The sequence below is a fragment of the Salvelinus alpinus genome, chromosome 5, assembly GCF_045679555.1.
Source record: "Salvelinus alpinus chromosome 5, SLU_Salpinus.1, whole genome shotgun sequence".
NCBI classification, from domain to species: domain Eukaryota; kingdom Metazoa; phylum Chordata; class Actinopteri; order Salmoniformes; family Salmonidae; genus Salvelinus; species Salvelinus alpinus.
In genome coordinates, this window is record NC_092090.1 from 62,906,065 (window position 1) to 63,028,911 (window position 122,847).

General features: G+C 42.8%; 6 protein-coding genes across 14 annotated transcripts; 2 read left to right on the forward strand and 4 right to left on the reverse strand.

Annotated features, from left to right (window-relative positions):
• Positions 1 to 5,170: 5,170 nt before the first annotated feature.
• Positions 5,171 to 7,689, reverse strand: LOC139576494 (large ribosomal subunit protein eL37). Its single transcript, XM_071402657.1, has 4 exons — positions 7,417 to 7,689; positions 6,824 to 6,959; positions 6,450 to 6,534; positions 5,171 to 5,272 (listed from the first exon to the last, which is right to left on the reverse strand). Exons 1-4 carry the CDS (start codon positions 7,417 to 7,419, stop codon positions 5,203 to 5,205), a joined length of 294 nt encoding a protein of 97 aa, XP_071258758.1. The 5' UTR covers positions 7,420 to 7,689; the 3' UTR covers positions 5,171 to 5,202.
• LOC139576495 (lipoxygenase homology domain-containing protein 1-like) lies at positions 7,662 to 55,068 on the forward strand. Its single transcript, XM_071402659.1, has 43 exons — positions 7,662 to 9,265; positions 10,036 to 10,150; positions 13,166 to 13,246; positions 14,059 to 14,243; positions 14,396 to 14,494; positions 14,652 to 14,800; positions 17,215 to 17,338; positions 17,787 to 17,896; positions 18,060 to 18,200; positions 18,334 to 18,469; positions 18,827 to 18,987; positions 19,405 to 19,491; positions 19,654 to 19,789; positions 19,878 to 20,032; positions 20,216 to 20,376; positions 20,586 to 20,662; positions 20,963 to 21,159; positions 21,763 to 21,955; positions 23,790 to 23,950; positions 29,228 to 29,395; positions 29,472 to 29,610; positions 29,753 to 29,904; positions 31,394 to 31,527; positions 38,945 to 39,093; positions 39,266 to 39,370; positions 39,590 to 39,718; positions 39,837 to 40,001; positions 40,291 to 40,472; positions 42,163 to 42,279; positions 42,524 to 42,686; positions 42,787 to 42,941; positions 44,428 to 44,640; positions 44,803 to 44,920; positions 45,013 to 45,221; positions 45,430 to 45,615; positions 45,809 to 45,936; positions 47,120 to 47,237; positions 50,114 to 50,291; positions 50,409 to 50,594; positions 50,843 to 51,013; positions 51,333 to 51,471; positions 51,694 to 51,849; positions 51,941 to 55,068. The coding sequence occupies exons 1-43, from the start codon at positions 8,980 to 8,982 to the stop codon at positions 52,419 to 52,421; spliced, it is 6,795 nt and encodes a 2,264-aa protein (XP_071258760.1). The 5' UTR covers positions 7,662 to 8,979; the 3' UTR covers positions 52,422 to 55,068.
• LOC139576491 (E3 ubiquitin-protein ligase ARK2C-like) lies at positions 54,464 to 65,137 on the reverse strand. Of its 2 annotated transcripts, none has more exons than XM_071402655.1 (8): positions 64,879 to 65,137; positions 60,397 to 60,712; positions 59,967 to 60,095; positions 59,609 to 59,738; positions 59,225 to 59,329; positions 58,859 to 58,954; positions 58,187 to 58,290; positions 54,464 to 58,051 (listed from the first exon to the last, which is right to left on the reverse strand). In XM_071402655.1, exons 1-8 carry the CDS (start codon positions 64,937 to 64,939, stop codon positions 57,934 to 57,936), a joined length of 1,059 nt encoding a protein of 352 aa, XP_071258756.1. In that variant the 5' UTR covers positions 64,940 to 65,137; the 3' UTR covers positions 54,464 to 57,933. The 2 variants fall into 2 exon arrangements, with proteins under 2 accessions (XP_071258756.1, XP_071258755.1); XM_071402654.1 differs by having other exon boundaries at positions 59,967 to 60,098.
• A 112-nt stretch (positions 65,138 to 65,249) lies between these two features.
• On the forward strand, positions 65,250 to 76,589 carry LOC139576490 (ATP synthase subunit alpha, mitochondrial-like). The gene is made up of 11 exons (XM_071402653.1): positions 65,250 to 65,412; positions 66,114 to 66,192; positions 67,709 to 67,878; positions 68,009 to 68,182; positions 74,119 to 74,285; positions 74,559 to 74,859; positions 74,996 to 75,220; positions 75,337 to 75,444; positions 75,619 to 75,763; positions 75,884 to 76,034; positions 76,139 to 76,589. Exons 1-11 carry the CDS (start codon positions 65,353 to 65,355, stop codon positions 76,215 to 76,217), a joined length of 1,659 nt encoding a protein of 552 aa, XP_071258754.1. The 5' UTR covers positions 65,250 to 65,352; the 3' UTR covers positions 76,218 to 76,589.
• A 3,850-nt stretch (positions 76,590 to 80,439) lies between these two features.
• Positions 80,440 to 87,417, reverse strand: LOC139576493 (phospholipid phosphatase 1-like). Its single transcript, XM_071402656.1, has 6 exons — positions 86,944 to 87,417; positions 83,644 to 83,795; positions 83,195 to 83,478; positions 82,976 to 83,033; positions 82,665 to 82,841; positions 80,440 to 81,720 (listed from the first exon to the last, which is right to left on the reverse strand). Exons 1-6 carry the CDS (start codon positions 86,999 to 87,001, stop codon positions 81,598 to 81,600), a joined length of 852 nt encoding a protein of 283 aa, XP_071258757.1. The 5' UTR covers positions 87,002 to 87,417; the 3' UTR covers positions 80,440 to 81,597.
• A 6,725-nt stretch (positions 87,418 to 94,142) lies between these two features.
• On the reverse strand, positions 94,143 to 117,714 carry LOC139576460 (RING finger protein 122). Of its 8 annotated transcripts, XM_071402609.1 has the most exons (9): positions 117,402 to 117,714; positions 113,665 to 113,803; positions 112,187 to 113,283; positions 109,495 to 112,018; positions 101,040 to 101,135; positions 100,738 to 100,894; positions 98,922 to 99,009; positions 98,545 to 98,627; positions 94,143 to 96,974 (listed from the first exon to the last, which is right to left on the reverse strand). In XM_071402609.1, exons 5-9 carry the CDS (start codon positions 101,065 to 101,067, stop codon positions 96,860 to 96,862), a joined length of 471 nt encoding a protein of 156 aa, XP_071258710.1. In that variant the 5' UTR covers positions 101,068 to 101,135; positions 109,495 to 112,018; positions 112,187 to 113,283; positions 113,665 to 113,803; positions 117,402 to 117,714; the 3' UTR covers positions 94,143 to 96,859. The 8 variants fall into 8 exon arrangements, with proteins under 8 accessions (XP_071258710.1, XP_071258712.1, XP_071258711.1 ...); XM_071402611.1 differs by lacking the exon at positions 101,040 to 101,135 and having other exon boundaries at positions 117,402 to 117,713; XM_071402610.1 differs by lacking the exons at positions 109,495 to 112,018; positions 112,187 to 113,283.
• Between the last annotated feature and the right edge of the window lie 5,133 nt (positions 117,715 to 122,847).

Sequence of the window (122,847 nt, forward strand, 5' to 3'; positions counted from 1 at the left end):
CATAAAGACAAAGCGAAATAAAAACAGAAATACCTTATTCACATACAGTGGCAAGAAAAAGTATGTGAACCCTTTGGAATTCCCTGGATTTCTGCATAAATTGGTCATAAAATCAGATCAGATGTTCATGTAAGTCACAACAATAGACAAACACAGTCTGCTTAAACTAATAACACACAAACAATTATACATTTTCATGTCTTTGTTGAACACACTGTGTAAACATTCACAGTGTAGGGTGGGAAAAGTATGTGAACCCTTGGATTGAATAACTGGTTGACCTCCCTTTGGCAGCAATAAACTCAACCAAACATTTTCTGTAGTTACGGATCAGACCTGCACAACGGTCAGGAGGAATTTTGGACCATTCATCTTTACAAAACTGTTTCAGTTCAGCAATATTCTTGGGATGTCTGGTGTGAACTGCTCTCTTGATGTCATGCCACATCATCTCAATCGGGTTGAGGTCAGGACTCTGACTGGGCCACTCCAGAAGGCGTATTTTCTTCTGTTGAAGCCATTCTGTTGTTGATTTACTTCTGTGTCTTGGGTCGTTGTCCTGTTGCATCACTCAACTTCTGTTGAGCTTCAATTGGCAGACAGAGAGCCTTACATTCCCCTGCAAAATGTCTTGATAAAAATGCCTTTTCCCATTGATGATAGCAAGCTGTCCAGGCCCTGAGGCAGCCCCAAACCATGATGCTCCCTCCACCATACTTTACAGTTGGGATGAGGTTTTGATGTTGGTGTGCTGTGCCTTTTTTTTCTCTCCACACATAGTGTTGTGTGTTTCTTACAAACAACTCAACTTTAGTTTAATCTGTCCACAGAATATTTTGCCAGAAGCGCTGTGGAAAATCCAGGTGCTCTTTTGCAAACTTCAGACGTGCAGCAATGTTTTTTTTGGACAGCAGTGGCTTCTTCCGTGGTGTCCTCCCATGAACATCATTCTTGTTTAGTGTTTTACATATCGTAGAATCGTCAACAGAGGTGTTAGCATGTTCCAGAGATTTCTGTAATTCTTTAGCTGACACTCTAGGATTCTTCTTAACCTCAATGAGCATTCTGAATTGCGCTCTTGCAGTCATCTTTGCAGGACGGCCACTCTTAGGGAGAGTAGCAACAGTGCTGAACTTTCTCCATTTACAGACAATTTGTTTTACCCTGGACTGATGAACATCAAGGCTTTTAGAAATACTTTTGTAACCCTTTCCAGCTTTATGCAAGTCAACAATTCTTAATCTTAGGTCTTCTGGGATCTCTTTTGTTCGAGGCATGGTTCACATCAGGCAATGCTTCTTGTGAATAGCAAACTCACATTTTGTGAGTGTTTTTTATAGGGCAGGGCAGCTCTAATCAACATCTCCAATCTTGTCACTTTGATTGGGCTCCAGGTCAGCTGACGCCTGACCCCAATTAGCTTTTGGAGTCATTAACTTAGGGGTTCACATACTTTTTTCAACCTACACTGAATGTTTAAATGAGGTATTCAATATAGACAAGAAAAATACAATAATTTGTGTGTTATTAGTTTAAGCACACTGTGTGTCTATTGTTGTGACAAAGATGAAGCTCAGATCAAATGTTATGATTAATTCATGAAGAAACTCAGGTAATTCCAAAGGGTTCACATACTTTTTCTTGCCACTGTAAGTATTCAGACCCTTTGCTATGAGACTCGAAAATAGAGTTCAGGTGCATCCTGTTTCCATTGATCATCCTTGAGATGTTTCTTCAACTTGATTGAGTCTACCTGTGGTAGACTCAAATGGAAGAAGTTTGGAACCACCAAGACTCTTCCTATAGCTAGCCATCGGGGAGAAAGGCCTTGGTCAGGGAGGTGACCAAGAACCCATTGGTCACTCTGACAGAGCTCCAGAGTTCCTCTGTGGAGATGGGATAACCTTCCAGAAGGACAACAATCTCAGGAGCACTGCGCCAATCAGGCCTTTACGGAGGTGGCCAGACGGAAGCCACTCTTCAGTAAAAGGCACATGACAGCCCGCTTGCAGTTTGCCAAAAGGCACCTAAAGACTCTCAGACCATGAGAAACAAGATTCTCTGGTCTGATGAAACCAAGATTGAACTTTTTGGCCTGAATGCCAAGCGTCACGTCTGGAGGAAACCTGGCACCATCCCTACGGTGAAGCATGGTAGTGGCACCATCATGCTGTGCGGATGTTTTTCAGCGAAAGGGACTGGGAGACTAGTCAGGATCAAGGCAAAGATGAACGGAGCAAAGTACACAGAGATTCTTGATAAAAACCTGCTCCAGAGTGCTCAGGACCTCAGACTGGGGCGAAGGTTCACCTTCTAACAGGACGACGACACTCAGCACACAGCCAAGACAACGCAGGAGTGGCTTTGGGACAAGTCTCAATGTCCTTGAGTGGTCCAGCCAGGGCCCAGTTTTTAACCCGATCGAACATCTCTGAAGAGACCTGAAAATAGTTGTGCAGCAACGCTCCCCATCCAACCTGACAGAGCTTGAAAGGATCTGCAGAGAAGAATGGGCAAACTCCCCAAATACAGGTGTGACAAGCTTGTAGCGTCATACCCAAGAAGACTCTAGGCTGTAATCGCTGCCAAAGGTGCTTCAACAAAGTACTGAGTAAAAGGCCTGAATACTTATGTAAAGGTCATATTTCAGATTTTTTTCAATAAATTACCAACATTTTCTAAAACCCTGTTTTTGCTTCGTCATTATGGATTACTACTGTGTGTAGATTGAGGATTTTTATTTTGGAATAAGGCTGTAACATAACAAAATGTGGAAAAAGTCAAGGGTTCTGAATACTTTCCAAATGCACTGTATATTTCCTTTCAGAACAATTCCTTTTCCAATTTGCAACGAACCTGTCCCAAAATAACAGTCTGGCTGTTAGGCATCCAAGTGGTTGGCTCATCATCTCCCTTTTCTTTTACACACACACACAAGCCATCTTCTGAAGATTTCAAATATAACTCATTGCACCGCGAGAGGAGTTTCTACTGGAATTGTGCTGGGGTATAACACTTGGGTTTAATCCATTAGGTTCTATGAACACTCAAAACACTTGACTCAGAGTTGACCAAAATGATATCTTCCATGATATAGTACATATACAGTATCTGGATGTTAAACTAAAGGAGTAGTCTAAATAAAGGAACAGCAGTTGGTTCTCAGTTTGGACACATCTGGCTGTTTGAAATGGATCCATTGGTAGGCTATATAACCCTGCTACAAAGGTACTTCAAAAGTCCAGTACCTTTTGTACCTTATTGATGCTGACAAGCCAACTCTGACTATATTTGAGTAAAATTCCTCACATTTGTGCACTTAGTATCAAGTTTTTCAAAGAGCTTTGTCCTCTTGCAACATTTTCAGTAAGGAAAACAAACACAGGTAAAGTTCAGCCTGAGTTTTGACACACCATCTGTAGATAGGTTATTCTCCTTTCCTGCTGTGACAAAATATCTCCTCTTAATTCCCGCCACTTCATCCTGTATGGACTGTGGGAGTTGCCATGGTGTTTATTATTTTTGTCTTTTTAGCGACTAGCGGCTTTGTTATGATAAAGCTCCTTCTGGATTCTGATAGAAAATAAGCATATACAGCCATGGGAATCCAATTAAGTTGGGAGACTATTGACTAATGGAAAACTGGAGAAGACAGAACTTTCTCTGCAATGCAAAACACCACTCCCACCCTTCTATGGTGTGCCAGCTACTTATATTCCAATTCTACATGTTATGTCAAACATCTCCAAAACGGTGTCGTGCACATGTATCAACTCTACCACATACCTTTACACTAAAACACTGTTGACATGTAGATATGAGAAGAGCCACTGAGTTTGGCTTCATCTATTATAAACAAAAGCTAGTATAAACAAAAGCTAGATACATTTCCTATTACATGGACTTCTAAACGTTATGTTCAGTGAATGGAAGAGGCCATACACATTGTGGCTTTGAGATGCTCTCCAAGTGGCCGTGCAGGAAAACCTCATGGACATCTGATCTGGCAAACTGACAGTGTCACCTGGCAGCTATAGAGGATCTGTGGGATTGGGCTCTTTGAAAGTAAGCAGTGTAATGATGTTTGGTTAACCACAAGTATCACTGTCTGTATACCAGCCCTAGGGAAACCATTTGAATGTATATTCAAACACATCAGTGATTTGCAGTTACTGTATTGAAACCAATTACTATAACAGTTAGTCCCATGTCATTTTCACATTTTATCCAGTAGTTTGAGTTATGGGAAATATATTTATTTTTAGAACTGCTAAATATCTATTCAAACATGCTTTTCCCCCCTCCCTCATGCCTCTTTTGTCAAAATCACAATACTGTGACTAAAGAATCCTAAACCTTTTCTGCCTGATGCACTTTGAAGAATAAACAAGTGAATTATTCAGGGCTCTATGCTGAGCTCTTTCTACAAGGTGCACCTTAATTGGAAAATGTAGGCGCACATTAAGAAATCTACGAGTATAATGAAGAACATTTTAGATATTAAAGCTAGAATTGTACATTTTTCTAGGCGCACTGGTGCTCCTGAATTAATATTCCTAGGGCACAGCAAAATAGAGCCCTATTATTTCAGATTATTTGAATTGTAAACTACATTTATATCAGTAGGTCTCAAATGCTTTACATTGTGAGGAACGTAACCCCATCCATCCCCCAACATGTACCACCCGCTTGGAAGATGGCATGGCAGAAGGGTATTTTCCTTTCTTTTCAATTGATATAAACCTACTCTCTATTATTTCAGATTATTTTTCAGATCCTCAAGAAACAAACATGAAGAAATGTGTCCCTCTACTGGTTGCAGGAAAAACCTTCCTTCAAACAAGTTTCAGTGATAAAACTGAAACTAAAAATCCCAACCACAGCAGGTTGGTGGCACGTTTATTGGGGAGAACGGACTCGTGGTAATGGCTGGAGCAGAATCAGTGGAACGCTTTCAAAATACATCAAACACGTGGTTTCCAGGTGTTTTGATGCCATTCCATTTGCTTGATCCGGCCATTATTATGAGCCGTTCTCCCCTCAGCAGCTTCCATTGATCCCAACACTTAATGGTTGCTGCTAGGGTTCTTGTCAGAGTTAACGGTTCAACATTTTGATCTTCATTGTATAACCTAAAACTGACCAAAGAAGAGGATGAGAGGCCATCAAGTTGTTTTATGATGAATTTATTTCAAACTCAGCCTAGGAAGAGCTAGAGGCAGCCACTGCTGCCCTCTTAGGCTTAGGGACAGTTCCCTCACGGAATCCATTCCTGGAAAAGACAAGAGAAAACACATTTAATTAACAAGGAAGGAGGACAATGAATTGTAAATTACATTTATATCAGTAGGTCTCAAATGCTTTACATTGTGAGGAACGTAACCCCATCCATCCCCCAACATGTACCACCCGCTTGGAAGATGGCATGGCAGAAGGGTATTTGGGTATTTTCCTTTCTTTTCAATTGATATAAGCCTACTCTGCATCTTAAAAATCTTTTGGATGTGTTATAAAGCGGTGTCCAACTTCAGTGTCATCCGGATCAAAATAACTTCTGTATGGGTTAACACTATGACCAATGTGATGTGTGGTATGACGTCCCTCCATTGTTACATGGCCTCCCACTTGTCTTTATCTTTCTTGTTTCTGTTAGCTTTAATGCCCTTAATTGGGTATATATTGCCCGTTTCAGTGTTGTCTATAAGTCTACTAGAAATGAATCTAACATCACGCCTTAGAGCTGAGTATGTGATACGAGACGGGTCTTTCGCGAGCAACTTACGTAGCAACAATATCTGTTCGTGCCAGGTAACATTCAAGAAAGAACAGTGAAATAAGCCTTCCAACTTTGCAATATCAAAAGTCTCCAGTGATCATGTGATGTCAACAAGCATTCAAGTCTCTCACTAGCATGGCCTTGTCAAATCATGCCAGCCTAGTCACAATTTTATTGCAGAAAAACACATTTGACAAGTAGTTTACCTAACAGTCATTAACTAAACAAACAAATAAAACTAACACCACCTACCTCATGGTATATCAAATAAACCCTAATACTATCTCAACATCAACAAAACTGAGGGTTCAACCCGGCACTGAAATGTATCTGTGTAGACCACAACCAAATCCATCAAGGCAAACCTAGCTAGTGAAATCACACCTGTTACATTACATAGGGCCTACTGTAAGGACATACACAGTCTCAAGTGACTCGGCAGGTCAGAAAAGGGGGGCAAATCAGGTGCTTCTCTGTACAGCCAAAACGTTTAATCCAGTCTCACATTCAACAGACAAAAATGCAAGCAAACAATGGAGAAATTGAGGTACATAATCATGCCTAAAGAACAGCTCGTCTTTGAATTCCGTGGGAAACATTGCCGTCTGTCTGCATCTGATGTACATATGCAAACCACCCTTGAAATTCATTGCAAGAAGGATGTTGGACTCACCGGAATCTGCGGTAGACGACCCTCAGGTGTCTGATACGGCCAGTTCCGGTAGTGTTGCGTCGCTTGGCCTTGGCACTCCAGTTATCTGCACGGGTAAAATGATGAGCGTGTTAGAATCAATGAAGAGCAAAACTGCAGCTTGTCTAAACCCCGCGTGTGCGGACATCTTTAATTGTCAGCTATCTTTTCTTTTTGACATAACGTTATGCATCACCGAAAACACCTGACATGACCTGCGGCATACATCCATCCATCTAGCCTCACTGATGAGTCCCCATTGGTCACACCGATGGATGCGCTGATTGATAATAACAATAACAATAACAACTAGCTAACCAGCTGCCAGACATTCAAGAACAGCATGAGCCACTCACACTTTCTCTTGCGCTTTTCGGGGTAGCCACACTTTCCGCAGGAGGACTTCTGGAGGTGGTATGCCTTGGAGCCGCACCGACGACACAGGGCGTGCGTCTTGTTGCGACGTTTACCAAATGACGACGTTCCCTTCGTCTGGGAAACATAAAATATGTATGATAAGTAATAACAATTGGACAGTATAGTTCATTCCAAACACAGCATGACATACAACTGCATGTCACATAGCTATGTCAGTTGGCTGGCTAACATGATGCTAGTGAAAACCAGTGAAACCTAGGTACGGCTTTTGCTTTTTTTTTACATGATGAAAAAAAGGACATACTAATGAATGCCGTCTTTAAAATTGTTTATTTTACGGGGGCCAAAAATAATGTTTTGCTTTCATTTTGCGAATGATTTGGAAACTAGTTAACGTTACAGTTCATTCATCGGGTTGATAACTACTGATTATGAAACTGAACCCGTGAAATGCTGGGGTCTGTGACACTTCATTGCTTTCATCTTCACAGCAATAATGCAGATGAGAAGGGAGAAAATGCATTAAAGCAGATGATTTGAGATTTTCAGTGTAATCTTGGTCCACTCTTACCATCTTCTTGTCGAAGTTCACACGATAGAGACCGGAACAAGGTTTTGTGTTGCACTAAATTCAGTCCGTACCGGTATGCTGTAGCAATACAAGAGCTGCCAATAATGTGTTCCTTTCACTAGCACGGAACGTAACTAATTGATGTTGGTCGTTGAAATTTAAATACAAAATACTGTAATACAACATGTATTGTATATTATAATTTTTATTTTCAGATAATGTTATCCCATCATGCCAGATGCTAATTTTGCCTCGAGAGACAGGAACAACAGCGAATACTAGCGGTCTGTTGAGGCTACTGCCAACTTTGAGTCCAGAAAATCTGAAATAATTTTCATCTCCCTTGTTCACGTGCTTACTACTTGTTTCTCTTTATGGATATTTCTCTGGACTTTCATCATGACTACGTGAAGTTGATGGAGCGATTTAGGAGGTACTTAAAAAAAAATGTTATCCTATATAGTCACCAGGGAGTCATCATAAATTATATCCATTGACTGAAAGAATATAACGTAAATGCCTTTAGTTCTGCTGTCGTATCCCATCACAGCACAAAATATAAACATGTTTAATTCCATTGTTTGTAAACAAAGTAATTGTAAATACTGTATTGCCTCAAAACATTTAAACTACAATTTGTATATGATGTATGTAAAGAACTTGCATGCATAGCTCTGTCAATGAATTTGAGTGGTTACATTTCTCCAGCTCCATCTCTCAGCGGTTTTTCAAAATAGTGGCAGGTTGTCTGATTTGTTAATGTTTGAACCACACATCTCCTCTTTGAGTTGTAGAACCCTCATCAGCTTCTAATGTAGGTTAGAACGGTCGTGTTCTCGATTTTCACAGGGGCTTTCTCAACTGATCAGGTGACAACCCAGCTGTGGTAGTAATTTTTTATGAGCTCAGTGGCTGTTGCTGTTTCAGATGGGGAACTACAGCAGGAGAGGGCTGCCCGAACCACCTCAAGCCACCCTGCAGTCTGCTCTACCCAGGAGTCTGTACGGCTCTGGCCCCATCCTGCTGTCACCGGCTGGTCACTACGGTGGCACTACAGGTCAGTTTAATCGTGTTTCACCGGTACACACTGGAATCAGTTACAGTTACAAGGTAGTAAATAAATTAAAGATGTCCCCGAAAAAGAAAAAAAAAACAATGCCAAGGGCAGTGGTGGAACCGAAGAGGTGGATGACGAGAGCTCAGAGGATCAGGAGCCAGAGCCCAAGACGAAGCGTAAGAGGGTCACTGGCACAGAGGATGCTGGAGCTGGCAGGGGGAAGAGGAAGAAATCAAAAGCTCCAGAAGAAGGGTACCACTCTGACACCTCTGAGCCTGATGTAAAAAGCAGCAAGAAAAAGGGGGAGAACAAAGAAAAATAAGAAGAAAGCTAAGAAGGACAGCGAGGAGGAGTATGAGGTGAGAAGCAGTGAGTCTAAGAGTACAGATGATGAAGATCATAGTGATACCATCAATAACAAGAAAAAGAGAGCAGAGAGGCTCCCTGGTGTGATTGAGGCCACCAGTAAGGGAACCAAGAAGAATAAAGACCACCAGGAGAAAGACATGGGGTCAAAGGACAAAAAATCTAAAGACGACGACAAAAAATCAAAAAAAGACAAGAAAGAGGGCGAACAACCTCGCGAACAGGGGGATGAAGAAGGGGATGGCAAAAAGAAGAAGAAAAAGGCCAAGAAAGGCTCAGGGGGGGACAGTGATGAGGACACCAAAAAGGTGAAAGGCAAAAAAAAGAAGCTGGTTGAGAACTACGTGGAGATCTATGAGAATGAACTACGAAACTATGAGCCAGATTCCATGGAGAACTATGAGGATGAGTACCACAAGAAGAAAGGTATGACACATTATATTGTACATTGTACTGTGTAACTAGAATGTGACACACAGATCAGGAACAGAAGCAGGTCACAGCATCAAACATAACGGTAATAAATGGGCACAAACAATAAATGGAAGAACATACAAAATACAGACCTCATAGTATTATTGGCTGGCTAGCTTCAAGCATGATTGCCAGAAATATAATAGGTCTACTACACAGAAAATATTTGCGTCCTTAACTATTTCTCAATGCTTGAGCTCCCCCCTTTATAGGTTGACTGCATTTGATTAATACAATGGCTGTATCGTTGCTGGTTCCTGGTGTAATAGCTTCATTGTTGACCTTAATTTTCTGGGTAATACAACACTTAAAGTATTCACAGGTATGAGGTAGGCCTATGTCTGCATCTCAAATGTAACATGACACCTATCAATAACAATGGCTTGTTTAACTTAATGAAAAGGACCCGACAATGTTATTACATTTTTTGGGTGTCTACCTAGAATTCTTACAACTAGTTGTAGACTTTCTTTATTTTTCATTCTACAGTACTGTTTTAGTCACTCACTCACACACACACACACACACACACACACACACACACACACACACACACACACACACACACACACACACACACACACACACACACACACACACACACACACACACACACACACACACACACACACACACACACACACTATATCTCATTCTCGGTCTGTCTGTGTTTTGTCTGTCTGTCTGTGCCTCTAACTTTGCCATATCATACACCCCTGCAGTGTATGAGGTGGTGACCATCACTGGAGATGAGAGGGGGGCGGGCACCGATGCCAACGTGTTTATCACTCTCTTCGGGGAATATGGCATCACTCCGAAGGTGCACCTGGCTAGCAAGTGAGTCCCCTTTGTGGACTGTCTTAGATATTATATAAAATTAAATTTTTGAATAAATAAAAGTAGTCAATTATCAGTTTGTATTTTAATCTAATTAACATTGATGTTGTTAGCTTAACTGAGACAACATGAAAAGCTCTACAGAAATCTGAACTGTAATCTAATTAGAGCCAATCCTCTCATTACACTGACATACATTAAATTGCAAAACAAATATTGATTGTTTCTGTTGGTTTGAGGTTTAACACTTGTTCTTTATCCTTTTATATCCAATTTCACAGCACGGAAAAGAGGTATTTCAGGGGTAATCTTTTACTATTGGGTCACATTTTATCCTGTATTTTTGTTTGTTGAAAATACATAATTAGTATTTTGAGCAGAACTGTCATCTGGGGTACATAAGAGAAAAAAAATGTATCTCTCTCGGACAAGGTGACTTTTATCAATATATTCGGCTCCATTTATTCTCATATTTGAAAATGCTAATTAGCATCAAAGTAGACATCATGAAAGACTACAAATCCCTGCACGTCATCTCTAGTTGAAACCCTTGCTAAACAGGTATTGTGTCAATTTAAAACTTGAATAAGTCAGTTCACAGAATTGTCAATTTAAAGAAATGCAGCCAATTTATTCACTACTAAATTTAGCTAACATTAGATAGTTAATCCAGAGATTCTTACTTTTGCCTCAATTCGGCGGTCTCGTCTAGATCACCATGGTATTTGTAGTTCTTAATGATAGCCACATTAGCAGCTAATTCACATTTCATTTTTGGGGGGTAAATACACTACCGGTCAAAAGTTTTAGAACACTTACTCATTCAAGGGATTTTCTTTATTTTATACATTTTATACATTGTAGAATAATAGTGAAGACATAAAAACTATGAAATAACACATATAGAATCATGTAGTAACAAAAAAAGTGTTTAACAAATCAAAATGTATTTTACATTTGAGATTCTTCAAATAGTCACCCTTTGCCTTGATGACAGCTTTGCACACTCTTGGCAGTCTCTCAACCAGCTTCACCTAGAATGCTTTTCTAACAGTCCTGATGGAGTTCCCACATATGCTGAGCACTTGTTGGTTGCTTTTCCTTCACTCTGCGGTTAGACTCATCAAAAAAACATCTCAATTTGGTTGAGGTCAGGGGTTTGTGGAGGTCATCTGATGCAGCACACCATTTCTCTCCTTCTTGGTCAAATAGCCCTTATACAGCCTGGAGGTGTGTTGGGTCATTGTCCTGTTGAAAAACAAATGATAGTCCCACTAAGCCCAAACCAGATGGGATGGCGTATCGCTGCAGAATGCTGTGGTAGCCATGCTTGTTAAGTGTGCCCTGAATTCTAAATAAATCACAGACAGTGTCACCAGAAAAGCACGATCACACCATAATACCTCCTCCATGCTTCACGGTAGGAACTACACATGCAGAGATCATCCGTTCACCCATACTGCGTCTCACAAAGACACTACGGTTGGAACCAAAAATCTCCAATTTGGACTCCAGACCAAATGACAGATTTCCACCGGTCTAATGTTCATTGCTTGTGTTTCTTGTTTCTTGTTTCTTGGCTCTCTTTTTCTTATTGGTGTCCTTTAGTAGTGGTTTCTTTTCAGCAATTCGACCACACAGTATCCTCTGAACAGTTGATGTTGAGATGTGTCTGTTACTTGAACTCTGTGAAGAATTTATTTGGGCTGCAATTTCTGAGGCTGGTAATTCTAATGAACGTATCCTCTGCAGCAGAGGTAACTCTGGGTCTTCTATTCCTGTGGCGGTCCTCGTGAGAGCCAGTTTCCTCATGGTTTTTGCGACTGCACTTGTAGAAACGGTCAAAGTTCTTGACATTTTCCGTATTGACTTCATGTCTTAAAGTAATGATGGACTGTCATTTCTCTTTGCTTATTTGAGCTGTTCTTGTCATAATATGGACTTGGTCTTTTACCAAATAGGGCTATCTTCTGTATACCCCCTACCTTGTCACAACACAACTGATTGGTTCAAACACATTAAGAACGAAAGAAATTCCACAAATTAACTTTTAAGAAGGCACACCTGTTAATTGAAATGCATTCTAGATGACTACCTCATGAATCTGGTTGAGATAATTCCAAGAGTGTACAATGTTGTCATCAAGGCAAAGGGTGGCTATTTAAAGAATCTCAAATCTCAAATATATTTTGATTTGTTTAACACTTTTTTGATTACCACATGATTCCATATGTGTCATTTCATAGTTTGGATGTCTTCACTATTATTCTCTAATGTAGAAAATAGTCCAAATAAAGGAAAACCCTTGAATGAGTAGGTGTTCTTAAACTTTTGACCAGTAGTGTATATTGATAAAGGTCACCTCGTCCTAGAGAGATTTACACGGTTTTCAAAATGCCACACCAGGGTAAGCCTACATGAAACACAGGCCTTATTTTAAATGTTTAAGAGTTTATAAAATAAAATAATTGTATTATTAATAAAAATAATACAATTATGTTAAGTGTTTATAAAATTAATGGTGGAAAAACTATTGGAACCCTTTCCTTATTTGACTGCTAGGTTTTATGGGTATTATGAATCATACTGTGGTATTCTATGGCTCATACTTATTGAAGAGATTTGGTTTGAACGGCAAATCATTTCTATAAGGTAAATGCAATGAAAACATAGTAAGACAAGTGTGTTTGGTAATATGATTAGTGTTTCTCCTGCTTATGTTGCAGTAGTGTTTTTAGTGTTTAGTGTTTTTGTTGGGTGTGAAAATTCAATATTTTGGAATATAAATAGAATTTCACCCGATTGTGTGTCTAAATTGCATTATTCTCAAAGTTTGCTTCAAAGGATGCTTTCTTGATGACATGCCTGTTTTTGTTCAAGAATAATTCTCTACTACCTTAATTGCAGTTGAAGCATTATGCATAAGACCTTAAAATACAGCGAGGAGTTGGGAAGTTCTTTATGAATTTTCTGTGTAGTCTCATACCTTTTATCCTACTTGTCTTCCCATTTCAGGAGTAGAACAGCCTTTGAGAAGAACAAAACAGACGTCTTTAGGATCAAAACTCATAACGTTGGGCCTTTGAAGAAGATACGGTATGACAGCTCCTCTGCCTTTACAGAAGACTGGATATGTGTGTAGATGTACATTTTCCACACTATTGTAGAGCAGTGGTTCGAAATGTTACATTTTATGTGACCCACCAAGTTGGCAAAGACAATATTTCTAGCCAAAACCCTGACTTAGGTTGCAACTTAATAGAGACTTGCTATCACCCACCATTTGGGAAACTGCACTAGAGACCTGTAGTACTTTTACCTTTCCTTCAGGATTTAGTATGATTTGGTACAGTATATATAGTGTACAAAACATTAGGAACACTTTCCAAATATTGACTTGCACCCCCTTTTGCACTCAGAACAGCCTCAGTTCGTCGGGGCATGGACTTTACAAGGTGTTGAAAGCGTTCCACATGTTGGGTCAAGTTGGCTGGATGTCCTTTGGGTGGTGGACCATTCATGATACACACGAGAAACTGTTGAGCGTGAAAAACCCAGCAGCGTTGCAATTCTTGACACACTCAAACCGGTGCACTTGGCACCTAATGCCATACCCCATTCAAAGGCACTTCAATCTTTTGTCCTGGCCATTTTCCCTCTGAATGGCACACATACACAATCCATGTCTCAATTGTCTCAAGGCTCTCTTTAACCTGTCTCCTCCCCTTCATCTACATGGATTGAAGTGGATTTAACAAGTGACATCAATAAGGGATCAAAGCTTTCACCTGGATTCACCTGGTCAGTCTATGTCATGGAAAGAGCAGGTGTTCTTAATGTATTGTACACTCAGTGTATATGTTTCATTGATTCATTGATTGACTGATTGATTGATATGTCTCCTGTAGGATAGAGCATGATAACACAGGTTTGAATGCCAGCTGGTTCTTGGACAGAGTGGTGGTGACAGATATTACCAGACCTCACATGAGGTTCTACTTCACCTGTAATAACTGGCTCAGTAAGGTGGAGGGGGACAACCTGTTTGTCAGGGACCTGCTGGGCAGTCTCGACCCCATGGACTTGCCCAAATGTAGGTATCATGTCCGCCATCTTGGATTTGATTGTGTTGGATGCAACCTGTGGAAGGTCCTTGGCTGAGATTTTGGCATAATACATGTAAAACCAGTTACAATCTGATTTAGTTGTATTATGGTTCATCAAAAGTGTGTTTTTCTCTGGTAGATAATAAGTATGTAGTGAGCGTGTTCACAGCAGATGTAAAAGGCAGTGGAACAGACGCTGATGTCTTCATTAACATCTTTGGAGAGTTTGGTGACACCGGTGAGTTTCATTCCAGACAATAGGTCATTTTAATGGTTAGTTATGAGTGATTGAGAAACTAAAATGTGATATCTTGTAGGTTACTGATTTACAGTTTAGGATTCGGGCCCATAGTACTCAAACATGCTCTGTGTGTTACGTCTGACCCTTTTCAAAGGTGAGAGGCGGTTGGACAATAAGAAGGATAACTTTGAGAAAGGCACGGAGGACAAGTTCACTTTAGAAGCTCCCCACCTCGGCAGAATTAGGAAGATTACCCTGGGTCACAACAACAAAGGCTCTTCCGCTGGATGGTTTGTGGACAAGGTACAGTACAGTTAAAGCAAGACTATGCTATGGCTATATTAACAGTTTTAATCTGGAGGCTCATTAGGATATAAACTCATAAAATGAAGGAACCAATGTTGCCAGCAGACCTGGGTTCAAATACTATTTCAGGTATTTTAACAACTTTTCAATACATTGCAAAACAAGTATTCAGATAACCTTTATTTGAAGAAAAAAAACAAGTAGTTGAATATTGGAATGTATTTGGAAATACACATGGGAAAAATACACTAACTCAAATACACTCCCATGCATTTAACCCGGGTAGTTTTTAATACAATTTGGTCAACTATTTGGTTTTTAAAAATAACCATTCAAATACTCAACTAAAATACTTGTTTTGGGTTGTGTATTTAAAAATACTCAAATACCAGTATCACTGGGGAAGCCAAGCCAGGGGAAAAAAGCCATATTGCAACCTATGTGTTGTGATAATTGCGTTGTTTGCTCTATAAACTATTAGTTGATATGCCTTGCGACCATGATATATGCCTAAGGCCAAGACAATAAGACACAGTGGCAGGATAAATTCAACCACACCTTTGTTTTATCACAAAGCCGGAGAGCAACCACTGTCCGGTGAAGTCCACAAAGCATATTGCACGTAACAAACAGTCACATGACCTACAGCATGGTCAAGAAAGTTAATGTTTCCGACATTTTCAGACTACTAAGCAACTATTGATTTAGAACCAAGGAGAGTTATTGTAAGTCGCAAAGTTAAACAGGAGCTGCCTCCACTATTCCAGCACCATTTCAACTTCAACATTTCAACATCATCAAATCACCTATTCTTAGTCTAACAGTGACAACTAAAAGATACCAAAAAACTATTTAGTCCAATCAACGTAAGCTAAATATGATTTGGCTGTCCATGGTTCTGATTTGTGTATGTGTGTGTGTGTGTGTGTGTGTGTGTGTTCCTGCAAGTAGAAAAATCATGTTGACTCACCCTGCTTGTAGAGAAACGCCAATGCCATCCTCCTCTCTTTCATGTTGAAGAAACAGTCTATGACTGTCATATAGTACATGCTTTTATTTACTACCTGGCTAAAATGCTTGCTCGCTAGCCTAACTTCCTTCCATGGGCAACGTTAGCTAGTTAACATTAACCTTCTACATCTAGCTACATAGTGAACTTCCATCCTCTCAGTTCAGGGGCACAATTCATTTTATGGTTGAATCAGAATCACCATTATAATCATTCACAAGTATGGAGAATTAATTAAAACCACAAGTTCAAATCCCTATCTCCATCCATGGCTAATTTAGGAAAGGGGCAATTTTAGCTAGCTAGCTGGCTAGCCACCGAAGAACAACAACACAACGAGATGCAACAATTCAAATTGATTCTAGGAGTGAAGCCAAATCCAAACTGGCTACCCATGACACTTTCTTTTGGTGCGCTGGGACCATACACAGTTGAGCTCACTCAGTTTAGCTCAACGCTAATTGGCTATTATATTATATTTGTTTTTATTAAGGGAGACCAAATGCTCAATGGCTTCCTTGCATTCAATGCTTATTTTATGAATACATCCCACTGTAAAAATACACTGAATAATTATTTTAAATAACAAATAATCAAATACATATGTATTTGAACCCATATCTGGTTGCCTGAACTGTTAAGACAATGTTTGTTTTAGACGGAGGCTGCTGAAATGCAAGATGAAGGAACAATCCATCCATATCATTCCATATCCTGCCCTATTCTATGTTTTACTGTATGTGAGCCCCTGTTGTCTCTGGAGAGGTATTTAAGACATGTGATCCTCATCTCCTCCTCTCCTCCCCTCCCTGTCATCTCATCTGAGACTGGTGTCCCATCACCTCCAACACATTCCAGTTACAGTGTGGAACCATGAGATGAGTTCACACACACACAAACACACACACACAGGCACGCCAGAGGGACATCCTACCCAACCTGTAGTAAAGGGACACCAGGCCTCATTAAGGGATTATATTTCCAGTAGAGGGACAGTCTGTAGATGTGATGGTGATTGCCACACACACTGACACCAAAGATCACCAAGATAGACATGATTTTATTCAGGGCTAATTCAAGAAACCATAACGTGCACCTTGAAAATGTGTTATTTTAATGTATGGTCCTGTTTATATCCTGTACTCAGACCCATGAATGTGTCACCCTGTTGACTCCTGAAATGGAGGGTTGATGTAGGTGCTTGTTTGTCCTCCTCCTTCCCAGAAGGACATTTGTCAAGTGTAAAGGTTTTGACCAGGGGTAACCAGGATGGGCTTTGAACCAGGAATCATGCAGTTACAGACACTGTGCCAATAGGGTTAGACCCCTTGGCAGACGGGAGGGAGGCCAGGAAAGGGGCTTGAACACAAACTGTATATTGCCCCTGGTCCTGTCCCTGCAGGTGCTTCTGGATGACATGGGAAACAAGTCTCTGTATGAGTTCCCCATCAACCGCTGGTTCGCCATCGATGAGGATGATGGGAAGATTCAGAGGGACATCCTAGTTGGAGGCAGTGAGCCCACAGGTGGGGAAAGACCAGACGACACTGTATATGACCCCCGAAACAGCAAAAAGACACATTACACTTACATTACAGTATATTCAGTATTCGGTTCATTAAGCAGATATTCTTATATATAGATTTACTTTAAGTAACAAGTAAAAGGGGGCTGAGCAGCAACAACATAAAATAAGTATCATATGCAAATTCCTCTGGCTATAGGAGGTGCGTGTAGACATTCACATTGCAGTTGTCTCCACATTCAGTGTAATGACACCTGCTATGATTCATTATTTCAAAAAGGAAACAAACAGTAAATGGACAATATCTCAGACCCTCCTGACATTCATTCTAGTTTCCACACTATCAATGTTTTGATTTGGTTCATTTTCCTGTTCACTCCTCTCTGAGTGGGTGTTCTGAAGCGGAGACGTGAGTGTCTGATTAGCTGACACGTAACTGTACCCGCCAGGTATTGTGTACCACGTCCAGGTGGTGACAGGGAAGATCCGAGGAGCTGGCACCAACTCCAACATCCACATGCTGATGCACGGCACCAAGGGCCTGAAGAACAGCGGCAAGGTATAGTCATACATCAAGTAGCATGTCATTTTATAACGAATTGCATTTCCCTAGTTCAACGTGGCTACTTCCCTCCTTTTCGTCATTCATATTCATTAGAAGTCATAGGTGAAAGCAACGTGGTGTTTGTCTGTATAGTGATTGTACACGGTCTCTTCCACAGATCTTCCTGCAGGGGGGTAAGTTTGAGCGTGGTCTGACGGACATCTTTAACGTGGAGATATCGGCCCTCCTCAGCCCTCTCAGCCGAGTCACCATCGGACACGACAATGGAGGAGTCAACGCTGGCTGGTACTGCGAGAAGGTGCGAGTACACACATACACACACACACACACACACACTAATAGAAATAAATGACTTCCTTACATGTTTAACATCCCAATCTATTTCCAGTAAACATATGACAGGGAGTCTCTTGTGTGTGTTTATGTTCCAGATAGTGGTGTTCTGCCCGTTCACAGGGATCGAGCAGACCTTCCCTTGCAGTAAATGGCTGGATGAGGGTGAAGGTGATGGACTGATCGAGAGAGAGCTCTATGAGATGGTCTCACTAAGGCAGAGGAAACAGAAGAGTAAGCAACATTACTTGAATTCTCATTACATCTTGGATGTGATATCTTTAATACTCTCGCCTAGCTATTCTTAAACATTTTACCCCATTCCATGTGTAATAGATAGAAAAAAGCTGCTTATAATCTGAGTAGGGTGCCCCAGGGCTGCAAACATACAGAGTTCCAATTTCCATTCTCATATCAGTGGAATGTAAACATCTTATAACTTTTGTTTCTAACATGGAAACCGTTAAAATACTGACTCTCAAACTGAGTTTTCAAAACAAATTCTATATAATCTGTATTCTATATAATCTCTATCTGTGGTTTGTCTGTTGAGTTTGGAGAATACTTCTCAGTTTGTCTGGTTCCCTTCAGAGCACCCCTGGTCTCTGTGGATCTGGACGTCAGACCTGCCTGGCGCAGGAACAGACGCATCCGTTTACTTCCAGATCTATGGGGAGAAGGGCAAGTCAGACGAGATGAGACTGGACAACAAAGCAGACAACTTTGAACAGGGCCAGCTGGATAAGTTCATGGTGTGTATGATGTGTTTAGGATAGATGGATGGACTGACAGATGGGTGGACTAAAAAGACAGACAGACAGACCGACAGAATGGCAGGCAGGCAGAAGGACAGACCGACAGAATGGCAGAAAGACAGACAGACAGACAGACAGACAGACAGACAGACAGACAGACAGACAGACAGACAGAATGGCAGGCAGGCAGAAAGACAGACCGACCGACAGAATGACAGGCAGGCAGAAGGACAGACCGACAGAATGGCAGAAAGACAGACAGACAGACAGACAGACAGACAGACAGACAGACAGACAGACAGACAGACAGACAGACAGACAGACAGACAGACAGACAGACAGACAGACAGACAGACAGACAGATGAATTACTGAGTAACGATGGATGTGTACTGTTCTTGTTTTCAACACACAGGTTGAGCTACCTGACTTGGGGAAGCTTACAAAATGTCGCATCTGGCATGAAAAGAGAAGCCCTTTTGCAGGGTGGCATTTGAGCAAGGTGAGCAAATGAAAACATTAAGAAGAAAAAATCCACAATAAAGCTTGAGGTTCAGATTCTCTCTATCTGTGCCACACCCTATTCCCTATATAATGCACTGCATTTGACAAGAGCACATGTGATAAGAGATTTGCCCTCTTGACTGTCTTGGTGTTTCCGCAGGCATCTCTGATGAAAACTTTGACGAAGGAGAAGTTTAAGTTCCCCTGTGAGCGCTGGCTGGATACTAACGAGGATGACAACGAGTTAGTTAGAGAGATGCCTGCCACTGGAAACCTGATTGCTGAACCCCTGCCCTGTAAGTTCACAAAGGATCATCTACTGCATTGTTTCACCCTATACAAACATACTAGCGTTGTTAAGTGAATGCTGTTGTGTTGTTGTAGTGATAAAGTACCGTGTGACCGTGTGCACGGGGAAGTTTGGCGGCAGCGGGACGGACGCCACTGTCTTCCTCAATCTGATTGGTGACCTGGGGGACACAGGCGAACGTACGCTGGTCAACTGCAAAAACAACGTCAACAAGTTTGAGAAAGGCAACGTGAGTCCAGGAGACCCACGCTAGGCCTCTTGGAACATATCTAAGGACTGCACTATAGGCTGTTTACTCAAATGATAAATTAACAGGATTTCCCACATACCTTAGCTGTAATCGATTCACCAAGACAGTTTACATAAATGTCTTCCTCATATATCTCTCTATCTCTCTCACTCTCTGATTCAGATGGATGAGTTCATTATTGAGGCGGTGTCAATCGTGCAGGTGCGGCGAGTGCGTATCGGGCACAACGGGCGGGGCGGAGGTTGTGGCTGGTACTTGGAGAAAGTGATGGTCAGGGAAGAGGGACAGGCTGAGTCTCAGGTTGTAGAGTTCCCCTGCGGCAGGTGAGACATGGGACAGGAAGTTTGTGGAACAGATGACTTAGGGACAGCCAGGTATCTCCTAGGACAGGTATGGAATGTATGTAACATCTATGACCTTGGGGAAGATGATTGAATAGGTGCCAGGTGATCAGAGAATAGGGTCAGGTTGAGATAACAGCAGGTCATTTGGGTAAGAGTTGAGACGGCCATGTTTTCCCTGACAATCTCAGGTGGCTAGATCGGAATGAGGATGATGGACAGATTGTTCGGGAGTTGGTGCCATTTTCAGACGGACAGCGTCTTTACAGTAAGTGTTTGTGGGAAAATCTATTCAGATTTTTGTCATTTAGCAGGCACTTTTATCCAGAGCGACTTACAATGGTGAGTGCAAACACTTGTATTTTTTCCCCTGTGGGAATTGAACCCAGAACCCTGTTTTTACAAGTGCCATGCTCTACCAGCTGAGCCACACGAGAGCTGTCAACTCACTGAGAAGTTTGTTGAAGTTGTTGTACGGAGACCACACTACTGTATTTACTATATTTTTTCCACTGCCACGTGAGTGAATAAACACACCTGAACTACAACTTGTAGTTCTGCATTTCAGATGTTAGCTATCATGTGTCGGTGAAGACAGGCAGCGTCAGTGGAGGCAGCTCGAACTCCACAGTTTTTGTGAAGCTGTATGGGGAGAAGGAAGACACCAGTAAGATGATGCTGGTGGTCTCTGACAACAACCTGCGCAACTACTTTGAGGTGGGCCGGGTGGATGTGTTCACTGTGGAGACATTTGACATTGGACAGGTACAGTAACAGTAGAATTCATGGTTTTAGTGTTTGGGTTAGAGGCTACTAGAGTTGGACGGTATCCAGAGATACTGTTTCTGTACCATACCGGGGTATACGGTATTAACGAATGTGCACACAAGGGGCGCAACCCACCCACCCCTCCCAAAAACAAACATTTAAGGAAACAGGGATCTTGATCCAGGAGGGGATTGAATATCTCTGCTGTAACCAAGAAGCTTGATCTTGACATCTAGCCACTTAGCTAGCAAGTTAGCAAACCAAATGCATAGCTGGAGCCCTGAGAAGGATATCATTTATTTAGATTTTTTTTTTTTAAGGTATTGAAAATCATACCCTCGGTATACGGTATAAACGGTATGTCGCCCAAGCCTAGAGGCGATGCCTTTATTTCTGCCAAAGTGTAATCTCTCAAAAATGAAAGATGTATATACACAAGCATTGTATACCTTATTCATACAAGGCTGAATCCTTAAGATACATGCACATAAGTCAGACTTTCATTAAAATGATGTATTGATGTTAACCCGAGATACATACAAAATTGAATATTTGGTGAATATGAGTAGAAAAATAAATGTAGTTTTTTTTGTACACCAGATCAACCGTCTGATGATTGGCCACAACAATGAGGGGATGAATGCTGGTTGGTTCCTGGACAGTGTCCAGATCATGGTGCCGGCCAGTGGGAGTCAGTACATGTTCCCCAGCCACCGCTGGCTCTGTACGGACGAGGCAGACGGCAAGACCGAGGTGGTGATCTACCCTAGCGAGATCCTGGACATTAAACAATGTAAACACACCTATTACAATACACCCTTACACACAGCCATTTAATTATAAACAGACACGCACCTATAGATGTTTCCTGCTTTATTTTTTAATATACTGTACAGGGAATCCAATCAATCTCTCAGGCTATCCACACAGATATGGAAAATCTAACTAACTTGAATCCAAAGATTTTGATTGGGGCGCATAGAGGCTATATACACTGCTCAAAAAAATAAAGGGAACACTTAAACAACACAATGTAACTCCAAGTCAATCACACTTCTGTGAAATCAAACTGTCCACTTAGGAAGCAACACTGATTGACAATAAATTTCACATGCTGTTGTGCAAATGGAATAGACAACAGGTGGAAATTATAGGCAATTAGCAAGACACCCCCAATAAAGGAGTGGTTCTGCAGGTGGTGACCACAGACCACTTCTCAGTTCCTATGCTTCCTGGCTGATGTTTTGGTCACTTTTGAATGCTGGCGGTGCTTTCACTCTAGTGGTAGCATGAGACAGAGTCTACAACCCACACAAGTGGCTCAGGTAGTGCAGCTCATCCAGGATGGCACATCAATGCGAGCTGTGGCAAGAAGGTTTGCTGTGTCTGTCAGCGTAGTGTCCAGAGCATGGAGGCGCTACCAGGAGACAGGCCAGTACATCAGGAGACGTGGAGGAGGCCGTAGGAGGGCAACAACCCAGCAGCAGGACCGCTACCTCCGCCTTTGTGCAAGGAGGAGCACTGCCAGAGCCCTGCAAAATGACCTCCAGCAGGCCACAAATGTGCATGTGTCTGCTCAAACGGTCAGAAACAGACTCCATGAGGGTGGTATGAGGGCCCGACGTCCACAGGTGGGGGTTGTGCTTACAGCCCAACACCGTGCAGGTCGTTTGGCATTTGCCAGAGAACACCAAGATTGGCAAATTCGCCACTGGCGCCCTGTGCTCTTCACAGATGAAAGCAGGTTCACACTGAGCACATGTGACAGACGTGACAGAGTCTGGAGACGCCGTGGAGAACGTTCTGCTGCCTGCAACATCCTCCAGCATGACCGGTTTGGCGGTGGGTCAGTCATGGTGTGGGGTGGCATTTCTTTGGGGGGCCGCACAGCCCTCCATGTGCTCGCCAGAGGTAGCCTGACTGCCATTAGGTACCGAGATGAGATCCTCAGACCCCTTGTGAGACCATATGCTGGTGCGGTTGGCCCTGGGTTCCTCCTAATGCAAGACAATGCTAGACCTCATGTGGCTGGAGTGTGTCAGCAGTTCCTGCAAGAGGAAGGCATTGATGCTATGGACTGGCCCGCCCGTTCCCCAGACCTGAATCCAATTGAGCACATCTGGGACATCATGTCTCGCTCCATCCACCAATGCCACGTTGCACCACAGACTGTCCAGGAGTTGGCGGATGCTTTAGTCCAGGTCTGGGAGGAGATCCCTCAGGAGACCATCCGCCACCTCATCAGGAGCATGCCCAGGCGTTGTAGGGAGGTCATACAGGCACGTGGAGGCCACACACACTACTGAGCCTCATTTCGACTTGTTTTAAGGACATTACATCAAAGTTGGATCAGCCTCTAGTGTGGTTTTCCACTTTAATTTTGAGTGTGACTCCAAATCCAGACCTCCATGGGTTGATAAATTTGATTTCCATTGATAATTTTTGTGTGATTTTGTTGTCAGCACATTCAACTATGTAAAGAAAAAAGTATTTAATAAGAATATTTCATTCATTCAGATCTAGGATGTGTTATTTTAGTGTTCCCTTTATTTTTTTGAGCAGTGTATATATATATTAGTTGTGTTCTTCTGTAATATAATTATTTTTTGTTTAATCTTGTTTTGCAGTGATGAACTATGAGATAACAGTGGTGACAGGTGATGTGAGCTTTGCTGGAACCAACGCTAACGTTTTCATCCAGATCTACGGCGGTAAGGGCAAGACAGAGGTCGTCAATCTGGCCAGCAGGTCCAACAACTATGAGAGAGCAACTACTGAGATATTCAAGGTCATTATTGTCATATTTCATGTCAAGCCTTTATTTCTGAGAATCTATGTGAATCTATTTGAGACATACTGACATTATTATAGCATACAATATCGTTATAGACACAGTAATATTAGAAACGGGTAAGTAAATGGTTTGAAAATATGAAAAGATAACACCTATGAAGTGTGTGTCTTCACCGGGAATAGTATTAAATATTATAGTCTGATAGGGATCAGGGTACACTCTTAGAAATAAGGGTACGGTATTGTTCCCTGGGATACAAAAGGTAAAAATACACACATTGTACCTTCAGAGGTACACATATGATCTAGGGCTGGGAATTGCCAGGGACCTCACGATACAATATTATCACGATACGATATGTATTGCGATTCAATACTGTGATTTTTATTGCGATTCCATGGTCCAAACATATTGCTCACCATGTCTGCTGCAGAGGGATAAGAGAAAGCCATGAGAAAACTAGTTTTGATCAGTCATGGAAATAAAAGCGCTGAAAACAAATTGGTTCTCTATTTAAAAAGACGATGGAGAACAAGCTATGTATGAAAAATCTTGGAGTTTTGGTGCAGGTACAGCCAACTAGCGCAAAAATTATATTGTGATATTGTCAAAACGATCTGTATAAAAAATAGTATAATGGTACATTTGTGTATCCAATCATTTGAATATAAAAGCTACAATCATCACTCTCCCAACGCACTGTGAAGGTACATTTCTGTTTCCCAGGGTACAAACTTATTTTGTGTACCTTCACCTCTTGATGGTATTGATCTGTACCTTTGCTTAGCAGAAAAGCAATGTATTGAAGAAAGGTACATATTTGTACCCACCATAAGTTACAATGATGCCACCTAAGAGGAACTAATGGTTTTGTCACTGGGGTGGTATCCTAAAAAGGCAAATTTGTACCATAATCATTATCATATTTCCCAGCATGCTCTACTGCAGAAAAAAGAAGGAAGGGAAGCGCTGCTAGGGTACATGATAGAAGGTGCTCTTTGGTAAAATGGGTAAATAGGTCATCAAAAAGAAAGGAGACCAAGGCACTCTTCATATAATTAATTAAAATGCCTTTATTTGTAAGTCATGTTCAATGGAACAAATATTTAATTACTCTGACACGTTTCGGCTGCATGGCCTTTGGATTCGTGGAAACGGGAGGGAATAAGCAGGAAATCCAGGATCCTTGAACCAGAATCTCTGGAAAATCTGCCAATTTTGGGAAAGTTACCGGAATTTTGCAACCCTACTTGTAGGCCTGATGTGGCATGTTATCCATGACGTTTGGCCACTGTATTAAGGTAAAATTACGCCTCAAAATAAGGCCTTACGAGATATGTAGTGTATTGTCATAAAGAGTTTAATTGTAATGATAACATTCGCCGAGGAACTCACGTGGTGAAGGTCACAGGACAGAAAATGAAAGAATTTAACAACCATGTATCTGTCAGTTACAAATACAGTCATAGGTGGTAACTTTAGAATTGACTCAAAGGCAAGGCACACTGGGAAATAATATTTGCGTGGCTTAGTGGGGACGTAGTTTTCAGTTAGTTATTTTTGGCCACCCGTGAGTGGAAGTGTTGTACCAGTTTAAGTGGTCTATAGTAGAGGTACATTTTTGCTATTTTCAAGGAAGAAATGGCTCCCCTTTAAATGAACCTTTTATTAAAGCACCCTTTTGTATCTGTGGACTATATGTAAGAAAGGTACTGTAAGGTATCTGAGGTATGAACTGGGGTACAATTATGTACCTAAACTCAGCAAAAAAGAAACTTCCCTTTTTCAGGACCCTGTCTTTCAAAGATAATTAATAAAAATCCAAATAACTTCACAGATCTTCATTGTAAAGGGTTTAAACACTGGAATTGTTCAATGAACCATAAACAATTAATGAACATGCACCTGTAGAATGGTCGTTAACTTTTACTTGGTACTCATCCCGGATCCGGGAGCACCCTCATCAGTAAAAAAGCTGACTAGCATAGCCTAGCATAGCGCCACAAGTAAATACTAGCATCTAAATATCATGAAATCACAAGTCCAAGACACCAGATGAAAGATACACATCTTGTGAATCCAGCCATCATTTCTGATTTTTAAAATGTTTTACAGGGAAGACACAATATGTATTTCTATTAGCTAACCACGATAGCAAAAGACCCAACTTTCTTTTCTCTACCATTTTTTTACTGCATAGGTAGCTATCACAAATTCGACCAAATAAAGATATAAATAGTCACTAACCAAGAAACAACTTCATCAGATGACAGTCTGATAACATATTTATTGTATAGCATATGTTTTGTTCGAAAGATTTGCATATTTCAGGTATAAATCATAGTTTTACATTGCAGCCACCATCACAACTCTCACCAAAGCAACTAGAATAACTACAGAGAGCAACGTGAATTACCTAAATACTCATCATAAAACATTTATGAAAAATACACAGTGTACAGCAAATGAAAGACAAAGATCTTGTGAATCCAGCCAATATTTCAGATTTTTTAAGTGTTTTACAGCGAAAACACAATATAGCATTATATTAGCTTACTACAATAGCCAACCACACAGCAGCATTGATTCATGCACGTTAGCGATAGCGAATAAACCAGCAAAAGATATACAATTTTTCACTAACCTTCTCAAAACTTCATCAGATGACAGTCCTATAACATCATATTACACAATACATATATGGTTTGTTCGAAAATGTGCATATTTAGCGGCACAAATCGTGGTTATACAATGAGAATAGTAGCCAAGCTGCAAACAAAATGTCGGGAGAAATCTTGGGAGAGGCACCTAATCTAATCAATAACTAATCATAAACTTGACAAAAAAATACAGGTTGGACAGCAAATGAAAGATACATTAGTTCTTAATGCAACCGCTGTGTTAGATTTTTTAAATTAACGTTACTACGACATACAGCGTGCGTTAAAGCGAGACCGCACCGAAATTAATGGCGGAATAATAGTTTAACATTTTTCAACAGAACAACGAATTAACATCATAAATAGTTCTTACTATTTGATGAGCTTCCATCAGAATCTTGTGCAAGTTGTCCTTTGTCCAGAAGAATCGTTGCTCGGTTGTAGATTGTCGTCTTCAACTTTGGAATTAGCAGCAAACATTAGCCATGTGGCGAAGACGTGTCCAACTCACTATAACGCAGCACAAATGAAATACCGAAAATCGCAATATACTGATATAAACTGATATAACTCGGTTTAAAATAACTACATTATGATGTTTTTAACACCTATATCGAATAAAATCAGAGCCGGATATATCTAACGCCTATAACGAGAGCTTTTCAGAATGCAATCCTGAGGTCTGTCTTGCGTCATGACGAACGTTGAAAAGACTGCACACCCGGTTCCAAGAGCTTTTATACGGCCTCAGATCTACCTAGACACACCATTCCAATTCTCACTGCTTACTGACATCTAGGGGAAGGAGTATGCAGTGCATGTAGACCCATAGATTACATGCAAATTAATAAACTGACCCTGGAACAGAGTGCCCGATTTCAGATTTCTCACTTCCTGACAGGAAGTTTGCTGCAAAATGAGTTCTGTTTTACTCACAGATATAATTCAAACGGTTTTAGAAACTAGAGAGTGTTTTCTATCCAATAGTAATAATAATATGCATATTGTACGAGCAAGAATTGAGTACGAGGCAGTTTAATTTGGGAACGAATTTTTACAAAGTGAAAACAGCGCCCCCCGACACTAACAGCTTACAGACGGTAGGCAATTAAGGTCACAGTTTTGAAAACTTAGGACACTAAAGAGGCCTTTCTACTGACTCTGAAAAACACCAAAAGAAAGATGCCCAGGTTCCCTGCTCATCTGCCTTAGGCATGCTGCAAGGAGGCATGAGGACTGCAGATGTGGCCAGGGCAATAAATTGCCATGTCCGTACTGTGAGACGCCTAAGACAGCGCTACAGGGAGACAGGACGGACAGCTGATCATCCTCGCAGTGGCAGACCACGTGTAACAACACCTTCACAGGATGGGTACATCCAAACATCACACCTACAGGACAGGTACAGGATGGCAACAACAACTGCCCGAGTTACACCAGGAACGTATAATCCCTCCATCAGTGCTCAGACTGTCCGCAATAGGCTGAGAGAGGCTGGACTGAGGGCTTGTAGGCCTGTTGTAAGGCAGGTCCTCACCAGACATCACCGGCAACAACGTCGCCTATGGGCACAAACCCACCGTCGCTGGACCAGACAGGACTGGCAAAAAGTGCTCTTCACTGACGAGTCGCGGTTTTGTCTCACCAAGGGTGATGGTCAGATTCGCGTTTATTGTCAAAGGAATGAGCGTTACACCGAGGCCTGTTCTCTGAAGTGGGATCAATTTGGAGGTGGAGGGTCCGTCATGGTCTGGGGCATCATCGGACTGAGCTTGTTGTAATTGCAGGCAATCTCAACGCTGTGCGTTACAAGGAAAACATCCTCCTCCCTCATGTGTTACTCTTCCTGCAGGCTCATCCTGACATGACCCTCCAGCATGACAATGCCACCAGCCATACTGCTCGTTCTGTGCGTGATTTCCAGCAAGACAAGGAATGTCAGTGTTCTGCCATGGCCGGAGCCCGGATCTCAATCCCATTGAGCACGTCTGGGACCTGTTGGATCAGAGGGTGAGGGTTAGGGCCATTCCCTCCAGAAATGTCTGGGAACTTGCAGGTGCTTTGGTGGAAGAGTGGGGTAACATCTCACAGCAAGAACTGGCAAATCTGGTGCAGTCCATGAGGAGGAGATACACTGCAGTACTTAATGCAGCTGGTGGCCACACCAGATACTGACTGTTACTTTTGATTTGGACCCCCCCCCCCCCCCCCCCCCTTTGTTCAGGGACACATTATTCCATTTCTGTTAGTCACATGTCTGTGGAACTTGTTCAGTTTATGTCTCAGTTGTTGAATCTTGTTATGTTCATACAAATATTTACACATGTTAAGTTTGCTGAAAATAAATGCAGTTGACAGTGAGAGGACGTTTCTTTTTTTGCTGAGTTTATAACTATAGGTACAAAGGAAGTAACTTACAGGGTACCACCTCAGTGACAAGAGTTTGTACCCCTTTAAGAACAAATCTTAACCTTTTTTTCTGAGAGTGTGCGGGATAAGCAACCCTGCAGTTACATGGCAAGTTTTTTTGTTGCTATAAAGGTCTATAAAGGCATTCTGAGAGGCCACAGTGTAACGAAGTCTGGCTTCTGTCCTGACAACTGTACTGTAGATAGAAGCCAGCGATGTAGGAAAGATCTTCAAGGTGCGTATCGGCCATGACGAGGCGGGGATCGGCTCCGGCTGGTTCCTAGAGAAGGTATTCGTCAAACACCTAGTCATGGGCATGGTGACCAAGGTGAAGAAAAAGGATGACAAGAAGAAGAAGAAGAAAAAGAAGGTCAATCAAATCTTTTTTCAGTTTCCTGTACTTTGTAATATCAGACTTTCTCAATAACGCTCTATTCTATTCTCAGGAGGAGGAGGAGACAGAGGAGGTGATGCAGGAGATAGTGCAGACGTATGTGTTCCCCTGCTCCCGCTGGCTGAGCCGGGGGGAGGAGGATGGGGAGCTGGTGGTGGAACTGCTTCCTGAGGATACAGATGAGCTGGAAGGTACTGGGCCGGGGAGAGGAGAGAAGAGGATGTATTTTTTGTTGTTTTGCAGCAAGTAGACAAATAATAGAGTCACAAACAAACACATTAACTTATGGATCAAACTAAGTCTGACTTACCAATCCTTTGTATTGTCTGACAGAGAACACCTATGAAGTGTGCGTCTTCACCGGGGACATGCTGGGGGCTGGGACTGACGCCAATGTCTACATCAATATTTATGGGGAGAACGGGGACACAGGGGAGCGGCTCCTCCGGAAGTCAGGCAACCTCAACAAATTTGAGGCAGGGCAGGTGAGTGAGGAGTCACACTACATGGGGAGAAAATAAACACTTACAGGAAACCAATTGGTCTTACAGGAAAACAATGTGTCCATTGAAGTTAAGCGGTGCTTTACTTAGCAAACACTGGTCTACAAAGTATACAGAGTTTTCAACTCTTAATGGACCTGAGCCCTAGGACCATACGTCAGGACTACCGGGCATGATGACTCCTTGCTGTCCCCAGTCCACCTGGCCTTGCTGCTATTCCAGTTTCAACTGTTCTGCCTGCGGTTATGGAACCGCCACCTGTCCCAGACCTGCTATTTTCAACTCTTAATGATCGGCTATGAAAAGCCAACTGAAAATTATTCATGATTATTATTTGACCATGCTTGTCACTTATGAACATTTTGAACATCTTGGCATAGTTCTGTTATAATCTCCACCCGGCACAGCCAGAAGAGGACTGGCCACCCCTCATAGCCTGGTTCCTCTCTAGGTTTCTTCCTAGGTTTTGGCCTTTCTAGGGAGTTCCTAGCCACCGTGCTTCTACACCTGCATTGCTTGCTGTTTGGGGTTTTAGGGTGGGTTTCTGTACAGCACTTCGAGATATTAGCTGATGTACGAAGGGCTATATAAAATAAACTTGATTTGATTTTGATTTGATATATACTGTAGTTGGTATGGGGAGACCGGACTTTGGCCTACTTCTGCATGATTCCAGGTATTCTTGTAGCTTGGGTACCTGACTTTGTGTGCGTTCTGCAATGCTACAATGTTGCTTTAATAAACTGTCACCCAGGCAAGTGCTCTTGTACGTGGAATACCAACAATGCCCTCATTAGCTTTACATATCCCTTGGGAAATCAATAATCAGACCCTCACTAGACACAAAACACATATTCAGCAATATGAGCTTCCATGCAGACTGTTGCTCTGAGTGTTTCTCTAGGATTACATTAGGTCCATTAGGCCATCTGTGACTAAGAGGAGCTGGAAGCAGTCGCCAAAGTCACTGAACCTGTCACCCTGTCTGTCGCTACATTGACAAACCTGATAGCGTGCATCCTCTTATTCAAAGTAGCGTAGGTATATGTTTACTAATCACTAAATGTGAACCAGTGAATTATTGAGCTTAAGTTTTGGCTCTTTGGAGCAAGGAGAAGTACACATCCACAAACAATGAGTTTTATTTACTGCATCAGCCTAGAGAGGGACCTCTTGTCATGAATCAGTGACACACTTTTATAAGACCTTATTTACCGAATGAGTAGATAGTGTGCTATGCGTGAAATATGAGACGGTATTGAGACTCTTTCTATGGAAGATGACAGACTTTTATTCAAGCTGTTTTGGCACCTCTAATCATCTGGTGAATACATGTTACAAACCCCTTCTTACTAAAACAGTACAAGGACAGCTGGAGAACCCTTTATGGTTCTAGGTAGCAAAACAAAATCTGTTGTAAGAGTAAAGTATCCCCAAAAGTCTCTCTGTCAATGTTGCTGTTGTCATACAGGAGGATGTGTTCACCATAACAGCCATTGAGCTGGGCCCCCTGAGGAAGCTACGCATTCGTCAGGACAACGCAGCGTCTTACTCCTCTTGGTACCTGGATCGCGTGGAGATAGTGGACACCAAGGATGACACCACGTAAGTCACTTTCGGGTGCATCCTAACAGTCTGAGGAGAGGAGGCTACTTTAAACTATTGAGATTTACCCAGACAGGAGTCACTTCCTCTCGTTCATTCCATATTGTAGCTACACTCACAAATTATCTTATCACTATCCTAGATATGATAGAATACTCACTCTCATGGTTGAACATAAAGTGTATCTGTGTGCAACAACAAAGGGTGTGACTGAATATGGTTCTCTTTCAAATAATAGTTTGGCGTCTCACTATGGGAATTTGCTCGATAGCTAATTCAATACAGAAGAATCCAATCACACAACGTCTGTCGGAGACAGACAGGTCGAGTGGACAATGAGGGGAGCCCTTCCCTCATAAGTGGCCACGCGCCTGCCCTCTGGTCATTCTCACTCTCTCTTACTTGCAAAGATCACTACGCTCTCTATGCTCTCCTGAGCGCCACTTGATCCCTGTCTTCCTGCTTAATGTTCTCAGGTGAGCCGCAAAGGTAAACGCTACCGAACGTAGGACGTCAGCTCTAGTCTTTGTGTTGAGTAATGACCGGAAGGAAAGTTTTTGCTTCGAGTAGAATTAGTGTCTGGTTGTAGCTAGTGTCACACGGCTAGCTACTGAAGCTAGCTCACGCCGCAAGGCAAGCTAACCACCATTAGCTCTTCCTACCTGCCCAGACGGTAGAATTGCTTGTTCTCCTCTCTGCTTTAGTTCAACCTACGTTTACTCGTTTTGTGTTGACTAGACTGACCGACCCAGCTTAACAGCTCGACGATCAAGAGAGGCTCTTTGTTTGCAGAAGGACTAAACTGCACACGCTTTTCTTTGGCTAGCTTTGCGCTATTAGCCATTCTGCTATTAGCCCACGAGGCGAACACTAACTAGCTTACACTCTGCCCGAGTACACAATCTTTGTGTTCTTTTTCTCGTAGCCATAGAACCTGCTACTCCTTCACAGGGAGGACTGAGCAAGGCTCCTGCACCGGCACACCCGTGTCCATGTGGGGCCATGATAGCAGGCAAGGATACACACTCCTTGTGTATCGCCTGCTTTGGGGTGAAACATGCTCAGGCAGCGCTCATTGACCCTGAGTCCTTCGTGCATTGTAGCGAGTTGCCAAGGACCTGCCTCAACAGAGACGGGGAGGCGACCCCACAACCCCAATCCCGGACGGGGAGTGGCCTAGCTCAATATCGAGTGGCATGCGCCTGTGGGGGTGACAATGCCAAACGGGACTGGTTTGATGGGAAGAGATTCCCCTTTCGCAACGTCCCAGGGAAGCAGCTCCTCCCGGCGGTCCAAGCTTGTTTGGGAGGAAGCCAAACACAACTGGGCCAAGCCCATGTCCAGCAAGGTCCTGACTAGGGACTTCGCTACTATGGAGATGCAGAGCATAGAGGAGCTGGGTGTCAGCAAGCCTCCGGAGGTTGAGTGATGATTCAGTGATGTGCTGTGTTGGATTTGCCCCAAACATAAGGCTTTGCATTTAAGCAAAAAATATTATTCCTTTGCTGTGTCTTGTTGCGTACAGGATGCATGTTTTGGAATATTTTTATTCTGTATATTTTTCTTTTCATTTCACACATTTAGTTCATTATTGTGGAGTCACTACAATGTTGTTGATCCAACCTCACTTTTCTCCCATCATAGCCATTGAACTCCGTAGCTGTTTTAAAATCACCAATGGCCTCATGGTGACATCCCTGAGCGGTTACATTCCTGTCCTGCAGCTCAGTACAGAAGGACGACTGTATCTTTGATGTGTCTGGGTGGTTTAATACATCATCAACAGCATAATTATTAACTTGACCATGCTTAAAGATATATTCAATGTCTGATTTGTTATTGTTACCATCTACCAATCACTGCCCTTCTTTATGAAGCTTTCGAAAATCTCTCTGGTCTTTGTAGTTGGATCTGTGCTTGAGTACTTGACTGAGGGACCTTACAGATGTTATATATACTGTACGGGGGACAGAGGAAGGGATTGTCATTTTAAAATCATGTCAATCACTATTATTTCACAGAGTGATTCCATGTAACTTATTATGTGATTTGTTAAGCCAAATTTGACTCCTGACCTAATTTAGGCTTGCCTAAACAAAGGGGGTGAATACTTTCTTTTCACAAAAAATCACAATTTAATCTATTTCAATCCCACTTTGTAATGCAGCAAAATGTGAATAAATCCAAGGAGGGTGAATACTTATGATACCCACTGTACGGCCCTCAGTGTCGGGGCCTCTGGTGGGTGATACTGTCGGAACTGTCCAGTGCCACTGGACATTAAACTGGTGGACAGTGATGACTCTCCATCTGTCCCCATCTCTGCCGAGTTCCCCGAGAGCTTGCAGGAGAGCTGGGCCTCTACCAGGGGGTCTCCTGGCACCATCTCTGGATGGCCCAGTCTCGTCTGCCAGCTGCTATCCAGAGCACATTTGCCACTCACCAGAGCACATTTGCCACTCTCCCCATCACCCTAGGGCTGACGTTTGGCCCAGGGGTTGATGACATTCTGGAGCAGACCGATAAGGTTCGTAGGGACCGGGAGACCCTGAGACGGTTCATGCCGCCTCCTCAGGCCCCAGGTTCAAGGCAGACGGACCGTCGCCACACACCTGCACCCGAACAACGGTGGGGTCCTTCTCCTGCCCCATCGCCTCGCGCTGAGGGACAACAGCGGGGAGGTGCACAGCGTGCGGTGGAGCAACAACCTGTCAACCGTCACCACCATAGGGACCCAGGCGCTCGGGGCGCCAGAGAAGAGGCGGTCCCCAGCAGGACCCCTGACACACCTCTCCCCGGCCTTGGCTGCTTCGCCCGGCTTCAAAGGGCAAAGTGGGAGGAGGGTGTGGAGTCCCCTTGGGTGTTGTCCACAATGCCCGAGGGGTACCGACTCCAATTCCGGTGCTGGCTCCCGTCCTTCAGGGGCCTTCGTGTCACCACGGTGGCCTACCCCCTGAAGAAGAAAACCCTGCGGCTGGAGATCTCCTCACTCCTGGACAAGGGTGTCATCCACATGATCGAGACATCAGAACGGCTAGGTGGGTTCTACTCCACTTATTTTGCGGTCCCAGAAAGAGACGGAGGGTTGCGAGCGATTCTGGACATCCGCAACCTCGATGGGTACTTGAAGAAGGTACTGAGGTTCTATGTGCTGTCCCCAGCCCGCGTGTTGCAGGCCGTCCAGGGACCGGTGGTTTGTGATGCTGCACCTGAGGGTTGCGTAATTCCATGTTCCTGTTCACCCAGCTCATTGGCAGTACCTCCGATTCGCTTTCGAAGGGACGGCTTACGTATTCATGGTTCTTCCCTTCGGCCTCTCCTTGGCACCCCGCACTTTCACAAAGTGCATGGACACTGTCCTGGCACCTCTCACGTCCTGAGGATTTGATGATCCTAAATTACCTGGACGATTGGCTGATTTGTGCTCCGACCAGGACCCAGGTCCTGTCAGACAGAGACATGCTCCTGACCCACATCGGTCGGGCTAGGCATTACTGTAAACGACATGAGTCGTCTGATGCCCACCCAGAATGTAGCCTTCATTGGCATGGAACTGGACTCAGTCCTCATGAGAGCGCGCCTGCCCAACAGAAGGATTCAGGCTATCTTATCTTAGCTCAACCACTTTCGGCAGGGGTGGGTGTTATCCGCCCTGACCTGACAACGCCTGTTGGGCTTGCTCCATCTCCGGCCTCTTCAACGGTGGTTCAACTCCCACCGGCTGCACCCGAAGCGCCACCGTCACCGCCAGCTGTGGGTGACCGCACAGTGCCTCAGGACATTGTTGAGGTGGCTCTGTCGCTCCTTTCTCTCAGGTGGGGTGGAGATGCTGAGGATGTGCAGCCGGGAGCTGGTCAGCACACACGTCTCCCAGATTGGCTGGGGGGGTGTGACCAAGGGCAGGTCGGCCAGCGGCTGTTGGCTACCCCCTTGGAGCGGCAGGCACATCAATACACTAGAGCTCCGAGCTGTACTGCCGGCCTTGCCATCTTTCCTTCCTCATCTGAAGGAAAGACATGTCCTGGTGAGATCGGAAAACACCACAGTGGTGGCTTACATCAACCATCAGGGTGGACTGAGGTCCCACTACCTCCATCTTATGGCACTGGAGCTTCTTCTCTGGGCTCAGGGACATCTAGTGTCTCGCACGTACCTGGCATCCTGAATGTGTCAGCAGATATGCTCTTGAGGGAGGGCCCGCCACCTTGGGGCTGGAGCCTACATCCCCAGGTGGTGCAGCATCTGTGGGACAAGTTCGGGAGGGCGCAGGTGGACCTGTTTGGACATGTTGGAGCCACCAGGGCCTCTGGGCTTGGATGTTCTGGCTCACGATTGGCCAGGGCTGGAGCTTTAGGCATTCTCCCTTTTCCCCTGATCCAGGCTGTGCTGGACAGGACCAGGATGGCGGAGCATCGTCTGCTGCTGGTGGCCCCATACTTGCCCAGACAATCCTGGTTTAGCCTTCTGTCCCTGTTGTCTTTGACACCTTGGCAACTGCCCCTGAGACCCGACCTGCTGTTTCAGTCCGGGGGAACTCTGTGGCATCCGAGACCGCACCGCCTCAGTCTGTGTGCTTGGCCGCTGAACGGCACCAATGGTCAATGTTAGGACTACAGGAAGGCGTAATGAACACCGTGCAGCGAGCAAGGGTACAGGCTACAACTGCGGCATACCAGTTGCGCTGGCGGTTGTTCTGCTATTGGTGCACTGGTATTGAGGTTGTGCTTTCTTGGTAGCGATTACTTCCATGAAGAGGGTGGGAGGAGTATATCTCTCCACCCAACCCTTCATTCTTCCCGAAGGTTCTGTCAGACATGCATGTGAACATCCCTTTTATCCTGTCTGGTTGCGACCCCTCGGCAGTGGCGGGAGAGTCTGGGCCTTCCTCCGGCATGCTGTGCCCTGTGCGGGCACTGGCTGCCTATGCGGAGCGGACACAGTCAGTGAGAACAACATACCAGCTCTTTGTCTACTATGGTGAGAGAGCCCTGTGGGCTGGGCTATCAAAGAAGAGGCTCTCTCACTGGATCGTGGACACAATTACGACAGCATACTGCTTGGCTGGCAGGCCAGTGCTGGGATCTGTGGTGGCACATTCAACACGAGGTGTGGCTGCGTCCTGGGCTCTACTGAGAGGAGTGCCCCTCGCTGATTTCTGTGCTGCGGCCAGCTGGGCTTCCTCTTGCACCTTTGCTAGGTACTTTCAGGTAAATATGTTACCTCCCTCGGCGGTTGGTTCAGCAGTCCGGGGCGTCGCCTCCCCTTCTGGGGACTGTGCTGGGATCCCCTTTCCACATTGACGGCCCCTGCGTCTCGGTCCCGCGCTGGGTGGCCAGGTCCCTCTACCACCAGCTAAGTCTGGTACAGATATAACAATATATCGGAGTCATCCAATATGGTTAACACCATATTGTAACACCATGTTAAAACAGGCGTATCGATGTCTACAGGCGGGAAGTGGCAAAGCTCAATATTGTAGTGCCTGTGCCTATGGGGGCAGCGACGCTAAAAGGGACTGTTTTGATGGGGAGAGACGAAGGTTACGTATGTAACCACGGTTATGTGAGCTATATGAATCACTCAAATCCTCTACGGTGCTAGAGGCGCCTCAAAAATTATGTAGAGAACGTGTGTCGCGGCCATGGGGTCTATATATAGGGGCGGACCCCAGCCGTGACACAGGTCTTCACGGGAGTAAATCTGTAAATCCTCACCTTGGATGTATCCCTCCGCTGCAGAATGATACCAATATATTGGAGTGATCCATATAGCTCACATAACCGTGGTTACATACGTCACCTTCGTCTCTCCCCATCAAAACAGTCCCTTTTAGCGTCACTGCCCCCATAGGCACAGGCACTACAATATTGAGCTTGGCCACTTCCTGTCTGTAGACATCGATACGCCTGTTTTTCTGATCTGGCGAAGATGCTCTGCTCAGGGCGTTGGAGAGCCTTGAACCTAGGGATTGGGCTTCCTCGTCCCCTTCTTCCTTGTCGGGGAAGAGACAGCTAATGTTGTAGCCATCTTTCTCATCGAAAACGAGCTGCTAGGTCGTCAAACAGCAGCTGAAGGTCTGCGGGGAATCCATCCATTACCTTGGCCCAGAAGTGATGGAATTGGGGTTGTGGGGCCGCCTCCTCGCTGTGAGGGGTATTGTGGAGGGCCTGCTCTGTGCAGTCTCCGTTTTGAGGCCGGTTCTCGGCAACTCCCTACAATGCACGCAGGACTCAGGTTCACCCCCAAGCAGGCGATACGTGAGGAGTGTGTATCCTTGCCTATTATCATGGCCCCACATGGACACAGGTGTGCGGGTGCTGGGGCAGGAGCCCTGCTCGGTTCACCCTGTGAAGGGGTTGCGGGTTCCTTGCCACGAGAAAGAACACAAAGGTTGTGTACTCGGGCAAAGCATAAGCTAGCTAGCGTACGCCTCTTGGTTAATAGCCTTGCTAGTTAACACAATGTTAGCCAAAGAAAAGTATTGTGCAGCATAGTCCTTTGGCGAACAAAGAGCCTGTCTTGACCGTCCAGCTGTGAAGCTGGGTCGGTCGGTCTAGTCAAGGCTAAGAGTAAACGTACGTTGATGTAACGGCAGCCTTCCTCCTCTTTGTCTGAAGAGGAGGTATAGCAGGGATCGGACCAAGACGCAGCGTAGTTGGTGCTCAACATATTTAATAATGATAAACAGTGAACACTTAACAATTACAAAATAACAAAAATGTGGCAAACCAATACAGTCCTAGCTGGTGCAGAGAAAACACAGAGACAGGAAACAACCACCCACAAAATCCCAACACAAAACAAGCCACCTATATATGATTCCCAATCAGAGACAACACAAAACATCTGCCTTTGATTGAGAACCATATTAGGCCAAACATAGAAACAGACAAACTAGACACACAACATAGAATGCCCACCCAGCTCACGTCCTGACCAACACTAAAACAAGCAAAACACACAAGAACTATGGTCAGAACGTGACAGTTGAACTAAACCAGAGAGAAAAGCTAACAATTATACTGTCTGAGCAGATAGGAAGAGTTAGTGGTGGTTAGCTAGCCGGGTTAGCGAAGCCTTGCGGCGTGCTCTAAACAAGTCTCAGTAGCTAGCCATGTGACGCTAGCTACAACCGAGCAGATTCAAACAGATTCAGTCGTGCTGAGGAGAGCTTAGAGAGTGTAGTGATCTTTGCAAGGAAGAGAGTGAGAATGACAAGAGGGCGGGCGCGTGGCCACTTATAATCAGAGAGGGGCTCCCCTCATTGGCCATTCGACCTCTGTCTGTGAGAGACGTTGTCTGATTGGATTCTTCCGTAGTGAATTAGCTATCAAGCAAATTCCCACAAGAGATACCTCACTCTATTATCATAGAACTGGAGTTACGCAAGTAATGTTAAGTATCTGTCTTGACACAGGTACTACTTCCCATGTAACCGTTGGCTGGCGGTGGATGAGGATGATGGACAGATCGCCAGGGAGCTGGTGCCCGTGGATGAGGCCTTCATGAAGAGGGACGATGATGAGGAGGGGACAGGTGCAGCCACCCTGGGGCTTGAGCAGAAAGGTAAGAGCCTCGACCAGTGTGGGTGTTTTTGCTTTTGACAACTTCTCATTGGTTAACATGAAAGTTGTTTTGATGATTCATATTTATTAGTGTCTATAATAACTTTAATAACAGTATTATGAACAGTCAATAACATATCGCTCTCTTGTTATGTTTGCTTGTTTTCTTACAGCTATGTCCACAACTCTAACCCTGAAAATAAAGACAGGAGAGAAGAAACATGCTGGAACGGATGCCAATGTTTTTGCTATCCTTTATGGAGAAAAAGATGATACAGGTGCTATGAAATACAGTACAAGTTTCATTATAGTGGCATTATAATGTGGGCCAGTGTTATTATTATTATTTTTTATCTTTGTTTTTTTGGGGGGCGGGGCGGGTGGTTATAGCTAATTTAAATGCATATTTCAAAAAGGCATTACATGGGTCAAAATGTAAACATGTTTGTGAACTACTAATATTCCTATCCCTAAACTCATGACTGTGTCTATTCCAGGGATAATCAACCTGAAGGCGTGTAAGACCCATAAGAACAAGTTTGAGCAGGGCATGGTGGATGAATTCACTGTGGAGGCTGTGGACCTGGGAGAGCTGGAAAAGCTACGCATCGGCCATGACAACTCAGGTGAGACCACGGGTTCATCCTTCCACTCATATCCACCAATTAACAAAGTTGAAAAGAATACAAACATCCCTATGAAACCCCTGACCTCATGACCACTGTGTTTGTGTCTGGTGCCAAGGTGGCTCTCCTGGTTGGTTTCTGGACTGGGTGGAGATCGACGCCCCCTCTCAGGGCCAGAGACTCCGTTTCCCATGTGGCCGTTGGCTAGATAACGGAGAGGATGATGGTGCCATAGTGAGAGACCTGTACCCCAACGAGCTCCAGACTGAACTCTACGTGCCATGTAAGTCATGCTCTTTAACATTTAAACAGGTATGGAGTATGATACTATGTTTTTACAACACTTTCCAGGGATCCTTACAATGTGCTTTGCTGTCAAGAATTGTTTGCTTGGGTGTGCAGCCTGTTGTTCCAGTGCCAAGCACTAAATAACCTACAGTATTCAACTAATCCACTGTTCACCAGGAGGAGATGAATAAGCCCTATGCTCTGTAGCTGTGACACTTTAGGACTGGGGTCGGTGACTACTGATCTGTCATAGTGACATCAAACCATCTCATTTCGCTTTTCAGTTGTCCCCTATGAGATCAAGATGTACACAAGTGATGTGTTTGGTGCTGGGACAGATGCAGATGTGTTTATAGTTCTCTACGGCTGGAAGGGCCTCTGCACCCAGCAGAAACACCTGTGTGTCAACAAGAGAGAGAGAAGGCTGTTCTTCGAGAGAGGAGCTGAGGATATGTTTATCGTGGAGGTGTGTGTGCGAGCGTATATGACTGTTCCTGTCTTAAACCTTACAAATTATATACATTTGAGAAAATAAGTGTTTACATACAGTATATGCCAAGGAAATGTAAATGTGGATGGCATTTAATCTAATGTGCTATCTGATATACAGTACCAGTCAAAAGTTTGGACATACCTACTCATTCACGGGTTTTTCTTTATTTTTACTATTTTCTACATTGTAGAATAACAGTGAAGACATCAGAACTATGAAATAACACATGGAATCATGTAGTAACAAAAAAAAGTGTTAAACAAATCAAAATATATTTTAGATTTTAGATTCTTGAAAGTAGCCACCCTTTGCCTTGATGGCAGCTAAGCGCGCGCTTGGCATTCTCTCAACCAGCTTCACCTGGAATGCTTTTTCAACAGTCTTGAAGGAGTTCCCACATATGCTGAGCTGAGCTGAGTTGGCTGCTTTTCCTTCACTCTGCAGTCCAACTCATTCCAAACCATCTCAATTGGGTTGAGGTCGGGTGATTGTGGAGGCCAGGTCATCTGATGCAGCGCTCCATCACTCTCCTTCTTCGTCAAATAGCCCTTACACAGCCTGGAGGTGTATTGGGTCATTGTCCTGTTGAAAAACAAATGATAGTCCCATTGAGCGCAAACCAGATGTGATGGCGTATTGCTGCAGAATGCTGTGGTAGCCATGCTGGTTAAGTGTGCCTTGAATTTAAAATAATTCACAGACAGTGTCACTAGCAAAGCACCCCTACATCATCACACATCCTCCTCCATGCTTCACGGTTCGGAACAACACATGCGGAGATCATCCGTTCACCTTCTCTGCCTCTCACAAAGACACGGCGGTTGGAACCAAAAATCTCACATTTGGACTCATCAGACCAAAGGACAGACATGTCTCATGTTTCTTGGCCCAAGAAAGTCTCTTATTAATATTGGTGTCCTTTAGTAGTGGTTTCTTTACAGCAGTTCAACTATGAAGGCCAGATTCACTCAGTTTTCTCTGAACAGTTGATGTTGAGATGTCTTTTACTTGAACTCTGTGAATTATTTATTTGGGATGCAATTTCTGAGGCTGGTAACTCTAATGAACTTATCCTCTGCAGCAGAGGTAACTCTGGGTCTTCCTGTGGCGGTCCTCATGAGAGCCAGTTAGCGCTTGATGTTTTTTGCGGCTGGACTTGAAGAAACTTTCAAAGTTCTTGAAATTTTCCACATTGACTGGCCTTAAAGTTTTAAAGTAATGATGGACTGTCATTTCTCTTTGCTTATTTGAGCTGTTCTTGCCATAATATGGACTTGGTCTTTTACCAAATAGGGCTATCTTCTGCATACCCCCCTACCTTGTCACAACAACACTGATTGGCTCAAATGCATTAAGAAGGAAAGAAATTCCACTAATTAACTTTTAATAAGGCACACCTGTTAATTGAAATGCATTCCAGGCGACTGCCTCTTGTAGGGGGTTGAGAGAATGCCAAGAGTGTGCAAAGGGTGGCTACTTTGATATTAAATATCTTTTGATTTGTTTAACACTATTTTGGTTACTACATGATTCAAGATGTGTTATTTCATAGTTTTGATGTCTTCACTATTATTCTACAATGTAGAAAATAGTGAAAATAAAGAAAAATCCTGGAATGAGTAGGTGTGTCCAAACTTTTGACTGGTACTGTATGTGCCTGTAGTTGGAGGATGTGGGTGATGTCATTGAGAAGATCCGTATTGGCCACGACAACAGGGGCACCAACCCCGGCTGGCACCTTGACAGAGTGGAGATCAGACGCCTACTCAGGAAGGGAAAGGTACTGAAGAACCGTGTCTCATTCCCTCTCCCCTGTCCTCGTTCACTCATGAATGGGCTGTGTCTTATTTTGTCCCATTCACTCTCTCTGCTTCTCATCTCTGAGATGACAGGAGAGTGAGGTTTGGCAATAGCGTCACCTACAGTAATCTTCACCCCATTGTGTTCATCTATTCCGTCCAATCAGATAATGAAAGTATAATCCTTTAAACTAATCAAAACCCTTCCAACATGGCTGCCCTCAGGGTTCGGAGACGACCATCTTACCGTGTGAGCGCTGGTTGGCCAAGTCAGATGACGATGGGGAGACGGTGAGAGAGCTCGTTCCCTCTGATATTATCACAGAGAAACTGCTGAAGGAAGGGAAACTGAAACACACAGAGATGGAGGTGGAGGATGCCCTTGAAAGTAGGTCCCTAGCTGCCTATACATGGTCATATGAGAGATATCCTCCCTCCTGTTCTGTTACATTGAATTTACATTAATGACTGCCTTTAATGTTCTCCAGCTCACACCTATAAGGTGTCTGTGAGAACGGGTGACATGTACAGAGGAGGGACCGACGCCAAGGTGTTTCTCACCATCTACGGAGACCTGGGAGACACGGGGGAACGCAAACTCAGCAAGTCTGAGAGCAACAGCAACAAGTTTGAAAGAGGGGCAGTATGTGTGTTATTATTTGGTAACACTTTAGATTAAGTTGCAAAGATACCATATATACTGAACAAAAATATAAACGCAACATGTAAAGTGTTGGTCCCATGTTTCATGAGAAATAAAAGATCCCAGAGTTTTCCAAATGCACAAAAAGCTTATTTATCTCAAATGTTGTGCACAAATTTGATTACATCCCTGTTAGTGAGCATTTCTCCTTGGCCAAGATAATCCATCCACCTGACAGGTGTGGCATATCAAGGAGCTGATTAAACAGTATGATCATTACACAGGTGCACCTTGTGCTGGGGACAATAAAAGGCCACTCAGAAATGTGTAGTTTTGTCACACAACACAATGCAACAGATGTGTCAAGTTTTGGGGGAGTGTGCAATTGGCATGCTGACTGCAGGAACGTCCACCAGAGCTGTTGCCAGATCATTTAATGTTCATTTCTCTACCATAAGCCTCCTCCAATGTCGTTTTAGAGAATTTGGCAGTACGTCCAACTGGCCTCACAACCGCAGACCACGTGTAACCACGTCAGCCCAGGACCTCCACATCCGGCTTCTTCACCTGCATGATCGTCTGAGACCAGTCACCCGGACAGCTGATGAAACTGGGGGTTTGCACAAGCAAAGAATTTCTACACAAACTGTCAGAAACCGTCTCAGGGAAGCTCCTCTGTGTGCTTGTTGTCCTCACCAGAGGCTTGACCTGACTGCAGTTCAGCATCATAACCGATGTCAGTGGGCAAATGGTCACCTTTGATGGCCGCTGGCACGCTGGAGAAGTATGCTCTTCACGGATGAATCCTGGTTTCAACTGTACCAGGTAGATGGCAAACATCATGTACACAATTCCTGGAAGCTGAAAATGTCCCAGTTCTTCCATGGCCTGCATACTCACCAGACATTTCACCCATTGAGCATGTTTGGGATGCTCTGGATCGACGTGTACGACAGTGTGTTCCAGTTCCCACCAATATCCAGCAACTTCGCACAGCCATTCAAGAGGAGGGGGACAACATTCCGAAGCCCACTATCAACAGCCTGATCAACTTTATGCGAAAGAGATGTGTCTCGCTGCATAAAGCAAATGGTGGTCACACCAGATACTGACTGGTTTTCTGATCCACGCCCCTACTTTTTTTTGAAGATATCTGTAACCAACAAATGCATATCTTTATTCCCAGTCATGTGAAATCCATAGATTAGGGCTTAATTCATGTATTTAAATCAATTGATTTCATTATGTGAACTGTAACTCAGTAAAATCTTAGAAATTGTTGCATGTTCCGTTTATATTTTTGTTCAGTGTAGTTTACCATGTAGTTCCATGGGATACTAACACTGTGTATTAATGGTAACTAATTAATGTAATGGAGGACTGGTCCCTAATTCCCTCAAGCCTCTCTCAGTCCATCGTAGTCACTAAGAGCAGACCGGTTAATTTGACTTCACTACATGGGGTCCTTTCTTCTTCTCTCTCCCAGGTGGATAAGTTCTCCATCGAGGCGGTGGATCTTGGCCAGGTGTTTAAGATCCATATCCGCCACGACAACTCCGAATTTATGGGGGCGGACTGGTACCTGGACCAGGTAGAGGTGTTGGACATGGAAACAGAGGAGGTATATATGTTCCTGTGTGAGCGTTGGCTTTCCAAGAAGAAGGAGGACAAACGCATCGAGAGAACCTTCTACATCAAGGTACAGTAGCAGGGATTATATTAGACTTTTTCACAGGCGGAATGTAAAGCCCCCCCCCCCCCCCCCAAAGCAATATCCAGAGCTTCTGGCACTATTCTAGTCTCATCATAACTGTTGGCATCATTGTGATGTTCTTTAGTGGATTGTTTTGGCACTTCCCAGGATTATGAGGGTGAGAGGAACGTTGATCCAAACAAGAAGAGCACCCAGGCCAAGATAGGGCTGGACAGAAATGCAAACAAGAAGAAGAAGAAGAAGGTGGTCGTAGAGGAGGGTCCAGGTAAGCGAGCACATTGTTTGCAACGTTGCTTCATTAAACTCTGGGAGCATGTAAACACTGTGTGGGTGTTCTCTTTCCTTCCTGCTGGCCAGTCATCCCCTACCACTTCACCGTGTCTACTGCTATGGACCCTGACGCCAGCACCACAGCCAGGGTTTATGTCATCGTCATGGGACCCAATGACATTGAGACGGAGCGTCTGTGGCTGGACCTGCCTGAGGGGAAGAAGAGCTTCGCTGCTGGGACCATGGAGAACTTCCAGTGTTACGGAACTGACGTGGGAGAGATCAAGAGGGTGGAGGTAAGGATGAGGACGCTACTCACTAGGCTTGTCAAGCTAGAATGGAAGCTGTTCATTACCCATGTAGGGTTAGGATTAAGCTAAGAATAAGGTTGATATTTGATTTTAATAGGGTACCAGCTTTTGTGGTTGCCTCTACCTCTCTCTCTTCCTCGCTTCCTATATTTATCTCTTTCTCTCCCTCTTGCTCTTTCTCGCCCCCCTCCAGCTGGGTCATAATGGGGCAACCCCAGAGAGCTGCTGGTTGGTGGACGAGCTGTCGGTTGCTGTGCCAACCAAAGGCATCAAGTACATCTTCCAGTGTAAGTGCTGGTTGGCCAAGGACAGAGGCGACGGTCTCACCGGCAGACTGTTCAACGTACTAGATGCCAACAGTATCAATATCGTCCGGAAGGTAAGTTTGTTGGGACAATAACACACTGAATACCACTATGTGACAGAGAGGTATTTTCAATGTGAATGGATGTTTATATGCATATATACATACCTGTGCTTGGGATGCTCCTTCGTGGTGAGGGCTTCCTTGAAAGAGATTCTGCTACCTCAATGGGGCTTAAATACAGGACACATGTTTGTTTCCCCTCCAGATCATCTATGTGGCCACGGTCATCACAGGCGACACCCAGGATGCAGGGACGGACACCAACATCTTCCTGTCTGTGTTTGGAGCCAATGGGAGCACAGAGGAGATGCTGCTGCCCAAGAATGAGGACAGGTGACATCACACTGTCATTCAATAGAATGACTCTGGTGTTGACTGGGTTGACTTGTATTGGGCTGTACCAACATTAGGGGGCCAACATCGGGGGATGTCCATGTGATGATATTATGGGGTACCCTACCCTAGCCTGTTAAACAGTTGTTTTGGGCCATGGACTTGGCCGGCAAGTTTTTTCACCGGCTCACATAAAGGCCATAAATAATACGCTATGGTCATATTCATGGAGTATGCAATGTAGGTCAAGTCACCAAAAGTACAAACATTTAGTATGCATGGAAAGGGTACACCCTGGTAGTCATTGTAAAGCAACGCATTTCCTTCTCCATCCACATTTCCTTGTATGCATCCTCCACATGCGCTGTTGATCTAGCTCATCGTTTACAATAGGAAACGTGAATGGGAAAATACGTTTTAAGGTTCCTCACATGTCTGTGTCTTACTTCAACAACACAAACTTGAAAGCCTTGATTGCCAAGGTCATTTTAAGATGTCAGGCTTGAAATTCCGTTCAGCCATTTTAGCACAGTGACTCACTACCCAAACTAGACGCAACTGGTTTCAAGTGGCCAAGAGATGTCATGTGATCTCCTACTGCGATCTAGTGGACGAACTGGGAATCAGACAGGGGATGTATTTATAGCAATGAATGGATAGAGACTTCAGCTCTCTCCTCATATGTATATCATTCCTATAAGACGATAAATGAAGGCATGGCACGTTGCACAAGCCCTGCACTTTTAAAATGGCTGTGTTCCTATGGGAATTTGCGCATGTTTCGAGGCCAAAAGAACTGACAAATGTATTTTCTTTATATAAAAAAAAATACTTCTGGAACAGTAATTGATGACATGATTTATTTCAAACCTAGACTTTCAAATCTCTTATTCTCCAACATGGGGACAATTGGGGGGCACTGTACAAAAAAAATCTTATTTTGTCACATTGTTTCTGACACTTTTATCAGAATCCCACAGTCCTTACCTTTCTAACAGTATGTGTTCGTAGGACTTACAGTTTTGAAACTGAAATGTACTTTGTGAGGGTAGTATACAGTATTATGCATCGTTTAGAAAATGCCACCAGAGGGGGTCAGAGTTTAAGAGGCTAGTTTTTCTTGGACACGATTATTCGAACCATTGGAGCCCTTGTCCTTATCTAGCCATGTCTTCCTCCACAGGTTTGAGAGAGGTCAAGAGGACACGTTTAACCTGGAGATAGATGACATCGCTCCTCTGAAGAAGATCAGGGTTCGCATCGACGGCTCTGGGAGTCGCCCTGACTGGTTCCTCGACAAGGTTGGCACTGAAACTTACCGTGCTCATAGGGGCCGATTTAGACTTAGGAAATGTACGTCTTTCCTATACGTGCCTTTCATACGCACTTCTCAGTATTTCGTATTAACACTTACCTTATTCAGTCGTGTATCGCACTCCGCAGCTGTGGCTACCTTGCGCGCTCTGAATAAATTACATTCAACTGCCGAAAACCCTCCCACTTGCTGGTCAACAGATTTTCTCGTGGAGTTTTCATCTAATAGGGTTTTCAGTACATTTATCGTAAGCCATCCCTTTAAATACGGTGTACCTTTTTAGTTTGAATTTTGTCAACAGACTCACTAGAATATAGCGAGAGAACGGGTTCAGAATATTAGGGATCAATGAAAGAAAGCCATCTAAATATATGCCTATTCGTCTCTGTTTCAGCACCAATTGGTAGATTAAAAAATACCCTGATCTTGTAGATCATTTAGGTTTAGGAAAGTATTTATGAATCATAAAAAAAACTGGTTTGTAGAGCCTCAAAGCACGAAATAAAGAAAACGGTGGTTTGCCACATTCAGCTCATCAACCCATGGTAATGTTGGAAGTTTAGTGTACATCGAATTATAATAGGGGAAATAGTGTAAAATAGTAGGCTATACCATCATCTATTGCCTGCACTAACCATTATTGCGCCAATGGGTCGGGTTCAGACTGTTACGGCTTGGTCTGCGCTCCACTCCATAACGATTTAATTAGCCTACATGTGATCCTCAGCAAATGAAGGTAAACAAAACAATGTAATTAAATGGAATGATAATGTAGGCTAAAGCCTACCAACTGAAGGGAACCAACAGTAAATTGGCTGTTGAATATGTGTGGTTATTAGGCCTAGTGACTGTCGATACTGATAGTGGATCATATTTAACATGATAGAAATAGGAAACAGATCGATACTGATAGTGGGTCATATTTAACATGATAGAAATAGGAAACAGATCAATACTGATAGTGGGTCATATTTATCATGATAGAAATAGGAAACAGAGAAAGTCGGGGTAGCCTATAATTAAGACATTTGAGAGTGCCCATCCCTGCAAGTTAAAAGGCTGTACAATTTAAATTCTGCATAATGACACAACATTTCATCAACTTTACTGTGGGAAAGTTGATATGTTGCAATGCTTCAGTTTGCTGCCATATGACTGGTTTCACATTTGTCTCCTCCAGCGATTATACGGTAAAATCAATCAATTGAATATATTTATAAAGCCCTTTTTACATCAGCAGATGTCACAAAGTGATTATACAGACACCCAGCCTAAAACCCCAAACAGAAAGCAATGCAGATGTAGAAGCACGGTGGCTAGGAAGAACTCCCTAGAAAGGCTGGAATCTAGGAAGAAACCTAGAGAGGAACCATGCTCTGAGGGGTGGCCAGTCCTCTTCTGGCTGTGCCGGGTAGAGATTATACGAGTACATGGCCATTAAGGCCAAATCGTTCTTCAAGATGGTCAAATAATAATCACAGTGGTTGTAGAGGGTGCAACAAATAGATGTAAAACAAGTGTCATTTATATTTACAATTCCCTTATCCAAACAGATTACTCATTTACCTAGCTCTTATTAAGTTGTAATGCAGAATGGTTTTGATTTATTTTTTTATTAACCCCTTTTTCTCCACAATTTCGTGGTATCGCTGCAACTCCTGTACAGACTCGGGAGAGGTGACGGTCGAGAGCCGTGCATCCTCCGAAACACGACCCAGCCAAGCCGCACTGCTTCTTGACACAATGCCCGCTTAACCCGGAAGCCAGCCGCACCAATATGTCAGAGGAAACACCGCACACCTGGCAACCGTGTCAGCGTACATGTGCCCGCCACAGGAGTCCCGGTCAGCCAAGCCCTCCCCTAACCCGGACGATGCTGGGCCAATTGTATGCCGCCCAACGGGTCTCCCGTCGAGGCCAGCTGGACTCAAACCAGGATCTCTAGTGGCACAGCTAGCACTGTGATGCAGTGCCTTAGACCACTGCGCCACTCGGGAGGCCCTCTGAATGGTTGGATTTCTATTTGGAAAAATAAAGTAGAACGCTTTTTCCACTTGGAATAGGCAAGTTCGCTAGACCTTGTTCAAGGTTTCCTCACTCGTAAAGGTGGTGGAATTATTAGGGAATTAAGTCAAGGTCAGAAGGCATATCCGTAGACCAGCGTTTCCCAAACTCGGTCCTGGGAACCCCAAGGTGTGCACGTGTAACAGTATAACTTTAGTCCGTCCCCTCGCCCCGACCCGGGCGCGAACCAGGGACCCTCTGCACATATCAACAACTGACACCCACGAAGCATCGTTACCCATCGCTCCACAAAGGCCGTGGCCCTTGCAGAGCAAGGGGAACCACTACTTCAAGGTCTCAAAGCAAGTGACTTCACCGATTGAAAGGCTATTAGCGCGCACCACCGCTAACTAGCTAGCCATTTCACATCCGTTACACTCGTTTTGTTTTTTGCAACCAAAGCTTGATGATTAGTTTATTATTTGAATCAGCTGTGTAGTGCTAGGGCAAAAACTTAAACTTGTACCCCTTGGAATCCCGAGGACCGAGTTTGGGAAACGCTGCCGTAGACACACTTCCGCCACACCTTCATTTATTTGATCTCCACCCCAAATGAATAGCGGGTGAATAGCATCCTATTCTCATGCTTAAGTTCAAGGTCAGAATATGCTTAGAGAGAAAAGAATTACGCTCCATTTACACGCGCTTAACTCAGGTCGGAGTTCCCCCCATCCTGTATTGTGTTTATTTCAGCCTTATCTCAAAACAGTTTCTATAAATTGCCCTGAGAGACTGCTAATAGATTAGCATGTTAATATAAATGTCTGGTATGTATGGCATACTGTACGTGTCCTCTAGATCGTGATGCATAACCTGACTACAGAGGAGGTGTCTGTGTTTACCAATGAGAACTGGCTGTCGAAGACCAAAGGGCCCAAAAGGACTAAGATCTGTGAGCTGGCAGCGGTGGTGGATGAGGAGGAGATGGTGGAGAGGACCACCTACATCATCCAGGTCCAGACCAGCGACATCGGAGGTGGGTCACAACAGCTCCACATGAGGACAAAAATCCACATGGGAAAAACTCCTGCACCCCCTAGTTCTACCTTTTTTCTCCACCATCTTTAATATCCCTTTTCCTCCTCTCTTCCAGGCGCGGGCACTGATGCCAACGTGTTCCTGATAGTGTTTGGGGAGAACGGAGACACTGGTACGCTGGCACTAAAGGAGGGCGGTAGCAGAAACAAGTTTGAGCGGAAGTCAAAAGACGTGTTCCGCTTCCCAGACATCCTCAGCCTGGGAGAGCTTTCCAAGATCCGCGTATGGCACGACAACAAGGGTGAGGAACAGGTCTTCATGTGCCATGCCACATAGTTTTATCACAAACGGTAATGACGGTGATGGCGGTGGCCAAACAGACTGAAACAGGACACAGGAGAGCTTTCTTTCTCACTTTTGATTGATAGATTTCTTGGCAACTGCAGTTCTGTACACAGGATTTACAGCACGGGAAAACTAAACTAAGTCTTTTAGTGGCTGATTGGAGTAGAGGCAAGAATATAAGCCATAAACCTGTGTTTCTCTCAGGTCCTGCTCCGGGTTGGCACCTGGAGTACATTGATGTGAAAGATGAGACCATGGACCAGAATTTCCGTTTCCCATGTGGCCGCTGGCTGGCCAAGAATGTGGACGACGGGCAGATCATGACAGAGCTGGCCTGTGCCAACAACGACATCCTAGACTTCAGTGACAAGACCAGTGAGTTCACCTCTGACCCTGATGTAGACTAGTGAGCCAAGAAAACTCCAGAGAAATAGATTGTTCCATGATAAGTGGATGACCGCTATATTAGATTTACCATTTGGAATGTTCGGTTAATTGATACTCCATATAAATGAATATCACCATATAAATGAATGTAGTCTACCAGAGCAGTTTACATTTCCTTTCAATCCCTACACCTAACATCTAGGCTAGGGATTGTAGATCTATTATTATATTTTACACGGCAGGCACTTATGTTATGAATAAATTAAGTTAGAATTTAAGATGTTGCATTTTTTTATTCTTTCTCCAGAATATGAAATTGCCACTACAACAGCTAACACTGATGGCGCAGACACCAAGGAGAATGTGTGGATCGTGCTGGAAGGAAAGAGGGGACGTTCAAAGGAGTTTGTGCTGGAGAATAGTTCAAAGAAAAAGAGGTTCCTTTGGTAGGTTCTCAAAGAAACACTTCAAGCCATTCTCTTGTTATTGGTTCCCCTAAAGAATCTTCTCTTCTCTTTCAAGTGCTCTGGTGTTCTCTTCTCTTGATCTTACTGTTTTCAGCAGGCCATTAATTTCAGGACAGTGAAGTTCATACTGTGCTTAGAAGAATCCTTATTTTACAGATATCAAAGAAGGGAGAGTAAAATCCTGTGGATGTCTCTTTTCAGTGGAGCCACAGACACATTTGAGTTTTCCTCCAAGCATGTGGGTGACATAGCTGGCATCTGTGTGGGGCACACGACTAAAGACAGCAAGAAGGTGAAGGGTGAGGCCTTCTGGCACGTCCTGGAAGTTGTGGTGACAGAGAAGGGACTTGGAAACAAGTGAGTGAAAACTTCTGGGGAACAAAGACAGGTATTTTTCTCATCATGTCTAAACTCATGTCATTATGCTTCTCTTTCTGTTCCTGTCCAGGTATTTATTCCACTGTGATGCCCAGATCCCTCTAGCAGCCAAACGGGACAAGTTTCTGACCTTCGAATGCTTTAAGACCATTGAGAGCTTTGCCAGCAAGGTCCGCAGCCTCGTGCCCGTCAAATACGAGATAATCGTCATCACCGGCGACGTCAAAAGGGCCGGAACTGACTCTAACGTTTACATCACCATATATGGCTCCAATGGGGATTCTGGAAAGCGTGCCTTAAAGCAGAAGTTCCGAAACCTTTTTGAGCGAGGACAAACAGATCGTTTCATTCTGGAGATGTTGGATTTAGGGGAGCTGCTGAGGGTCAAAGTGGAGCATGATGGCTCAAGCCACAACTCTGGTTGGTACCTGGAGTGTGTAGAGGTTACCAACACAGCCAACTCGGTGACCACTATCTTCCTGTGTGGGAAGTGGTTGGACCCTCAGAAGGCAGATGGGCAGATACAAAGAGTGCTCTACCCCAAATACTGACAAGTATCCATGTTAACCCTTCTAAGCCGGGGAGGGGGGGCCTTACTGCTATTAGCCCATAGAAACGCATTGAATAAGAGATTCATACATGGGGAAAAAATACATCAAAAGGAAGTTTGTTTTAAAGTGGCTGTCCTATATCCGAGAGATATAACAAAGATCAGGATTTCTTTTTTATTTCTTTTTAAATGTACCCATATTTAACTCCCTTTTTTTTATACACTTAAAACTACTTCCAAATATACTGTTCCATTAATTGTTTTAACTGGTACTGGGCTACCTTCAGACAAGTCTTGTGATGCTTGTGGGCGTCCTAGCCAAACTGTTCAGACGATACAGACAGAAGTTGGCAGATCGGTGGTACCGACTTCAGATGAGTCACGTGACCGTTGTGTTCGTGAGAGTCATCTTTCCATAGAGTGGTCATATTAGTTTGGATGCCAAACCGTTCGGACGCTACAAAGGTTTTCGTGAGAAGACCGATTTTCGAGATGTCTCATGGTCTGACAAACACAGCTGTAGCTCGGCCACCCCGCAGATGCGGAAGGTCACCATTGTAGGAGGCGGTAGATTATCAGCCCATGCAATAACCATATCTCTAGTTTAAACAGACAGATTTTTATTGGGATTTGTTTATTATGCTAATTAGATTTCCCAAGGAGGTGTGGACATCAACTCTAGGGTTTAAAACCTCTATGGGATCGTTGTCCCTCCACCGGGACGGTTGAGTTAACGTGCACTAATGTGATTAGTATGACTTTGTAAGTAACAAGAAAATGTCCCAGGACATAGACATGTCTTATATGGGCAGAAAGCTTAAATTCTTGTTAATCTAACTGCACTGTCCAATTTACAGTAGCTATTACAGTGAAAAAATACCATGCTATTGTTTGAGGAGTGCACAACAACAAAACTTTTATCACGGAGACTGGTTTGATACATTCACCTCTAAAGGTAAATAATGTACTTACATTCAGTAATCTTGCTCTGATTTGTCATCCTGGGGGTCCCAGAGATAAAATGTAGCATGGATTGTAGATTCCCTACAAATGTCCCTACATTTATATTCAAATGTAGGGACTTCAAGTTTGAACCCCTTCTGTTTCTGTTTTATTATGGCCTTTCTATTGCATTTCAAAGATAATGGAGAAAAGAAAACGTGTTTTTTTGTTTGTATTATCTTTTACCAGATCTAATGTGTTATATTATCCTACATTAATTTCACATTTCCATAAACTTCAAAGTGTTTTCTTTCAAATGGTATCAAGAATGTGCATATCCTTGCTTTAGGTCCTGAGCTACATGCAGTTAGATTTAAAACTGTTCGCTGCTCTGGCACCCCAATGGTGGAACAAACTCCCTCACGACGCCAGGTCAGCGGAGTCAATCACCACCTTCCGGAGACACCTGAAACCCCACCTCTTTAAGGAATACCTAGGATAGGATAAAGTAATCCTTCTGACCGCCCCCCCCCTCTTAAAAGAGTTAGATGCACTATTGTAAAGTGGTTGTTCCACTGGATATCATAAGGTGAATGCACCAATTTGTAAGTCGCTCTGGATAAGAGCGTCTGCTAAATGACTTAAATGTAATGTAAATGTATTTAGTATGTCATTTTAGGCAAAAATTGGAAAAAAGGGTCCGATCCTTAAGAGGTTTTAAGGGACTTGGGACCGGCTATTTATGTATTGGTGGTGGTGGGGGGGGGGGGTTCTGGAGTACTTTTCAATCAGAATTTTTTTTGTATTACTTAATATTTTACTTTATGAAACATAAACAGAGAACATAGGTGATAACTATATAGAAACAAATGATAAGCATATTCATAACATGTGATTGTATTCACTCATGCTGGACTAGATACACCACTGTTGACATGTATTTCATGCACAGGCTCTGTGTGTCCATTTAGCCTAATTGTCAGGGATTATTGCTGATATTTAGATTTTATACTTGCTTTGTGTTTATAAACGTTTGTACCGATTCTTGTGTCATGAAGTTAAGTATTTAAAAGAAGAATTTAATAATCCTTAACCAGGTACTTTCAGCATTTTGGGCAGTTTATTTGAAAAACACATACAAAAAGATCATATACAAGACAATAAATAAAAAAAGGAGACAGAACAGTTTGGGTTAAGCTATGCAACTTTTTGCATCATCATTAGTAATAAATACAGTACAAAATCCACCAAAAGTAAATCTAAAGATTTTCCACAATATTCACTGATCCATGTTATTCTTCATTATCATTTAGCTATTGCTTTTCATATTATTGATACATACTTTGTCTATAAAATACTCCAGCTCATAAAACATTGCGCGTTTACAGCAAAACAGCAGTGTGTTGTACAAAGATGACCACTTCCCTTTAATCACTGGCAGGTTAGTTTAAACAACAGTTTGTCAGCAGCAAAGAAACATCTGTCATATTCAAGAAGGTACAGCCTTATATTAAACACGTCTACAGCTACGCCCATGTACACATATGAAAACCTGAGAAGGACATGCATTAGAAAGCTTGTGCTTTAGGATTCTACTGTTCATTCCCCTTCACCAGCTTGAGTTCAAATACTATGGCTACTGTCCAGTAACGCAGTATACCGTCTGTGGAGGACAGAGGGCAAGTCAGGAGTTTTTCCTGACCAGGTGACCTGACCAGGAAAAACTCTTGGCCCTAGACATGGGGTAAGGTCAGTGACAGCAGGAAAAATTAAAATAAGACCAGTCAGCTTCATTCCAATCGGATATATGTAGGATTAATAAATTGTTATTATTAAGAAAATGCACACAGAAAACAGGTGGTTAGCTTATTATACCCAGGTGTAAAACCACACTAGAGTATTACACCAGAAATAAATAAGATGCAATAGCACAAGTTTATCATGTTCGCCACCTCTCGAACCTAACTACACAAACACAGCATTTGCCAGCAATACAAAGTACCTAATAATGGAGTTATTCATTCATATGGGAGGAGTTAATATAGCTGGGCCAGAGAAATGTATGGTCTGAATGGAGACACCCAACATTCAGATATGGTGAAATATACAAACGAGGTAAATCAAAACGAATGATAACAAACTGAGAAACTGGTAATGATCAGGGATAAATATGAAGAAAAAAAACAGTATCATATTTCCTCTATGCCAGGAAGGGGTATAGCCATGCTAGGAGGTTTACATGCGAAAACATTTGCACCTAGTCACAGTCTGTCCACTCGATCAAAGCAGGGGGGGGGGGGATCTTCGATATGACATTGAATGGAATGTAAATCAAGATCAACAGCACCACGTTGGCTAGAGACAGCTCACATTACACCCTTCCAAATTACATGTTCTCCTTATGAAAAACACAACTTGCATGCAAAGCATCCCCACCAACCAATGCATAATGAGGTATTATTATTTATTTTTTTACATTGTGTTATTTCTAAATAAATTGATTGATTCAATTGCAAAATCGAGAGAGAAAATACATGAAATATGCCACCACAATAGCTACGGTTAGTAATAAATTATGATTGTTAAATACTTAAGGCATTTCAACTCACAGCATCCTATGTGAAGTAGCAACCCTCCTTGTTTGTCTGTCTAGTTTTTTTGGATGGAGGGTTTGGACAAAGGTAAATAAAAAACGCAACACAGTCAAGTCAACCTCCAAAAGTACACAAGGAAGCATGAAGATACGTGTAACCGAACACAGACGCATAAGCTAGAACAAGGAGACCCCACACCACCAAATCTACTTCAGGCAACCCCATATTTTAGTGCATTTACAAAACACAAGCTACATTAATAAATATGTTGTTTTTTTTGCAGCATTGGAGCCATGTCTTCAAAATTGTAAAAAAATGGACAAGGACTTGGCTTTACTTGGTCCAATGTCCAAATTGGCATGAGCGCTCAAAACAAATTGATAGTAAGAAAACCAAAATGAAGAAAACAATTTAAACAAATCAAAAAAATGTAAATAGTAAGAATAATTGTTTGGTATTTTCAAACGAATGGCTTTTTCTCCCTTTAACCCTCGTTCAAGTGAACTACACCAACATGATTCATGCACGATATAGAGAAAACAGCTTCCATCACTGATCCGTTTACAGTGGTTCTAGCAATACCATACACAACTACCATCATGGGGGACCATCTTACACATTCTAGGACACAGAACAAAGGCCAACTAGTTGGATATATCCCAGGAACACCAGCTGTATTCCTGTATCGAACAACGGGAGCAACTGAGATTGAAATTAAGGGAACCGAAACAGAGGTTGTTTGCTATGCACTGTATAACTCACATGTGCTTGTTCTGTAGGCAATAAGGTACTGGTATATGTTAGAAAAGGATTACATTGTATTCCGTCTAAAGACAAGACACAGACACTGCATCCCCAGCCTTTAAGATCGTGCTATGGACGAGGCTGTGAGTAGAAATTGCCCATAAGCGCAGTTCTTGAAATCAGCTTACCCCTGCCCCCAATCCTAATCTTAATCATTAGGAGAGGAGACGCAGCAGTGACCAAAGATCAGCGTCTAGGGGAAACTTCATCCTGCTCCGTGGATGAGTAAGAGAGTCATACTGTTTATGGTTCACATGCAGAGAGACTGCAGACTTTCTACTGCTCCACAATCACAAGACAGCCCAAGCCTGCCATAGAGCATGCATATCTGGGACCTCTGTTCTACACTATAGAGGCCCCACTACAGCACAATACAGACCACCGAAGCCATGCCTGGTTAGCATCTCTAGCATCCACTGTGATGGCGGAGATCTACTGTACTGGAAACCCACAGAATGTTTGGCCTTTGTACATAGCTAGCACTTCCTCATTGCCTGTACGCCTATTCCCCTTTGTTAAATAGGAGTATTTTCCCCCACCTTATTTCTCAAAGTGGGATTTTTGCTTGCTACACAACACGGTCACTCTGTTGTAAATACTGGCGATCAATTACAAGACTACTACACTCCATTACACCATAAGCATTAGGCCACAGAAGCTCATTTCAAGAAACATCCCCTTACTGATTTCATATCTTGTCATGTTTTGCACAGATGTGCTGTAGTTAGAGCTCAGCGTTTGGGTTTCATCACACGGAGGAAGACCAATACACATCAGCGGTCGAACATAGGCCTATATATAAACCCTCAGCAACACAATACACACACATGCTAGGGGGTTTGATAGAGAATCATCTTTGAGTAGGTGTATGGAGAAGCGAATGCTACTGTGCACAACCCGATGGAGACTCATCAAGCCCCAGCACCTGTCTATATATTCTGCCACCCTTCTGCCTCTCTCCATCCATCGGCCTGTTTTATTTCTCTATTGTTTGATCAGTGTGGTTTCTTAATCCCTCCCTCCCCCGCTCCCTCGTCCCCTTCCATTCATTGTCTTCTTCGACTGGCTCAGAAGGCAGGCTCATAAGTGATGCGGGTGGGAAGGGGGACGTTTGGCAGCGCTCCTCCTAGGGATGCTATGGGTTATTACAGGAAGGGGCAGGGAGAGGAGGCATCAGCTGTCTGGTGTCAACTGGGTCTCAATGTCCACCCGGCATATGGGGCATTTCCTACTGGTGGCCAGCCATTGGTCTACACACGCCTGGTGGAAGAGGTGCATGCAGGGTAATCTCCTGTTGGTGGAGGAAGATGTCGAAGAGTGTTAATACGAATGACCATAGATACACAGAGATCTGCAAACTGTACTATGTGTTGGCACCAAACCTTCCATGACACCAAACGTTCATTAGCATTTTGACTAGACCCACCTGACATCCTCTCTATCCTCCAGCATTGATAGACAGATAGTACACTTCTCATCTGTATCCAGTTCCTCGTCCTCCAGCCCTAGCTTCAGGTCCTGGGGTATTCTCTGGAAAATAGAATATACAACAACAGCGACAATTACCATTAGCAATGTATCTCTCATTTTCATTCGCAAAGTATTGATAGTTCACATGAAAATAGTTATGGTTGAAGTCCTCATAATGTAGTTCTGATATATGACTAACGGCTGTCCTGAAAAACCCTGTTTAGAACCATCGTCCTAACACGGCATACAGTACGCTGCAGAAGACACAATTTAAAAAGTGTCTTTCGGGTTCCTGTCTCATTGGATCATTAAAATGTAATGCTTATGATTCTTTCACATACTGTACAGTAGATTCAAATCAGACTTGCACAGCTTTATAATAATTGGTCCTTTCACCTACAAGATGAGTCATCCTTGGTCTTAAATCGGGTACACTCCGGACCAGATAGTCTGAATAAGTCTGTTTGGAGTGGAAGCAGACAGTATTCTTCGCAGAGATAATGTGGCTAACAATGACCTAAAATGAGATGGTAATGTTCGTCTGTGTCATTCTACTCTATGGTACTCTATTATATTTACTACCGCAGTACATCCGTTACCAACACAACTTATGAGGGCATAGTCTTACCTTCCTATATTTGTGAGGGAAGGTGAACCTTTCAATAGTGGTCTGGATGGCCCCTCGGTTCACACTGCCCAACCTGTCCTCCAGCTGCAGTAGCTCCTACAGGCAACATATGGGGAAAGACCATTAACTATCTTCTTTCAGTACGATAAAAAGAACAAAACAAAATAAAACTATGTTTTTTTGGATTCGGAAGCATCTGGAGCACAGAACTAGCGGAAATTAGAAGATCAGTCCCACATGAGGCTGTCCACAGCATTGGTCACACAGAGGCAGGGACGGATGTGTGAGAGGTGAGAGTGTATGTGTGACGGGGTGATAGTGTGACGGGGTTGATGGGACTTGGCCGTGTGACTGGGATGACTGTACCTCGTAGCTCTCTCTCACAGCGGATGCATGGCGGGAGGGGTTGAGGCCCTGCAGGGCCAGCAGGTGTAACTGAGGATACGGGTAGTTTCTGATCTCATGGACAACCTAGAGAGAACATACAGAGAGACAGTAAGGGAGTAATCTGGATACATTCTCCTCAACTCATCTCTGAGAAAACATCTTTGCATTTCATACTGCTTCCTGCCTGCCATCCCTGAATCCTGTCTATCCAATGATCTATGGTGTGAATACCAAATCAAACACTCCAGGTGGTTTAGCCAATATGGACACCAGCAGCGCAGATCATGAAACGTCACTTTAAAAATGGGGCTGTCCATTCTGATCATTTAAATTCCATGACAAAAATTGTTGCGATGTTCTCACCACTTGGGTGGAGGTGCTGTTCCTGGGGAAGTGATGCATCCGGGGAGAGGTCAGGTAGTGTTGAAAGTGCTGGGGAAGTGGGCGGACGTGGTATTGGTGGGGGGGCAGCCCCGCGTCCACACTCAGGTCCCTGACCAACCACACAGGACAGGAGGAAAGAAGAGAGAAGAACCAATTAAACACTGGGCCCATTTCACAGACCGATCAACAATTCAACATTGATTGTCATTGGATTACATCATGCCTGTGGGAGGGGACTCAAATTTGAAATGAAGATTATCCATTGTTCAGGAGTAATGTATTAGACTTAACTATGAAGCCACACTATTGTATGAGCACAAGCTAGTGTGTTATTTACCAGTCTGTGCCTTCGGCCAGGTAGCGAGGCTGCTGGCCAACAGGCTGTGGGGGGACATGGAGGGCAGGAACAAACTCGTACCCCAGCCGCAGTCTGTGGGGCTGGTGGGGCATTCTCTCTGGGGTGCGTCTGCTGACACAGGACAACCAAAAGTTTCTGTACACGTTAAATTCCTTGCAATCTGTTGTGTGGTTCCACAGACGCCATGGAAATCTGGACTCAACTTAAAAGCACTTTTGAAGTATGAAAACACATGCCAAACTTTGGGGTTAACTACTCCTTTACCAGGGGCACATTATTAAACTGTACAGATTTTGGGGGTTGCATCAAAATATAGCTGTTCGTACAGAACATGACATTTCTAAAGCTTATGGAGGTTCCCTAGTTAATACAGTAGTGGCGTGCATAGCCAGAAACCAAGTCCCCATACCTTGAAGGTGGCATGATGCGGCGGTTCTGGGCTTCTAGGATCTGCTGTTGGAGGAGGTATTGCTGGTGTAAGGCCTGAGGTAGGAAAGTGGGGACCAAGAGGTCCTGGAACTGGGGTGTGGGGGGTAAGGGGTTGAGGGGCGAGTGGAGCTGGGGAGGATGCTGGTGGCCAGAGGGAGCCAGGTGGGGGTTTATGCCCGACTGGGGCTGACCTGGGTGGGGCATGGGGAAGTCAATGGGCAGCGGGGCATGGGGGCCTAGCTGGAAGTGCCGGCAAGAGGTAGCATGGCTATGCTGCTGCCGGTTAAAGAGGGATCCTGTGGAAACATCAAGAGGGAGTTAGACACCTGAGAGAGAAACGGTAGGTTAGAATAAATTGTGTATGAGATGTGGAGTGTTTGTTTGTGTGATGTAATTGTGTTTCTGTAGGATGATCTTTACAAAAGCCCCAAATCTTACCTATGGTGAAGCAACACATTCAATCTGCATGGAAAATGTTAATTTTTCCAAACATGAATGGTCTTTTATGGCATCATGTCACATTTGACCCTCTGTTTGGAACCTCACCTCTGGACATCTGACTCTTCGGCAATGGGCGTAGCCAGGACTGTGCATTTAAATTGTGTATTCAAGTTGTTTCCAAATTAGGCTGTGTAATATATGAGAACGACCTTGAATCCATTTGATAGAAGTGCACAACTGCTGTCAGAAGTGTTTCTAGATCTACTGTGTGACATTCTGCTGATCAACCACTAATCCACAGGACAAAAAAAACAGAACATCTATCCCTAAGAGTTTTTTATTGTAATATAACTGTTTCTCCATTATAAATCACTGAGGATTTTACCAATGTGATGACTGCTGTGAGTGAGTCCTTTTTCTGAGAACGTTCTCACCTGTTGAACTGTGGGTAAAACAAGGCTATATTATATAGTACAACACTGTGAATGTTTATGTTGGGCTCCCGAGTGGCACAGCGGTCTAAGGCACTTCATCTCAGTGCTAGAGGCGTCACTACAGACCCTGGTTTGATTCCAGGCTGTATCACAACCTGCTGTGATTGGGAGTCCCGTAGGGCGGCGCACAATTGGCCCGGTGTCGTTAGGGTTTGGCCGGGGCATGCCGTCATTGTAAATAAGAATATGTTCTTAACTGACTTGCCCAGTTAAATAAAGGCTAAACGAAAATAAGTGTATCACTACCCATATGTCTCTATCAGCAAAATGTTAAGGCTTTATAGGCCTAGGCTACATAAAGCCTACAACGTATTTGTCTATCTCCCACCAGAAATCAGTATCGATTTACATACTGCCTATGGCTCTTTCTATCACTCAGACACAGAGTGCTACCCGAAGCTTTCCCATATGTAGATTCCTTGGTTCAGGGGAAATAGCTTGAATGCATTGCATGCCATCTCAGTACTTTTCCCCCTCTTCTTAACCACAGCTATTTGGCAGCTGAAGAGAACAGGCTGCTGTTGAGGCTCGAGAGGGAGAACCAGATGCTACCAATGTACTACAGTGCACTGTCTTGGTTTTAATACTGTGTGTGTGTGTGTATGTATATATATATATATGGATAGACAGGGCTGACAATTCTAATGGAAATAACATTGATTGTGAGAAGGAATGGCTTTCAATTTACGTGAAGTAGGCCTAGGCTACATTGTGACATTGATGCCAATATGACAAAATATATTTGAAAGGGGAGAACACACAATTCATAGGACAATACTTCATGGTCTGTGATATGTTCTCCATGGCGGAAAAATTTAGTTTGGACTCGAGCAGCAAGAGAAGTCATGGAAAAAGACCATCAAATTAAATCTATCCACTGAGATATATGCAGCCTAGCACCAACATTTTGGGGCGAACCTACATCGAGTCCTTTGTGTCACCTTCAGTTGCTAGGCTCTTTTTTAATATGAACATACTAAAGTGTTTGTGGAAGAGTGGATAACACATTCAGATGAAAACAGGTGAAACCCCTACAGTTGAGAAATAGGCAAGTGTCTACATTGCATTTGGATCATTAAGTTGGAGTAGATTTGAAGGTGCAGTGCTACGAAATGCCTAGGAAAATAGTCATGAGTCTAATCTTGACAACTTTCAGAAACATCCGATTGTGGTGGTGGGTTTTTAAAATATCACATTCAGCTCATTACCAGTCACTAATGAATGAGAATGAGTTAGGCCTGCTAAATTAGCATTTGATCCAAGGATCAGAGGCGCGCTGCACTTTCAATTGTCTCAGTAGTAGAATCGCCATTAATGACAGGGATAGACTCATTCAGGCCTTGTGATGAGAAATGCAAGGAAATCGTCTATCTTTGTCACAGCGGGAGAGGTGGGTGGGGTGGAGGTGGGCAGGTAGGGACGAGAGGAGGGATAAAGACAACAAATGGAAATCAGCAAGAAGCACACTGAAGGTTAGGAAAAATACTATATTCTTTATTGGAAAATATTAGTATATGTGGAATTTGTGTTTTGGTTGTTGTAATAATAATAATATAAATACCATGCAACAAAAATAAACAACATAGACTGAAGGCAAGGCTCACCATGCTCCATGAAAGGGTTAAAAAGAACAAAAGCAGCATCCAATGAGCAGATGTGGTTGGCTACAGCACAGTACAGCAGGGTACATCTTTACCACAGAAAAATTACATTGGAATTTACTATTCAATGTAAAAAAAAAAAAAAAAACTAAATCATATGAATCATAACATGACCATGCATTGAAAGTACTATTACCAGAACAAAGGGTAAAGAGCGACCACAACCAAACAATAAAAGACGTTATTACTCAACTAGAGGATTTACTGTAGCAGTGCAGGAGATAGGCATCCCTGTGAAATGGATAGCATTTTGCACCTTTGTTAGTGGATCATTAGGAAGTGATTAACCACCAGTGAGTATCTACTACTCATAGAATTCGTTTTTTGCTCCTTCTCAAGAAGAACAAAGTGTTACACAATTCGAGACGGTTATGACAGGTTGTTGGGAAGAGGTACAGTGTACCAGTATTTAATCAATTTTGATGTGTTGTCCATTTTTTATCACTCAGATGACCACTCTAGGGATAATCCTAATTGTGTGTGTGTCATAATATAAAAAAGTATAGGATTTACATGTCATGTAAGAATGCCAATAGGAGCATTTGCTACCATTACTTTACCAAATTTACCAAATTCTGGTCTTCAGTAAAGCAGTGCAGAAATCGAAACAATTGCAAAATGTATCCACTTTACAGGAATTTACAGCATGTTGTATATCAAGACTGGATGGGCGGTACACAATTACATTTATTTGATTCTCTAAAAGAGCTACAAATGGGTTAACAATACAACTACTTTACAGAAAAAGACAACAGGTGTTAGCAATTTTGTTTTTTTTCACAACAATGAATTGTGGGTGAATGGTACATTCTTGGGGGCGTTTAAACAAAATAATAGCAATGTCTTCTGATGGAAATAGGAAATGAAGAAGGGATTCACAATACAGCTAAATACAGAGAACAGGCCACGCCACACCACACAGCAGCAGATGATCATTAGCTACAGAATGGGGGGGACGACAAAGATCTGATAAATGCAGAATGTAGAGCCAGCCTCGATACTATGAAACAGGAAATAAGAACAGAAATAAAAGCACAATGTGAAATCATTGATGCCAGTGTATGAATTTAGTTTATACGCTACACTGTAGCCTAAATGGTTTATGAAACGGTATGTTTTGGTATTGAATCAACGGGAAATGACTTGTGCAAAATCACCTGGTGGATAGCTTGTTTTAAATATTGGAAAAACATCCTACCTAGCTACGACGTGTTTAAAGAGCTTCCTTAAATTTGAAATGTCAATTTTGCCTGTTTGTAAACTACTATAGTTGTGATATACAATTGTATAGATTACCGTAGCTAATTGAATTTGTCGCAAAACCCTCTCGGCAAGCAGTAAAGATGATCTCCAAATGACATCATCCTGGGATTAAATAGGTTATCCAGTAACCTAACCTGCAGAGAACGCGCTAGCTAACCTTCAAACATGTTTCACGCATTACTCTCTGTGGTCTGACATTACACCACTGCCATTAATGTTAATTGGTAAAGTATTTATTAAAATGGAACTGACTAGCTAGCTACAATATATAATGTCCAAAAATAGCGAAACGTTTAGCTAGCATTAGCTAAATAGCATTGGTCAACGCGCTAACTAGCTACAGTAGTTAGCTGTCAACAGCTAGCGTTATCTACATCTCGATTTGAGAAGAAAAAAAATAAAATATATATATATATATAGGCAAATAGGACCAGACCCATACTACCAAGATGTGTAGTATGGTCTTGCAATTGTTAATCAAATGTAACGCTGGTCAACAACACGTTGGAATGGATTCTAAAGAGATTTGCGAGCAGCTCCAGTGGTATTAAGATGAACATAGCACATGACATGTAAGTGTTAAAGATTAATAAATATAAATACCTCTATTTCTTACTGAGCCAAATACAGGAAGAACCAGATATCCGACATGCACTAAAACCATCCTTGGATCCTTTTCTTGCCGCTGGGTTTTTGAGAGACAAATATCCCATGCGGATGATCCGTTTCAATCTTTCTACATTCAAGCGGATCTAGCAAGCACTGTGCTGGCAGGCAGCTGCTTCGGTGACAAAGCGTCGATGGCTCGGTGTTTTCTGAAAGAACATTTAGGAAATGTAAAGTACCACAAATAGCCACTAGGTTGCGCCATAACCCCTGTAGAATGTTTTTTCAGACAGAGTTATTCATAGATAAGTGAACTCCGCTGCAGTAGATGGCAGTAATGCTTTGAAATTACAGCCTGTCATCACGGATGACATAAAAAGAAGAAGAAGGGGTTCGTTTTCGGCCATTCGCACACCCTCCAAGTACAGCTAGCTGGTCTTTGCAGGTGGTGGAGGAAAAGTCACATTCGAAATGTTATCTGTGCGAGTTGCAGCGGCTCTGGCCAGGAGCCTGCCCAGACGGGCTGGATTTGTGAGTATTGCATTGATTTGGATATTGAATAGAAGACATTAAGTATTGCACAATTTAAAATGTCAATGTGAATGCAGTGGGTATGTGAAGGGTACATACAGGCCGCCACCTTCACGCGCTCCTCCCAGAACGACATGTCCAAGAAAGGACACGCATGCCACTCGACGTACCTTCTTAATATTTATTTGATAACGTTAATTCGCTAGGTTTACTGTTTTTATAACTCGTTCATTTCACATTTCGTTTGGATTTGCACGTTCAATGCGCTTATGCGCACTTGAACTAACGTCACGGCCCCATGTAAAATGGCTGTGCTAGCAAGCTGACTAGTTTAGCATGCTATCAGCTAGTTAGCTAATTTCTGAAGGTCAGGATCGCTTGACATGCAGAATGCTCCCTTCGCGCGCACACACTACAAGCTTCTGTAAGTATATATTTAGCTGTAGTGTCTAGCCTATGTTTTGAAAATGTCGATTTTCATTTTTTTTTTATTGGTTACTTAGTTGGATTTATATTTTTCATAGGCTAGCTGTCAAAGGAGGACTACTTGCGCGCTAGCTAATAGCTAACGTCACTTGGGCTGACGCCTAGCGCTTATGCCATGTTTTGATTGTAACGTATTCCAGTTTATTGTGCAATTTCTTTGCCGTTCAATTACACTTGTTTTTAACAATAACCGATCATGCTTTCATTAATTGTAGGTCTCCAAGAATGTTGCCGCCGCCTGCGTAGGAGTGAATCACCTCCACACACACAGACCATGTCTTGCTGCGAAGACCGGTAAGTATAGAGAGAATGGGGACTCAAGGAATGACCTTCTGTTCTTGGATCAGAAATCCTGTTTTACCTCAAGTTCCACTTGTTATGAGCAGGGCACATTAGGTTTAGATGACATTTGAAAACAATAACATAATTTTGCTATCTTAATTTGCCCATGTATAAACTGAGATTAGCTATGGTGATATTATATGAACAAAAATGAGAATCGTTCTTATTTGTCACATGCGTCGAGTACAGCAGGTGTAGACCTTACCATGAAATTATTACTTACAAGCCCTTAACCAAAAATGCAATTTGAAGAAAAGTATTTACAAAATAAAGTAAAGCATAAAAGAACAACAATAATGAGGCTATATATGTGCGGGGCTACAGGTTAGTCTGTAATATCTACATGTAGGTGGAGTTAGTGACTATGCATAGATGATAAACCAGCGAGTAGTGCGCACTACCCTCTGTTGCACCTTGCGGTCGGTGGCTGAGCAGTTGCCATACCGGGCGGTGATGCAACCGGTCAGGATAATCTTGACGGTGCAGCTGTGACTTTTTGAGAATCTGAGGACCCATGCACAATCTTTTCAGTCTCCTGAGAGGGAATAGGTGTTGTCGTGCCCTCTTTACGACTGTTTTGGTGTGCTTGGACCATGAGTTTGTTGATGTGGACACCAAGTAACTTGATGCTCTCAACCTGCTCCACTACAGCCCCATCGATGAGAATGGGGGTGTGCTTGGCCCTCATTTACCTGTAGTCCATGATTTCAAATCAAGTTTATTTTATATAGCCCTTCGTACATCAGCTAATATCTCGAAGTGCTGTACAGAAACCCAGCCTAAAACCCCAAACAGCAAGCAATGCAGGTGTCTTTATCACATTGAGGGAGAGGTTGTTGTCCTGGCACCACACTTCCAGGTCTCTGACCTCCCTATAGGCTGTCTCATCGTTGTTGATGATCAGACCTACCACTGTTGTGTCGTCAGAAAACTTAATGATGGTGTTGGAGTAGTGCTTGGCCACGCAGTAATGGGTGAACAGAGTACAGGAGGGGACTAAGCATGCACCCCTGAGGGGCCTCTGTGTTGAGGATCAGCGTGGCAGATGTGGTGTTGCGTATCCTTACCACCTGGGGGTGGCCCGTCAAAGTCCAGGATCCTGTTGCAGAGGGAGGTGTTTAGTCCCAGGGTCCTTAGCTTAGTGATGTGCTATGGTGTTGACTAAAGCTCAGCGTTCGATGTGGGAAAGGGCAGTGTTGAGTACAATAGAGACTGCGTCATCTGTGGATCTGTTTGGGCGGTATGCAAATTGGAGTGGGTCTAGGGCTGTTTAAAGGTCTTTCTCACATAGGCTACGGCGAATGTGATCACTCAGCGTCCGGAACAGCTGCTGCTCCCATGCATGCTTCAGTGTTGCTTGCCTCAAAGCGCGCATAGAAATCATTTAGCTTGTCTGGTAGGCTTGTGTCACTGGGCAGCTCGACCAGTTTTAATGTAAACTTGTGTTTTATGTGTTTTTTAATTTTAGGCACTGCCGAGGTGTCCTCCATCTTGGAGGAGAAGATCCTGGGTGCTGACACCAGTGCTGATCTGGAAGAGACTGGTCGTGTGCTGTCCATTGGTGACGGTATCGCCAGAGTGTATGGTCTCAGGAATGTTCAGGCTGAGGAGATGGTGGAGTTCTCCTCTGGTCTCAAGGTGCAGATCTAGGAGGAATTTAGTTTATGAATCTTAACTGAACCATTTTAAAACTTAACAGATTAAGCTTTTCTATCTACTGTCGTCAATCAGTATATTTTAACAAAACATCTTCTGTCCTCTTTTCTAGGGTATGTCTCTGAACTTGGAGCCTGACAATGTTGGTGTTGTGGTGTTCGGTAATGACAAGCTGATCAAAGAGGGTGACATTGTGAAGAGGACTGGCGCCATCGTGGACGTGCCAGTGGGTGAGGAGCTGCTGGGTCGTGTGGTGGACGCTCTGGGCAATGCCATCGACGGAAAGGTGAGGGCAGATTTATGTAGTTAACTTATGGCTGCTAACGGGATCGATATGACAACAGCCAGTGAAAGTGCAGGGCGCCAAATTCAAACAACAGAAATCTCATAATTAAAATTCCTCAAACATACATGTGTCTTATACCATTTTAAAGGTAATCTTGTTGTTAATCCCACCAAAGTGTCCAACTTCAAATAGGATTTTCAGCAAAAGCACCACAAACGATTGTTAGGTCATCGCCAAATCACAGACTAACAGTCATTTTTCCAGCCAAAGACAGGAGTCACAAAAAGCAGAAATAGAGATAAAATGAATCACTAACCTTTGATGATCTTCATCAGATGACACTCATAGGACTTCATGTTACACAATACATATATGTTTTGTTCGATAAAGTTAATATTCATATACAAAAACCTCAGTTTACATTGGCGCCATGTTCAGAAATGCCTCCAAAATATCCAGAGAAATTGCAGAGAGCCACGTCAAATAACATAAATACTCATCATAAACTTTGATGAAAGATACATGTTTTACATAGAATTAAAGACACACTTGTTCTTAATGCAACCGCTGTCAGATTTCAAAAAGCATTACTGCAAAACACAATATTCAATCATCTGAAAACAGCGTTCAGCCACAAAAGCAAGCCATACAGTTACTCGCCAAATTGTGCAGTCAACAAAACTCATAAAAAGCATTATAAATCTTCACTTTGCTGATCTTCGTCGGAATGGACTCCCAGGACTCCCACTTCAACAAGAAATGTTCGTTTTGTTCGGTAATGTCCATTTATGTCCAAATAGCTACTTTTGTTAGCGCGTTTGGTAAACAAATCCAAAGTCACGAAGCGCGTTCACTAAAAGCTGACAATGTCCAAAAGTTCCGTAACAGTCAGTAGAAACATGTCAAACGATGTATTGAATCAATCTTTAGAATATTTTTAACATAAATCTTGAATAACGTTCCAACCGGAGAATTACATTGACTTCAGATGAGCGAGGGAACAGAGCTCCCTCATGTGAACGCGCATGGTCAGGTCATGGCAGACCTGACTAATTCCCCTCTCATTCGGCCCCCCTTCACAGACTGACATCTAGTGGAAGCCGTAGGAAGTGCAAACTCATCCATATCTCGCTGTGATTTCAATAGGATCTTGGTTGAAAATCGACCAGCCTCAGAATTTCCACTTCCTGTTTGGATTTTCTCTGGTTTTTGCCTGCCATATGAGTTCTGTTATACTCAGACATCATTCAAACAGTTTTAGAAACTCCAGAGTGTTTTCTAACCAATATGAATAATAATATGCATATATTAGCAACTGGGACTGCGGAGCAGGCAGTTTACTATGGGCACCTCTGTGCACCTTTCATCCAAGCTACTCAATACTGCCCCTGCAGCCATAAGAAGTTAATTGTTATTCATCAAATACTGTTGGTCGTGTACACACATTGCAGATGTTATGCAGGTGCCACGAAATGCTTACGTTTCTAGCTCCAACAGTGCAGTAATACCTAACAATACACACAAATCGCTAAAATTAAGAGATCAGAAAGAACAATGTCAGTCTGGAATAGATGATTTAGTGCCTTCAGAAAGTATTCACAATATTTCCACATTTTGTTACAGCCTGAATTTTTTTAAATGTACTGTTTTTTTAATGGTCACTTGCCTACAGACAATGCCCCATAATGTCAAATGTTTTACAAATCAATTAAAAATGAAAAGCTGTAATGTCTTGAGTAAATCAGTATTCAACCCCGTTATGGCAAGCCTAAATAAGTTCAGCAGTAAAAAAAATCTTTAGTTGCATTGACTCACGCTGTTTGCAATAGTGTTTAACATTATTTTTTACTCTCTCTGTACCCAACACATACAAATATCTGTACATTCACTCAGTCAAGCAGTGAATTTCAAATACTGGTTCAACCACAGACCAGGGAGGTTTTCCAATGCCTCGCAAAGGACACCTCTTGGTCGATTTGGTAAAAATGTAAAAAATAAGTGGACAATGAATATGCCTTTGAGCAGGTTGAATGTTTTAATTACTTTGGATGGTGTATTAATACACCTAGTCACAACAAATATACAGCTGTCCTTCCAAACTCAGTTGCCAGAGAGGAAGGAAACCACTCTGGGATTTCACAATGAGGCCAATAGTGAGTTTAAAGCATTTACAGTTTAATAGCTGTGATAGAACTGTGGACGGATCAACGTTGTAGTTACTCCAATACTAACCTCAATGACAGTGAGGAAAATCTGTACAGAATAAATATTCCGAAACATGCTTCCTTTATGCAATAAGGCACTAATTAAAATGGACAAATGTGGCAAATAAATTAACTTTATATATATTTTTTTAATTCTCCCCAATTTTGTGATATTTAATTGGTAGTTAGTTTTGTCCCATCACTGCAACTCTCGTGCGTACTCGGGAGGGGCAACGGTTGAGAACCATGCGCCCTCTGAAACATGACCCCGCCAAGCCGCACTGCTCATTTACCACGGAAGCCAGCCCCACCAATGTGTGAGGAAACACCGTACAGCTGGCGACCAAAGCCAGCGTTCATGCGCCCGGACGCCACAAGGAGTCACTAGAGCTTGATGGGACAAGGACATCCCAGCTGGCCTAACTCGGACGATGCTGGGCCAATTGTGCGCTGCCTTATGTCTCCTGGTCGCAGCCGACTGCTACATATCCCGGGATCGAACCCAGATCTTTAGTGCCGGCTCTAACACTGACCAGTGCCTTAGACTGCTGCACCACTTGGGAGGCCCTAACTAAATTAACTTTGTCCTGAAAACAAAGTGTTATGTTTGGGGTAAATCCAACACAGCACTGAGTACCACTCTTCATATTTTCAAGCATGGTGGTGGCTGCATCATGTTATGGGTATGCTTGTCATGGGAGTTTAATATATATATATATATATATATATATATATATATATACACACACAAAAACAACACTGAATAGCGATAAGCACAGGCAAAATCATCCTAGAGGAAAACCTTGTTCAGTCTGCTTTCCACCAGACACTGGGAGACAAATTTACCTTTCAGCAGGACAATAACCTAAAACACAAGGACAAATGTACATGAGTTGTTTACCAAAATGATGTTGAATATTCCTGAGTGGCCTAGTTAGTTTTGACTTAAATCGACTTGAAAATGTATGGCAAGACTTGAAAATAGTTGTCTAGCAATGATCAACAACCGACTTGACAGAGCTTGAAGAATTTAAAAGAAATGTGCAAGCATTGTACCAAGTTTAGACTTAACCAGAGACTGACAGCTGTAATTGCTTCCAAAGATTCTAACTTTAGCTGTGTTTGAATACCCATATCGCTTGTCTACCGGAAGTTGTTGCTGTGTTACTACTTGCTTGTTAGCATAACAAATGACTAGCAAGACATCTTACGACTTCACAATGTCCATTGAGAATGCACAACTATACCCCTAAGAATGACATGAATAATCAAGTCCATACACGTTGGGTGGGTAGTTAAATGGTGTATGGTTAAAATACGGGCAAGTTTGATGTAGTAGCCAACTAACGATAGGTAGCTAGCTAACTAATTTAATGATATGCTGTTTGTAAGGGAAGCGTAGCTAACAAATTGTCAGCTAACGTGATGTAGCTTATTTGAAAAGTAATTTATTACATTGCTCTATTTAAAAAAAAAAAAAAATTAAAAGAAGAAAAAGAAAACATTTGTTAAAGCAATATATTTCTATACGCTTTCCTCGGACTTGGGCTGCAAATTTTCATCCATTTTCTTCCAATCTGAACATGTTAAGCCACGCTCATTTTCTGAAGATTTGCATTATGGACCTTAATAGCACAGAAATGGTGTCCACTGCATGTATACTTTGTATTTTGGCGAATGTAGTATGACATCCAGGAACTTTTGGCATACTATGACCAATAAGCATACTACGTACTCAATTAACGTCACACACAGTGCGGCTAGTATGAGTATTCGAACACAGCTAGTGACCATAGCTATTGACTCAGGGGTGTGAATACTTACGTAAATAAGATTTCTGTATTTAATTTTTTTGTAAATTTGTCAACATTTTTAACCTTTTACGGGGGCAGCCCGACAACGGTACACTTATGACAACATCCAGCTCAAAGTGCAGGGCGCGAAATTCAAAATCTATATTTTTTTTTATATATTTAACTTTCACACATTAACAAGTCCAAGACACCAGATGAAAGGTGCACATCTTGTGAATCAAGCCAACATGTCCGATTTTTAAAATGTTTTACAGGGAAGACAAAATATGTAAATCTATTAGCTAACCACGTTAGCAAAAGACACAACTTTTCTAACTCCATCAGTTTCTTACTCCATCAGGTGCTATCACAAATTCGACCAAATAAAGATATAAATAGCCACTAACCAAGAAACAAATTCATCAGATGAGTCTGATAACATATTTATTGTATAGCATATGTTTTGTTCGAAAAATTTGCATATTTCATGTATAAACCATAGTTTAAATTTCAGCTACAATCCGAAATTGCACCGAAAGCAGCCATAATATTTAGACACCAACGTCAAATAGCTAATTACTCATCATAAAACATTTCTGAAAAATACATAGTCTGCAGCAATTGAAAGACAGGCATCTTGTGATTCCAAACAATATTTCCGATTTATTAAATGTTTTACAGCGAAAACAAAATGTATCGCTATATTAGCGTAGCTACAATAGACAGAAATAATTGGGCGCCCACGGCCAGTTCACATGCACGACAGATATATGAAATAACATCATATAATGGGTCTTACTTTTGCTGATCTTTCATCAGAATGTTGAAGAACGTGTCCTCTGTCCAGATGAGTCGTTGTTTCGATTCAGAATGGCAAATTTCCCTCTTCAATTAGCATTGGCACTAGCCGAGTGGCATAAATTTCTCCAACGTAAACACAGTCAGAGGACAGAACACGGCAAAACTCCCGAATAAAGTTTCAATAATCTGATTAAACTATATTGAAAAAACATACATTACGATGATATGGTCACATGTATCAAAAAACAATCGAGCCGGAGACGTTAGCCACCAAGGCAAAACAGAAGTCAATCCCACTTCCTTCAGAGTACCGGAAGTGGACGGTCACGTCAAAGAAATAGGTTTTTTTCCACCACAGACCAAGAGGAGCACAAAAATGTATTCTCTGACATCCTCTTTACACCAATAGGAAGGCGTATAGAGTGTCAGCAGACTCCTAAGTGTTAAGACCATGTATAGGCATCAAGTTGAAAAGAGCATCGATTTCTGACATTTCACTTCCTGGTCAGGAAAAGTGCTGCAGAAGGACTTCTGTTTCACTCAGAGAAATAATTCCAACTCTTTTAGAAACTAGAAAGTGTTTTCTATCCAAAAAGAATAATAATATTCATATTGTACGAGCAAGATTTGAGTAGGAGGCCGTTTGAAATGGGCACGATTTCACTGGCTACTCAACACTTTGCCTTGCAGCCATAAGAAGTTAAACACGTTTTCCCTTTGTGTTTGTGTGTGCATGAGTGATGGTAAAATCTATTTAATCCATTTTGAATTCAGGCAGTAACGCAACAATGTGCAATAGAGGGATATGAATACGTTCTGAAGGCACTGTATGTGTATGGACAGTAAATGAATAGGAAAGGTGTACAGAAGTAGTTGTATAGGATGAGGTAGGAACAGGAAGACCATGTCTGTCGGCGCACTCTTGAAAACATTCATAGTTAAAAACATAACGATTGTTCATTTTAAGAATTCATGGAGATGTATTTTTGTACCCGGACTTCTTGGATGCCACACAACAAAAAGGATCTCCCACCTGATCCTTTCAGATCTAGGGTCCTTGGGTTGCGACTACAGGTTTACTACGGTCTGGGCATATCGGGTCTGATCAGAGTAGAGTTAACCCGTCTTTGTCCCTCAGGGTCCTCTTGGGTCGAGCATCCGTAGGCGTGTGGGTCTGAAGGCCCCTGGCATCATCCCCCGTATCTCTGTGAAGGAGCCCATGCAGACGGGTATCAAGGCCGTGGACAGCCTGGTGCCCATTGGCCGTGGACAGCGTGAGCTGATCATCGGTGACCGGCAGACTGGGTAAACAAATGGCCAGGTGCCATCTATCCCTCAGTCGGGCTATTTGGGGATTACGAATCTGCATGTTCAATGTGTCATAAACAATTGTGAATGTGTTAATGTTCTACTATGCAAGCTTAATTTGCCTTTACCTGGAGAGTAGTAGACAGCACTTCAACCATTTTCTATTGCCTTTCATTCAACTTTAAAGCCATGCAGTTATATTTGTAGTAATTATTTGCTTACTCTGACATTAGAACTGTAATTGAATACAAATTCCCTCTATTCTAACAGCAAAACTGCTATTGCCATTGACACCATTATCAACCAGAAGCGTTTCAACGAAGGCAAAGATGAGAAGAAGAAGCTGTACTGTATCTACGTTGCCATTGGCCAGAAGAGATCCACTGTGGCCCAGCTGGTTAAGAGGCTGACTGACGCTGATGCTATGAAATACACCATTGTGGTGTCTGCTACAGCCTCTGATGCTGCTCCCCTGCAGTACCTGGCCCCATACTCTGGCTGCTCCATGGGAGAGTTCTTCAGAGACAACGGCAAGCACGGCCTCATCATCTACGATGATTTGTCCAAGCAGGTGAGAAGGGGGAGGTCGGGGCTGAGTAGAGTCTTGAGTGTGATGCTGCTTCATGAATAAAAAATTAAAGGAACCAGGCTCTGTTAATCTACCCGTGTTTAACAGCTGTATTCGCATCCCTCCTAAATCCATCCAGGCTGTAGCCTACCGTCAGATGTCCCTGCTGCTGCGTCGTCCCCCTGGTCGCGAGGCCTACCCCGGTGACGTGTTCTACCTACACTCCCGTCTGCTGGAAAGAGCTGCCAAGATGCACGACAACTTCGGAGGCGGCTCCCTGACCGCTCTGCCCGTCATTGAGACCCAGGCCGGAGACGTGTCTGCCTACATCCCTACCAACGTCATCTCCATCACTGATGGACAGGTGGGTGCGGTGTGGAGAGATGTCATTTCATTATTGGCCCCACTTGCCTTTTCCTCCAATCGACTTGTCAAAGTTTAATGTAATCCCTAAACAGAAGTGTGCTCGCTCCCCTGCAGATCTTCTTGGAGACTGAGTTGTTCTACAAAGGTATCCGCCCAGCCATCAACGTGGGTCTGTCTGTGTCCAGAGTTGGATCAGCTGCCCAGACCAAGGCCATGAAGCAGGTGTGACCTGGGGCTCTATAGGGGACTGATATTATACATCAGATAAATGCAGATCAACCTTTTTATTTCATTGCAGTTCATCAGTTTACCCCAGAGTATTTTCTCACTTGGAATCAGTCACCTAAATCCATAATACGATTGTGGTCCTTTACTGTGTTCCTTTACTGTGTGTAGGTGGCTGGTACCATGAAGTTAGAGTTGGCCCAATACCGTGAGGTGGCTGCCTTTGCCCAGTTCGGCTCTGACCTGGACGCTGCCACCCAGCAGCTGCTCAACAGGGGTGTCCGCCTCACTGAGTTGCTCAAACAAGGACAGTACTGTGAGTGTCACCACCCAGCGTGCTAATAACGTTTAACATTTTGTATGTTGTCAACCAGGGCCACTCCTTAGTTTGGGGAAACGACATGTCTTTTTATTTTACTTTCTCTCCCTCCCCCAGGCCCAATGGCCATTGAGGAGCAGGTGACAGTCATCTACGCCGGTGTCAGAGGTCACTTGGACAAGATGGACCCTTCCAAGATCACCAGGTTTGAGAAGGCCTTCCTTGTACACGTCCTCAGCCAGCACCAGGACCTGCTCACCACCATCAGGTAACAGGACCGTCTGAGTAATCAGTAAAAATCTATGGTTGATGTTAATCATGAATGTTGATATGAATTTAATTTGAAGTAATGAGACTCTTGTTTTATTCCAGGACTGATGGTATGATCTCACCGACAGCTGACGCCAAACTGAAGGAGGTTGTGTTGTCCTTCCTGTCCAGCTTTGAGTAATGAGGGTAACCGCTCCTGATCCTTCAGTGTGCTTACTGTCTGTCGCATTGTCCTAATATTATATGTATGTGAAACACTGAAGGCCAGAACCTCCATGTACAGCTTTCTCCTAAGAAGAAATAAAATTGTACAACCCTAGAGAGCTGTGGTAAAATTTGACTGTTCGTGGTAGACTGTGCCTGTCCAGCAGATTATCCAGTTGAAGGGAATAAAATGTCATGTGAAAAATTATTCCTGCGTTCTGTTCTAATGCAGTTTCTGTTTCAGTTTCTCCCACTGTGGGTCTTTATATACTCAAACTACTCTATATATCTTGTGACTTTGTTCATGAATTTCATGAGTTAAAATAAACTTTGGGTGGTCTCAAAATTACAGGATATCAAAATCGTCACTTTTGCATCACAAGAAACGTAGAACACTCAACCATAAAGCATTTCATTGTTGGGAAGAAATGTATGGCATTGATTGTGTTTAGCAACTGTTGTAATGTCTTTTGGGAAATACCTGTCGCTGTCAGAGCTCAAGTGTCCAGTTTCTGTAAAGCTGGAATGGTGGGTGTAACTCATTTGATATGATGGAAATAACGGTATCCACACTTATTGTAAAACACATGATTACGAGAGTTTTATCTAGTACAGCTTCTCACCCATATATCTAGACCAATACGGCCCTTTGCCTTTTGAAACAATGACAACCCCAGTAAGTCTGCACATGATTGTCAAAATGTTATTACTCTTAGTAATACAATTTGATCTTGCATTTTATATAAGACTGAACTCTGAAAATTATGGGTTATTCATTTTGGAGTTAGTTTTACTTGTCAATCCTTTGCTACGGTCAGACTTAAGGGCATCCATTTACCTCCCCACTAATGTTAGTTTTTCCACTAGAGGGTGGTAGTTGGTCTGGTTGACCACATGCGAGCAGAGATGTCATCTGAATTACATGAGATAATTCTAGTTGTTTTTTTCACTAAACTGTTATACACAATTTGTGTATTTAACAGCATTTTCCCAGCTGATTCTTTTAAACACATTGCTTGGCAAGCGTGAGAGCAGTGTGTCAAGAGTATTGTCAATGAAGATATGTCTGGGTCAAAAGTCTCTTTTGTAGCCTGGTGACAAGGGCTAGGATCAGAACAAGCTGTGATAAAGACATGGTTACGTTATATATCAAAGTGAAACACTTGAGTGATCACAATTTGAAACTGAGCGAGTCCAACCTGAACAGAGGAATGAGAACTCCAAACATCAAGTGGAAATTGACTAGTTAAATAAACCATATGAATGTACACGTGTATACGTGCCTTTTGTGTTTAGCATCCGTCTGTTTGTGGTATTCAAAACCCCATTTCACCTCTGCACATTTCATGCGTACTTAACCATGACAACTGGTTCATCTGGTAGAGAGGAATAGTAGTGTTGTATTCTTTCTCCGGTATCAGCTGTTTGGACCCTTTATTAAATCAAATAAACAATACCAGCTTGTATAGTCACTTAGTTTACAAATTCAAAAGTCACATGAACATAAATGTATTTCACATGAACAGTGTATGGTGAACATTACATTTCCTTCTATTCAATAGATTTTTTATGTAGTATCTCACCCTTTGTAGTCTCATGAGAACTTTGAAACAGAGGAATTAAAGGACCAATCTGCAGAGCGGTGATCCCATGACTGTTTTGGTAAAAAGCTGATCAAGAGGGCTGGAGAAATGTTACCACTCAAATTCATAGAAAGAGCTATGGATACTGGAAGGACTGACCATCCATGATATTAAAATGATAGTTTTAACCATGTTTTGAGGCTGTACAGTGTTTGTTTAAATGTATGGTGCTTACAAACATTGGAGTAAAACAACTTAATATTTGGGGTTCTGATGGGGAACGACAGTTAAACCTAGCTCATGAAGCTTTTATAAGTTATATTCTTCAAGAATAAATGGGTATATATCATTCATTTATAAGTACAAAAATTATTGAAACAACTGCGGATTGACACTTTCCTTTGAATATGATGAATATCATCTCTTTGTTATCATTCTCCATTAGTTCACCCATTAGTATTTATTATAAACCTGTAGCTTTGTAAGAGATGCTGCCCTCTAGAACATCAGATAGTGATTCATAGACTAACAGAAAATGATTGAAAGGAACAAAATAGAAGTGATGGAGAATCACAATGGAGAAAATCTGGGCCTCAATTATGTCCCACAACTAGGGCCCAGACTTTTCCTAGTGAGATCACACGGTCGGGAAAAACTCCTGGCCCCAGTAATGGGACTTGAAAGTCATGTACTGGGTAGAGGAGAGCCCTAAAGGAGAAATCCCTCTTAACCTTATAACTCTGTAATTAGACATGACATTGAGAGATTGACTCTCTCTGGTGGAAATAGATCCTCAGCAGGGGATCAGGCTTGTATCCAATCCATGCTATAACATTCTTCTATGAGCACTCAACAGGTAAGAGTTGGAGAGAGCAGGCCGGCATACTGAAAGCCTTTAGCTTACACAGATACAGTTGAAGTCGGAAGTTTACATACACTTATGTTGGAGTCATTAAAACTCGTTTCTCAACCACTCCACACATTTCTCGTCAACAAACTGTAGTTTTGGCAAGTCGGTTAGGACATCTACTTTGTACATGACACAAGTCATTTTTCCAACAATTGTTTACAGATGGATATTTCACTTATAATTCACTGTATCAGAATTCCAGTGGGTCAGAAGTTTACATACACTAAGTTGAGTGTGCCTTTGAACAGCTTGGAAAATTCCAGAAAATGGTGTCATGGCTTTAGAAGCTTCTGATAGGCTAATTGACATAATTTGAGTCAATTGGAGGTGTACCTGTGGATGTATTTCAAGGCCTACCTTCAAACTCAGTGCCTCTTTGCTTGACATCATGGGGAAATCAAAAGAAATCATCCAAGACCTCAGAAAAGAAATTGTAGACCTCCACAAGTCTGGTTCATCCTTGGGAGCAATTTCCAATCGGCTGAAGGTACCACGTTCATCTGTACAAATAATAGTACGCAAGTATAAACACCATGGGACCACGCAGCCGTCATACCGCTCAGGAAGGAGACTGTCTCCTAGAGATGAATGTACTTTGGTGCGAAAAGTGCAAATCAATCCCAGAACAACAGCAAAGGACCTTGTGAAGCTGCTGGAGGAAACAGGTACAAAAGTATCTATATCCACAGAAAAACTAGTCCTATATCGACATAACCTGAAAGGCCGCTCAGCAAGGAAGAAGCCACTGCTCCAAAACCGCCATAAAAAAGCCAGACTACGGTTTGCAACTGCACATGGGGACAAAGATTGTACTTTTTGGAGAAATGTCCTCTGGTCTGATGAAACAAAAATAGAACTGTTTGGCCATAATGACCATCGTTATGTTTGGAGGAAAAAAGGGGAGGCTTGCAAGCTGAAGAACACCATCCCAACCGTGAAGCACGGGGGTGGCAGCATCATGTTGTGGGGGTGCTTTGCTGCAGGAGGGACTGGTGCACTTCACAGAATAGACAGCATCATGAGGAAGGACAATTATGTGGATATATTGAAGCAACATCTCAAGACAGTCAGGAAGTTAAAGCTTGGTCGCAAATGGGTCTTCCAAATGGACAATGACCCCAAGCATACTTCCAAAGTTGTGGCAAAATGGCTTAAGTCAAGGTATTGGAGTGGCCATCACAAAGCCCTGACCTCAATCCTATGGACAATTTGTGGGCAGAACTGAAAAAGCGCGTGCGAGCAAGGAGGCCTACAAACCTGACTCAGTTACACCAGCTCTGTCAGGAGGAATGGGCCAAAATTCACCCAACTTATTGTGGGAAGCTTGTGGAAGGCTACCCGAAACGTTTGACCCAAGTTAAACAATTTAATGGCAATGCTACCAAATACTAATTGAGTGCATGTAAACTTCTGACCCACTGGGAATGTGATGAAAAAAATGAAACCTGAAATAAATCACTCTCTACTATTATTCTGACATTTCACATTCTTAAAATAAAGTGGTGATCCTAACTGACCTAAAACAGGTCATTTTTACTAGGATTAAATGTCAGGAATTGTGAAAAACTGAGTTTAAATGTATTTGGCTAAGGTGTATGTAAACTTCCGACTTCAACTGTAGTATAAATGGTAGTACCTCACTGTTTGAGCAGTTGCTGGCCAGCAACTAAGCAATGACAGCAGTTGTTAGTGAAAGGACTATGGTGCATGTTACATAAGAATGTGTTTAATTTGAAGATGATTTAATTACCATTTGCATGTCCATAATGTCTATGGGTGTGGCTGAAAGGTGAGGACACCCACAACAGCTGAGTGTGAGACAGAACACAAATATGTAGTTCCAGACTTGTGGTGAGTACGCCTCTATATTTTTGTCTGAAGTCTGTACTTTGGCTCTTGAGGAACATTAGGAAAGGAATATGGTCCTTGTGTTTAGACCCCACCCTGCCTTACCTCCTGGGCATCTGGGCCCCACCTAACTCTTACTTTAAAAAGAGATCCTTTACGTCAATGGGACATCCTGGTTTAAAAAAAAGGCTATTTGACAGTTATGGTTTTGGACTTTCTGTATGGGTGGTTTCTCACGATCTCACTAAACAACGCACACACTTCTACAGTTCACAAAATGTGTCTCAGACACAGTACTATTCACTGTACCAAAATTGAATTGCATCTTCATTTGTGTCACATAGCTAGCATTTTGTTTTCCGAAAAGCTCAAAGCACAATTTTTACAACAGTACATCTGCATACAAATGTCAAAAAGTTAATTTGTGTATTTGTCACCATGATTTCTACACTTGGACACATTTGTAAGGAGTTTCCAGGGAGCTTTGAGCAAGTGTCAGCAACAATCTGGCGAAGGCAGAATTTAAAAAATATATACAGCACATAGTACATCATTTCAGAGCTCAGTAAGTCTCCTGACTTTCATTTAAGCTTTGGGACAGTCGTGGTATTTCATTCACAGGTGTAAGACTTATTATTGGCCAGGCTACACACATGGACACTCATTACTCACTGTAACAAACGTGAATTTCATTCATTTCAAACACAATCCTCAAACCAATGCAATCACAACCGTTCCAACAAGCGCAGACCTCGCACCGCAATTGCACACAAAGACCAGGAATTGAATACACGGACCGTTAGCTCAACACACATGGGCAAGATCATTGGCTCTGAGAGGACTTAGCATCTGTCTACTGGGCTCAGGCAACATGATATCTCCACGACAGTCAATGCCAATGACCTGAAATGCATGGAAATAAATAACCATAGTCCTCTGTAGCGGATGGCAAGTAGTTGTAGCTAGCTTAACATGCTACTTGTCCTCAATGCGTTGTCCATGTTGTAGTCAGAGCTTCATTCTGTGCTTCCGTAGTGTATCCCATTTGCAGGGTTGTCCTGTAGACTATGGTGGGACGTCTCCTCTTGTATCTCTACTGGATCAACAGGCGTCTTGAAGAAATCGGACACATAGAACACCTGTGTTGGGAGAGGAGAGGACAGCATTTCTTATACAATGGAGACTGAAACTGAGGAAACGACTTGCAGTGATACAGTATAAACATGAATGATGTTGTCTCTAAAGGAATGGTAATACATGGTTTGTTCATATATAATTCCATGCAGAAACATAAGGTGCCCACTATTATGCATTTAACTAGCTACCTGTGTCAAAGTGAATAATGAACTACAACAGTGGCTATCAACTTACTTTACGTGTTTACCCTAATCGGCTGGGCCTGTTGTCAATCTGGCAGGGCCAGTGCCCAGGCCTACCCGTGTCTATAACCTATAGCAGTGGTTCCCAACATTTTTTTAACCATGGAACATGATGGGAAATACAATTCGACGGCCCACCTAAAATGTTCCTATTAATGTATTTAGTGGTAATCACTGCCATCTCCTCTGATCCATACTGCAAATCATCTATTTTCTGTGACAAACCTTTTTTTTACAGATTAAATAGCGATCTGCGCCAGAAAATAGTGAAACAGTTCTTCAGATTTGAATGGTTTGGGCTACAGACAAGCGTTTCTTTGCACGGTAAAAGTGCAGCCACGGACTCAAAGCCACGCTCTGTTTGTTTCTACGGCGGTATAGCTAAGCCAAGAGCCATATATTAAGAAATAAATTATTCTGGCTAAGCCTAATCAGACTTGCCTGTACTAATGGTTTTCACAGACAAAGTAAAATGATACATATCTAACACCAGCCTGAGCGCACTGGACTTGAAACAACGATACAGACGTAACCATGTGCCATTTCATGTATTGTCTGACAGGCAGTCGTGCTCCCAAATCAAAATTCCATGTGCATTCCACAGGCCACGTTTATAAGTGAGTGTTAAACAGTTCTGCGGCACACGTGAGAGTTCCTCAAGGCAAACTGGTTGGGAACCGTTGGCCTATAAGCTAGCTACCCACCGTGAGTATTGCAACTATCGCCCCCAGCAGGAGGCCAGTAAGTACGTCATTCCAGTGGTGTTTGTAATCTGAGACGCGTGACAGCCCCACGTAGATGGACGTTGCGATCAGGAAGAACTGGATGGTGGGTCTGAGGAGCCTGGCCCACTCTGTCTGCAGTCTGGCCTGGACGTACAGCTAAAAGAGAGAGGGAAGAAGGACACCATCAACATCACGAAAGGGAGCTATTGCTTAGGGACAGAGAAAGAACTGAACTGTTGTAGCATCACTGTCTGTAACAATGAGCACAGTATGCCCACGGCTATACTTACTGCTAGGAACAGCATACAGTACATAGAGAAGGATGAGTGACCAGAAAAAAATGAAAGTCTGTAAAACAGAAGACAAAAAAAAGATTAGGGGAAACTGGGTTTACAGCATCGCAAACATCTTTCGAGCTTGCATTTTCCAGTAGAGTTCAACGTTTTTCAGTGTCGATTTTGCAGCAATATCTTCTCTTGGGATGTAACCCTAGGAAACCTCTACTGTACCTGGCCTCATCCACCATGTTTTTCTCCCCGGTACAGGTGAAGTTCTCGATGTAGCCTCCAGCAATGCAGTTGATACGGTCCCACATAGGCTTACACACAGCCAGGAAGTGGGGACGCAGGCGACCAATCGAGTACTTGGCAATGTCCGTCAGTGATTGGCTAGCAGCAGCCCCGAACAGGAAGCTGCCCACTGCTTTGTAGATGCGCGCCACGTAGTTAGTCCCCAAGGATGATTTGGTCTTTATATGAGTCATATAGACGCCAAGGCACTCACCACTGACTACCTGTAAAAGCAAGAGAAGTCATCTTTAACTGAGGTGAATCGAATATATTGACATATTGTCTCAAATTATTGTACTTTTACCATAAACATTTAAAACACAAATATCTGATATTTTGATGATATTCTGAAGAGAACATCTGAGAACAGAGCGAAGGTAATGACTTACCACAATCAGTGTGAAAGGGATCATGACTCCCCCCAGTAACTGGTAGGATATGGTGTCCTCTTTCAGGGGGTATCTGATGGACTCATCATTACAGAAGAAACCCCTGTTGAAGGGATTGTGCAGAGGGGTGAGGATCACAAAGGGAAGCCCAACTGGAGAGAGAGAGAGAAATAAAGATAGAGATAATCAGAAATAGTCTCCTAGCTCAAACTAGCCTTTGTAAACATACTTTTAAGGTTCTGTTGTAATTCTTTAAAACACACTGTTGACCAAACCTTCACAGGAGAAAGGAACTTGGTAGGCAAAACCTGATGAAAATCAATATGCAAATAAGGCGTGCTTGTTCATGCTTTCACTTGATTTGATTATACCATTCTCTCCTGCTCTGACCTCCCTCTCACCTTGCCAAATAGCCCACTCATTACCAAGGTAACAAATAAAGGTAAAAGTCAATTCAATAAAGGAGGGACACAACACTTTCTTAAATAATAGAGTCTAGAAAGTAAGTGGACAGCACATCAACCCCCATAAGTGGCCAAAAACAATAGGAAAATCAGAGAACACCTGTTTCTAAAATGAATGAGCCTTACTACTCTGAAACAGACTGGCAACCAGGCTAGCTATTCGATGAGTCAGCGCAGGATGTTTCAGTTAAGGTTAGCTGACCTAACTAACGATAACATGATTTGATGGAGATGCTGGTGTAAAAGATGTCACGTTGCTTGCTTAGTGAGTACCACTAACTCCTGATTCAGCTCACACCGAGGATCGAACCCAGGAGCTCTACCTTGCTAGCACGTGACCGCGTTCCTGAAGCGTCTTACCAGTCGGTGGCTGGCGAAAAGTGGGGGGACACTTCAAGCTGAGGAGTAAGTTTCACACATCCCCATGTGCTACACTGGCATGGATGTCTAAATGCTTCTGACACTCAGTCAGACTCACTCAGGCACACAGTCCAATTCACCTGTAACAGAGTGGATTGCTCTCTTACGCTACACTGCTCTCATCTGCTTTCTCACACTCCACAACATGTTCACAACAATTAGGCCTTCACCAAGAGAAATATGGAAAATCCAGGTCTAACTATACAATAGGATACCAATGAAGAATTCCATGTCCTGATATCTCGTTCAGTCTCTCGAGGTAAGCCACCTCTCTTGCATCATTTATTTGTACCTAGCAGAAGGCTACATATACTATGACCCACTATTCCCAATTCACAGTGTCGGTCTTCATCAGCTTCAAAGTTCAACTAAGTTTGTTGTAAGTTCGAACTAGGTTTGTTGTTTCTTAAAATACCCTTCTATTCAACCCACTTCCTCTCTTCACAGCTGAAGTAACTTCATTTGCTATTTGAATCATTCAGGTTACACAACCAGACTTGCTCTATCTTGATTCTGGCCAGTAAAGCACATTCAACCACTGTCGGCAGATTCCAGCCTAAATTAGTTAACTACACTCTTAGAGAAAAAGGTGCTCTCTAGAACCTTAAAGGGTTCTTTGGCTGTCCCCATACTAGAACCCTTTTGGCATCCATGTAGAACTATTTTCTACAGTGGGTTCTACATGGAACCTAACAGGGTTCTTCCTAAAACCAAAAAGGTTTCTACCTGGAACCAAAAATGGTAATCTTATGGTGAAATCCGAAGAACCCTTGTGGAACCCTTTTTTCTAAGAGTGTAGCAGTCACAGGTCTTTGACTAGACCCTGTCCTGTTGGGGAGTATGGACACAATGTGCCATCCTTCGTTGAACATTCTGAGTGCTTCTAATTGATCACAAAAGGTGGGGAAAATTCAGATATATTTTTTAAGTGCTACACTAGACACTTACTCCAAGTTGCACTTAGGCACAGATTTAGGATCAGTTTAGCCTTAGTCTTAAAACCCTGATCTAGGCCAGGGTCTGGCTCATGGTCTCGAACAAGACCATCATTTTTGTAGTCTCTCAACTCACGTGGTTAGCGGCACTAAGTACCTTGACAAGACTTGTCGGAGTTATCTGACTAAGTAGGGGTGAGACAACACGAAAATGAAAGAGAACCTTGCTTTTTAAAATGTGGAAACCGGAGGGACAACATTATTTTTATGATGTTTTGAAGATGGTTGGCTTGGGTCTTGTTTTTTTCACAGAGTTCCGGTTTTGATTCCATCTCTGCTCGACTGAAGCCTGCCTGTGGCATAAACAAATTAGTTTTTCTCATAATAGTAGTGTTGTACTGTCTTTCATCACACGAAATCACAAAATCCTGCACCATCTTTAGTTACACTAAAATATGTCGCAAAAAATACCCAAAACTCAAAAACCCAGTGCTTTGGTGTGATGACCCTTTCGCCAAATCCCTATATTAGAGTAAGTCTATTGAGACCCAGACCACGTTTAGATAAAGACCACGAGATCAAGACTAGATCTCCGCAGTCCAGGGATATGAAATGTACCCCAATTTGAGAATTACTCACATACACTTCAGAAAACACACTATGGATAATGGCATAATCATGTTGTGGTCAAATGTAATAACTGAACCGCACTGAACCCAAGAGCTACCCCTCTGACTCTGTTGTTTAATATGCAACCAGAAGAATACATTCAAATCAACAAATACACCTTGTGGGCCTGAATGATCGAATACAATATAGGCTATAGGTTATAAGCTAAGTTATAGCTAAAACTAGAACACAAAGTTATTACCTGGTCAAGACACGGTCAGGACAAACTCGTGGCCCTAGTTCTTATAATATACATCCATACTGTGTGTTGTATGCTATTATAAACCGGGTGGTTAGAGCCCTGAATGCTGACTGGCTGAAAGCCTTGGTAAAACAAAAAAGTCATTTTTACTCTCTGTTCTATTTACGTTGGTAACCAGTTTATAATAGCAATCAGGCACTTCGAGGGGTTTGTGGTATATTGCCAATATACCACGGCTAAGGGCTGTATCCAGGCATTCAGCGTTGCGTCGTGTATAAGAACAGCCCTTAGCCGTACTATATTGGCAATACCTCCCCTGCCTTATTGTTTAATTATAACAGTGTTATTGACCACAACATCTCTAGTAGTGGGTGAGGAGTGGAATATAACACCCATTCATTCAGAGACTTAGACACTTACTGTTAGATAAAAGTAACCCATGCACCTATAGGCATAATGTAGCCTAATTACAATAGTCGTAATAAAGAGATACCTCCAATAGAATGGGTGTATAGGCTACAGTAGACTAGTGCAGAATAACTTCTCATAGAATATGAACTCTATAAGGCTTGACACTGCCAACAACGTGGTAAGTACGTAGGTTACATACCGAGGATAAAGCAGGTTACGTCGAGAAGGACGAGAGGGATTCTACCAGTCTCAAACATCTTGTGTCTCTGGACTTCTGTCTTTGACAAAGCCGTAGACTCCGGAGCGTCCGGCGTCTGTCTGCTTTTTTCGGCGAGATGAGAGACAGCCTATCGGTGGAACATGCCTCGCTATTTGTTCAAAACAATAAAACAAATATAAAAAAGAAAATCAATATTGTAGGGCTTACTAAACCTAACCAAAAACAGGTAAAACAAAAAAAAAGTATCAAGGGGGCTACTGTCTAATCAACAAACCAGCCCTATTCCTAAAACCACGTGTTCATTTCATTACCCTTTAGAATCCGCACAACCCAACTTCATAATATAACGGATTCTTAAGCAAAAACAAAAGACGCTCATAAACTCCTGGACCTTCCAGTAAAATACACCGGTAATAACACAGGCAGGCCTCTGGCTGTGATTATGATAGGGAGGTGGGATCAGGTGAAGAGCCTATCGCGTGCTTGCTAGGAAATACGACAGCCGTCGCCCGATGTTCGATTCGCTCCACCCCTCCCTCTAGCTATGCAAAGTAGAGGTTACATCACTGCAGGAAACTCCACTGCTTGATTGTGGGAAAAGTGTTCAATGGAACAAAACCAACTATTATCAATTCATTTACTATGATTATATTGACCCTTAGAAGGATGATGAAAATAAAGGTGACAATAGAGATGAAACAATCTGTCTATAGCCTATGTGGCAAGTATACATTTTTATAGAGGTTCTACCAAGCCAACGTGTTCTATCCTGTGTCGAAACATGTCTGACTATGGATTACTGGCAGTGGTGAGTACACACCAGTTATGTCTGTGCCTCCTGCAAAAACAACACAACAAGAAACAACACACACTCACACACTGACAGTCTGTTTCTCTAAATTCATATTTCAATTCATATAACTAAAACCTTTAAAGCATTATGACCTTGTATTACATTGTCACGCCCTCATGTGATTTGGGTTGGGCATTCTATGTTTTGTTTTCTATGTTTCTTTATTTCTATGTTTTGGCTAGTATGGTTCTCAATCAGGGACAGCTGTCTATCGTTGTCTCTGATTGGGAATCATACTTGGGTAGCCCTTTTTCCCTCTTTTCAGTGTGGGTAGTTATCTTTGTTAGTGGCACTTAGCCCTGTAAGCGTCACGGTTGTGTTCTTTGTTTGTTGTTTTGTTGGCGACATTTTCTAAATTATAAAGGAATATGACCGCTCACTACGCTGCGCTTTGGTCTTCCTTTAACGACGGCCTTGACATACATATTCAGACACAGTTATAAAGCCAAAAATATTACTTTCATTGAGTTGAGAGTCCATAGCAGGCATAATCTGAAGCTGACAGTCTCAATACAACAAAGACAGTAAAATATTATTCTGACCTCCCTGCTTTCAGACTCAGTACAGGAAGGAAGATGGCAATAGAGGACATACAATGAGTTAGTATGCCTACATAACATCACCATTTTTTTTATTTAATCAAGTTTCTGTCATGTCATGACAAAGTTCATGTCTCATCCCTATACTCTCCCTCATCAGGCCCTGTGTTAAGTCTGTAGAAGGAGAAAGACATTGTTCTCTCAACAAAACCCAGAGGATGTCTCTCCTCTCCAGGTGTCAGATGCTCCTGGATCTCATGTGTGAAGAACAGCTCCCCAAGTGGCTGTGAGAGACCTCGCTCATGGCCTTGGTCTGCATACACATCTTATACTTGTCTGGCGGCAGCTCGTCTGCACACTGCTTCTCATACCACAGGTGGAAGAGGCCTCGGGAGGGAGAGCGAATCACCATCAGCTTGCTGTGCAGGTACTTTCTGTACAGGTGAACATCCTCCAAACAACCTTTGGTGTTCCGGTCAAACCCACCTGTGCAGATCACAGATACAAATTGACAAAATAAATCAGTCAGTCAGTCAATGAAAAAACATATTGTTATATTACCTATGTTGATGAAATCAGACCTATACTTTCCAAACCCAAGATCTCTCCAGAATCCAGCATCCTTCATTATCACCTGTTGCAGAAAGACACAATATATAAGTATCATATAAAGAACCCAGTGTAATGTATTATGCCTTTTTGGCTGCATTTACACAGGTATCCTGTGTGAACACAGCTTTTGAAGGGATTTCCACACCCAGATGTCGTAAGGAGACTAACCAGTTGTTATTGAATAGAAGAGAGGGGCTGTGATTATTGTAGATAAGAGATGGATTGTACTGGCTGAAGAACAATGGGTGGAACACTATCACCTAAAGTTAGAAAAACAAAGTTAGGGACTGCATCACAGTGTTGTGGCGTTACTTCAGGCTGTGTCATTACCGGCCGTGACCGGGAGTCCCATAGGGCGGCGCACAATTGGCCCAGCGTTGTCCGGGTCAGGGGAGGGTTTGGCCGGGGGGCTTTACTTGGCTCAGCGTGCTCTAGCGACTCCTTGTGGTTGGCTGGGCGCAAGCAGGCTGATTTTGGTCGTCAGTTGAATGGTGTTTCCAAACCGTGTTAAGAAACACGGTTTGGCAGGTCATGTTTCGGAGTACGCATGAGTCGACTTTCTTCTCTCCCGAGCTCGTTGGGTAGTTGCAGCAATGAGACAAGATCGGAATCCATTAGAACTTCCATTGACAGAAATACTGACAGATAGATTGATAGATCGTTACCCTTTTTGAAAAAAAGGTGCTTTCTAGAACCTAAACAGGTTTTTTGGCTGTCCCCATAGGAGAACCCTTTGAATAACCCTTTTAAGTTGCAGGTCGAATCCTTTTGGGTTTCATGTAGAACCCTTTCCACAGAGGGTTCTACCTGGAAGCAAAAAAGGCATCTACCAGGAAACAAAAAGGGTTCTCCAATGGGGACAACTGAAGAACCCTTTTGGAACCCTTTCTTCAAAGAGTGTAGGAGCCCCCATTCCTCACCGGGATCTGCATTGAGTCTGCAGGAAGTAAAGAAGTCCAGGGTAAAATGGATGTCGACGTCGCAGAAGAAGAGCAGCACATTGTGGCTCCGCCTCCAGGCCCGCATGCCCAACTCAAAGCCCCGCCGACGAGATAACTCCTTGTTCAGCTGGATCAGCGTGAAGTTTTGGGAACTGGGCCTCCCTGGTGGGAGGGGAGTGAGTGGGAGAGTTCTGCTGAGGTCATCTAAATCAAGGATGGGACCCTTTTTTGCCTAAAATTACATACCCAAATCTAACTGCCTGTAGCTTAGGACCTGAAGCAAGGATATGCATATTATTGATACCATTTGAAAGGAAACACTTTGAAGTTTGTGAAAATGTGAAATTAATGTAGGATAATATAACACATTAGATCTGGTAAAAGATAATACAAAGAAAAAAACGTGTTTAAAAATAAATAAATTGTACAATCATCTTTGAAATGCAAGAGAAAGGCCATAATATATTATTCCAGCCCAGGCACAATTTAGATTTTGGCCACTAGATGGCGGCAGTGTATGTGCAAAGTTTTAGACTGATCCAATGAACCATTGTATATATGTTACAAATATTGTATCAAGACTGCCCAAATATGCTGCCCATATCAGATATGTCTATGTCCTGGGAAATGTTCCTGTTACTTACAACCTTATGCTAATCACATTAGCCTACGATTGAACTTAAAAACACTTCCCCATATTCACATACTGTACACTAGCCCTGTCTGTGGTCAAACAACTGCTGCTGCTCTCTTTTCACTCCAGTCCTTCTGGTAATCCTGTATCTGTATGGATATTCGACTATCAGAAGATGAGATATGATTCTAATTCCTCTCCTTCTAGTCTCCCAGCACCAGAGAGGCTCTGCAGTACTCCCTGGTTCTTAACGCTTGAGAGGACGTGCTGATTAAAAAACATGAACTGTTATATCACACTGAAGTTGTATACTATATATACAAAAGTATGTGGACACCCCTTTCAGCCACACCAGTTGCTGACAGGTGTATAGAACCGAGCACACAGCCATGCAATCTCCATACACAAACATCGGCAGTAGAATGGCCTTGCTGAAGAGCTCAGTGACTTTCAACGTGGCACCGTCATAGTATGCCACCTTTCCAACAAGTCAGCTCGTCAAATTGCCTGCTAGAGCTTCCCCGGTCAACAAATGCTGTTATTGTGAAGTGGAAACGTCTAGGAGCAACAACGGCTCAGCTGCGAGGTGGTAGACCACACAAGCTCACAGAATGGGACCGCCGAGTGCTGAGGCACGTAACGCGTAAAAATCATCTGTCCTCGGTTGCAACACTCACTACCGAGTTCTAAACTGCCTCTGGAAGCAACGTCAGCACAATAACTGTTCATCTGGAGCTTCACAAAATGGGTTTCCATGGCCGAGCAGCTGCAAACAAGCCTAAGATCACCATGTGCAATGCCAAGCATCGGGTGGAGTGGTGTCAAGCTCGCCTCCATTGGACCCAGGAGCAGTGGAAACTCGTTCTCTGGAGTGATGAATCACGCTTCACCATCTGGCAGTCCGATGGACGAATCTGGGTTTGGCGGATGCCAGGAGAATGCTACCTGCTCCAATGCATAGTGCCAACTGTAAAGTTTGGTGGAGGAGGAATAATGGTCTGGGGCTGTTTTTCATGGTTTGGGCTAGGCCCCTTAGTTCCAGTGAAGTGAAATATTAAAGCTACAGCATACAATTACATTCCAGACAATTCTGTGCTTGCAACTTTGTGGTGGCAGTTTGGGGAACGCCCTTTCCTATTTCAGCATGACAATTCCCCCGTACACAAAGCGAGGTCCATACAGAAAGGGTTTGTGGAGATTGGTGTAGAAAAACTTGACTGGCCTGCACAGAGCCCTGATCCCAACCCTATCGAACACCTTTGGGATGAGTTGAAACGCCGACTGCGAGCCAGGCCTAATTGCCCAACATCAGTGCCCGACCATTTGCGCTGCATGAGGCAAGTGGTGGTCACACCAGATATTGTCTGGTTTTCTGATCTACGCCCCTACCTTGTTTTAAGGTATCTGTGACCAACAGATGCATATCTGTATTCCCAGTCATGTGAAATCCGTAGATTAGGGCCGAATTCATTTATTAATGACTGATTTCCTTATATGAACTGTAACTCAGTGAAATCTGAACATGTGGCATGTTGGGTTTATATTTTTGTTCAGTATATTTACATTATTACAGTATTCAGAAAATAAGATGATTATGTTCACAGGATCCAGCTCTACGGTGGAATGTTTGTGTGTGGGTGCATGTGTGGGTGTGTTTTGTTAGTCAACGTTGACTCACACCACACTTCGCCCTTTATAGGCCAGATAGAGGCTGAACTCATGAAAGATCAAATCAAATCAAATGTATTTGTCACATGCGCCGAATACAACAGGCATTACAACAGCATTTCACCTTACAGTGAAATGCTTACTTACAAGCCCTTAAGCAACAATGCAGTTTTAAGAAATATAAGTGTTAAGTAAAAAATAGATAAGTAAAAAAGGGCAAATAACAAATAATTAACGAGCAGCAGTAAAATAACAATAGCGAGACTATATACAGGGGGGTACCGGTACAGAGTCAATGTGCAGGGGCACAGGTTAGTCGAGGTAGTTGAGGTAATATGTACATGTAGGTAGAGTTAAAGTGACTATGCATAGATAATAAACAGAGAGTAGCAGCAGCGTCAAATTGAGAGGGGGGGGGGGGGACAATGCAAATAGCCTGGGATGCCATTTGATTAGCTGTTCAGGAGTCTTATGGCTTGGGGGGTAGAAGCTGTTAAGAAGCCTGTGACCATTTTTAGGGCTTTCCTCTGACACCACCTGGTATAGAGGTCCTGGATGGCAGGACGCTTGGCCTGGGCCATACGCACTACCCTCTGTAGTGCCTTGCAGTCAGAGGCCGAGCAGTTGCCATGCCAGGCAGTGATGCAACCAGTCAGGATGCTCTCGAGACACCCTCGGAGAGTGGGGTCACGGCCAGGGTCAGCCATTATCAAAGCGACCCTGGAGCAATTAGGGTTGCAGTACCTTGCTCACCTTGTGTATGTGGGTCTTTTTATGTCATCAGCTGAATTAGTAAAAACTCCATACTCTTGTTATGCTGATACTGGTGGTGCATTTATGATTAAAAAGATCCGGTTATTATGCGTATGCTTGCAATCTTGTTGAGCTGAGCTTTGCATTGAAACACTATAACAATTTGTAAATGCAGTGATATTGGCTTTGATCCTGTTGTAGGACAGCCACCAGAGAGATGAACATATGGCTCTAATTTGGATGAAGGTATGCATCTTTATCCAATGAAGGGATCTGAACTGGAATACCATATATACACACGTATAAGTAAAACGATACTGAGATTCATATTTAACTAACATATGTCTCAGATTCACAGTTTGGTATTAGCGTTCAGATATTACTCAGAGAAAGGGACAAACAAGTCTGCAATCCGCAAACCCTCAATAACTCAATACTTCTTCTTTAATATGAAACTGTGTATACTTTACTCACCAGCTCTCCATCTCCCGGGATCGCCACATAGCAGAGATAAGACAGATCCAACATCATTTAATAATCTCCATGCATCTCCCTCAAGGGAGAACTTACTGCAGAGCCCAGAGGTGCCCTCATATTAGCCTGCAACAGAGCTCTCTCTCTCTCCCTTGCTCATACTCTGTCTCTCTCTCTCTCTCATTAGGACCCCTGAGAGAGAAAGAGCGAGCTGAAATGGCCCTGTCCGGCTGAGCACACTGCTGCTGAGTGCACCCTCAGTCTCAGCCTTCCTCTACCCTGACTCCCCCCTCCCTCTCATCTCTCGTTCTCACCACGAGAGCCGTGTTTTTTAGTGTGGGGGGGGTGTATCAATAGTCTAAAGTGGCTTCCTTTCCTACCCAGTTCATTCACCTCCCCCTTATGATACCAATGAAAGGAGATTGGGAAAGGAGATAAGGAGAGAGGACTATTTGGACACAACCTGATCTCCCATCTCTAAGATCTCAAACTCCTTGTCCTCATTTTGAAACCCCCCTTTTTAAATATTCAGTCTCTCTGACTGTGAAGTCTAATTAGTAGTGGGAAATGGGGGAATGACTTCCGAATATTCTGACACCCTATACTAAAATTCTTACTAGATAATTGGTAGCTGTAGAATCAAGTGTGATGAAAACTTGCATGCAGTATCTACATTCCAATTGAGTTCTACTGGATGAAACATATTTGTCCAAGAGTGATTATTGTTTAATTTTGATAAGACCATTATTAAAGAGTTTTTGTTCAAATAAAGACATATTCAGATTTAGAGATGACATGTAGGATAGGAAAGTAGCAGAGCTGCATGTCACCACAAGTGACCTACAGAAATAAGACTTCAGATGTTACTCTTCGGTTTTACCAGAGGGGGGTGCTCAGTTCCCACACACAAATGCACTCGCACACGCACACAAAATAGTCAAGACATAAACAACTTGTAAAGTAACAAACTGAGATGAAGGGGAAACCCCTCCATTTATTAAAGTCATATTTATTGACGCACACCAAAAACGTGGAATGTGGCTGGTGTGGGAAAAAGCAAATCTCTGTAGGTGCTGTAGGGGGTGCTATATTTAAAGATGGAATCCGCATCAGGGAAACAGCGCCACTGTTCGCCCCGGCACCTTTGTTATTGTTTTTGTTTTGTGGATGAAACGGAGGTGAGAGCTTCGAACAGAGTGCAACATTTTTTTGCAGCACATATTCTGCTGTTCTAACGTGCGTGCAATGTCTGAGAGGGGAAAAAAAGTGTTCCTTGTTGTAATATCCCAAACAGACTTGGGCAGTAACTGCTATTAATAACTGGTTACCAACATAATTAGAAGAGTAAACAAGTATTTTTGCGTCATACCCGTGGCATATTGTCTGATATACTCATGGCTGAAATACTGTTTCAGCCAATCAGCATCCAGGAATCAAACTCTATAAACTCTACCCGGGTTTATAATTGTCTTCATCCCACGGTCAATACTGTGCTGTACTTCATTGGCACAGTCACACATTACATAAGTGTAATCAAACAAAGCGATGATTCATTCAGTCCATTCTTAATACAGAGACTATAGGGGAGTGTTAATGTGCTTTTGTGCTCAATATAGGCAGGGCTTACTTGGTCTGTGTTCAACTGGTAAAACCGTTTTAAAATACAGATTACTCCACAGAAATGTGTGAAAAGGAGCCATTGAACGCCACCGTCAAGAAATGTAAAAACATATTATTCAAAAAGTATACAATGTATTCCATGTGGCTGAGTTGTTCTTGAGATAGAATCACACAAAAACAGTGAAACTCTCTAAACTCTACTGTAACTTGATTGAAATGTGAAGAACCCTTTGCTTTATGAAAGTCACGTTACAGCTTTACTACAGCAGTAATACGAAAGAAAACAGCAGGTGTAGTGCCTTTGATTTCTTATATGTCTCAATCCATCAATGTGATTGGCTAGGTGTCAAAACCAGGCTGTCTGCATATCTCAGGTCCACAATAGACTACTGAGCTAAAGCCTAGGTGTTAATGCTGGGAGCTAAAACAAGTCTTCAGGTGGTTCACCAAACCACCTGCGCTCCACAAATATATTGTTGAGAATAGTCTTTAACTACATTTGCTGTACTGTAGAATGGTAATAGGTTTCCAAAAAACTTGTCAGAGTGTTAGAGTGCAAAACATCAACGTCTACATTCTGAAAAAATAACACGTTTCTGTCATTAAACCAAAAAAGAAATTGTGAGAGGGTCATGCACATTATTCACATTCCCTTGAGCCATGTACAACAATAGAAAACAAACATGGTATACATATGTTATGAACAAGAACTATAACAAGTGATCCAAACAGACTCCTCTGTGTGACATAGAACACACACAACACACAGGTAAACACAACATGCCGGTAGAACATCCCTGTGTGTTTTCTCAACCCCATGGTTCTGATAGTGCCACTCGTCTTCACACGTTGATGTCAACCGGCCTGTTCCGCCGCTCTCCCAACTGGAGAGTCTGGAGGTTTCCCCTCTTTCTGACTTTGGAACTAGCGTGGGACTCTGAGGCAGTAAGGGAGAGAAAGAGACGGAAAGAGAGAAGGTTGAGAAAGAGCATAGAGACAACAGAAGAGAGGGAGAAAGAAAGAAAGACAGAGAGTGGCAGAAAGACAGGAGCAGAGAGAGGGTGAGTGAGAGGAAAGGGGAAAGCGAGACAGAGGAAGAGTTAGACAGTCAGAGACAAAGAGAAAGAAAGAGTGACATGTGGGTATGGAGATATTCTGTCAGACGGAGTGTAAAACCTCGTCCCCATGCTATTGCACACAGCACAAATACGCCTGGGATACCAATGATTCAAAGTTGGCCTTAGTGGGAGTGACCATAGAATTCTATAGGAGTGACCATACTGAGTAAAGTATTAGTCATCATTTAATTTGAGCGAATCACACGACTGCGAGGCGTGACTCCGAATGGAGGCAAGACACGTATGGAAGACACGTACGAGAGAGGGTTAGGTGGAAGGTGCTGTGTGAGATGATTGGTTGGTAGATTAAGCCAATGCCTATGCGCTAGGAGTTTCTCCTGGCCTTTCTATTTGCTAACAAAAGCCAAGTTTGACGCTTTGGTCCACCAGACTCTTCGTGCATTAAGGCGGAAGTGTCTGGGAACAAGATTAGACAGAGTGTGGTGTAGACTCCTGTCTGCAGCTCTGTGTTGGTTGCTAGGTAACAGCAGTTCTTATAGTCCTCTCCAGGTGGTAGCTAGGTTACACCATTTCACAGTAATCTGTGGATGGTTTCTAGGATACACCAGATAACAGCGTCCACTTTCTGTTGGTTGCTAGGTTACACCAGATAACAGTGTTCTCTTCCTGTTAGAGCTAGGTTACATCGGCTTGCAGAGCCCCCTCCGTGCTGGGTGCTATGGTTACACCAGTTCGTCCAGTAGTGTTCCTATGCTGTGGCGCTGTTCTGGGGGTCCTGCGATAAGTTTGTTACACATGGGGCACACACAGCGCACTTCCAGCCATTTCACCAGACACCTGAGAAACACACCGAAATTGTATAATTTGTTAAACATTACAAGTAATTCTAATTGTTGACATCACAAAGGATACATCTGCAAAAGTCAGTACAACTGACGACATCACAAAGGATACATATATAATATTGAGTATAATTGATGACATCACAGAGCAACCTGGTTCCATTTTATATTATTCTGTATGTAAATCCGACACACTCAATTTAGTATGATAAGTATTCATTTGTGGACGTCCATCACGTATTTCGGATGAATTACAATTTGTATTATATGTTACGAAACTTGCAAAACTTACTATATGCAAAACTTACTATATGTTACACATTTGCAAGACGTATGATATGTTTACAAATTCTAGCTAGGTGACTAAAGTTAGCTATCTGGCTAATGTTAGCTAGGCTAGGGGTTAGGGGTTAGGAGTTAGGGTTAAGGTTACGGTTAAGTTTAGGAGTTAGAGTTAAGGTTAGGGGAAGTGTTAGCTAAAAGGGTTATGTTAGGGTTAGGGGAAGGGTTAGCTAACATGCTAAGTAGTTGCAAAGTAGCTAAAAAGTAGTAAGTAGTTGAAAAGTTGCTAATTAGCTAAAAAGTTGTCCGTAATGAGTTTCAAATTTGCAACCTTTGGGTTGCTAGACGTTCAAAGTATAATCTCCCCCATCCAACGACCGTACGTTCGTTTTTGCCTTAAGTAACCATCTGTCTTATGTACCATACTAAACGTAACATATCATACTAATTTGAGTGTCCCGGATTTATATTTACTATGTTATGTCTAGTCTATTAGACCAGGCTGCACACAGGGTGCACCTGTAAAATTCAGTCTAATGGATGACATCACAAAGGGTGCATTTGAAAAATTATGTGTAATTAATTACATCACAAAGGGAATCCCAGAGAAAGAGAGAATATCTGAGAAATAAAAACAATGTTTCACATCAAAGGGCTTGAAATGGGATACACTAAAGCAGGGATGGGCAACTTTGACGGCGGTGGGGGCCACAAAATATCTGAACTTATTATGAGGGGCCGCAATTGCTCGCTGATTTGCGTACCCACATCATCATTTTTATGATATCTGAGTGAGACTGACAAACAAAAATTAATGCGGGCCCCCCAGCCGGTAATTCGACCATGATAACAAGTTCAAATACCTGGCCGCTAAACTAACTTAGCAATCAAAAAAATGTTAGCTGATATGGGCTAATTGACTGACTGTCAGTGACTGACATAAGAAGAGAAAAACTGCTGATGCACAACCAAATTTCACCTTGTGTATTCTACTATTCTAACTCACAACAGTATGTTGAGACTGACTGAGTTCCAAATTTTAGGGAAATTGATCCGAGGGACCTCCAAAAAGGGGCGGGCCGCCAGTTGCCCATCCCTGCCCTAAAGCAATCATTACCAGAGATACCTGTCTAGTCAGGCAAGTACTGTCTTCCTGTGACCTGGAAACATTTAATAACTGTTGGTATGTCAGTGGATTCACTCCATTCAAAACCCACAAGAGCTGTGTGCTGACTGTAGAAATGAATGGATGTTGACCTCCTGCCTCCCAATTTGGTACTCACTTCCTGTGAAAGGCATGTTGGCATGGCAACACACCCAGCTCGTCTTTGACTTTGAAGTCTTCCAGGCAGACAGCACACGTCTGCTGTGAGAGTGACACGGACAGAGGAGAGAAGAGACAGGATAGGACAGGTTTAGAAAGCAAGAGAGAGAGAACAAGAGAACGAGGGGCAGAGAGTGGCGCAAGGGAAGAAAGAGGAGACAGAAAAAAGGGTAGGCAGAAAGAGAGAGCGAGATAGAATAAAGGGTGAGAGAAGAGAGGTGGAGAGGTTGAGGTGGCATCAGATATATGTTTGATTATGTCCCTCTATTAAGATTTAGACAAACCTCATCATACCTATTCACAATCAATAGCATAAGGTGGATATAGTATTCTTACCCCATAGAGATTCAACTTCTTAGGATCTCCTTTTAAAACAACCTCTCTGTAGCCAAACCTCTCACCCTGGGCTTGGTGTCGTAGTTTACTGTGGGTGAACAAACACACAAAGACCAACCATTTAGAGATGGTCTACTGTATATCATTAGCAATAATATTTTGTACAAGCATTCCCAGTCCCCTAGAGACACAGAACTCAAATCAATCACTGTTCTTTTATTGGTGCTTTTATTGGTTGGAGCAGCAAAGGTTCAATCCCACCAGTCGAAAATTAATTACACTGGTTTCCATTTCAAATGATGGGCTCCCGAGTGGCACAGCGGTCCAAGGCACTGCATCTCAGTGCTAGAGGCATCACTACAGCCCTGGTTCGATTCCAGGCTGTATCACAACCGGCCATGATTGGGAGTCCCATAGGGCGGCGCACAATTGGCCCAGCGTCGTCCGGGTTAGGTTTTGGCCGGGGTAGGCAGTCCTTGTAAATAAGAATTTGTTGTTAACTGACTTGCCTAGTTAAATCAAGGTTAAATAAATACAAATTAAATCTCTGAATATAGCATTAAGGCCTTTCCATCCCACCTAAGGACAACTCCCAATTGAAACACTGGCCCATGCATCCTGTGGTTTGACTTTGTGGCTTTACACTCTAGCCATGGCTTTACACTTTAGCCATGAAGGTAAATTAGGTCCTAAGAAATATCTAAGACCCCTCATGCACCCTTTCCCCCAGTTCACTACATTATTTTAGTCCTGGGATATATAACTCCATGCATATAGAGCAAGTATCCTCACATTGTTGTATATGGCGCAATGTTAGCAGTAATCAACAATAACAATAAACTGATCAAAACAACTGCTGTAGTGTTTTGCTGGGCTGTTTACATGCAGGCACGTGTACCAGTGTAAAAAACACAGCCATGGCAAGGATCCACAAAATAACCATCATAACAGACACAGTTAACTAAATGGTAAAGATCTGAGTTGGAAAAAGTGTCTGTGTGTGTGGTAAACAATTTGGCTTTGACAATGTGATCCGTTAGCTACAGGTAAATATTTACATGGCCATACAGAGAATCACATACCCAATCAGAATTCTTATGAGTTCAAATTCAAAATGGCAGTTAAGTAACAGTCTTTTCTCTCACACTTTCTCAAAAAGTATTAACACAGTTTTCAGAGCAATATCAAAATTTCTCTATTGACTACCCTCTCTCCCTCCCTTTCTCCTCTGGTGTGTAGAACTACGAACTACACTGAACAAAAATATAAACGCAACATGTAAAGTGTTAGTCCCATGTTTCATGAGCTGAAATAAAAGATCCCAGAATTTTCCAAAAAGCTTATTTCTCTCAAATGTTGTGCACAAATATACTTTAGTCTTCCACCATAAAACAATACAGAAAATATAATACCGTTATGTTGAACCCTGCTCCCCTTGCTCCAGTGACGTCTTTCCTTACACTGTGGCAGGCAGCTTCCTGCCGCCTTATTTCCTGTCCTTCGGACACAATCATCCCCTCGGCTTACAAATCAGGGAGTTCATTGTCAACAGAAGAAAAGGTCACTCTCTCTCTCTCTCCTCACCCCTGTATTCACTTGGTGACCTTGTCACCGCTCTCTCTCTCTCTCTCTTCTTCTCTCTCTCTATGAAAAGGTATCACAGAGGTGAGCACGTGGACCACTCTGTGCAGCTGCATCATGTCTGTGTACATGTCTGGCCTCCCACTCTTACCCCCATCTGCTGTTTGCTTCCAACAGGCTTTCTGACCCACTATTCTATTCTGATCTAGTCTATTCCCCTCTGTACAAAGTTCACCTGATGAAGTAGCAGCAGAAGATGAGGCTGAGGATGAAGACAAAGATGCCTGTTCCAAAGATGACCATGTAGATGTTGAGGGGCAGGTCCTGGAAGGTTATGGGAGGCATGGTGCACGACTTGTCGGAGTAGACCAGGCCCAGACCACAGAAGCACCCTACACAGGGGGTGGGAACAGGGTTGAGAACATGGAAGCACTTTCAGCACAGTCACAGTGAAAAGGATTACGAGGCGACATGTACAGTGCCAAGAGTTCAGAGGCATGTCGAAGAGGGAATAAATGCAGGGTTTAGACTACCTACGCACACACAACTGGGAAGAACCTGCCATCCCAGCTAAGGGTCAGGGTTGCCAGTGCTGCAGCTGTGTCCGCCTCTGATACAAGTCAAGCAGAGAAACTACAGATACACACAGAGAGAGAGAGAGAGAGAGAGAGAGAGAGAGAGAGAGAGAGAGAGAGAGAGAGAGAGAGAGAGAGAGAGAGAGAGAGAGAGATACAAATATATATATAAATATAAATATAAATATACAGACAACAAATTCCAATTGGCTATACTAAAACTCTTTAACATCGTCCTTAGCTCTGGCATCTTCCCCAATATTTGGAACCAAGGACTGATCACCCCGATCCACAAAAGTGGAGACAAATTTGACCCCAATAACTACCGTGGAATATGCGTCAACAGTAACCTTGGGAAAATCCTCTGCATTATCATTAACAGCAGACTCGTACATTTCCTCAATGAAAACAATGTACTGAGCAAATGTCAAATTGGCTTTTTACCAAATTACCGTACAACAGACCATGTATTCACCCTACACACCCTAATTGACAACCAAACAAACCAAAACAAAGGCAAAGTCTTCTCATGCTTTGTTGATTTCAAAAAAGCCTTCGACTCAATTTGGCATGAGGGTCTATAACATACGACATTATAAAATCCATGTACACAAACAACAAGTGTGCGGTTAAAATTGGCAAAAAACACACACATTTCTTCACACAGGGTCGTGGGGTGAGACAGGGATGCAGCTTAAGCCCCACCCTCTTCAACATATATATCAACGAATTGGCGCGGGCACTAGAACAGTCTGCAGCACCCGGTCTCACCCTACTAGAATCCGAAGTCAAATGTCTACTGTTTGCTGATGATCTGGTGCTTCTGTCACCAACCAAGGAGGGCCTACAGCAGCACCTAGATCTTCTGCACAGATTCTGTCAGACCTGGGCCCTGACAGTAAATCTCAGTAAGACCAAAATAATGGTGTTCCAAAAAAGGTCCAGTCACCAGGACCACAAATTCCATCTAGACACCGTTGCCCTAGAGCACACAAAAAACTATACATACCTCGGCCTAAACATCAGCACCACAGGTAACTTCCACAAAGCTGTGAACGATCTGAGAGACAAGGCAAGAAGGGCCTTCTATGCCATCAAAAGGAACATAAATTTCAACATACCAATTAGGATCTGGCTAAAAATACTTGAATCAGTCATAGAGCCCATTGCCCTTTATGGTTGTGAGGTCTGGGGTCCGCTCACCAACCAAGATTTCACAAAATGGGACAAACACCAAATTGAGACTCTGCATGCAGAATTCTGCAAAAATATCCTCCGTGTACAACGTAGAACACCAAATAATGCATGCAGAGCAGAATTAGGCCGATACCCACTAATTATCAAAATCCAGAAAAGAGCCGTTAAATTCTACAACCACCTAAAAGGAAGCGATTCCCAAACCTTCCATAACAAAGCCATCACCTACAGAGAGATGAACCTGGAGAAGAGTCCCCTAAGCAAGCTGGTCCTAGGGCTCTGTTCACAAACACAAACACACCCCACAGAGCCCCAGGACAACAGCACAATTAGACCCAACCAAATCATGAGAAAACAAAAAGATAATTACTTGACACATTGGAAAGAATTAACAAAAAAACAGAGCAAACTAGAATGCTATTTGGCCCTAAACAGAGAGTACACAGTGGCAGAATACCTGACCACTGTGACTGACCCAAACTTAAGGAAAGCTTTGACTATGTACAGACTCAGTGAGCATAGCCTTGCTATTGAGAAAGGCCGCCGTAGGCAGACATGGCTCTCAAGAGAAGACAGGCTATGTGCACACTGCCCACAAAATGAGGTGGAAACTGAGCTGCACTTCCTAACCTCCTGCCCAATGTATGACCATATTAGAGAGACATATTTCCCTCAGATTACACAGATCCACAAAGAATTTGAAAACAAATCCAATTTTGATAAACTCCCATATCTACTGGGAGAAATTCCACAGTGTGCCATCACAGCAGCAAGATTTGTGACCTGTTGCCACAAGAAAAGGGCAACCAGTGAAGAACAAACACCATTGTAAATACAACCCATATTTATGCTTATTTATTTTAACTTGTGTGCTTTAACCATTTGTACATTGTTACAACACTGTATATATATAATATAACACTTGTAATGTCTTTATTGTTTTGAAACTTCTGTATGTGTAATGTTTACTGTTAATTTGTATTGTTTATTTCACTTTTGTATAATATCTACCTCACTTGCTTTGGCAATGTTAACACATGTTTCCCATGCCAATAAAGCCCCTTGAATTGAATTGAGAGAGAGGGAGAGAGAGAGAGAGAGAGAGAGAGAGAGAGAGAGAGAGAGAGAGAGAGAGAGAGACAAACACACAGGCTGTCTCTCAAATAAATTACAATGAAATACATCATGGCTAAAACGTGACAGTTTCCAGACATCTCCGCTCCAAGATAATGGTACAGTAGACCTTGAGCTGTTCCATTCCCAGACTGAAACAAGGTTTTTCTACTAAGTTTTTATTGGAGGTAAAGTTAAGAGACTTGCTACATAACTACATAGATAATACACAACACAGTGGTATCTAGGCAACTGGTCTATATTATACAAGGCATAACCTGATGTCTAAGACTCACAATAGGACATTTGATAAAACAGAGAACAGAAGAGATAATGTCATTGATAAACAGGCAATTTAAGCTGCTCAATTAATTAAAATTCCTTTCTTGTTTTGCCATAAAATAAACCATGTTAATAAGTGAATATACAATCTGACTATCTGATTTATCAACAATGAAAAATGAGTCTGGGCACACTTAGAATGTCAAGAGGATGAAGGAAGATATGAATTTGCTCAAAACAAATGAGGATGTAGTGCTCTGGCCTTTCCCCCTTAATTGCTACAGTGACGTTTCCTTTAACAGAAACACAAAGACCTTTACAATGCCCCCATTCCTCACAATAACCCCTCACTACTTACACACCTACTCGTCAAAGACACACATCTACATAGAAATAAGAGTCATGAGAATTTCTTTATTATATTTTTATGCACATTTTCTCACCAATTAAATCCATGCAGAGAAGGTTGGTCCACCCATGTGTGTGTGTGTGTGTGTGTTCTCTGCAGCTTCTCAAGTGTGTGTTGTATGTAGTATTCAAGCCAGTCGATGACCAGCTCAAAAGGTAGCGGGGTGAGAGGTGGGGAAGTTAGACAGGAGGAAGGGGAAGACAGGAGTAACTGTGGGGGAGAGAGGAAGGTTGACCATGGAGAATGAATAAGACACGGACAGGCTGACAGAGAGGTCTTTGTGTGAGCCAGGTCACATGACCCCTGTCTGTAAGTCTGAACTAGAGCCACTTCAATTCACATCACGCAATAGGTAAATATTCATTCAGCCTAATTGTGTGCAGAATCAGTTTTAGCAGTTTAATTAATCAGGGATTTCATTTTGTTCCTTGAATTGGATTAATTGACCTCTGATATTTAGAATAACTCTTCAACGAAAGAATACAACAATGAAATCTCTCTCTCTACCCCCCTCTCTCTCTCTCTCATAGTACTTCCATGGATTGGAATCAATATCCATGCCTCTTGGCTTCATTTACTCAGAATGAGAGGCGATCCTTCATTTACTGAAAGGTTTGGTGTTTCAGGATTATTTTCTCCAGTCAGATTACTCGACTCAGCTGGAAGCAATCAATAGCAGACACTGTGATGTCTGTCTAATCCTCCACACACACCACACACTCCCTTACTCACTCACTCGTACACCAGCTCCAGTATCTCCTCTACAGCTGAATTCTAGGTGGACTAGGCTTAGTGTCGTGAACGAGACCATGTTGATCGTCTTTGTTTCTGGTTAGTCTCGTGACAACGTTTCTGTGTAGTCATAGCAGTCTCATCGTGTGTGGACATGTCAAAGGAGAGTGGAGAATGTTAGGGAACAGTAAGAAACTGGAGAGATAGTTATAGGTTGCTCTAGTTCTGAACAGACACAAAGTGACTCATCCAGCCGTTGTACATTACATCTCTATGAATAATGATGACACACACACATTACTAACAGAGAATGAGAGGATATATCATTAGTGTGTGTGTGTGTGGAGAGAGAAAGCTGTGAATACAGGGCTACGGTCTTATTCCTCTGTTTAGGGAATGTATATTAGAAATGGCCCTCTGTGTGTGTGTGTGTGTGTGTGTATAATCAGAGGTTGCTTCATGAAGGGCGGGGTGGGGGAGTAAAGAGAGAGAAAGAGAGGGACGGAGAGAGATAAAGCTCTAAACAGATAGTGTTCTTGTCTGTGTATTCATATCTGTTCACAGTTGATAACATCACTTGTGCCTCCTCCGCAGACTTGAATGTGGGTCATATATGAATGCCTCTCTCTCTGTGTGTGTGTGTGTGTGAGTCTGTGTGCGTACACACTAGCTAAATTACTGTTTCATGAGAGGAGCCCCCCATGACCAATGACCTATTTTGCCACTCGCCAGAGGCACCCCATTGCCATGGCACCAGAGCCAGCGGATGCAGAGAGAACTCTGCTTTAACAGTCTCATTCTAAAACTGTCCCCCTGCTCCAACAGAACTTCTCCTCTATTCTAACATTATAAATCTAGAACTGTGCCCTAGTTGGCACTAATGTCCTCATTCTGAACTGAGCGGATTTCTCAATGAGCCATAAGTGTGCAAGACACCATTAACATTTTCATAAACGGCAAAAGCTTGGGTGCTGGGTGGTAATGACTTTTGTACATTTCATGAGAGGTTAAAGAACTACACTGACACAAAGTCTGTACTGCTGCCTCCTACAATCAAAGCTTCAATCCAAATATTAATCAGCTCATATGGACACAAGCACTCGTCTGTGCTGCTGGTTTTCAAGACAAATAAACGGACGACAACAAACACCAATAACCAAAACGCAGGTCAGTCTGTGTAGAGGAAATGTTAGACACTATACAGACACAAGCATAGACACATGGTGGATGTCAAAGTTCCATCCTCTGGACCTGCTCTTAGAAATCTTCCGATCATAACTATTCTCATTTATGGGGCATGTTAGAATTTCTATACCAGCTGTATACAGCCACTGATGGTGAATACTAGTAGCTACGTGTAATGGTATCAGTCAATTTAATAGCATATGTTTTTTCTGTATCCTATCGTTCCTGGTCGTATGTAACATGTTGTGCACAGATGCATTTTAGGCCTGTTGTTGTATGCAATTCTAATCTCCTGACCTACAGAATGAGGATACACTTTGCCAGTCTGTTTCCACTTCCAGCTCTTTTGTCATTGTCATGATATTATGGCTCTGGAGATCCAGTACTAGTCTGGATGATACCGAACTCAACATCCTCTGACTTCTCTCTTGCCGTGCACCCTGTGTGTCACGTCAGCCAGGCTAATACAATACCTCTTACTGTATAGGGTCCTGAAGAGAGGCCTTAACTGGAGCTCTTACTGAGTGTGGAACTTCGCCTCCAGGAATTCAATCAGTAAATGTCACGAAAAGTCATGGCAAGTCCATGGGAAACAACTCTGATATTGTCAGGAGTGTTTGGCATGATATTCAGAGCAGACCAAACGAGCCTAGTGTGCACCCTGATGGAGCCTTTACATAAGAATCAAGTAAAAAAAAAAAAAATACATCTATTTTAAAATGGTCAACTAGGCATGACATTCAGTCCAAGTCAAATCAGAATAACATGTGCACACTAATATATAGTTATATATTTTTTTAAATAAATGATCAAATTAGAAAGCTAATTTTATGGAAAACATTTACAAATACTTGAACTAGCCAAACACTGGATGGACCAGTGAGTCTGAATAAAAGGTGTGAATTCCAAGCATCTTCATTCTCCAACCAAACCACTTTGAATTTCACCACAGTTAATTCTTAAAAGATCAAGGAGATTACCTGAAAGTTGCAGTAATGTGGCAAGGATCATGAACAAACAAGCAAACAGCATTAATAAGAAAGCAATTAGATTACATGACAAATAATAAAGGGGTTAATTATTGAAAAAGCAATAGCATGTCAAACCCAACTTGAGTGGCCCCCTAAGAGCTTTAGTCGATAGCAAGTGCACTGCATAAATATAATATGAGTGTGTGAATAAATAATTGATTGATAGATTAAACATGTAAAATGACTACCAGTTTAGAGCTGCAATATGTAACCTTTTGTGGGACCTGACCAAATTCACATAGAATTATGAGTTATAGATCAGTCATTCCAATGGAGGCTCCTCAGAGAAGGAATTGGAGGACCATCCCCCTCAGTGAATTTCATAAACATTTTAATTGTAAAACATTAAAAAAATATACTAAATATAATCACCACCAAATAATTGATTAAAACACACTATTTTGCAAAGAAGGTCTTCAGTAGCCTCAACAGCACTCTGTAGGGTTGCGCCATGGTGTAGCCAGAGGACAGCTAGATTCTGTCCTCCTCTGGATACATTGACTTCAATACACCCCCCTTCCATAGACTTACACAGTAACTTCCGGAGGACCTCCTCCAACCTATCAGAGCTCTTTCAGCATAAACTGACATGTTGTCTACCCAATCAAAGTTTCAGAGAATTAATCTAGTACTGAAAGCATAAACTACAGCTAGCTAGCACTGTAGTGTATACAATGTGGTGAGTAGTTGACTCAGAGAAAGACAATAGTTGAACAGCTTTAAACAAACACATTTATTACAAAATTGAGAAACAAGAAAGTCATTTTTTTTTAAACTTTCACTTACTTAGCTAGCAAATGCAGCTAGCTAGTTTAGCCTATTGAAACACCCTGCTCAAATAGATGGATGCTATGTTAGCTAGCTAGCTGCCTATGACTTTCCAACACAACACTGGAACTCTTCCAAGTCAAGGTAAGCTAATGTATTGCCACCGGGGCCCGCTGGTGTAACTGCTTATTGACTGTATACTAACGTTACTGCAAGATTGTAGCAGGTTTACTAACATGTCAGTTATATTAGCTATGCTGACTATGATGTTACTTTAGCAAATATGGTGACAATGATGTAGGCTGTGTGTAGCGGTTTGGCTTGAAACATTTTTTTTGCCTGGTCACATACAGCTGATGTGTTGTGCATCAAAGTCCACCAGTGAAAGGAAGAGGTGAGAGGGGGAGAGTGCATAGATGCGACAAGGAATACAACATGGCTGCTATGAAAGTGAACTGTGTTTACGCTTGATCAGGGGTGTATTCATTCCGCCGATTCTATAAAAAAAAAAAAAATTCAACAGAAGCAAACGGAACAAAACAGGGATAAACATACCTGAATTTGTCCAATAAAAACTTGTTTGCAACTGTTGGACTAATGATTACACCCTATATCAGCTAGATGCAGGCAATAGTGTGCAAGGTGGTATTGAATGTCACGGTTTGTCCATGCGTCACTGTGTGTGACCTCAAATTTGTCTGTCGACCTGTGTGCACCTACATTGTAAACTTTCATGTAGTAGCCTAAACCTATCGCTGTTATATTGAACTGGGCACCTACATTGTAAACTTTCATGTAGTAGCCTAAACCTATCGCTGTTATATTGAACTGGGCGAATGGAATATGAATGAGAGTCATCCAATATGCTGTAATAGAAATAAGGCCATGCTCATGAAAAGAAAAATCATCCTCCCTCATCTTAAATGGCACTGACCGCCACTGTGTCATTCTCATGGAAAGCAAGTCTAAGAAGCAGTAGATCTGTTCTGTGTGCTATTTCTATGCTTTCCATTCTTACATTTCATTTTTGCATCTTTTACTTTCGGTTTTGTTCACCAGCTTCAAACGGCTGACAATACAATATCTTTGGTTATGGAAAATATATTTCATAGCGGTTTAAAATGGTACAATGATTCTCTACACTATACTTGCTTGCTTTTTTAAATAAACTTAAATTAGGTGAACTACAATCAGGAAATGGCGGAGCGATTTCTGCATAGAAATGTTGCATACATGTTGCAATTTAAATGTAACCAATCCTACTGGAAAGCCATAGGATTCCATTGTGACCCAAATAGCCTATTGTGGACCAGGGCTTCAATTACCCTAACTCAATTTCAACAATTTAAAATAGGCTGCTAAAATCATTCCAATCCAGATTACAAGGTTTTGGGACCATGAGGAAGCCTGGGAGTGGGAGGGAAGGGAGAGCACGTCTACACAGTTCCAGGGAACGTAGGCTAATTCAATGTTTTTTTAAACGACAGTGCCTTGTATTACAAAAGAATATTGCAATCTCATTAATTATTGTCAAATCCAAATGTCTACCCCAAATAGAATGCAGTTTATTTTCTGATTTTACAAAATAGTCTAATAAACCCTTGAAATAATTGTGGCATACCTAGGTCTTCGCATTAAACACAGAGTTCGGTCAACATCAGATGCCCAGTGATAGGCTACATAATGAAATTAACGCTCACCGTTACACCACTGAAACGGGTGCATTAATGCACAGGAGGTGGTCCTGGATGAGAATGGATTCGTGTTAAATCAACAAACGGTTTATATTACGAAGTGGCGGTGGGGCCTATCCGTATCTGCAGTTGGCTGTTTTCAAATCACCTTATGATTCGGTATTCAGGCAAAAAGAGACAATTTGAACCTAGATCCAATAAAAAAACACACTATTGCGCTAAATGCCGGCTATCTGTAATGTCGTTGGCGTAAAAAAAAAAAGAAAAGTTAAATGGTGCAACCATTTACGCGGCAGTTCATCATTGAGATGGTATTGTTGCCATCTACGAAAATAAATTCACCCTTCTCCAGTTCAATTAAATAGGTTTACAGTGATTTATCCTTCATGAATTGGATATTTCGCCAAGCGTCTTCAATCTGACACAGCATCTGTGGAGTGGAGAACACTGGATCACTTATTCCGAAACCCCCCCCCCCCGCGATAGACATCAAACGCGATAGACATCAAGATGGTCCAATCGCTACATGCCCTGGTCCGGTTGGGAACCACGGTTGGAACCCCGTCTGTTGGCGTCGTTGTGTTGTGACGGGATCGCAGCAATGTTATAAGATTGTGTGAGAAGGTTGCAATCATAACATTAAGATCAATTACTGCCGACAGCAATCTCATGTCAAAGTAGGCCTACTTCCCATAAGTGAAACAAACCACCATGCAGTGAGTGAAGTTCTGAGGCTAGGGCTTCATACAGCCTACAGGAAAATCAGAATTTCATGTGGTGCAATTATGCAGATAATACAAAAGTGATCATAACAATTTCCATAAACACTTCTAAAACTAAACTCAGCAAAAAAAGAAACATCCTCACTGTCAACTGTGTTTATTTTCAGCAAACTTAACATGTGTAAATATTTGTATGAACATAACAAGATTCAACAACTGAGACATAAACTGAACAAGTTCCACAGACATGTGACTAACAGAAATGGAATAATGTGTCCCTGAACAAAGGGGGGGGGCAAAATCAAAAGTAACAGTCAGTATCTGGTGTGACCACCAGCTGCATTAAGTACTGCAGTGCATCTTCACCTCATGGACTGCAATAGATTTGCCAGTTCTTGCTGTGATATGTTACCACACTCTCACCAAGGCATCTGCAAGTTCCCAGACATTTCTGGGGGGAATGGCCCTAGCCCTCACCCTCCGATCCAACAGGTCCCAGACGTACTCAATGGGATTGAGATCCAGGCTCTTTGCTGGCCATGGCAGAACACTGACATTCCTGTCTCGCAGGAAATCATGCACAGAACGAGCAGTATGGCTGGTGGCATTGTCATGCTGTCAGGATGAGCCTTGCGGAAGGGTACCACATGAGGGAGGAGGATGTCTTCCCTGTAACACACAGCATTGAGATTGCCTCCAATGACAACAAGCTCAGTCCGATGATGCTGTGACACACCTCCCCAGACCATGACGGACCCTCCACCTCCAAATCGATCCCGCTCCAGAGTGCAGGCCTCAGTGTAACGCTCATTCCTTCGACGATAAACGCGAATCCGACCATCACCCCTGGTGGGACAAAACCGTGACTCATCAATGAAGAACACTTTTTGCCAGTACTGTCTGGTCCAGCGACGGTGGGTTTGTGCCCAAAGGCAACGTTGTTGCCGGTGATGTCTGGTGAGGACCTGCCTTACAACAGGCCTATAAGCCCTCAGTCCAGCCTTTCTCAGCCTATTGTGTACAGTCTGAGCACTGATGGAGGGATTGTGCGTTCCTGGTGTATCTCGGGCAGTTGTTGTTGCCATCCAGTACCTGTCCCGCAGGTGTGATGTTCGGATGTACCGATCCTGTGCAGGTGTTGTTACACGTGGTCTGCCACTGCGAGGACGATCAGCTGTCCGTCCTGTCTCCCTGTAGCGCTGTCTTAGGCGTCTCACAGTACGGACATTGCAATATATTGCCCTGGCCACATCTGCAGTCCTCATGCCTCCTTGCAGCATACCTAAGGCGCAGGGACCCTGGGCATCTTTCTTTTTGTGTTTTTCAGAGTCAGTAGAAAAGCCTCTTTAGTGTCCTAAGTTTTCATAACTGTGACCTTAATTGTCTACCGTCTATAAGCTGTTAGTGTCTTAACGACCGTTCCACAGGTGCATGTTCATTAATTGTTTATGGTTCCTTGAACAAGCATGGGAAACAGTGTTTAAACCCTTTACAATGAAGATCTGTGAAGTTATTTGAATTTTTACGAATTATCCTTGAAAGACATGGTCCTGAAAACGGGACGTTTCTTTTTTTGCTGACTTTAGATATGAACATGTCACAGCCTATAATTAGTGCACACTGTAAACTTCTCATAACATCCCATAACATTTAGATTAATGATACAGTTGTGAGGGCAGAACAACAACATGTCAGAAGTAGATCTGCTCTTATCCAGTGAAGTTGCCAGGGTAGGTTGGTGTGAAGTTGTATATGAGCGACATGGCATCTTCCTCAGGCTGGTCGAGTGTGATGCAAATTTCTCCTTCCTTTAACATAGAATAGAACTTTATTGTGCATCAAAAGGCGAAAATGTTGCAATTTACTATACCTCACAAGATAACACTACACTCTCGTGAAATAACATGTGCAATACACTGTATTTGGCTGACTGTAAAGGACACAACGATTCAACTTCATGAGGTGTGATTACCCACCTTCATTGAAGAAGGAGGCCACATGTACAGCGTCTGAGGAGTAGGGGAAGTTTAGGTTGGGGTCCCACTGGAAACGGTTAACCTCAGGATGACACTGGATCCCATAGAATGGGTAAGTCCTCCCAGGAAGAAACACACTCCAAACTCAACACAGGAGCTCACATTACCTTACGACCAACAAGCTCTCCCTGTCTCACGTCAGAATTAGACGTTCATCCATGTTTCTCAAACGTCAAATTTCAAAGTGTTTAAGGTTAAGTTTGGGCACTAACTCTGAAATCTTGAGGTTAGGCATTGACTCCGCATGGTTAAGGTAAGGGTTAAGGTTTGGGATAAGCTTAAAACAAAAATATCAAAAACAACTTTCTATTGCTGGATTCAAACTTGCAACCTTTGGAATCAGAGGCAGATGCTTACGCCCATCCGCCATACACAATGCCCGAGCAAAACCGAAAACTATTTGAAGGTAACAGCGCTCACTGTTGCCCCTAGTGGCAATGATTCGACATCATCTCCCGACGTCCTCAGACATAGATGTAGGTCAAATACTGATTTGTATCACAGGTGACCTGGCTGCTTATGCTCATTCCTTTAGATGTCCTTCCTGGTGAGCCATTAGAGCAATACTGTTATTACACTATTATAAAACTATTATATTGTAATACTAACAATTCATTTGTGCAGCATAGTTCGTACAGATTATGCAGCCCACATTGATTTACATTGCTTTATCTAAAAAAAACTATGTATGATCTGTTAAAGGCCTATTTAAAAAACTGTAGTTGTACTTGTAGTTGATTCCCTTCTATGGTTGAGACAAAGATGGCACCATTCTTAGCCTTGTTTGTGGACAAGAAATGTTGCAGGATCTCATTTTCCTTGAATGTCTGTAAGAAAAGGTGATAAGCAGGGGAGTTGATAGTCAAAACCAGTCGTATTGTATTCAAAAGAGATACTAAGAAAAAGTATTCATTTAAAGTCTGATTACACCTTCATGGTCACTCCATAATGGTGAACATTCTCTGTTAAAGCTTCTTGGGATAATGCCTATCTGACATCACTGGGGAACCCCTTGTACATTCGACTGGAATGGGCTTCTGCGGGGAAAGGGGAACGAAACATTCAAATATATTTTTTGAATTGCAACCATGGGGAGAGAATTCATCAGTCCTCTCGAATCAGCCCAGAAGAAGCATAAATGCACTCTATGAAGATGGAAACTGTTTTGCAATGAGTGTTGGGAGTTGTCAGGGTGTAGTTTATCTCGAGCTTCACTGAGATCCTGGCATAAGACTACTCTTTGTTCTGTCTTGATCAGAAGCATCTCTAAACTTGAAGCTTGTATTCCCTGCCCCCCAGTGGTGGATTTTAAAATGTGCAGTATGTGGAAGTCTTCAGACCAAGTCCCAAACCGTATACCTTGACCTTATCCCTAGCACTTGACTCCCCTATAGAGGTGTGAAAGGACTGGGCCATACCCGTGGTGAGGTTCAGGGGCAGGGCCATCTTCTCAGCTGTGGGTTTGGTCAGCAGGTTCTCTATAGCCATCAGAAAAGTCAACAGCTGCATCCACAGACATGTGCCCCAGATAGGGAAGGAATCTCCAGCCTCATTGGCCTGAAACAGGAGAACACATAGGTCTATTAAAGAGTGTTTGGAGCATGTAAGATGTTTACTGATGGTAAACAGACAGACAATCAAAATGGACAAAGAGGCAAAAAGAGCATTAGACAGACAAGCCAGCTTTGCTTAGCAGCGCCTCTAACACGTAAAAGATCTCTGCCACCCTGGCAAAGTCTGACATCTACAGATTTGATGAACCTCCGATGAACAGCAGGCTGCAGGATAGATCAAAATTATATTTAACCTTTATTTAACCAGGTAGGCCAGTTGAGAACAAGTTCTCATTTACAACTGCGACCTGGAAAGACAAAGCAAAGCAGTGCGACAAAAACAACACAGAGTTACACATGGGATAAACAATCGTACAGTCAATAACACAATAAAAAAATATGTATACAGTGTGTGCAAATGAAGCAAGGAGATAAATAGGCCAATAGTGGCGAAGTAATTACAATTGAGCAATTTACACTGGAGTGATATATGTGCAGATGAGGATGTGCAAGTAGAAATACTGGTGTGCAAAAGAGCAGAAAAACAAATATGGGGATGAGGTAGGTAGTTGGTTGGTTGGATGGGCTATTTACAGATGGGCTGTGTACAGCTGCAGCGATCGGTAAGCTGCTCTGACAGCTGACGCTTAAAGTTAGTGAGGGAGATTTAAGTCTCCAACTTCAGTGATTTTTGCAATTCGTTCCAGTCATTGGCAGCAGAGAACTGGAAGGAACGGTGGCCAAAGGAGGTGTTGGCTTTGGGAATGACCAGTGAAATATACCTGCTGGAGCGCGTGCTACGGGTGGGTGTTGATATGGTGACCAGTGAGCTGAGATAAGGCAGAGCTTTACCTAGCAAATACTTATAGATGACCTGGAGCCAGTGGGTTTGGCAATGAATATGTAGCGAGTACCAGCCAACGAGAGCATACAGGTTGCAGTGGTGGGTAGTATATGGGGCTTTGGTGACAAAATGGCTGGCACTGTGATAGACTGCATCCAATTTGTTGAGTAGAGTGTTGGAGGCTATTTTGTAAATTACATCGCTGAAGTCAAGGATCGGTAGGATAGTCAGTTTTACGAGGGTATGTTTGGCAGCATGAGTGAAGGAGGGTTTGTTGCGAAATAGGAAGCCGATTCTAGATTTAATTTTGGATTGGAGATGCTTAATGTGAGTCTGGAAGGAGAGTTTACAGTCTAGCCAGACACCTAGGTATTTATAGTTGTCCACATATTCTAAGTCGGAACCGTCCAGAGTAATTATGCTAGTCGGGCGGGTGGGTGCGGCAGCGATCGGTTGAAGAGCATGCATTTAGTTTTACTAGCATTTAGGAGCAGTTGGAGGCCCCGGAAGGAGTGTTGTTTGGCGTTGAAGCTCGTTTGGAGGTTTGTTAACAGTGTCCAAAGAAGGGCCAAAAGTATACAGAATGGTGTCGTCTGCATAGAGGTGGATCAAAGAATCATCCGCAGCAAGAGCGACATCATTGATATATAGAGAAAAGAGTCGGCCCGAGAATTGAACCCTGTGGCACCCCCATAGAGACTGCCAGAGGTCCGGAAAACAGGCCCTCCAATTTCACACACTGAACTCTATCTGAGAAGTAGTTAGTGAACCAGGCGAGGCAGTCATTTGAAAAACCAAGGCTGTTGAGTCTGCCGATAAGAATACGGTGATTGACAGAGTCGAAAGCCTTGGCCAAGTCAATGAAGACGGCTGCACAGTACTGTCTTTTATCGATGGCGGTTATGATATCGTTTAGGACCTTGAGCGTGGATGAGGTACACCCGTGACCAGCTCTGAAACCAGATTGCATAGTGGAGAAGGTACAGTGGGATTCGAAATGGTCGGTGATCTGTTTGTTCACTTGGCTTTCGAAGACTTTAGAAAGGCAGGGCAGGATGGGTATAGGTCTGTAACATTTCGGGTCTAGATTGTCTCCCCCTTTGAAGAGGGGGGTGACCGTGGCTGCTTTTCAATCTTTAGGAATCTCAGACGATACGAAAGATCATTCTATATCAGATACATTTGTTTTGCAATCACATAAAAACAAAATACAGTACATTTCTCAATTTCTACATGTTGGAGAGGAGAACAGGCACTGATGGAAAGCTGTAAAGGTTAAGTTTTGAAAAATCACATTTTGGATCAGCCATGCACAGCTACGGGCTGCTAATGTTCAACCAGTTATTTTGATGTAATATTGGTATAGACCTCTTGAGAGACAAAGTTTGGGATACAAAATGGCCGAATTCCTCTTTGTTGTTTCAATGCATATAACTGCATATAACTTTATATTGGGGGAAGTAGAGTGGTGCCTGATGGGCACCACTCTAATTTCCCCTGACTCTGTATACTTCAAATCAAAATAAAATTGTATTGATGGCAACACATATTTTTCAGATGTTATCGTGGGTGTAGCAAAATGCTTATGTTCCTAGCTCCAACAGTACAGTAACACCTAAAAATAGACAACAAAAAAAGGAATGAAGAAATATTAGAACGAGCAATGTCAGAGTACAGAATATAAATATACACTGGTACATTAAGGCCACCTGCTCTTTAAATGACAGACTGACCAGGTGAATCCATGTAAAAGCTATGAACCCTTACTGATGTCACTTGTTAAAATCCACTTCAAATCAGTGTAGATGAATGGGGTGGAGATGGGTTAAAGAAGGATTTGTAAGCCTTGAGACAATTGAGACATGGATTGTGTGTGTGTGCCATTCAGAGGGTGAATGGGCAAGGCAAAATATTTAAGTGCCTTTGAATGGGGTATGGCAGTAGGTGCCAGGTGCACCGGTTTGTGTCAAGAACTGCAATGCTGCTGGATTGTTCAAGCTCAACCGTTTCCTGTGTATATCAAAAATGGTCCACCACACAAAGAACATTCAGCCAACTTGATACAACTGTGGGACGCATTGAAATCAACATGGGCCAGCATCCCTGTGGAACGCTTTCGACACCTTGTAGAGTCCGTGCCGCAAAGAATTGAAGCTGTTCTGAGGGCAAAAGGCAGGGGCTGCAACTCAATATTAGGAAGGTGTTCCTAATGTTTGGTGTACTTAGTATACCCTCAGTGGACTGTTTTTAGGGAGACCCATCTAGTACAGGATACTTTGCCTCCAGAAATTCCTTACATTCTTTGTGGAATTCTACAAGGTGTCGGGAAAAGTTCCACAGGGATGTTGGTCCATGTTGAAGCGATGGCAGATTGGATGGCGGTACATTTATGCTGTGAGCAGTCCTTTCCATCTCATCCCAAAGATGCGCTATTGGGTTGAGGTCTGGGCAATGCGCAGGCCACTCAAGTAAAGTGAACTCGCTGTCATGTTCCAGGCAATGTATAGCTCCCTCCAGTAACCACGAGCACAACCGTTCCTTGATTTTAACTGGCGGCTTTATTCTGTAGATTTAGTCAGAATTATCACCTTCCGTGAGAAATATAAAGTAAATGAAAAATACAGTTAAGCACACTCTTACAACCTTATCTTATGAGTGACTTATTAGCTTGGTATAACGCTGAAGTGCTTACATACATAAACATTTTAGCCGGCGCTATAACAGTATTAGATGAAACACATGAATAAAGGAAAAATACCTCATTGGCTGCTTATTACAGAAGGGAGGAAATCAAACTTCACACTTATTATTCCTGGCATGAATTCACGCTTCATCCTTAATTATTATAACGTTACCATCCTAACATATACGCTTCAAACTTTATGAACTACACCCGATGACATGAAAACTTAGCTAACACAGCGCGGGATTGCCTTCCCTCCAAAAGTGTGTTGCTACAATAAGAATCCCCGTTACAACAGTTATTAGCTACGTAGTTCCGCTTGTCTTATCATTTCCCCGCACAGCGGACACGTAAACAATTCAAACAAAACAACGACATAACCTGTAAGTCTAACTGTCAGTTACACAATGTTTCTCCACTTCTTAATTGTCCAGGGTTGGTGATCGCGTGCCCACTGGAGCCGCTTCTTGTTTTTAGCGGATAGGGGTGGAACCCGATGTGGTTGTCTGCTGCAATACCCGACCCAAGCCCGATGGGCCCCGACATTATACATCAGGTTAGGACCAGGTAGGGCCTGTTCTTTCATCAATAACTAGGGTATGGTCAGGGCTTGGGTATCACTAAATTGTTCATAAACATTTTGAAGCTGAGCCATCTGCTCATGCTCTGCTATGCAGTACAGTCATATCTGACTAAGATCATAACATGGTGTCAAACGAGCTTCAACCTCGTCAAATATAAGACAGGAGAGATTATTTCACAGAAAATAATAAGGTTCCTTGAATTTTGTCGGAATTGAGTGACGAAAAGTAGCTAACAGCTCTCTCGTCTCTTTATTGAGCAGAGCAGCACAAGTGGAGCCAATGCTATGGATACTCACAGACTCAGAGCCGCCATGCAGAGCGCACAGCTCGGTGCTCCTCTCCATTAGCTGCTCCTCTCCAACAGAGGAAGTTATTTTTGATTTCGGTCATTCCAGGTCTTACATTTAGCAGAAGCAAATTGGGCCTGGGTAGGGTAGGGCCTGAACCTCACGGGCATGCCCGTAAAAGGGCTCTAATATGAAGTGGGTAAAACAGTATGTATACATTATTAAAGTGACCAGTTTCAATGACTATGTACATAGGGAAGCAGTCTCTAAGGTGCAGGGCTGAATACCGGGTGGTAGCCAGGTAGTAACAGTGACTAAAGTTCAGGGCAGAGTACAGGTTGTCAGTGATGTGCACGCCGAGGAACTTGAAGCTTTTCACCCTCTTTCATATTTTTACTGACTCCCCTATAAGACAGATTTCTCAGACCTCCAAACCATCATGATGTCTCAGATCTCTAAAGGGAGGTTCAACTGTTCTGCCTTTTGCTATGGAACCCTGACCTGTTCATCAGACGTGTTTTTAACTCTCTCTCTACTGCATCTGCTGTCTCGACCTCTGAATGACCCTGCTGGTCATCTATGATCGTTTGAACATCTTGAAGAATAATCTGGCCTTAATGGCCATGTACTATCTCCACCTGGCACAGCCATCAGAGCCTGGTTTCTCTCCAGGTTTCTGACTTTATAATTATACATATAATAATTATACAGCCAGACAGTGTTAGGAAAATAATAACTTTCTCTGCTGAACTTTGAATAGTGGGAACTATACTGAACAAAACTATAAACACAAAATGCAACAATTTCAAAGATTTTACTTAGTTACATATGAGGAAATCAGACAACTGAAATAAATTCATTAGGCCCTAATCTATAGATTTCACATGACTGGGAATACAGATATGCATCTGTTGGTCACAGATACCTTAAAAGAAATGGGCCTCACAATGGGTCTGAAGATCTCGTCACAGTATTTCTGTGCATTCAAATTGCCATCGATAAAATACAATTGTGTTCGTTGTCCGTAGCTTATGTCTGCCCATACCATAACCTTACCGCCATCGTGGGGCACTCTGTTCACAACATTGTCATCAGCGAACCGCTCACCCACACGACGCCATACTCGTGGTCTGTGGTTGTGAGGCCGGTTGGACGTACTGCCAAATTCTCTAAAATGACGTTGGAGGCTGCTTATGGTAGAGAAATGAACATTAAATTCTCTGGCAACATCTCTGGTGGACATTCCTGCAGTCAGCATGCCAATGGCACGCTCCCTTAAAACATCTGGCCTTTTATTGTCCCCAGCACAAGGCGCACATGTGTAATGATCATGCTGTTTAATCAGCTTCTTGATATGCCATACTTGTCAGGTGGATGGATTATCTTGGCAAATGAGAAATTCTCATTAACAGGGATGTAAACAAATTTGTGCACAAAATTTGAGAGAATTAGAGAGAGAAATAAGCTTTTTGTACATATCTTTGATTTCAGCTCATGAAACACTTTACATGTTGCGTTTATATTTTTGTTTAGTGTAGAATTCAAGTCTCCCACATACCCTATACCAACAATGTTGACAATGTAGAAAGGTTTATGCTCAAATAGAATAAAAGAGAACCTGATATAATCAGAGACTTCTAGGTGTAGTAAGTTTTGCAGAGGCAGCCATACAGTTTGGTGTTGAAGTTGATGAGCTGTCTGAGGGGATCACACCATTGTTGTCCTTCACGGCACAGATGGCATCCACCAGGTGGATGTTTCAGCATCAGGTTCTGTTCCAGCAGAACCAGGGTGGCTGAACGGCTCACCTCAACCGCACCGTGCATCAGCACTATACCTGAGGGAAAGATGGGGTAGAGAGCAGTGGAGGCTCCTTAGAGGAAGGGGAGGACCATCCTCAGAGAATTTCATAAAAATACATTTAAAACATTTAAAAAGTTATTATTTTTAGATAAAACTAAAGTAAATATAATCACGTCACCAAATAACTGATTAAAACACTATTTTGCAAAGGTCTTCAGTAGCCTCCTCAGCACTCTGTAGGGTGGCACCATGGTGTAGCTGCAGGACAGCTAGCTTCCGTCCTCCTCTGGGTACATTGACTTCAACACAAAACCTAGGAGGCTCATGGTTCTCACCCCCTTCCATAGACCTACACAGTAATTATGACAACTTCTGGAGGACGTCCTCCAATCTATCAGAGTTCTTGCAGCATGAACTGACATATTGTCCACCAAATGAAAGGATCAGAGAATGAATCTAGTACTGAAAGCATAAGCAACAGCTAGCTAGCTCTGCAGTGCATAACATGTGATGTTGACTCAAAGAGAGAGAAAGACAATAGTTGAACAGTCTTCCAAAATGAAGGAGAGACAAGAGATAGTGAGCAATTTGTTTTCACTTTCACATACTAGGCTAGCAAATGCAGCTAGCTAGTTCAGCCAACTGAAACACCCTGCTCAAACAGAATGTTGCTATGTTAGCTAGCTGGCTATGACTATCCAACACAACACTGGAACTCTTCCAAGTCAAGGTAAACTTCTGGTTTGACTAATTTATTGCCACCGGTGTAACTGCTTACGCCTTAGTAAACCCAATACAATCATGCAGTAACGTTACAGTGCACAGTCAATACACTGTAATGTTACTGCAGGATTGTAGCGGGTTTACTAACGCGTTAGTTCTATTAGCTATGCTGACTATGACATTACTTTAGCTAATATGGTGACAACGATGTAGGCTGTGTGTAGCGGTTTGGCTTGGAACGTTTTTTTTTCTGTCTGGTCACATACCGCTGATGTGTTGTGCATTGAAGTCCACCAGCGAAGGGAAGAGTTGATATGAGGAGTGCGCATGCGAGAAGGAATACAACGTGGCTGCTATGAAAGTGAACTGTGTTTATGCGTGATCAGGGGTGTATTCATTCCTCTGATTCTGTTGAAAAAACATTTCTTATACGGAACAAAACAGGGAAAAACCTACCTGAATTTGTCCAATAGAAACTGTTGGACTAAGGATTACACCCTATATCAGCTAGATGCAGGCAAGAGTGTGCAAGGCGGTATTGAACGTCACCGTCAGTCCATGTGTCTATCACCTCAAATTTGTCTCTCGACCTGTGTGCACCTACGTTGTAAACTCTTATTCATAGGCTAGGTTATAGCAACCTCATGATGGGTATAGGGAAAATGTTAGTATCATGTAGTAGCCTAAACCTATCGCTATTACATTGAACTGGGTGAATGGAATATGAATGACAGTCATCCAATATGCTGTAATATAAATAAGGCCATGCTCATTAAAAAAAATCTTCCTCCATCTTAAATGGAATCTACCGCCACTGGTAGAGGGTAGAAAGGGGGAGGGGGAGAGGGGAGAGAGAGAACATGGATTTTGCACACTAAGCACAGGGTGTTAACTTCTCCTCTTTTGTCTCCTTTTAGTTTGACCTTTCAGTGCGTTGCAGATAGAATTGTCATGTTTGCAAAGGAAACAACTCTTCAATGTATATTTCATCATACACTTGGCCATACCACACTTATTATACAGGCATTCCCCAATGTAACAACTTCTTACTCTGTAACAAGCTAGTACTTACAATGATAGATGGAGTATCAGTATTGAAGTCACTTTTTTTGCAATGTTCCACTTTGCTGAACCCGGAGGGCCCAGTGGGTGAATTCAGCACAGTCTGGAAGTTGACAATCATGTAAAATATACAGGAGTTGTGGGCCTCGGTGCCAAAGTACTTGATGTTCGTGCCCTGGTATGTCTCCGCCCCTTCTCGTCATTTACTGTGGTCTGCGTTCAAGACATGGGTGACAACGGTTTGCCAGCTGGGCGACGTTCATAGCACTGTCCTTATGAAAATCTCAGGTTTATTAAAAAACATATTGCACAACTATGAAAATACTGTAGATATTTGTACATGTTTGTACAACAAATAAATACGGTCTACAATGGACAAGTCATATCCAGGGCTGTGTAGAAACTTGAAGTTCTGGACATTGAAGCATGGAGTTGATGCTAGATCTATATAGAGATTGACAGTTATTTGCTCTAATACAATCTGATATTAATACAGAATTCACACTGCTGACGTCCACTTTGGGAACAGTGACCAGATTAGCCTATGCACTTTTCCGATACATAACTCTGCTTTAGGGTGCATGTTACTTTAGGGCTCAAGCGCTTAAAAAAATATTTACAATCCGCTCTCCTCACACCTGAGCCTTGTCCAAAACATGCCTTGGATTAATCTCTGTGGATCTGTTGACATACACAATTCTTGTCCATTTCTCCTGACCATATTTTCCAGTCAACCAATATAAAAAGGACAGGTATTGTCACTGCACTTACTGGTCTCCAATGTAGTCTGCGCCACACTTTGCATGGGTGATGATGGCTTTCCCATTGAAGTGCAGTCGTTCCATGTATGTAGTTCTGTCCTTGAGCCGTTCTTGTCTATTGATGTTCTGTATTATGTTTCATGTTTTGTGTGTACCCCAGGAAGAGTAGCTGCTGCTTTTGCAACAGCTAATGGGGATCCTAATAAAATACCAAAACATTGCCAGCCCTGGTGAAAGGTCAATCTCCACCTAACGAGGAGGGTGTCTGTCGTTCCAGGACAGGTGGAGTTGAGGTAAAATC

Excerpts from the sequence above, each read along its gene's own strand:
- LOC139576494 (XM_071402657.1), bottom strand. Across the intron at positions 6,535-6,823 it reads CGAAAAGCGCAAGAGAAAGT|ATAACTGGAGTGCCAAGGCC; the intron begins GTGAGTGGCTCA and ends TTACCCGTGCAG. Across the intron at positions 5,273-6,449 it reads GTCGTCTACCGCAGATTCCG|GAATGGATTCCGTGAGGGAA; the intron begins GTGAGTCCAACA and ends TGTCTTTTCCAG.
- LOC139576495 (XM_071402659.1), top strand. The coding sequence starts at position 8,980 with ATGGGGTCAAAGGACAAAAAATCTAAAGACGACGACAAAAAATCAAAA. Across the intron at positions 23,951-29,227 it reads CAACTACTGAGATATTCAAG|ATAGAAGCCAGCGATGTAGG; the intron begins GTCATTATTGTC and ends ACTGTACTGTAG. Across the intron at positions 47,238-50,113 it reads CTGACTGGTTCCTCGACAAG|ATCGTGATGCATAACCTGAC; the intron begins GTTGGCACTGAA and ends CGTGTCCTCTAG.
- LOC139576491 (XM_071402654.1), bottom strand. The coding sequence starts at position 64,939 with ATGGTTTTAGTGCATGTCGGATATCTGGTTCTTCCTGTATTTGGCTCA. Across the intron at positions 60,099-60,396 it reads CGCATCATGCCACCTTCAAG|CAGACGCACCCCAGAGAGAA; the intron begins GTATGGGGACTT and ends GTCCTGTGTCAG. Across the intron at positions 58,955-59,224 it reads CTGTGAGAGAGAGCTACGAG|GAGCTACTGCAGCTGGAGGA; the intron begins GTACAGTCATCC and ends TGTTGCCTGTAG.
- LOC139576490 (XM_071402653.1), top strand. The coding sequence starts at position 65,353 with ATGTTATCTGTGCGAGTTGCAGCGGCTCTGGCCAGGAGCCTGCCCAGA. Across the intron at positions 75,221-75,336 it reads TCTCCATCACTGATGGACAG|ATCTTCTTGGAGACTGAGTT; the intron begins GTGGGTGCGGTG and ends GCTCCCCTGCAG. Across the intron at positions 76,035-76,138 it reads GACCTGCTCACCACCATCAG|GACTGATGGTATGATCTCAC; the intron begins GTAACAGGACCG and ends GTTTTATTCCAG.
- LOC139576493 (XM_071402656.1), bottom strand. The coding sequence starts at position 87,001 with ATGTTTGAGACTGGTAGAATCCCTCTCGTCCTTCTCGACGTAACCTGC. Across the intron at positions 82,842-82,975 it reads ACTGTATGCTGTTCCTAGCA|CTGTACGTCCAGGCCAGACT; the intron begins GTAAGTATAGCC and ends TCTCTCTTTTAG. Across the intron at positions 81,721-82,664 it reads CGATAGTTGCAATACTCACG|GTGTTCTATGTGTCCGATTT; the intron begins GTGGGTAGCTAG and ends CTCCCAACACAG.
- LOC139576460 (XM_071402606.1), bottom strand. The coding sequence starts at position 113,755 with ATGCAGCTGTTGACTTTTCTGATGGCTATAGAGAACCTGCTGACCAAA. Across the intron at positions 99,010-100,737 it reads TTCTGCTGCTACTTCATCAG|TAAACTACGACACCAAGCCC; the intron begins GTGAACTTTGTA and ends GTTCACCCACAG. Across the intron at positions 96,975-98,544 it reads CAACATGCCTTTCACAGGAA|GTGTCTGGTGAAATGGCTGG; the intron begins GTGAGTACCAAA and ends TGTGTTTCTCAG.